This window comes from Platichthys flesus, chromosome 14 (genome assembly GCF_949316205.1).
Source record: "Platichthys flesus chromosome 14, fPlaFle2.1, whole genome shotgun sequence".
NCBI lineage: Eukaryota > Metazoa > Chordata > Actinopteri > Pleuronectiformes > Pleuronectidae > Platichthys > Platichthys flesus.
Window position 1 is genome coordinate 16,281,109 of NC_084958.1, and position 142,907 is coordinate 16,424,015.

Genomic DNA, 142,907 nt, shown 5'->3' on the forward strand with positions numbered 1-142,907 from the left:
GACACGTGCACCTCACCACGTGCACCTCACCTGAAGAAGGAGCTTCACCCGATTAACTCTCAATGAAAATCGATGCTGCATTTCCCCAAAATATAAAAACACATCCACGTGCACCGAATCCCATTTGACTGCATTATTCTTCTCATACCGGTGACAGGGTATCACTGCACTTGCATCAGAACCGTTATGTAATTACCATGTCATTCTGGTAACAATCTAATTATATCGCTTCAAATTGGATTCATGAGAGTTGCCACAAATCATATTACATTACCTTTGTCTAGTTTGCTGCATCTTGTCTACACTGATTGGAGAGCAATTACACAGATGTGTTAGGAAATAAAAGAGTTGTCTTTCCCTCGCTAAAACATAAGGTAACCTTGTAATCATGGGTACAGTGCAGCACAGAGTAGACCCCCCCCCCCCTCCTGACAGCTGGCAGTCTTTAACAGGAAAACCCCTTAACAGGTCTCATTACCTGGGCCTCAGACCCCACACCTCTGACCCACACAGGCAGCAGGACCAAACCTCGACATGAGTGGGAAATGTAATTTGTTCAAATTTAACAAGTAGGAGACATTTGTGTTTGTGTGTGTGTGTGAAAGTGTGTGAGTGTGTGTGTGTGTGTGTGTGTGTGTGGGTCGTGCTCACCTGCTGGACAGGGTCTGCCTGCAGTGCTGCCTGAAGGGCATCAGGTGGTAGTTCATGGCATCCATGAGTAGTTTCTGGCACACCGGGTCACTCCTCATGAAGTCAACAGACTGCACCCTCTCCACCAGCTCTGGGGCAGGTATGAGGGCGAAGCGCAGCCTCTTCATGAGGTCTGGGGCATAGTGCATGCGAGTCTCCCGGTCATGCTCCAGCCAGAGGACTGACATCTGGAAGAGGGCCAGCTCAGACTCAACTGGGGGTGGCAGAGCATCCAGCATGGCGCACATCTCCTCAAAGTTCAGCAGGAGCACATCCTCCACCAGGTACTTGTTGGCCAGCTTCTTGGTCTCGTCCAGTCCGTGCAGTGCAGCGATCTTGCAGATCTGCTTGTAGTTCTGCACGGAGATCTGGTCGTTGAGGAACTGCACGCTGAGCTTAGTGATCTGGGGGATGTTGAGGATCTTGCTCACTGACAGCACCTCTTCCACTGTGTCCAGGGAAAGAGTCACGTTGGCAGTGTAGAGGTACTCCAGCACTAATCGCAGTCCAACGGAGGAGCAGCCCTGGAGCACCAGGTTGTTGATGGGCCTGGCGCTGGGGGTCACCAGCTTGTCATCAGGAGAGGATGAGGGGGTCCCACTGCTGCCCTGGTCCCCTTTGCTCCGCTCGTTGTTGATCACATTATGGGAGGAGAAGAGGGATCTGAAGTACTGGGAGCAGGACGCCAGCACGGCTTTGTGGCAGTGGAACTGTTGTCCCTGGGCAGTGAGAGTCACATCACAGAAAAGCTGCTTCCTCCACAGGAGGTTGAGCCCGTGCAGCAGGGTGTCACTGTGTGTTGGGTCAAAGGTGGATGTTCTATCACCCGATCTGGACATGACTTCCTGTCTGTGAACGCCACCTAGGCAACAAATAAACCATGCAAGCCATTTACCTCAGGTCATTTATTTGCACAACACACGCAGCAGCCCCACGGACCCCCCCACACTATCCCAATGGGAGACGATTCCCTCTTGATTGAATAAGTTGTGGAGCGGGTCGCGGGGGTCCACGCCGCGGCGGCCGGCGGCGATCCTGCGTCCGACGCGGCACCGGGTCGCCCTCAACTTTGCGCTCCGGTCGTAAAGCAGCAAACAAAAACGCAGTAGTTCCCACGGCGCTCCGCTCCTACTCATTCTCAAAAAAGCCGAGACTGAGGGGCTCTAAATGGAGGCTGGGAGGCGGCGAGGGGCGCTGTCAAAACACGACCGGGGGACCGGGAGGTGCTGCGGCGCGGTTACGCGGCTGAAGTTGCCGGATCGTGGGGTGGAGAGAGAACGGAGAGAGGCAGCCGCCACAGTGGACGGAGAACACGCAGCATCCAGCGAACACTCAATCCATTCTGCCACCCTGCCGCACACCCCCGCGACGAGGACATTACACATCGCACAGATTCATACAAAAGCAATTAGTTGGCTCTCCACGAAATCCGCCGAGAGCCATCCGGCAGCGCGGGTGCGTTTCGCCGTTAGTCTGCCCGAGTTACGCGGCTACGTGAGTATGAACGAATCTTCCCCGAGATGCAGCTTCGGGCTAAAGTTAAACGCGACGTGCAGTCTCCAGCCAGTGTTTGTCGTGCTGCACAGAAAAGGCTATTTTTCTATGTGCGTAATGTGCGCAAACTTGACACAAGCCGTGCCAGTAAAACGCGCCTGTCACAACTAAACGATGTGAGCAGCTTTCCAAAACTTACCTGACTTCAGCTCTTCGCCACAGGGAAAAAACAGAAAGTAAAGCTTCGGGTTCCCAAAAATAATCTCACTTGATTTCTCCTTTGTTCTCCTTTTTGTTTTTGTAGAAAAAAAAAAGAAAAAGGAAAAAAGAAATGTCCTCCTTTTCCTTCAAAGTCTACGGTCGGTGGCGTCTCAGAATAACCATTGAATCCAACTCATAAAGTCACAATTTCAGCTTATTTTGTTGACGTTGATCATTTGTTCTTCTGAATTAACAAGAAGTGTGTGAGTGTGTGAGAGGGAGCTGTGCTTTCTGCAAGAGAAGAAGAAGAAGAAATATACGTGTGACAAATTATGCTACCAAGAAACAACACATCATTATCCTTGGGCCTGGGGCTCAGTGAGTCGTAACGAGAGTAATAGGAAATCCACGGTTGGGGAGAGAAACGGTCGTGCATGGCCGGTGGAGAGAGACCATGCAGGGGTATGGATGCTGGAGAGACTCGCAAAATTATGGCTCAAGGCTATTGTAAAAACTGTCGAGCGTAAATGACTGCGATTTCAAACATCTATGGAAGAAAGAAAAGGAGAAAGGGGGAGAAAAACCGAGTCTTTCCCTCGCTGTTATAGAGAGAACCGTCAAGTTTTAGTGCGCATTGCTAATTAGTCAATTTCTCTCTGCCTTCACAGCCCGACGACTTTGCTGCTGAGCTGAAACTGCTAATTTCTGGGACCAGCCTTTTTTTGGCTGTGAACTGGATGGATGAATGGCTTGTCTCGCACAAATGACAAAAAGCCCCTGCCTTAATCTCCATCGCCAAAATAACCCCTCATCTCATTCTGCTCCTGCTAGTCCTTCAAAAGAAGGTGCTCTGACACAAACTCAAGTTGTGCATGTGTTATTATAAATACCGTGCAAACCATCATGTCCTTACTATTTGTTGAATTAAAGGAGAATATATATATATAACACCTCCCTTTACCTCCACGTGTGTGAAAAGCACACAGGCCGACTACACAACAACACACAACTTCAGTATTGGGAAGTTATGTAAAAAAAAAAAAGTTGAAACACATTATTCACTGTTTTCTTTATTTTGTCTGGTCAGTTAATTGTTTCCCTACCTGCAGGCCCAGCTGCAGGCCGGGAAACACAAAGGACCTGAAACCTAATACAACACCCATCAGTGCACCGAGGTGTGCTGCATATTCAGATTCCACCTACCTGCACATTTCCTCGGACAAATCCCCGGCTAACTTTACAAGACGTGGTAAAAAAAAAGAAACTAAAGGAGATTCCTCTTTGTCACATGTGAATGTCCACTTGACCTCATTACATCACAAACAGGCTGTAAACAATCAACTCTGAGCCACTCTACAGTATCAGTCCTCTATTATAAGCCTAGTTACTGTATTTACCTCCACCACATGTATATAAGCTCCTCTCAGATGTCTACAGGTGCTCTCAGAGGACAATTTAATCCAGAACATTTTAAACTTGCATACAAAGACCTCTATAGACGCCATCTGCCCTCTGACCCTGTACATAAATAATCAGGTAATGCAACCCTGATCATTAGGAGGTCCACGCTTCCTGTAGCTGGCTCGAAACAACCAAACATAACATCCACGCATAAGTCCAATCAAAGTCGGCTATGTACATGAATGACTTATAAACTGTCAATTAAATATAGAGCTTAAAGGAAAAAAACTTTCACGCAGAACTCCCGCGGGACCAGAAGTGACAGATACCTCACAAGTTATGAAATGACAGATAAGGATAAATGGGTTTGTTCATGTACTATGAAATAGAGCAACACCATGCTATGCTTGAAGCAATAACAGGCCACATATATATATATAGGCAGCGTTTGTAATAGAAGGGACCAGAACCATGTTTTGAGTGTTGGGGGGTGTTTGACAAGGCTGTGCATATCCTGCACAGAGTCGTCCTACACCGTGTGTGTGTGTGTGTGTGTGTGTGTGTGGGTGTGAGAGACGACTGATTACATCTGTGCACTGCATCCTCAAACCCTCATCGTCACTCAAGGAGAGATTCGTAATTAATTAGTGGTTTGAAACCAGGAGGAGAGCAAGTTGGCATTGTTGTTCGATATCATCGTCATTGTCAAATCGCGTGGCCTCGTACTGGAGCCACGTGTCACTCCAGTTCGGTACAGTATAGTTTCCCTGCAGTCGCACACTGTTATCGTTACCAGCCCCGCGCCAGCACTACATTACCCAAGTCTCGAGCGAGCTATTCCAACGCAATAAAATGACCATTTCCAACTCTTTCAGCTCTTTGTAGCAACTCAGTCTCCCGAGGCCACTGGTCTTCAGATTGCAGGGCGTTTATGGTTGTAAGTTGTTGCAGTGTGCAAGAGGAGGAGGAGGAGGAGGAGGAGGAGGGGGAGGAGGAGGAGAAGGAGGAGAAGAGGGGGGGGGGTCATCAGATAAGAGAAGAATTTCGAGACTAATTAAACCCTTTGAGACAAAGAATCACACTACAGTGATTTACAACTCTCTGTACCAGTTAACCCGACTCATATTTATCTGTCATATTACTCAGATACCACATCTACCTCCATGGGTAAAAAAAAAGGAAAAAGTCTTTACATCTCTTTTTTTCCTTGGGTCCTTAATATCACGGGAACATGAGAGGTGAAGATTGTAAAGAGTAAATAAGGAAAGTGGCTCGAGATTGTAAAAAAAACTGCAGTTCACTCACATTATCAGGTCCGGTGGTATAATAAGCTCCTGTTTTTAACCTCAGCTAAAACACAACTTTCTTTGTGACGCTTGCAGCATGGCACATTTTCCCCATTCTTCATAACACTGTGTATGATAACACGGAAAAAAATAAAGCCAAACAACAGAACCAATGTTTTTGTGGCCCTGAATACACCGATTAAATAGTGAACATTCAATCTAATCAGAGCAGTGACACAAAACAAAAAGAGAAGCTCCGAAGTTGTGAATACCAAAGTCTACCAGGCATAATTCCTATTTTTGCTGGCTGCTGCAGAGGGGGTATGCTAAGATAGAAAGTATTATTTTCCTAAATGGAAGGTGTCAGATGGTCACGGAAATGTGATCGGCTGTTCAAGATCACTGCTTCCCATCTGCAATTTGTGACGTGTGAAAGATTCAGCCCAAATGTGCTCACCGAGCGTAAATCCTCAGCACTTTTCCTTATCGTGGAAAAGCAAGATAACCAGCTGTTTACAGATCAGAGAACATATCATATTAATATCATGGAGAGGGGCGATATCATCTTGTTTGTAAAAAATATTTTGTTAACTAAGAGCGGTGTGGTAAAGCGACCTATAAAGTGAAAGTTGTAATTTGTGTTTTAGTGAAAATGTGGTCGTATAAAAATATATGTATTAAAAGAGAGACAACAGAAAATGCTGTAAGGAGCCTCTGAAATAAGACGTTAGGAAATAGAAAATTAATGCAAACCAGGGATTATAGTAAATACTGAATTAAAAAGCTTTCAGCAGTTGCAATCAAATATATAAATACCCCCCCACCCCACCCACACCCACACCCCCCATACACACATCCCAGTTTGTCTCAAACACAAGCAGGACCACTTTTATTCTGTCTCCCTGAATTTTACAGTTATGTGATAGAAGATACTGTCATGTGATGTCACTACCCAGTGTTTTGATTTGTGGATTCCTGTGTGAGGGTCCCAGTGAACTGTCCCTGTAACTGGTTATTTCAGTTTATCACATCCCGAGGGTAGATTCAACACGAGAGGAGCAAACGAGTTAACTTGCAGCACAGGTTTAATTTATATAAAGTGCAATACCTCTAACATTTCAACATTTCTAATAGCGTCTCCTGCTTGATCGTGATGAATTTGGAGTTCCGAACGGTGCAGTCACCTGTTAACTTGATTAATTTTTCTTTTTTTGGACATATATCTTGATCCTAGGAGTGATTAGCGCGTGCTTGTCATCTCAGATCAAACTTAGCCAGAGATGATTCATAAAGCGTCCACTGTGTAACAAATTGGAGGCACTTATATTTGCCATTCAGGGAGTATGGGAGGCCTGCTGTTTTAAACCCCCTAGATCCCCACACATGGCGTAGCCACCACAGACACGGCTCAGAGAGTCAGCCGGCAGCCGGGAGGTGAGCAGAAAGGAACAGGCGGTGTCCCCTCCAGAGTGAGCACAGGAGCATGTGTGTGTGTCTGTCTGTGTGTGTCTGTGTGTGTGTGTGCGTGTGTGTGTGGCATTCTCAAATGACAAAAGGATACCAGTTGTGCGGTTCAGGTGGGAGGAGACATGAAGGTGGTATAGAGACTCACCTGAGGGAGAGTCAGGGCTGTTGGGACCGGGGCTGCAGTGGAGACCAGTAGATGTGTGAGGGGCCGCAGGAGGCCACCGCGCCTCTGGAAGAGGTTTCGGGGGGGGCTGGAGGGAGAGGGGGCTGCTGTTGCGCAGTCTCCCCAGCGTGATGCATCTACCTTCAGGGTGGCAGCAGGCGTGGAGTGGGGTGCGATGGAGCGAGCACGGGCTCAGTGGCGCGGTCACCTAGGGACGCTGGAGCTGCTGTAGCAGGACTGATAGTTATTTCTTGGGAGAATTGCAAGATGAGCCCCATTGTATTAGCAAACCCCTTCTACTCAAAATGAATCAATGGGCTCGGATCTGTAAGGAAAAGTTGGGGTGACACAAACCTGAAAAGCAACATATAGTTTGTTTTTAACTTTTTATTTCTGAAGAATTATGTATCATTTCTACGCATAATTTCTGTAATTTAGTAATTAGTCAATTCATATCAGTAATTAATTCTAAGCTATATATTTCACTGTGAATCGGAATGAAGGTTTCTTGGAGTTAAACATGAGTAAATTCCTTTGGCAGTGGTAAGCCAGCAAACTGTTTTCCATTCTGATTTGAAATTCTCCGACATTAAGCTTTTTAATTTCCCAGCCCCACTTTGGTGCCGCCACTGTTTGAGTCGTATCTTTTAGAAATTCTCTGTGTCTAATATGGTCAGCACTCCCAATTATTCACTCCACTGACAAGTGAAACAAATGGGACCAACCAGTGCATTCTGTATTATCTACACCCCTCGGATTCCCTGACAATAATTAATACAATGGCAAGCTGCTGTTACCAGCCTCGACGACACGAGCTCGACAACATAAGCTCTGCCTTTTCCCCGACAACTCTGGAGAGGAACTTCCAGCAGTGAGGTCACACATACGTCGAGACCTGCCGGCAGCCGGGTCACGTCCTCCGGCTCGTCTGGGAGCCTAGATCAGATAAAGGTCCTATTGTAGGGCGCTGTTAACATCATCAGGTTATTACTCACTTCATTACACCATGACTGTAAGGTGCATGGGATACGTCAGGGATGATATGAACGTCCTCCTGACCACAGGGAGAGATACACAGGCTTTAACTGGGAGGACCGTCCCATATGTGTATCAGGGAAGTTCATTAATATGCCACATGATCTCGGTGAGGCAGCGGTGCTGAGGACCTCACTGCCGTGGTCACACACCATTATGTTGTGTTACTTCATTTCCTCATAATACATATAAACAGGGAAACTACTTTACTAATATATCATATAAATAGCATATAGTGTATGTGAGCAGAAAACCTCTGTGATTTAGGTGGATATTTTTCTAATTGAAACAAACACACATAATAAAACAGAAAATAAATAAATACAGGCACATTTGGGGGTTTTAACAGTCAACTGACCAATATGTCCTTTTAAAGAGTCGTCATTTAATAATACTTACCACTCTTATTTTAGCCTTTGAGGTTTTTTTTGTAATTATAGAGGGGCACATTCCCCCTACATCCATTAAAGGGATGCCATGCTAATTTTAAATCCTCGCAGCAGGCACTGGCATCAACAGAAGAAAAGTGGATGAGTTTCTCTTTAACAGCTGTAATTTGTGTTTTCCAATCACCATGCTGATTTCTGCTCATTATACTCTGGTTTCACACCGGTAAGTGAGAAAAGTTTGGATTGATTGACTCTAATTAACTAAAAAATGTTCCAAGCCATGGATTTATTATCATGCTAGCTAGCCACAAATGTCAGAGACTTTCACAAATTATTATCCTGTTAAGATAAATATCTTTCGAAGTCAAACGGGCGTGAAGACACAGGGAACATGTATTGTTATACTGATGGGTTTGTTTGGCATGTTTTCTGTGCAGTCCCACATTAAAGACTCACCTGGGCAAACACAGTTCCAGTGTATTGTTAAGCGGTACAGTATGACTGAGTGACAGATGCTGTCGTTACCTAAACTTTAAAGGAACACACTCCCTAATAGGGTGTATGAATTATGTAGGGGAACAAACAGTCGATAAGGTTTATTTAATGATTTAGTCAAAAGAGAAATATATTCTCCCTGTGATAAAAGATATTAAGGGTCACTCCATGTAGCAGAGTAGAACTGCCTGGTCCTCTCCATGTCAACACGAGAGCTGCTCCCTCCAGTGTGATCCAAAACCTGGCAGCATCTCCCTCATTGATATTTTAGACACAGTGGCACCTCTCTCTCCGCTCACATTCTGTCCTGGTCTCTGTCGGCTCCGTGGCTCAACTCTGCACTTGCTCATGAACAAAGACGGGACGGCTCTGAGTGGACACCTCCATTTCGCCGGCTTTTAAAAAAAAAGAGCTCAAAACCGTATTTTGGGTTTGCCCGAGGAGTCAGAACGCTGCTCTGATTCACTTGGCTTCGCCTCGACGATCAGGAGTGATCGCTGGGGTGGATCCACACGAAACGGGCCCATCGTCTGCGTGGCGGTGCCAGGGTTTGAGAATCATGCTGCCTGTAAATCAGATCCTCCCAACATGGCTTTTTTTTTTACAATATATGCTTTTATACTAAACTACAAAAAATCTAAAGCGGCGTTGATGTATCGCAGAGTACAACAACACAGTGAGGCCCCTGCGCTGTTAATTCCATTCTCATCACCCCGAAAAACCAGCATATATTAAATGAAAGAAAATACATCTCAGCTGTCGGCCTCTTTTAAAGCAGCATTACGGTGTGTCCACTTTGAGGCACGCCTGCAGATAAATGCGATGACATCTAGTTGTGGCTCGGTTTCATTTATTTAGGGGATTGATTGGATGCGAGGGGAGCAGATGAATGTGTTGAAGAGGCTCTTCTTTTTGAGATATCGCCTTAAAGTCAGTAAGGAATATGAGACGGACTGAACATTTGTCTCCTCAAGGTGCTGGTGGAGACGTAGCAGCACAGCTTTGCGAGTAGTCGATATGAGGCATCACGTTAGAGCACGTGTCACTGTACAATATTATATAGTGTAGCATGTGCCATAATATGTTACTATTAAGTTGGATTTGTAGTTTCAAAGCTAGAGAAACAACAATATGCACTCATTTAATTCAAGTTTATATTTTCAATTGACTAGATAATAATGATCCTTAATTTGAGATGAAACGCTACAGTCATAGAAGGATGATAAGTAAAATAAATGGACCATGTTGCAGTCAATAATGTCTCTCCAAGGTTGTGCTGTCCATGCTGCCCCCTTCTGTCTCCACTAGTGGGAGAGGCATCAAGCAGACAACAGCATCTCTATCAGCCAGACCCCGACAGAAGGGCGATAAAAAGAGCAGTGTGGAAGCACCGACCTTTACACCAGCACATTACAAAGAATATCAATATCACTAACTGTTTCAAGATGTTTGTGATCATTATTGATTATATGTATCATGTATTCTTCTTGACTAAACATATAAATACCTGAATTTGATCATTTTTAGACAGGTATTGTTTATACAGAGACATTTCTTCTTAACTTTTTCTATAGAGTGAGTCTATATGGAGCAGACACTGCGGCCGTCTACCATTAGTATGACATTGCAGAAACATGATGAAACAAAAATCAATTTTCTACAAGTACTAAATGTGATTCAGTTAAGATTCCAAATTGAAAACAGTGTTTCCCCAGGGTTCTTTAGAAAAGCCAGTGGATAGTGCACACACAACATCCTTTTGTGCACACTATTTACCCCTGGATTGCTTCAGGCTAATGTCTCAATAATTTTCACTCCTTTCTCAGGTCCTTCCCACAAAGGACTTAACTAATGATCCATGGACAAAATGAAGCATTTAAATTTATTCATTAATCATTCATCTCCAGCTCATTGAAAATGCTAAACTTCCACAAAATTAAGATTGAATATTGAAAAGTGATTGAGGGAGACAGCTTTCGGAGAGCGGGGGAGAGTGAAGGGAGCCGAGGAGCGGGCGGCGCGATTACAAAAAAGCGGGGTCTTCCCGGAGACACTGGTCTTCCTGGACATGGTCAAGGTGGTCAAGGTGTACTAAGTGCTAGTTAAGGTCACAGGGTTTCACTAGTTGTAATTAGATCCCGGAATCTGGAGGAGCGTAGAATTTCTGTCAACACTGCCTGTAATTATTCTCTTTTCCAATTAATGGTGACATAGATTAATTATCTGATGAGGCAAAGCCAATTGCAATCATTCACCCAGCTAAAATTAGATCAGTCCTGACAGCAGCATGAAAGTCACCTGTTTCATTGTTATGGATTCGCTGCAAGTAAAGAGGGGGGGGATAGTGAAGCGTGCTAGGGTAAGTAAGTTGTCTGGTACAGGTGAATGTCCAATTACACCGCTGTTTGAACTGAAGGCATCTACTCATTCGATCTGGCGGCATCTGGACCGGCTTGTTTGTTCACCCCGGCATCACCGGTGGTAGTAGAGTCATCTGTCAGGGATTTCAGGAAGGCAGCGATGAGCTGAATTTCTCCTGACAACCCCTCCTGTGTGAAAAAGGGGATGAGCACAAACGAAAAGAGACTAATTAAGAAAATGTAGCTTTTGTTAAGTGGCAATAACGCCGGGTCCATGTGCATCCAACAATTGTGAGAGCTAAAGTACCATCTTGTTCTTATTTTTGTGTGGAAGGGGAACAAGAGGCTCCTGGTGAACCATGTCCAGGTTCAGTGCTCTTCTGTTTTAAAAACCTCAGCATCCAGTTTTTCTATTAAACTGCCTGGCACTGTCAACCAGCTTGGGAATCTGAACCGGACTAGCCATGCAGAAATTCTCTGACTAACAATTATATCAGAAACAGGATCTTGGATTACTGTCCCCCGGGACTGGGGCAGTGGGCGTCTGCTCCAATCATTACTGGCCATTCAACAAGGCTCTGCACTGCTCTCTGCTGTTAGCCATTGTCAATTATGCCATCCCTAGTGTAAACTCGCAGAACACAAAGCTGAACTGCCAGTTCTGGCAGGAGTGTAACGGGATGACAGCCCGCCGCCCCCCACTCCCACTCCCCCCCACCCCCCACCCGCCACCCACTACCACCCACCCACCCGAGGGTTCCCCAGGCCTTCCTCCCCTAAAGATACTTTTGAGTAAACTGCCATTTGGCTTCTGATTCGAGCACGCCTTAGCCGTGAAAGCGCTAACCTGACCTCTCTTATGTTCTGCTTGTGGGGTTAAGTGGACATGATGGATTAGCACAGGCCTCATCAGGATTCACCCTGGTTTAACTCCAGTAACAACTGGTATCGTTTCTATACGTTTCTACATGTCTTTCTCATAAACTGGCACCTGATCCTGATCATCTGTGCATCATATACGCCGTCTGCGTCTCCCTGTTAACTTCTGTCCGACTCAAAAAACAACGTGCACTCTCACCGGCAGTGCATTTTATTTATGGATCACATTCAAGGTCTTAATATTTAGGCAATCATGCAGATTGCGTGTTTATGCGTGCTCATAAACTCATAAATTTCCCCCTTTTTTACTCATAAAGGTTTTTCTTCTCCGTGTGTGTAGACCCTGAGCCGGGCTGCTCATGAGGAGCCAGTTTTAAAGTGAATGCTGCCTGCTCTGATGGACCCTGTGCTGAGCTGTGACGGGTGACGGTGCGGTGCGCTTGAATACACCAGCTCTTTTGTCCTTCACACTCTGCAGCTCTGTGATAGCTCCTCCCCCTGTGCCCCACTCCTCCCCGCCTTGAGCCGTGATCTGCTGGGGCCTTTGGAGGCTGGGCTGCGGAGACATGGCTGCTCCCTGTAATGTCTGGACCAGACCTATCAAAAACTCATGTCAGCAGCCAGAGGAAGAGGAGCTGAGGAGGAGGCCACTTAATAGCCCTTGCCCTGGGTTCACCCTGGAAAACCTCTAATCAGATTCTTGCCCATTTTACCTCCAGCATATCTGATAAATGCAGATGAATTGTAATTTTATATAACAAACAAAAATGAAATATACATTTTACACAAAGTTAACTGACAGATACAGCTAGCCAACAGGTTTGCGATGCCCTACACTTAAGGGATAAAGGGATCCATAGAATGAGTGCATGCCGTCCGGCTCTGCTGTAATGCCGGACAGAACATTTCATAAAGATTCATCACTGTCCCTCCGTCCGCTTTGACCTCATCTCACGTCACAGCACAGATTAGACACCGATTATCCTCTAATTGAAGATCCTTACTTCTCAACCTTGCAGGATACGCTGCTGCTCGTGTGCAAGGCAGACGGAAGGTTATTCCCCTCGTGTGCAAGAAAAGGAGCTGTAATACAGACATCCACCATTTGCATCGCGCTCACTCCGGGAAAAAAGACGAGTCAAACACTGCCCCCTGCTAAACAGCAAAACGGGCTCAGATGTTAATGCGATGTGACCAAACACAATGTGTTGTGTGTATATAGAGACATCCAGAGAGGCAGAGCCAACCCCACACATGGGGTCACTGCATGGGCCCTCTCCAAGACACATCATCCATCACATCAGTCTGTGATCTCATGAGTGAATGTATAGACTGTAATGTAAGAGTGGCATCTTTAAGGGAGGGCGTGGAATTCTCGGTGGCTGTTTGCCTCGCTGCCCTTAGCTTTGTGAAGAAGACACAAGGCAACGGAGGAGCCGGATGAGGTTTAAACAATACCAGGCATAACGAGAAGCTACTGTAGTGAGAGACCAGGGTGAAAGTTGAAGAAAAGGGGCTTGTCTTGTAAATGAATGGAGACGCGTTGTGAAGCCTTCCTGCCTGCTTTACATGTATATGTAGAAATATACCTGGGCTGTTTTTATTTTCTGGTTGGTCTCTTGAGAGAGCGCCTGGCACCGGTCCAGTTCAGCCTGGCTGTAGAGGCTGCGTTGTTTGAAGTATTCCACCAGAGCTTTGTGCATCCTCTTCTGCAACAAAGAGAGCTAGGGGGAGAGAAGGCAGAGAAAAGGAATTGGTAAGGCAGGAGAGGAAATTAATGGCAGTGTTCAAGAAGAATGATGGAGGGGAATAGAGAAAGCAGTCAATAGCCCATTCTGCAGTACACGGGCCTGACAGGAATTTCACAGTCTCTTGGTTTCTCTGCCCACTCGTGTGCACTCATCAGAATCCAGTCACATCTGGCTGCCAGGATGGGGGGTTAATTTTCTCTAAATGCTTCAGCAGTTTTGTTCTAGCCGAGGCAAACTCTGTGACTGCAAAGCTGATGAGTAAAATATTTCTACTTCACCCAGTTTAACTTTATACCAATCCCCTCAAGACATATTTTACACATACACACAGAGTCATGAACCCCCCACTGAAACCAGAAATTATTCCTAGTCTCTCGGAAAGACATGCTGCTTGCTTTATTATTTGAACACAGTTTCGAGCAAAGAGGTTTAAATTCTGATAGATGCCGTTGCTTTTCTTCCCCCTCCATCTCTCCACTCTTCCTACAAAGCTTATCATTGCTTGGCAATGTGTTCCCCAGTGCATTGAAAACTAAAGCGAATTAGCTCAGTCATCAGCTCCTGGAGGAAAGACAATAACAAGAATGCACTTTATGTGTGTACCCTGTTAGAAGCTAAGAGCTGAAAGCCTCCACATAAACAAAGCAATGCTTACATGTACAGTAGATCCAAGGGGGTGTTTATAAGAGCTGTGTACTGGCAAGTGTTATCACATGCTAATTAATCAGCCTTTTTTTTTCTTTGACAAAGGGAGGATTTTGCATATTTGATTGATACTTGTTGAATTTAGATGAAATCATAACCTCATTTCACTTCAAATACTTCCTTGTATCCTTTCTTTAAATTGTTAATTTTACATTACAAGTGGGTCTTATTCAGATAATTAATAAATAGGACATTACCCTACTACAACAAACAATAAAAGGATTTATAGGTTGTTGTGGCTGAAAACAACTATTTGTATCTGAAATACAGGTCTAATAAAACTGCAAACTATAATCTATATATATTTTAAAGTAATATGTTTATGCTCTCCCACCTGTTATCATGTGGTATGACTAACAAGTACATGTATGTGCCTAATGCCTATGAAGAATTGTTGATGACTGTTAGGGTCACAACTTTCCTGGTTGACAATAATCATTAATATAGAATACATTTCAAAGTATTTCAAAGTAGCAACATCTTTTATTAAAGTTCAAGTATATTGTGTATTATGCTGTTGGACAATTACTATTATTAATGATACATTAATGAAAAGTAGCATTTTACTTTTTCTCCCTGCTTTAATCTAATCCAATTCATAATATCTTATAAACTCATGTCTGTTATTTGTAGATTCTCTGTTTGTACAATAGCAAATAACTAGGCCAACTAATAATTGAATTAATGCAGCAGCATAAAATTCACAAAATCCCTGAAAGTCTCAAGTACAGTACAAGTACACACAGGGCCTGAGCAAATGTACTGACTAACAGTAAGTTATAAGTACTGACACTGTTACCATGTGACAACTTTTAGAAAGTTAATCATTTCAACATTTGAAGCAGAAATATGACCTGAACCTTAACATGTGAATATTAACTATAGGCTATGTCACTACGGTTTGGAAAAGTCCAAATGACAATAATAGATTCCTTCCATCTAAACACTTTGGACAAATAAGCATAATATATTATGACAGGACACTTAATCCTGCATTTGAATCTGACATATTCTTTTTTTGCATGTCTGTACCTTTTTTTTAGGCATTGTGGGTCATATAGTGTCTTGAAATCATGCTGGAGGTTGTTTTAAGATCCCTGCTCTCATGATGATAATTTAAGGACACTAAAAAGATTGTGTCCCTTAGTTGAATATAATAGAAGAGATTAGACACCTGACAGAAATGACTGGTATGAGGCAGCTCACACACATGCACCACTGCTCTGTTCTCCTCAAATGATCCTGACAACGTTAAGACTAAATTGTCGAGGACGATCACATTGTGTAATGTGTGCGCTAACTGGGACACATATATGCAAACATTATAAGGATAATTGGAAAGACGAGTGCTTGAGTGTTCCTGTATAAATCAGATTAAATGTAATAGGCCCGCTTCTACATTTCAGAGACATTGTTGATTGTAAGCTTGTTATAAACAAAACTAAATTTAGGCATGAAACACTTGCCGAGAGGCTGCTGCTGCTGCCGGAGAAGTGTAGAGTTGAAACAAATAAAAATGGTGAAGGCTGAATCCAGAGTAAAAAGAAAATCAGGCTTTGATCACGAGCGTGGAAAATCCTGTCCACAGGATTTTATTTTTGCATGCATTTTTCACTTGATAACATTCATGCAGTTAGATGAAGAATTGCTCAAGTAAAGGTATTAGTCATTTCTTGGAATAAATAATGTGTATTTTTCATCGCAGGAGCAGCGTGCCTTCTTCCTGGTGTTACGGTTGTCATGTGTAATTCTATTCCAGTTAAACAGTGTTAAAGACGATAAAGAGTCAAACTGTGACATGCTGCCGAGTGCTCTCCCTCAACTAGTCGAGACCTGCGATGCTATTTCAGCAGTGAAGACACGTTCATTGTCTGAGCTTCAGCCGTGTTTCCCTCTGATCCTTCACAGCTTCCTGTGTTAAGCACACTTTGTAACAAGGTGACAATGAAACGTCTCACCTCTGAACACCTCACCAAAAAAAAAGTGTAATCAGGAAAAACCACAAGTTATAGCATGTGCATGTACCATCAACCTCTTGCTGTACTCCCCTTGGTGGCAAAATAGTTATCATTACATTATGTCACATCCATCATCCTCCTCCACTCAAGTTATCTAATCATTATTAGATTGCTGCAGTAACCTCCTCACTGGTTCCCAGGGCTGAAACCTTCTTCAAATTACTGACCATGCAAAGAAGACTTATCTAGAGCTTGGAAGAATAACATGAGGACACACAGAAGAGGTTCACCAGCAGATATGTAAAATCAGTAGTTATTTAAAGAGGGACACAATAATCTAAAAATAGGTTAAATAAACATTACCTGTGTGTAATAATGTAAAGATCTGTGTTCATGGTTCTTGTTGCTCAGTGCTGACACCTCCTCGTGTCTGGCCTCCATGAGGATCTTCTTCAGACCCTCATACTCACTTGCCAGTTGCCGGTTCTCCTCCAGTGCAGTTTTTAGTGCTTCCTACACACACACAAACACGTGACAACAAAACAAAAGGTTGAAAGTCAAACACTAAAGGTAAACAATATTTTTAATAATAGCCTATAAATAACCACAAGGACACAAGCAGGCACGAGGTCGAGTGCAGCCCCGGGCACCGATCTGATACCTGCTTCCTGTTTTGACACTTCACTGCATGGATCACTGTGGCACTGAGAGCTGGAGTCACCTGCTGGGACTGAGTGAATACATCGCACAGGGAAAACATGGAGTTCTATGTTGACACCGACGAAGACGCTGTATTTACTGTAATGTGCATCAGCCACTAAATGATAATGATCCGGTGCATCTGACTGGTGCATCATTCACTGTCAATAAATCACTAAAAAGGTACGAGGCCTGGAATCAGGGTTCTTTCACACTGTCATTTGCATTTTACAACTTTCACTAATGGTGTTGTGTTAGTATTATAACTATTTTAACAATGTGTCTCCCCTTGCTCTCACTATCTAGACATGAAGCCATATTATCCCGGACACCAACGCTGCCATCTTGTGCATTTGGAGCCAGAGTCTGCACCGTGGCGATGGGGGGGAATGAGCCGCAGCAGCCTGGTCCCACCGATTCATGCACTCGACAAATCAAGAGTTATTTTCATTTGCCAACCGTGACGTTTCACCCGCTTTTTATAGCATCTAATAAAAATGGGGAAATGAACACTTGGATAGACATTAGTGTGATAAGAACTGGCTACGGTATAATGATAGAAACCATCTTCGTGAAAAACGTGTACTTTGACTTTTTAATTCGGTCCAGGTCCCGTCCACTAATACGGAGGAGGCAGGGTTTATGACCTATACTGCAGCCAGCCACCAGAGGGGGATAGAGATGCTTTGGTTTCACTTTTGGCGAGCAATCACGTCGTCCCTCTTTAAATACAGAGACCACAGCTTCACTGGCAGGATGTACATCTCACATCTAAAGATAATGGGTGATCACACAGGTCATTGTTGTCGTGACGCCAAAAGAAGAGTTTTTACACATCAAAACGAACTGGAGAGTCCATACTGTAGAATAACACAGGCCATTTAGAAGAAACATTAGTGTAACCACTGATCTGCAATGTGTGCACACAACATAATACATGCACTCTGTATCCGTGCTGTTAATATAAATACCAGACATAAAACAATGGACTCTTCTCTCTGGTAATTCAAGCACATAAATCCCAGTGAGCATGTGTCTCTCTCTGCGTGTCCGCCTTTTCATTTGATCCGCGTTTTCCCAAGTACTGGATGTGTGATCGGTGAATATCTCCAACACTACCTGCAGACATAATGAAGTGTGTCTCTGCAGTAAAACAGAACAGCACTAAAGTGATGAGTTTAACCCAGCAGAAAGAGGGGCTGTAAACATGACAAATGCCTGCTATTGATTTCAGGTTTAATTACTCCGTGCAGCACTGACAAAGCCCATCTGACGCTGTTGTGAAGTGTAAATGGAACAAATTACACTTCATTGCCCATAAGAAACTGATTGCGTCGGCATTTTGCATTGTTTACTTTGTCCTCACCGAGCGACAAGGCCCCCCGATCAAATCCAAAAAACAGATGCGTGTATGAAAGTCCCCTCAGATGTGTGTATGGTTTTAATAGAGCTGACCACTCCACTTCAATATACCGTGTATTTGTATCTTTAAAATTAACCATCTGCAGGTTGTATTTAATACAACAGGCTGTTAATTCTATGAACCTGTATCTGTTTGCATTTTAAAGGGGGGGGGGGGGGCTGCATCCAACAGGAGCTTATTGGGGTCAGCTTGTTTACATAAATCTCGTACTGGAGATTCTGCTTCATGGCCCTTGATTTCCGAATGCACACAGCTTATTATGTTATGCTAATTTGCACATTTTGTGTATCTTTATATCGGTACCGACGATTACAGCGACCAATTTCTTCTAGAAACTTCAGGATTGACTGTGATCTTTGTATTTGCTGCGGCGCATTGTTGTTGTATCATCTTATTTCATCAAGTGAAAAGACTAAACCCCCTTTTTTGCATGGCTAATTTTTATCTGGCTAATGGGAGTTGTCTATGAGGAAGACTTCTAATTCTTAAACTGTCTCACACCAACAACTTCTTTAAAGTTGCTGCACTTGGATGCATGGCAGGCCTAAGCTCCATTGCCTTTTCTTGTTTTGAACTAATGCATTCTTGATCACCGTTTAATGAAACTATATACCACATGGCGATTTCACATTAGATAAGCCATGTGAAACCCCCATCAGCAAAGAGGCTCTGGCTGGGGCTGATAATCCTGCAGATGAAAACCTACCATAAACAGGGGTTTCTCTTACAAGGGAGTGTTCAAACACAGGCCATTTTGTGCACAGTACTCTCACGTACACAAGAGCCCATTTTTGACATCAATACAGAAAAGTCCTGATTATATGCTTACTTGATATTGGGATCCGTGTGCGTGCGCTGGAAATTGCCGTTTGAAAGTGTCGGCCCACAGGTAACAAAATAGGCAAAGCTTCTCAGCGCGACACGCATCATCAAATTCGTCCAGACAAAAGACTATAACAACAGTGAGTTGTCATTTGTGCGAAAAGCACTTAAACAAGATGGCCATGGCTTGTAATTTTAATTGCACACAGCTCTTTTCTCCCTGCATCTTAAGAGAAGTATTGTGACACGCAATGTGCTGACACTAATCCACAAACAAATAAACAATGAGATGTGTTTTACAGCTTCACAGTATATGACACAAAAAAAAAGAAGGCGTGTGTTTTCCGGGAGAGTTATAGAGACAACCATTTTTTGGGGTGTTACCTTGGTTTCTTCCATTTCCCTTCTCCTCGCTGTAACGTGAGCGCTGTGTGTCTGCATGGATCGCTGTGTTTGTCGTTGGCAGTTATTAATATCAGACTGCAAGGTGCTCATTATGAAAGCAGCTGATTTGTTTCTGAAATCCACCGCATCAAACACACTTCTGGAAAGAGAAATCAAACATAAAGAGGAATATAACTAAATATCTCTAAAATGATCATTTGTATTATTATTGTTACTCTTTAGATAACACTTGTATTTAAGAAACATCCAGCCTCCCGAAAAAAATAGCATCAAAGAAATACTAAGATCTTTGAGAGAAAAGCTAAGTTAAGTATTTAAGTACAGTGTTTATTCCTCTCCTCAAAAGTGTTTGTAACAGCATCACATTTAAAAACACAGCGTTTTCCCGTGGTTGGGATCATTTCCTTAATCTAAACGGTTGTTCTGGAGTGTTTCCTCTTACTGGAGTTCCTCGATGACTTCGGGCACGCTCGCAACCATTTTTCCCAATTCATCCGAAGACTCCTGGTGTTCTTCGCTCTTCTTCGTAAGGTCACTGATCCTCCCCTGGGTGTCTTCACACCTCTTTACAGTTGCAGAGTGTAAATCCTGTAAAGAAAAGACGAACATTAGAATTGATTAAAAGAAAGCCTGAAAACTGCTCTGAGCAAGAGATTATTTTGTTGAACAATGAAGAAAAAAATGACATGACGAATAGCTTTGAGTGGCTTGGTGCTCAATGAGCTCTACTGAATGAACCTGACTGAGCAACTTCAGAAGAACTGATTTATGTAATCATCCGTTGGACTGTTCTTACCTGGGCGGCTCTCAAGAGGTCCACTCTGAGTTTCTTCTCCCTCTCCAGGTCCAGTAACCTATTCCTGTGCTCGTACTGAATCTTCTCAAAATGTTCTGTCACCTTTTTGATTTTCTTGACAAAACCAAAAATAACGAATCGCATTAGACAGTTTAAAGATTTCTGCTTTTAAAAAAAGAATCTTCAGACTAAGACGAATTATTAGTAGTACCTCAACTTTTGTCTCTAGTGCTTTTGTTGCTGAAGATGCTTCCTGTAAATCATTGTGAAGTTTTTGGTTGGTTAGCTCTGAGCTCCTTGTCTGTCGTTGTAGTGCCTCCCTGACGTCTGCACACTGACCCTGATGCAAAAGAAAAATACAAGGCAGAATGTAATCATCCATATTTAATAATAACATGAACTGTAGCTGAAAACAAGAAGAGGAAATAATATGCAATTGAATACACCTAAGAATTTAAACATCCTTTATGAAACATAAAAGATTCTGCATTTAATGATACTGTTTCATACATATTGTGTACAGTGCATGTATGCCCTAACACACACACACTGTATGATGCTTCCATTATGTAACTATAAGCTTAAAACTGAATAAGTTTGGAGAAATCTAGTTAAATCCGCTAAGATCTACTTTATCTGGACCTTTTCCCTCATGGTGAAGGCTGTGAAGCGGCTGTTGAATTCACCTGCAGCAGTTCCAGGACAGTTATCCGACCTGTCAGATCTTCCTTCAGGTTTTCTATCTCCGTCTGTGGAGCACACAAAGGCCACAGAGTAACAAGCAGCGAGCATCTCACATTTCCATACAATGGTGACTCGTGCCGTGCACACAAGGACATGTACACATGTTGTCACTGACCCTGGCCCTCTGCTCTCCCACGAAGGTGAGCTGCTTCTGCTCCTCCAGCTTAGTCCGGGCGACACTGTGCCGGGCGACAACTCGGGTCAGCTCCTCCTTGGCCTTTTCCCACCGCTCATCATTGTCGAGGGTTTTCTGGAGCATCTGCTCCCTCTGCGAGCGCAGCTGCTTCACTGCTTCCTCACTGAGAAAAAATCCCCCAGTAAAGTAATGGTGAACAAACACGTGGCCCTCAGCTGTAATGATATCAGATAAAAGATGCTGCATGTTTCTCCACCGGTTCCGGCCTTGACAAATGTACCTCTCGGAAATGTTCCTCTTGTAGTCTTCAACATTCTGCTCACACTCCATGTTTTCTTTACAGAGCGCTGCGAGAGCATTACGTTTCAAATGGAACTGCTCTTCTATGCAGGAAACCTCTTCCTCCCCATTAAGTCTCTGTGGACAATATAGCATACAGTACACCACTGAGTGGATGCACTTACCCAAAACACCTTGCTGTGCCATAGATTCAAACGTTATTAGCATGCATGGCTCCAGTGACAGTCCAATCTCAACGTCGGCAGTTGCATGCTTCGCTCTACTCAATGAACTCTCAGGAAACACATAAGGAAAGTAGCAGGAGCAGCAGTGGCGTTATGAGGAGACGTGACTTTTTAGTGCTGCTGACGATACTTACTGATCTCTCGATATCCTCCTGCAATGTCGTAACTTTCTCTTTTAATTTCTTGTTCTTTTGCCTTTCATCCTCAATTTGACTTTTCAATTGTGAAATCTGTAATAAGAGTAGAAAGAACATTTACTTTGACAACTTTTGCATCAGGAAAAAAGCTACATTCCTGAAAATTGTAAAAAATGTAAATATGGCCAACATAAGTTACCCGGTCTTCCTCAGTTTTCTCCAGCTCCATCATCTCAGGGATGCGTTGCTTCATGGCTGCACAATTGTGTTCTGTGAGAGCAACTGTCTTTTCAGCAACATCTATCTCAGCACATAGACTTTTCTCAAGCGTCATCATCTGGTTTAAATCTTCCCTGGAGAGAAAATAAATTTGTCATTAGTTATTTAACTGTTGAATATTAAGAATCACACTTTTACCCACAATGCATTGCCCTCATATTTTACCAATGATAGTGATAAACGCCACAACCAGCACGGTGCATAAGAAAATGTAAAATGACATTTTACAACACATCATGCACACCTGTAAAAGTAAAGGATTTTTTATTTGTAAATAAATACTTTATTATGATGAGCTTTAAGTTTTGTAACATAATTTTGTATGGATCATCACCTGATCTTGGCTTAATCACATTTAAAATATTACTGTTTAAAATCCTTCATTGTGGGTATCAGGACATCTACACTTTTGTGTAGGCTTTTTAACAAAAGTCTAGGTTTCTATGGATACAAGCAATTAAATTTATATTTATATTTTAATAATATACGCTTGTGCACTGATTCAGAATGCTGATTAAACTGTCCTGTTTTATTCAGACATCTGCCGACCAGTCCTTAACACTACCACTGATGATGCTGAAGAAGATCTGAAGAAAGAGTTCCCCTGTCTTCTCAGCTGTACTACTTTAATCGTAAACTTGTTTTTTTCTCCACTACAGATCGGACGATGCTCACAATGTGTTAGCCAGCTGAGTCTCCATCGTCAACACGATACGGTCCAATGATATTTTCTCATTGTTGGCTTCCAGTTCCATCTTTTTAAACTCCTCCTGGACCATCAGGAGATCACTTTGTGTTTTTGAGTTTACCTCATCCGCCTGAAAGAAAAGAGACAGAGGTGCTGAACAGTTTCTTAAATGTCCTGTTATAAAACCAAACTCTGCTGACACTAAATACTCTCAATCCCTGACCTGTAGCTGTTCACTCCCTCAAGCCAACACATAGGTTATACACTAAAGGTGTTTTACCTATTTTACCTAAAAGGCTATTAACCCTGGACTGAAGTCAGGCAGATTTTCAGGATTCACATTTGAACTTTTGTCTGTTGTCTCATTTAGAAAGAAGGAAAATGCTACATTTTCAGATTAACATTGAGAATTGTCATGTTGATCCCTCTGTTTCCTCTCTCTACTAATAAACTTACACAGAATACATTATTTTCATGTAAACATTAAGCTCAAAATGCAGCTGAGGGCAGGTCATTAAATTTGAATGCATCCTGTGATAAATTAAAGAATTTAAAAAGAAGAAAAGCTAAAAGAAAAGTCAAAGTTATTAGGACTCATTGTCTGGGGACGGTGAACGTCTGAACCAAATTTAATGTCGGTCCAGTCAATTGTTAAAATAGAGATTTTACGCCAGACTTAAGTGTTGGATGGACACTGGATGAACAAACCAACAAACTATTACAATTCCTGGTGCCAAGAAAAAGAGTTAAAAAGCAGCGAGTGGGTGAGTGAGATAGAGGAAGTGTGCGAGGGTGAAACGAGTGTGCATGAATCGACCGTCAATTGAAATCTGAAAAAACGTACAAAGAAACAAAGGCTGTATGGGAACCTTGTTGTGTTTTGTTGTAAAAGAGAATAAAACCGCTAATAAATAGATAATTAATTTAGCTGCTTCTCACCAAAGCTGTTGATCCCATCCCTACAATCACAGGTCACCAGCTTTTATCAACATGGCAACAGAATAAATCGAATCAGAATCTACCTTTGCTTGTGCAGCATTGATTTGATTAATGGCGGTTCTCTGGAGGTCCAGGTTCTCTTTCACGATGGGTGTTTGTTTTTGGGCAAAGTTGATGTCCTCGTGTAAATGCTGGTTCAACACCTCTGAGTCTGATAGTTTCTCTTGGAGCTTGTCCAGCTTCTCTTTTTCCAATTTGAGCTGCCACTTCAGTTCACTGATGTCTCTGCTGCAAGCCTCGTGCTCTAGAAAAGCATTAGTGGAGCAATGGTGAAGTTTGAGATGCAGGAGAACAAGATCACAACACTTCAGAAGGATGAGGTCCCGGAAGGAGATAACAAACCATCTTATCTTTACCGACCTTTTTGGACGACAGAGGAATGCTCCTGTTGCTTCCCCAGTGAAACCCTCTCCACTTTGCTCTCCAGGAATCTCCTTCTCCTCTTCTCTTTGTGGAGCGCTTCCTCTGTGGACTGCCGATCAGCCTCCAGCCGCTCAATCAGACCCACCACCTCTCCAAGGACGTCATTTATGTTCTTCAACAGTGGTGATAATGGAGAACTTTCTAGAGGGGGTAAAACTTCACACCGTAATGCATTATATGGTTGCATTCTATTGAATTAACTGTTTTTGCAAAGCTATGCTAACATAAATTGACCAAGTGCAGGTAAACAGAAACCTCATCCACCGAATTTCATCCGCGTAATTGAAAACTGGGCAGCATATAATAATAATAATTTGTAATTATTGACACGAAAGGTGTGAACCAGTAGCTGTGACTTCATTATTGTCAGTGATGTAACCAGAATGCTACAGGGAATGAAACGTGGTCCAAACTATTCTACCTTCTACCTCCCAGTGTGTGCTGCTCTTTTATCTGCATGGATTCTAGGACCAGTCTGTGCTTCTCTTTCCCAGAATCAAACAAATAAATGTCTTCACCTCTTGCCATGATCGCGACGCCTTCGACGAACAGCTCTGTGGACATCATTGATTCTGTGCCCGAGTCTCTCCGTTGAAATCTGTTAAAAAGCAGTTAAACTTATGTTCTTTTTTAAATAAACAACTGACAGGAAATGAATCCCTTTCAAGACGTCACCTTGTAGATTTGCTGTATTGGTGCTTGTCCTGGTCGATCTGGGGAGGACATTGTCCCACACAAGAACAAAAGGATATATTTTTACTCTTATCAGGATGTTTGGTTTCGATCGCATCTGACACCAGTTTACCTGCTGACACCAATTGTCCACAGCCATCCTCAGCTCTTGCATATGGTAAATAGCGTTGTTGACACATGGCGAGGGACTGTTGAGCAAAGCACAAGTGCGACGTCGACCGGAGCAAACGACTTGAAGATCTGCTTGATCTTGAGGAACACAAACAAAGCTTTAAGAGAAACACCTAATGGCACAATTCCCCTGAAATATATTGTTACCTTTAATGAAAAGCAAATCATAAACAAACAGACTCATTATACTTCTTTAATTTTATTTTGAAAGTATTAAGGACAATGTGTTTGGCTGTGAGATTTTCTTTGGATATTTTCTTTCTCTGTGATTCAGTTTGCATCGACTGCAATGTATAAGGCGTCAGAGGAAGAGCAGGGACAACACAACTGAACATCTCAAGACAAACCCAAGGGCACATTTCTTAGTGGTGAAAGGACGCCATCTGGCGGAGGAAAAGGGTAAAAGACAACAGTGGTGCAGTATTACGATATCAACATGAATGTGAAGATTGCTGTACAAATTTTTGCAAACAATTAGTTAATGGCAGTAAGCTCACTATACTATCTAATTTCAACCAGAAATGATGTAGTATCACAAACACTATTAGATAAAAAGGTAGGAAACAACCATCAGTGTTACAGAAAAGTCTGTTCTTTGAAAAATCCTGTTTAAATAAACATAGTGTCAGTTTTATAAACTAAAAGATAATGCTGAATAGCAATAATATTGCTTCTCAAACCTGTTATCAAAGGGGAACCTCTTTTGATGGTGAATTGTAAAGGGTAAGGGTTCATTTATCACATCAAAATGTAATCTGGATTACGAAGTATGTACCCAAAATGTAATCGTTAAAAAGTGTGAGCAGCATCTCAAATCTGCTCCAATGACGTTGTTATTTAGTGTTTCCTTGTACCTGACCAATCCAAGTCTTTTCACCTGTACTCACCTTTGCAGGGTGAGGACCAACCCTGGATGTAGGGTTCACTACCTGGGGGGTAGTGAACCTGGGGGGTAGTGAACCCTACACATTTGGGGGGTAGTTACTATGCCCCTTACCTGCATTGAATAAAAAGTCAATACCATCCAGTGGAGCTACAACCAAAAACTATAAAGGACCTGCAGACAAATACATCGTCTAATCAGGAAGGAAAGGGTCGGTCACAAAGTCTTTATTCAGAACTACTAGAAGCCTTACCACCTTAGTTGACACACAGAACCATTATTATCTGTTAATTAGTCCAATGACCAATGAGTGAGCTGACTCAGACCAGTGCAGGGGCAGAGAAGAGAGAAAACTGGGGGGGGGGGGGGGGGGGACCAGAAAATAAAGGCCATCTGTTGCTGAGCAGTTCAGATGAATAATACAAACTGAATGAACCAGGTGGGGCAGCAAAGTGGTAAGGGAATATGTCAGCGGTGGGCTGAATTAGCTTGATATGATGCCAGGGTGTATTATAGGCACAGAGGAAGGCCCATGTGAGTGTGATGGCCAATCGCCTGCCATTATAAACGTGCTAGATTAAACAGCTATGATTTCAACATGGCTGTATCATGACATAGCAAGTAGAGAGGTCAGTTTGTTATGTGCACATTTGCACTTTAAAAAATCAAGTATCAATGGCCAAAAGATTCAGCTACTGAAATTAGCTCCTGACTGAAGGTTGTGGTTTTAAACTCTTCTTTATCAGCAGAGAATGACTAACTCTTGAATAACAACTATTTACACATTTTACAAATCTTAGGTAGAGCATTAACACCATAAATACCTTCTCCCCATGTCTCCCCAACTTTTGTTACAGTGCATTTCATGAGAATTATATTATATATGATATATAGCCCTGGTTGATATGGTGGAATTTAAACTAGCTCAGGTCAATCTATTATTATCTGGCTCTTTAAAATGAGAGAAAGTCTATGCTTTGAGAGAAATATCGAAGTTAAAAAATAATCAAGGAAAAATATTAATCGTACTTCAGTTACGAGAGATAATTTGTGCCACAGTAATATTGGGAATAAAAACACACTTACTATGTTACTTTTAATCAGCTTCTTGATTGTTTACATAATTTATTCAATATTTTCATCCATACACATGTATTAAGGACAGTTAGTGTCATAGATTTGATATAATAATTATTACATTTAATTCAAGGGGATAATTCTGTTGAATACATTCTATTATTAATCTCTCAAAACCTGTTGATATCTGTTAAATCACATATAACATTTCTCATTATGAATCAAGTTTAACAGCAGAGGTGTGTGAGGATGAAGTTGAGTTATTTATAACTAGCATCACAAGTCACTAAACAAGGACAGCTGAGTCGGTTAAACTTAACCTTAACCTTAACTAGTAGCTTTCCTCACCTTGCTGGCTCGGTCGTCCTTCTCTGGACGGATATCTGAGCGGTTCCACGTCTGGCATCGTGGATGTTCCTCTTGACGGGTCCAGATCTGATCACCGGCCTGTGGAAAAGCACAGACACGTTGACCCACATCCTCTGAGCTCCATCACCACCTGTCATCAGAACGTCACTCTCACTCCAAACTCCCTGACACGAAGTTGGGTAACGTAGTTTATACCTTCACTCGTCCCCGGATCTCTTAGCTAAACGGTAACTTAACGTTTAATTAACGTGGCTGATGATTCATTAATGAGCTCGGGTGGGTGGGGTGGTGGTGGGGGGGGGTCTTTGTTATGGCGGAAAGTGAAAGTCTGTCTATCAACTTACTGGTGTTGTCCCAGTGTTCAGTCTCCACAGCTCTGGTGTCTGCTGTCTGTCATGGTTTGTGTTCGATCCTCTTCTGAGTCCGGTTTGAAAAAAGTTGCTTGTTAATAAAGTTTTTCACAGAATGAATCAACCGGAGTTTCTGTCAATCTTAGGTGCTGGTTGCCAGGCAACAGTGGGCCCTGCGCCCCGGGGAGAAAGCGAGTTGCGTTCAAGAGCAGCACTGAATGTCTGTGCTTTTAGGTTTAGCAGCCCCCAGAGGGGATCTCTACTCGTTTCATAAGAAGTTATGCACATTCAAAAAAATGTATATCTGGATATAATTTAACTGCTTAGCAATGTTCACGTTTGCTTGTATGTGTTTACAAATAAAGAAAAGTTGCATGTTGCATTACTACACTATGGAAACACTCACTGACAAGTACAACTTTTACATAAACGTTTGTGTGTACATTTTCAACAAAGTTTGTATAAAATATTGAAGCAGATCTTTATTACTTACTTGTTTAAATTTGTAATTGCACTGCATATTATTGTTATTATTAATATTAATATTAATAGTATTATTGTTATTAGTAGTAGTAGTATTGGGAGGAGGAGGAGGGGTAGTATTATAGTATATTACAGTAAAGTACTTTCATTGCTCTGTCATTATCAGTTGTAGTCTTTTGAATTTGTATTATTTGTATTCAGGTGTATGTTCCATTTTACTGCTGTAGGTTGGGCTGACCTTCATCAGGCTACTTTATGTTCTATTGGGTCACTTGATCTACAGTACTGCATGGTGTTCTACTGGCCTTGTTTCACTGCAGGCATGTTGACCTGTCACAGTAGGAACAGGACAGATGTGGCTGATAACATTAACAATGGCTCTGCAGTTCAAGTGTCCCCAGTAAGACATGGCAGCGTGACAGGGAGTCAGCATGCACAATACCAGCAACCTGAACCTGAAGCAGCTCAAAGGGATACAGCCATCATCCATTTCATTGTGTACAGCTGTCGGCTTTTTTTTCTACTAAATGTGGTGTTTTTGTAGCATCATTATCTTGTCAAATTCACTTCATGAATTAGAAACACAGTCATTTCCTCAGGTTTGTTACACTGTGTGTTCTGGCTAATTGAAAAAGGAAGAAAGAAGAAGGAGAATTTTCTCAACTAGTAAAGGACACTTCATCAATCACCGTAACAATGTATTCCCTATGAAATGAGGAAGTAGCAGAAATTTGAAGCACCCAATAAATAACACTTGTTTAACTGCTCGACGTCATCTCCCTAAATCACATAAATACAGAAAGAAATGCTTCAACTTGCAAATGACGACATCTTTAAAGGTCCAGTGTGTCAGATTTAGGTGGAAGGGATCTTTTGGCAAAAACTGAAGGTGAAAAAATCCAAGTAATATTTTCACTTGTGTGTAATTATCTAAATGGTATCGATTGTAGTTTTCTTTACCCTTTCTATTTAAATACTTTAGATTTACATCAGGAGCCGGTCCTTTGTATGGAGGCTGCCATGCTGTTTTTACAGTTGAACTACCTTTTGAGTTTTTATGACAGCTGAAGTCTACCACAGGTTCTCTCTGATGTTTGGAAGGGTGAGGGGGTATTCAGCTGCAACATGCAACTTCACCACTAGATGTCACTAAATTCTACACACTTAACCTTTAAATAATCTAAATTTTATTTATGAATCATTTTTTTCTGTATTGCATTATTTTTTAATTAACAAATAAATCAAGCATTACGTGGACAACACATGTACAGAAAAGTAAGTGTATAGATACATATAGCTGTATATACATACACATGAATATATAATGAAATAAAACAAAATAGAATAAAATAAAATAATAAATAAAATAAAGATAAATAGAAGCATGTGTGTTGGTGGTTACAATTTTGTTTTTTTTGCATTCAACATTTTGCAGCCGGACCACAACACTGACGCAAGTGAAGAGGTCCCGCATTACGTCATGGTGCAGGCCACACAGCGGAGGTGAACGCAGCCTGAGCTCAGATCAGTCCGTCTGCGCGCTGCCAGCACATTTCCACCACACGAGCTGTGCGTGGATCGAGCGGCGGCGGAGCGTCCGCTTCGTTACGTGCAGCGATGCAGCAGCGGAACACACCAAAGAAGAAGAAGAAGCCCTGATCGCTCCGCAGTGCGTGGACACGACGCGAGCCGCTGACGGGATTTCTCCCCCCCCCCCCCCCCGGGAGTGAAACAAACACAGGGATGTTTCATGACATGCCTCGAAATTCATTGTGGTAAGTCTTGTTGCAAAGTGCTGCCGGTGGAATCTGTCTCCGGCGGCACAGCAGCGACCTTAACCTGCTTCGTCCCTGTGGCTGAACATGAGTTTCAAGTTTCAAGGATCTGAGACGCAGTGAATGGAGTCGCAGTTTGCGGGCAGATGTGTGTGTCTGTGTGTGTATGTGTATGTGTGTGTGTGTGACAGTGGGAGCTTTGTCTCTCGTCCATACAGGTGTTTCTCTCCAGCGTGACAGGTGACGCCTGAGCTTTGTACCACCAGGTGCCTGTTGCCTGTCTGGCTGCCCTGTTCTGTCTGGTCAGTGTTAATGTGGTGGGTTTTTCACGTGTTCTTCTTATTGTTCACGGTGCCACTTGACACTTCTGTTCCCAGGACTACATCTCTTCCAGAGTTGACCAGTGCTGGGTGACACACCACACATTTTGCACAGTCAGATATACAGTCCTTTTTTGCATATTCTTGTGTTACTAAAATTTTCTCACATTGTTTTAGTTTGTGCAACAAACTCAATGGCACCTGCAACCACACATTAGTAGCTGCACACAGGGCTCCCAAAGTTTTGGCCTTTTTGGAGCTGAAACCATGGTGATGAGCAGAGGGCGACAGAGGGCCCTCCGGCAGACATCCCTGTCTGGTCCCAGACAGTTTCACCATCTACTCCAGCAACAGGCATCTGGTTGACCCTAATAAGTCAGTGGTGTTTTTATTCTTCTTCCTCCTGCCGGGGGGACAGGGATTCGGAGGGCCACAGCAGTTTACGCTCTTATGATGTAAAAATAACTCTGGTCCAATCAGTGGCAACAGCTGCGATGTGCTGTACCGAGCCGGCCAAACACAGATTGCCGTGTAACTCAAGTAAGTGCTTGTGTTTGGATATGTTGCATGACAATCCCTGCTCGGAGTTCACCGGGGAGAACATGCATTAGCAGCCCTGTCCTCCGTGTTCTATTGAGCCCGCTACAGAAATAGGTTCATATTATAAATAACTGACTAATAAGGCATATTTCTGTTGCTGGCCTGAGACCATAGTTGAATATTTTGGCCGAACAGAAGACCAAAGCGGGAGTGAGTCAATGCCTGTGAGAGTCTCGGTTTGGTTTTGGCAGCGTCCATCTCCACCAGTTTCTCTGCAGTGCCAATGGTAAATGAGGATTTTGGTCTTTTAAGGGCAGTTCGTTTATCCGATGTGGCCGGTTGTGACAGTGCCACAGAGGGAGAGAGAGAGAGAGAGAGTAATGTTTGCTGGGCACATGCCAGGAATGAGGTTTGGGGTCTGCAACTAGAGAGTCAGTAAAGCTGTACAAGAATGTAGAGCCTTCTCATTCGTGGTTAAAGATAGAGGCGGCACAGGCTGGATCCTTCGCTGACAGTTTCTAATTTCAGATATCTTGCTCGGGGCCCATCCGTTTGGGCCACTTCTGGTGTCAGGAGGTAGTCGTGGACAATTGTTTCTAGAAGGTGAACTGACTCTGTTTGGAAAAAAGGGAGGGCTGCCACCATGGTGCTTTATGAAAGGTATGTCGATCATTTCGTTCCCTTCGCTATCGCCACCGTTCCTATTGGCTCTGCTGGTTTAATATATCTTGCGACAGATTGTATCAATCTCAGTTATTTTCCAAGCTCGGACCGCAGAAGGTCACGGAGCTGGCACCCGGGAGGTGTTTGTTCATGATGAGGAGAAGGATATCAGTGTTATAATATCGTACATTTGTCCGTTCATTCGCTCTGCGGGTGATGAATGGGCTCGCGTGGCCATTACTTTCCAGATGATACTGGACTACGATGGGCAGTGGCCTGTCACCGCTGTGTGTGTACATCTGAAACTGCTGTTTACTGTTGAAGGTGCATTCATCGTCGCCTTAAATGATGAATCCCCACTTTATTATTTGCTTCATTGCAATCTTGTCATTTGCCACATCACATTATGATAGGAACCTAACATGCGGGGCGAGTTTCATTCTCATATGTGGACGTTCTGTCTCGTCAGGGTAACGTGCCATTAATCCTGTGTTGTGAGGGGATCTCCTGAAATGCTGGACTTGATCCTGAAAATCCGGGTTCACGTATTAGCCTAATCTTTTCCCTCTTAAAGTGGATTTCAAAGATTCATAGAGCTCAGTAACCGAGTGCTTGCACTGATTCAAATCAGAGGGAGGACAGCAAAAGAAAGAAGTGCACTGTTGTTTCCAGACTCATTCTGATATTTCTTGCACCACAGGTTTTTGCGGTAATAATATTTAGGGTCCCACAGATTACTGTCAGTAATTTGAAATGGCATGCCTGAATGATTGTCTTGCAGAAGCCACTGGTTTCGAGCCACATGTGCCACTGGGCTCCAAACTATCAACCCACCGAGTGTTACCTCTTACAAGATACTTACTAAGTGCTCAAAACTTTCCCCTGCAAACTTAACTTGTCTGCAGTGGGAGTGTGTGTGTGTGTGTGTGTGTGTGTGTGTTGTGGGGGGGAACCAGCTCTATGTTTTTACTAACGGAGTGGCTGGGATCTCTGCTGCCATGGCAACTAACCACATGACTAGGTGTATTAGATTGCCTCAGACGTTGTGCAGCGAGGCATGGTGTGAGCATTCTCTCTGCTGCTTTGCCCCTTTTCAAAGTCTTGTCCTCTGCTTACTTAAGTCCTCCCCAGGGCCGGGTTAACTAGTTATGTGGACCCGCACGGCCCAATGTGTGGCACAGTAAGCTCCCCCCCCCTAGACCACCACCACCCTGTTGTTGTGCATATCAGTCCCTCAGGTACTTTTACCTCTTACCTCAAACAGTCCGACCATAGTTTAGCAAACATGGCTTGACACAGCCGGCCTGTTAGATTTAGATTCCTCCATGTGTTGAAACTTTGTGCTTGGGCTTATAGACTCTTCTACTTTCTTCACATAACCCTAACCCTAACCCACATTCTTGAATTGTGATGTCCTTTTGCCTACAGGTTATAAAAACCAATGAAAACAAGAGTAGTAGTGTTTGACGGCTTTAATGTAAACCACATGCTCATCTAACTAGCTAACTACCGATGTGGTAACCAATCTTACTAAGGGGTTATGAAGCAGGATTCAAGTCCAGGTGCACATTCAGCAATTGTCTTCAGTTGAATCTTTTTCTGTCAATAACAGGGTTACACACAGGCTCTGACATCACTCTCCTCTCTCTCTGAGCAGAATGATTGAAGACAGCGGGCGGAGAGGTGACAACATGGCAGATCGAAGGCAACTGTTTGTTGAGATGAGTAAGTGCTCAGGGCCCGGCTGTTTTACACGCTGAACATGAAAATGGCAAATTCCTCTCTGTTACTTTCGTGTAAAGCAAAGACGAGCGTCTCAACCGGAGTCCAGCAGATGAGTTTTTAACACAGACAGACAGGTCTTCAGTTTAACCTCATCCTCTCCCACTATTTACTCAATGTGAATCAGTCTGTTATGTCTTCTTCTTTGTTTTCAAAGTTTTACTGTTAGGTTTTTTACTCATATTGTTCTTTTCACACTAACTGAGTTAATTTACCTTTTTCTCTGCAGCTATTTTAGCTTGTAATCATATGTAAACATGGGCGTTAATAACATTAATGAATGCTCAGTTGTTTGTATACACAGAGCCTTAATAAATTAGATTATAGTAACTGTGTTATTGTGTTTATGTACTATTTCATCTCCAAAACAAGTCTACAGGTAATGTTATGCTTTATTCCTTTAGCAAGAATTTTTCTTTTATCTCAAATTGCCATGTCTTACAGTAATGTTTTTCAAATCTGCTCCAGATCTTTGGATCATTTTTAAGTGGTAAAAATCGAGTATAAAGTTAACTAACACCAGGAAATGTTTAAACTCCAAAGCTTTGGAACACATTGCAACATTTGCTGTCAGAATAAAATTTACTGAATGGATAACAAATTTACAAACAGTTAGTCTGCCGGTCAAATCTAAAGGAAAGGCAGTTTTTTAATTGGCTGCCTGCTCATTCAAACCTAATCAAAGCCAATCAAAGACACAGACTTAGTGATGAAATATGACTTTATGAAGTGAAAGGGTTTCGGGTAAAATAGCAACAAAGGAAAATGTCCTTCTCCCTAAAAAATGTTTACTACATTGGGTCCTTTTGAAAGGGGCTATGAAAAATATTATTATTATTATAAAAGAAGATAACTATAATAAACTGAGACGGGATAAAGAAACATTTTATAAGATGGACTTTGTTTTGTTATTAAATTGTTATATTAAATGACTGCAGTTAATGATACAATTGTTTCATATTGTCTTGAACTCTCCGGGCCTCCATGCAGTCCCACTACGAAGTTAATATTTAGCTTTTCACCATTTGTAATGATAACTTCTTCCTCAGGGGCCCACGACTTGGATTCCATCCGATTGTCAACATACAGGACAGCTTGCAAACTCAGATTTGTGCAGAAGAAATGTAACCGTGAGTATGAAGCATTTCTTACTACATGACTCTGCTTATTTCTTCCCCCCCCCCCCCTCCATGAAAAGGTTGATTTGCTGTTTCTCTCTTTGCTCTCCAGTGCACCTGGTGGACATCTGGAATGTGATCGAGGCTTTCCGAGAGAATGGGCTCAACACCATGGACCTCACCGCTGAGCTCTCCGTGGCTCGCCTGGAGATGGTACTGTCCACCATTTTGTACCAGCTGAACAAACGCATGCCCACCACGCACCAGATCAACGTGGAGCAGTCCATCAGCCTGCTGCTCAACTTCCTCCTGGCAGCCTACGACCCGTGAGTAACCCATCACATGACGGTCGGCGGCTGGTTGTGTGCTTTCACGTCTGGGGGATTTGATGTGGGCTAGTGGAGTGTGCAGAGGGATTCATGTGTCTTCAGTGAAAATACAGACTATTAACCAAAAATTCTAAATATTGTCACAACATACTGGTTAAGAGTGGAGGGGTAAACAGTTTTTTAAGACGATGATGACTGTAATTCAAGTTTGTTTTTCAAGGTTGTTTCAAAAACTGCTGAATTCACCACATCTTGAACATTAATGGTTTAAATTAAAAGACTCCGACCATGATGTAAAATGTTTGTTCTCTTTTTACAGGGAGGGCCTCGGCCAAGTCACTGTCTTTGTCGTGAAGATGGCCGTAGCCACTGTGTGTGGTGGGAAGATTCTGGATAAATTAAGATGTAAGCAACACAACAAGTCCTTATTTTGCTTTTAGTTGTGAACAATTCAAATTAAAATCAACACTTTTACCTGCAATAAATCAGCCAATTGTCTTTGTAAAGTTCACACTCTTCTAGTCTAAGTAATGTATTGCATTGGAATTTGGAATACAAACTTCTTGTAGCTGTATTTTCTGCATCTCTTTCTGCAGAGAAGAGGAAGTGCTGTGTTATCAGGGGAGAAGTCATTATTCATTTTCCCAAAGATTTGGTTATTTACATAATCTCCCCTGAATCTGTGGGTGCACTACCTATAGCTTATGAAAGAAAACGAGGAGGGCCGTGCTGCTGGTGTATTAGAACGTCTGATTTGAATAACTGTTTTACATTGATTTGTTTTCACTTATAAGTGGGATAATTGCATTGTGTCATGTTATAATTAGCAGAGTGTGGTGGCAATTAGTTTGGTTCATTTGTGTAATGTCTCCCCACGCTGTTCCCAGATATCTTTTCCCAGATATCGGATTCCGCTGGAATAATGGTGTACGCACAGTTTGACCAATTCCTGAGGGAGGTTCTCAAATTACCCATGGCGGTTTTTGAGGGCCCTTCGTTCGGTTACACAGAGCAAGCTGCGAGAACCTGCTTCGCACAGCAGGTGAGGACCTTTTAAGAGTGCGATGCTTTGGGGCGGATGTGTGATTGTTTTAGCACTGACGTTGTGGGTGAATCTCACGTCAACAGAAAAAGGTCTCCCTCAACACATTCCTCGATACGTTGATGTCAGACCCGCCCCCTCAGTGTCTGGTGTGGTTTCCTCTCATGCATCGGCTGGCCAACGTGGAGAACGGTAAGACGGCACACGGGATATTCATAAGCGGGGAGGGAAAGCAAGCGAGGCCGGGTGGATGTAAAGTTCAGCTTTGCATCATAATCTTGAGTCACCACATGCACCAAACACACACACACACACACACACACACACACACACACACATACACACCCAGTGAAGACACCCCATAGGGACCTCACATCCTGTGCGTGAGTGCTTGGGCGTGTTTGTGATGCACTCATCATCACAGGCCACCTCCCTGTGAGCAGATGGAACACCGTGACATCTTTACACATCCTCAGTTCGACTGCTTGTGTTGATTTGTGCGTGTTTGTTGTAACGTATTGTTGTATCATCAGAACCGGCTCAATATCCCCGCACATCTGTCCTTAAATTAATAGAAAATAATCCTCTACTGACTCACTCGCTGCAACGCTCAAAATATCTGGGTTGCCGTCACATCTGTTTACGTGCGTGTGTGTTTGTGCGCGTGTGCGTTTGTGTGTCTGACCCCTCCTCTCCTCCCCTGCAGTCTTTCACCCGGTCGAGTGCTCCTACTGCCACAGTGAGAGTATGATGGGCTTCCGCTACCGCTGCCAGCAATGTCATAATTACCAGCTCTGTCAGGACTGCTTCTGGAGGGGGCATGCCAGCGGTTCCCATAGCAACCAGCACCAAATGAAGGAGTATACGTCATGGGTAAGGAGGAGGGGGAGGGGAGGGGGGGTGGGGTGGGGGTGTGTCTGCACTGGACCAGTCACTGTGGCTGTTCTCGCTCCGCTTCACCGCGACGTGAGCGACGGCAAATGCGGCGACGCGGGTGACGGTGGACGCTGACGCTGCCATGACGCCGCCGCGTCCTCTAGAAAGACATCAGCGTCTCCACGTCCTCTGAAATCTGTGCCTCACTCCCGTGTCTCTCCCCAGAAATCCCCGGCTAAGAAGTTGTCCCGCGCACTCAGTAAGTCGCTGAGCTGCGCGTCCAGCAGAGAGCCTCTTCACGCCATGTTCCTCGAAACGCCAGAGAAGCCTCTCAACCTAGCTCACATTGTGTAAGTCCACCTCCTCTCTTTTAATTCCCCCCAGCACAGACGGAGAGAGGAATCAGAGAGGTGTGTTATTTTCAGGGCCCCTGATTTCAACCCCCCCCCCCCCCCCCCCCCCCAGTTGAGATTTATCCTGTAGCTGCCTCCGAGTGTCAGGAATTGGTTCCACTGATCAATGAGCCTTAATTATAGCCTTGGGAATGATTGTAATCGGCAATGCTGCTGCTACCGTTTCATTCACTTGACTGATGTTTTCTGTTTCCTTATAAATAATGAAATAAGTATTTATTCTGTAAAATATAAAGGGGACATTTTTGCATATTCAGGTTCATAGTTTTAATTTCGTTGAGCTAAAAAGGTTTACGTGCTTTAATGTACAGAAATGCAGGTCACATGATCCAGGTCACATGACATCACAATGATGCGGAAGTATCGGCCGTAGTGCAGACGAGGCGGTTCAGGTGTAACAGTGTCTCTGTGGGGGAGAGGATTTCCATTCACTGGGGACTTTGGGCTTTTTAAATTTGCTGACCTATACAATAAAAAAGGAAACTATAACACACCAGAGGGAATAAAAACTGTAAAAACACCATATACCTCCAAATTTTTGATAAGTAAATTTAATGTTGAACTTTAAACTGTCCAAATGATACAGCAGCCAGTTGTTGTACTGGCTCAAGCTCTGAAAAAAAAAGGTTCATTTCCTTAAATTTATTTTCCTCATATTTTGATAAATTCAAAAAATGAGCTGATTGTAATAAATTACGTTCATTTCCTTCCTTGTTTTTTTACTTTCCTCGAAATAGAGACACATGGTGAGTTTGTTTTGATTATTTGACGCACTGCAGAATGTATTTTTGTACATTTTGTTCGATTGACATCCTTTGTGCTCATTGTGCTAACCACAGTGCCATCCCTCCCTAGTGCTGCCACACTGTCCATCATTAGTTTCTATCCGAGCACTTGCTGTGTTTGTTGATCCGCTCGTCCGCTCCTCAGTTCATTGCACGTTGTCATTGTTGACTAATTATATCCCCACTTTGTTGCCACCTTCTGTTACATGTACAGAAATTTGTCTAACGAAATATTCTTTCGGAGATCCCTAGTAATTCACAAAAAGTCAAACGCTTTTTCTTACAGAATTTTTATAATTTTACTTAAGTATAAGTAATATTTAATTTCCCTTTTATAGGCCACCAAGACCAGTGAACTTCACCAACGACCACTCGCTCTCCCACTCCATGCCGACATCAGGGAACCCTTACTCCACCAAAAAGTGAGTAAGACAGCAGGAACAATGGATGTCCTGGATTTTTACAGGAGCTCTTTTCAGTTTCCCGTGCTCCCTGAAGGCCTCGTGTCCTGTAGACTCTGTGACCCACACTGTCTTTATTTCCACGCAGTGTGTGTGTAAGAGAGAAAGATAGAATGTGTGTGTGTGTGTGTGTGTGTGTGTGTGTGTGTGCGTATGCTTTTATTTTGTGGTTCCCTGGCGCTGAATGTAAATGGGCTTGCCTTACAGCAAGACTAATGATGTTGAGCAGAGAAAGCCCTTGACTGGGACTGCTCCGCATCTGTTCAAAGGGAGAGGGTAAGTGACACAGGTGTGCACACCAGAATGCTTTTGTAGCCGAAGTGCATGCGTGAACTAATATAGATAATAATCATAGGGCATAAACTAGAGTGCTTATCATCCTAAGGAAACCAGGGGCTTATATAGTTGTACTCCAGGGGCTGTTTCAAAGACGCTAGATGAAGCATGCATCATAAAGATCGCTGGCCATTAGTTTAGCGGGTCTATTATCTATCTTTTCAATCACACAGAAATGGGGAAGTCTAACTGCCAGTTGTCTGAGTTCCAGCACCTAAGATGTATAAATTCCCAAACTACTGTGAATGGATTTGAGCTGTTCACATGAAACAGGATTTTACCCTTTTTTCAGTTGCGGTTTATGTATTTTGGAAGTTTAAAGAAATCTTTGAGCTGCCCTGCACCTGCATTTGATGAAGAAAGCGGAACACTACATCCTTCCATGACGTATATATAAAAACATGCGGATGATGCGATGAGTGATTGCTGCTCTGCAGGTTGTTCTTGAAGTGCTTGTCAGAGCATTGTACACTGCGGCTCCTGTTTGCAAAGCCTGCGAGCTGATCTACTACAAAGCTCTCAGGCGATGTGCCCTCTGGACATCCCCTGGTTAGTATTTGTACAACAGGGACTGAAGAGAACCTGATAAGATTCCTTAACCTACAAATAAAGTTTATTAAAGAGCCCTGGAATGTACAGTTAAAGGGTCAGTCCAACAATTTAATAGTGGGGTTATAAAGGTGGAGGACTTGTGATGCTGAAATTTGAAAAAGATTTATTCAAAAATCAAAACAGACTGATGCCAACCTGACTCTTAGACTCTTATGTCAGTAATTTTCCCCAGTGCCCTAAACTTTAATGCAGTCTAATTTTAAAGCTGCACTTTGATTGTGTAGCTTAAAAAGTGTGGCTCATTCTGATAAAAATGTACAGTAGATAACTCCTTAGCTCTGCAGATTATTGTGGAAATCCTATACAATGAGTAGTGAGGAGTGAAAGAGTTAGTGATTTCAGACCCACCCTCTATCTCTTGTCTGAACTGTCGTTTTTTTTTTCTTTAAATATTGGATAGAGTGTCCTTGTCCTTATTCTTATCTTTCTATTTCTAGTTTGACTAATTATTTGTGTGCTCCTCCATGTTGGCAATCTTGGAGTAAATCCACTATCATCTGATGAGGAATCAGCCTCTTGGGGCTACGGCTAATATATTTGGGGTCTCTGGTGTAGACGGCACAAATCTGGGTTGAGACTCCATCTTCCATTCGGTGCAGACAGTTTACAGTCTGACGAGTCCTCGGGTTTCTCCACACAAAACACAAACTCTTTGTAGGTGTCGGCTCTCTACATTTTGGCTCTTCTCCATTAACCGCTCTCTGCATATAGCCAATATATTTCAGTCAATGTGTTCTGCCTTTCTGAAACGTGATTGGTCAATCTATAAATCCAGAAGGAAACCAGAAGGGGCGTCCGGCCCCCAAATCTCATCATATTCACACGTAGAGTCGGTTTATAGAGACGCTGGTTGGCATGGCTGCTGCATTACAGCTGTGTGTGACACAGGTGGAGAAGGTGCAAAGCCTCTGTGTGATCCACCAGTAAAACCGTGTGCATGTCTGATGTACCTTTGGGGCAGTTTGACTTAAATATAATAGTTTTAATAATGGAGCCCTGAGTGATTGATGCTTGTAGAAGGTAAACAGTGCATGCAGCTCGTAGAGTTCATGGGCATGTCCTTGATCGTGCTCCCGGCCTTCATCGGTGCGGGGTCTCTCCCGAACACAATATGGCCTTGTTCCTCTCTAGTCACCCATGAAAGGCTGCTTTTCCAGCCACTCTCCTCCTCCTCCTCCTCCTCTCTTTTGTCCTCTCTCTCAGCTTTCCCCTCGTCCCTCGTCCCTCTGTTGTCACCTGTGTAACGTTCTGTTTTGTGTTCTGTGAAACCCTGCCGCTGTTCCAGGTTGAACTACAACCTCGATGTTGCCGATAGACTTGCTGACGAACATGTTCTGATTGGCCTCTATGTGAATCTGCTCCAAAACAACCCCAGATCATGGTTAGTTGGTGTGTGCTGCTGTGTTTGCCAGACGCCAGTGGAAACTATGTGCTCTGCTGAACCGCCACCTCACCACTCCTTCCCCCCCGATCTAACTTCATCTGGATGTTACAGGCCTAGCGCTGCTTTGTTGTCAGAGTAGGAACCTCGACCTCGGACACATTATTTCCATCAGCCTCTTTTTCACAACTGTTTCTGTCTAAAATGGTATCATTCGGAAAATGTAGATTTGATTTGATTCCAATATTAGACAATTTTCGCATTGAAAATAAATACTAATAAATATACAGGCATATGACCACAGTTTAGCGTGTAATGCACATGTTGTTGTCTTATTTGTCTCATTAGGTTATATCACCCCAATCCTCAGGGCAGATTAGTTTGTTAATTGACATCTTTTAGCTGTAATTATTCCTCCATACAAACTCATTTCCGAAACATGTCTGGTTTGTTTGATCTGTTGATGCTGCATATTAATGAGAGTTGTGTATCTTCTCTCCCCTTTGAGGCATCGATGCTAATTTCCTCAGCAACATTAACAAAGTGTCGGCTGTGTTTTCTGTGTGTGTGTGCACTAATACGCTGTGTGTGTGAGTGTGTATCAGTGATGATTAAATGCCATCAATCATTTTTGTCTATGTGTGTTATAGTTAACCACTAAACCCATCATCCCCACCAACACGCACACAGACACACAGACACACAGACAGACACACAGTGGATCTCCATGACTTCAGAGAGTATTACTTTGACTTATACTTCCTGGAAACTTACTCTAACCCAACCGTAGTTACTACTTGTCTAGCCCGAACCTTAACTTAACCCTTACCCTTTAAAACATGACTTCAACTTAGAATTCAGAGACTTAAGTTATGAAGACTTGCTTTTGCCCCATAAGGAAGCAAGGCCCCATAATGTGACTGTGTAAACAGATGAGTAATACCTGGACCACACCCACACACATGCACACACCATCACAACTAAATGTCTAAAACTGAAAACAAGTCTTAACCCCCAAGTCTGATGGATGGATGGTCCAAATGGTCCTCACAAAGATATAAGTACAAATACACACGCATACACAAACACATTTCACACAGATATACATATCCTCCTGTGTGAGTGCATTTGAGTGCTTTTTATGGTGTGTGTGTGGGGGGATGTGTGTGTGTTTGAATCCTCCGGTCATTTAAATACAAAGCGAGTGATTACTCCACCTCCACTTTCATATAACAGATCATCTTCATTCCTGCTCTTGTGGTTTTACATAAGAAGCTCGGCCATGACTGAGGCCTCGGCTGCCACAGAACGACTTCTGAACCCTTTTCTGATTATTCAAGACTCTTTAGCAAAATAGACTTTCTTTGATTTTTTTTTTGGTATAATTTCCTTCATATTTGATCTCGCTGTGTGTTATTAACGGTGTCGCGTTGTGACTCCCATCTCTATTTTCCTCTTGATCAGTTTGCTCGAGAGCAGTAACCATCAAGATGAAGAGCACAGTCTCATCGCCCGCTATGCTGCTAGACTGGCTGCTGATGCTGCGGTGAGATATAAATATAAGACATTTATTGCACACATCATATCGTGGCATCTTTTATCACTGTTCAGAGCCAAAATTCTGTCCTTGATGAGAAAAGGGTTTAACGTTCGCTGCTACTCCACCTTTGGGGGTTTCGGTCTGTTTTATTGCTGAGATGAAAAAGGGGATTTACAGGTGGTGATCTTTGCTAAGCAGAAGTGTATCCTCCGATCGGCTCCTGATGGATGTCTGGTGACTTAACCGTTTTGTTCCCCCTGTGAGACGTGAGATAAGGCAGCGGGGGTGACATCATCCAGAGGTAACTGCCAGGTCACGTGACATCTCCTGCTTGGTTTCACCGACAGGCTCAACAGCAGCGGATCCCCACAGACCTCCCCTACTCTCTGGATGCCAACAAACAGCAGAGGCAGCTCATTGCCGAGCTGGAGAGCAAAAACAGGTGAGGGATGACTGCCGCTGTGATGCTGCTCACTTCTTCTCTCTGTCTCTTCATAAATTCCATCACAAAAATAAATTCTGACCTGAAAACACATCCATTACTGAAAGACTACTCAAGAAGATTACAAACTGTTTGTACTTGAAATTTAGATCAATAAATAGTGGACAAGCAATATAAGGACATTCGTTGTATAGAACATTTTCTATTTGGCAGCAAATTCAAATAGCGTAAAAATGAATAAACCGGATAAGTCGAAGAAAAACAATTACCGGTAAGATGACTTGAAATTGAATGTAACAGCAAATGTTAACATAAAAATCAAATCAATACAGAAACCAAAAAAGAGGCGAACATTCAGGTATAAGGAATATTTAAGATGGATGATATGTCTCCACCTCCTCCAAGTATCCATAAATAAAGCTAAAATATCCTGTCTGTCGTCTTGAGCGTTGGAATTTTTTTTTTACAAATGTATTAACAAGGCTAATATTGCTTTAACAGCTTTTGTTGTGAGCCAAGACCAAAAAACCTCAGTTATGGGAGTTTTCTGTTAAGATTTAAACATTGTTAGATATAAATTGTGTGTATGTTTGTATGATAATCTGGTAAATTGTTCTTAATTTGTGTAGCAAAATGCTGCCTCCCCAAGTTTTGTGTTGACCGAGGGTCATCTGGACAAAGTACGTCAGAAATAATCTGATTTGTATTTGCATATGTTTGTGCCCGTTACCAGAGAAATCCTGCAGGAAATCCAGCGGCTGCGGATCCAGCACGAGGAGGCCTCCCAGCCGCCTCCTGACCGGGGTCAGCAGAACCCCACTCTGCTGGCGGAGCTCCGTCTTCTCAGGTAACCCTGCTAGCTCCATCCGTCCCACTGCAGTGTGTCGTCCCAGTTAAGCTCAGGCTGTGGTAGAACCTACCTCCTGTGATTACCTGTCGTTTCACAAAGCAAACAAACAACATATGTTGCAAACCGCAGATGCTCGTGATGTCTGCCTCCTTGTTTTTCCACTGACGTGACATTGTGGTGTCTTCTCACTGTACAACTTGTTTCCTCTGTCAGGCAACGCAAAGATGAGCTCGAACAAAGAATGTCGACGCTGCAGGAGAGTCGCAGGGAACTCATGGTGCAGCTGGAGCAGCTAATGATGCTTCTCAAGGTACCGGAGACGTGTCTCTCATCTCTCTCACTGCACAGTAGTCACATACAGATGAAGTCCTCTCCATGATTACTGAAGGAGGACACACACTCTTTTTCCTGTGGGGAAAATTACAGTAGCCAGAATCAAGTATGCTGAAGATTGTGCTAACATGTTAATATAAAACTACATGGACACGTGCTGCAGCTTGTATGTGTTCTTTCTGATATTGATGCAGCTGTAAGCAACATGGCCTGATGATGAATGGGCCCTGTTTTACATTTCCTTCCAGCTGTGGCTGACGGAAAGCAAACACTGCACTTTACACAAGAGGACACTTCAGAAATTACACAAAATCTCCATTGGAGGGCGCCGTTAACATTCGGGCATTTTAATCTTTTCTTTTCTAAACTTAAAAACATAAAGGTACAATATATTCACATATCTAAATAAAGAGTATTATCTATAGATGAGAACAAAGCATTTAATATCTTTAGTACTTCTTCCTCTTCTTCTTCTTCTTCTTCTAATTTTTAATATAGGCCAGATATAGTAATAATACAAAGTAAAATCATTACTTATTGGTAGAGTGGTACTAGACTCTAATCCTGTAAGAATTAAATAAGTTATTGATTGTTATGAACGTGTGCTCTCACGTCAATGTCAGTTAGTAAAATTGTAAATATGGCATTGATTAAATATGCTAATGTAATTAATATGTTAATGTACCTAAACGTGCCAGACAAGAGTCCAGACAAACCGTTTGAGAACATGATACCGAGTTTGGAATTATCCTCCATCGCACCCTACAAGACAGCATGTCCTCTTCTATCTAATAAAGATCTGACCATCTTTTTATTAACACAAAAGATCCATGTTAATCCATTCAACTCGAATGAGGAAGCCACATTCTCATCATGTACCCACTGGATTCCCCCTCCCCATCCCCAGAAATACTTGTGGTTTTATGAGCCATAAAATATTTTTTTTTCAGCTGGAGGAGGAGCGGAGACAAGGCGTAAGTTTGAAAAGTGGAAGGCTTGAGAGAGTGAAACCTGGAAGCATGTTTGAAACAAACACTTACGTCGGCTGAACATTTTATCTACAAAAGTCTTGGCTTCCCTAAAAACTAAAAACCTAATCTTTTTGCGTTTACCAGACGAGGTAAAAGCTTGTGGTTTGGCTTGTGGGAATGGTTGGAATATTTCACAGAGGAAATCTGTTCTAATAGCATGTTAAATATTTGAATAATTCCGTGTTGAAAGCAAAAACTGTTTAGCGACTCAACATATTGTGCATTTCTAACATTTTTTTTGTAATGTGTGTTGCTATTGTGGTTGACTTTCAGGACAAATTAGCCTCTCAGTAATTCAACAGCTATTAGACTGAGTTATTTAAGCATTTCTTGGTGATTAAATTAAGATTTGTTGCAGTGTTTTAACCCCTGGTTATGAAATAGTCTTGTGCTCATATTATTAAATTATATATATAATATATATATATATAGTCTTCTTGTTACTAAAGCATGATTTTCTCTGTAAACAAACTCAGTGGCACAGAACTAATTTTGTGTGTATGTGCTTCAGACTCAGGGTCCCGGCTCGCCACGCTCTTCCCCCAGCCACACCATCGGCCGGCCGATCCCTACACCCATCCACTCGGATTCTGCTGGCACGACCCCGACTCACACACCTCAGGACTCACTCATGGGAGTGGGAGGGGATGTCCAGGAGGCCTTCGCTCAGGGTGACTTTCTCAAAAACATGCATTTATTAAGTCTGGTTGGAAATTGGACAAAATCAATATCCAAACTCCTCTTTTTGTGTTTTGTTTTGAAGGTCCAAGGAGGAACTTGAGGAATGACCTGCTCATCGCTGCTGACTCCATCACCAACACAATGTCATCGCTGGTCAAGGAACTCAATTCAGGTCAAAATGAATCAGAAAGAGCTCATGTTTGTCCTCCTGAATCTTTTTACACAACAGCTGATTTCATATCTCTTCTTCCCACAGAGGGTGGAAGTGAGACCGAGAGCACTGTGGATTCAGACTTTGGCCGCTGTGACCTGTCGGCCAGAACCTCTTTAGATCCCTTCATCACCTTTAAACAAAGGTTCATCCACATTCAGTACACAGGAAATTATAGATGTGCTGATTTGCAAGAATGCCGATATAAATATGAGACAAAGGTTGTGAAGAGATAAAGGTTTTTGATTCTTCTGTCCTGTTTTAACCTGCCTGTGTTGTGCTGCAGGAGCTTTGACATCGATCTGGAGCAGCAGCTGGAGGACGAGCTCAGCTTGGGGGAGCTGATGAAGCACAGGCAGGAACCAGACAAAACGTGCATGGTGAGACTGGAAACAAAGACATATTTGTAATGGTTTCATTTCTCCTTCACTGTTATGATTCTAACCCGCTGTGTGTGCTGTGGTGGCGTTCATACAGGTGACTCTGCAGCAGTGACTGTGTTAGTCCATGTTACTGGTAAGATTCTGACAATCTACTTTACAGGACTTTTTTTATCTACACAATCAAATGTCTTCAAATAACCATCTCTAACATTTCTTACAGGTGAGCAATATGAAAAGCAACAAAAGTAGAAGACACTGGACACTGGGCCGACACTGGGCCGACACTGGGCCGACGGTACAGAGCACTGAAGAAATGAAGACGATTTTAAGTTGAAAAAGAAAACAATTGCTAAGTCCAACCGCAGACTACATTTATGTGAAGATATATATTTTTAACCAACCACATATTTAAAGTGATACTGTGAGCTGATGTAAAGAGATTAATTACTAAGCTGTCTATGATACCACAGGTGCCATAAAAAGAAACTCATGACTTTCTTCTTCTTCATTTTTATCCTTTTTATTTGAGTTGTGTCGCCAGTGTACGACAACAGTGTTCATACACGGCGGCAAAGATTAAAATGTTCTCATGTTTCTGAGTTGGACATGAAACGAACCAGGATTAAAAGGTTTCGTTGGTCATCTGCTTTGTGTTTGGAACTTGAGATTACGTTGGAGATGAGGCTATTGACGATACAATTTGCAATCGTTTGTAAATGTATAACTCTGGCCTGGTTTCCCTGAAGAGATTTTATCACTATTCCGTAGATTTCTTACTGTTGCTGTCGAGTGGCTTTTTGTATTTTTTTTTGTTTGTGTTTTAAAGCAGGCCGACTGCTATTGATCAGATAGGTTTGTTTTTATTTGACACATCGGTGATAATAATGCACACTGCCTTAGCTGATTGGATGATCTCACTGAGGAGTTTGTTCAAACTGTCGATGCTGCATGTAGCTAACAACACGACCTGTTCTGCAGCGATGCGACTTGTTTCCACTGGGTAAGAATGAGGTTAAAACTCATTTAATCTGACTCTTGGAATGGGTTTTTGGTTGAGAAAGATTTGAACTGAATATATGTACAATGTCTACATATAAATGGCTGATTACATATAAGTTGTAGATGGATTGAAAGTGTGTTAAGACAGGTTCCAAGAGGTTTCCAAATAGCTAAAATGCAAAGGTTTACACTGGTAAGGGCATTGAACAAACTGTGTTTACTATCAATGGTTAATGAATTAAGGGTTCGATCATAGATCATTCGCCATTGCTTCCTTTGTTAGCATCTGTGCTCTCACGCAGACCTGTGCATGACTTGGACAGCAACCTACACACTCTTGATGTACTTTCTGAGTGTGAAAACTTTACTCAGTCATTTTGGAGGGCTAAAAAAAGTGGCAAGCCAATCTAAAATCATAAATGTGTGAAATATATCTAGTTTGATTTTTGAGCAAGTTCATAGCAGTGATTTTGCATGGTGGTGATTCATAATAAAAGTGTTGACACAATATCAAAATTTTTGCCTATGAACTCCTTTTTTCTTTCTTTTTCCATTCCAGAACGGCACACTTCAATTGGCTTGGTTTGGCAGTGCACATTTATTATCTGTCATAAATGCACTGTTGGCTGCCCTCAACCTATTGTCTATAATTCATCACACAGAGCCACCATCTGAGGTAACATAAAAGCAGCCATCCAGCTCTGAATCTCACATTCATGTGGGTATTAGGAAGGAGCATTTCACTCTCAGGCTCAAGGCTCAAGTATTATCAGCATATGATTCAACTTAGAAGAGGTTTTATAATAATTATCATCAGTGCCTTTTAAAAACGTCAGCACACATCCATCAATTTGTACGTTCAACGACAATATTTATAACATTGACCCACAACCTCCATCACCAGAGCTTTACAATATGATCACAATCTAGCCTCCAACAATCTTCCTACAATATGTTCTTTATCTGCTTGTGGTTCCTCTCAGCACAGTTAGCAAGCTGCTCTCATGGTCCTGAATTTCACACAAAGCCTCATCGAGATGCCCTCTGTCTTTTATCAAGTGCATGACTGCGCCCTGGTGTTAACACAGGAGGAGTGCAGTTGTGTGAGCAGCTGAACATAGAACTAAAAGTAAAAGCATTCTTTCACAATAAATAATGTTTTTGCTGTTCTTTCAGGGATTTAAGAATTTGTAGCAGAACCCAAGAAGGTGACATCCAAAAGAAACAGATATACAATTTGAAATAATGTGGAACCATTGATTTAATTTGTTGCCATTTTTCCCCAAATTTAGCCACCATTTACTATGTAAATTTGAAAACAAAAAAAATAAATTCATAAATAAGAAATATAAAAATTTAAATTAAATTAATTTAATGTTCTTTTTCACCAATTTCAAATTTTCTGCAAATTTTGGTAGGAATTTCAGCATGTGTCTGCTTGATCAGTAATAATCAATTGGTGTAGTAGTATTGGTGTCGCAATGTGACATTATATATTCAAACCCTGACAGAGCCATGTATCGTGGACAAATTTACCTTTTACAAATTAAATAAAAGTTTTAAATCTTGAAATAATTATTGGAAGAAAAACCCAAAGCTACCTGGTGAGAATGAAAGCTGTGTGGCAGTGTGAGTGATCAGCGCATCAACACATGATTGGTCAACCCTTGGACAGATGTCACACGCTAGCCAATCAGCCCCGACACCGATGAAACGCCCGCCAATCACATACCCGCTCTCTGCTCATCGCGTAGTGATTCTGGGCGGCAGAGGGTGTGGTGATTCAGCCGGAAAACAGCTTTCTCCTGTGTTTAAAACCGCTCGTTGTTCAACCTGAGGATCATCACTGGTGAGTCCCGCTTCGGTCCCAGTCTGTAGTGCCACTTTAAACCTGTGACGCCATGTGTACGTGTTTCAAAACGAAGCGGCCGGTGTGTGCGCGGGGACGCTCCCCGGGGTCAGGGCATCTGGGAGCTGTCACCGCTCCTCCGCGTCAGCGCCGGGAGGGCAGGAGCCAAATTAGCTTCGCTGCAAGTTGGCGGTTAGCTCGGACGAGATGTCCCAGCCCCCTCGCGAACAACGTCGGGCTCCTTCAAAACCCGCTTCACTCTTTAGCTTTCGCTTTGACGGGCTGCGTGCTATCGTGTCCGCCGGTCGAAGCTAACTCCCCCGGCTGTCATTTCCAACACGGAGCGGAGTTAGCTTCGGTAGCTAGCTCGGGTTTTAAAAGATAACAGTAATTAGCAGCGCTGCTTTCGCGTCTCCCGTTAGCAGCGATGTGAGTGGAGACAGACCGGGACAGGAAGTAGTGACTATTCCTCACCTTGTCGTTTTATCTTTATCCACCCCCATCCCCCCTCCCTTTTCAAATGCCAACGTCAACTTTCCATAAAGGCTTCAAATAAACCACTGTATAAGATGAGCTAAACCAGTTCTCCCAGTTCCTCCCATGTCTATGACTCTCCCTTTATATCCTCCTTTCTATTAGGAATATTTGAACACCATGAGAAGTAAAATGATATTTAAACCTCACACTGACCTCTTAGCTATTCTTTGAATGCTGGGGGGGGGGGGGGGGGGGGTGGATGTGCTGAGTGAAGCTGCCGACCCCCCCTCTTGATAAGCCACCTCAAGAGAGCCACTGGTGAGATATGAATGGAGACAGCACAGCTCTGGCCTTTCCTCTAATGGACTGAGCTCAGCATTAACACACTGTAGTGTAAAACATACATCATCACTTAGGCTGTGCATTACCAGCATGTCCCCCCCCACCCGCCCTCACAGCATTGACTGCAGGTTGCATTAACAAGCAGCTGCTTGCTAGAAGTCCATCTTGTCTGCCTTGTTTCCAGGCCCCTGTTCCCCTGGGTGAGCCTGAGCATGTACTGGCATGAGGAATTCCAGTTTAGAAGAGGTTCAGTAAAAACATACCATTAAATACTTTTAATGATGTCAAAGTTAGACTGATGTCTCGTACGTGCAACCGGTGAGTACGCCAGTGGTTTTATAACGTCTTAATCGGCTGTATACTAAGTATTGGAGATTGATCTACTTTAAGGAGGCTGAAGAAAGTGTCTCAGCATCAAGTAATTAATCCTTTTCCACTTTAAGGTATTAACATCACCAGAAAGCAAACTGTGAGAGAAGGCACTGTTCAGGTGAGGAGACAATAGACACCGTCATGAATCCATCTGTTACCCCACCCCCCGTCACCACATCACAAAGCACGACACAAACAGACCGCTCCTTCAAACCAGTCATTCCTTCATAAAAAAGGAGATACTCATACTTTTGTCCTTTTCTTGTAATGTAACTGCAGATATGTTTTAAATTTGTAGTGGTGATACATTTCTAGATTTTTGTCGAGAGCACCACAGAGGAGAATCTCCCTCTACAGGTTAAGCTGTTGGCCCAGACGACTTTTTGAACATGCATTTGAAACCGGCTGTGAACGCGGCACTTCTGTGGGGACAATTTACGGCCCTTCAGATTGGCACGTGGCAAGTTCATTTCAGTGACAACCTGGTAGAAACTTTTCCACCCAACCTGGCCGCAGCAAACTTATTGCAACAAGCATATAGAGGCCACTGATCTTTGACCATGTCATACTTGTGCTGCTTACCGCCTAAAAAAGGGACGACCCTACTTTCACTTGGTGATGCCAAAACGCAGCAGTTGTCACTTTCCAGTCTGAGTGGGCCTCTAGCATTACTGTAGTGGAAATGTAGTTCTGCATGCATGCTTACTTCTTAGTGGAAATGTGCCTAGTGTCCACTGTATGGCATTTTAATGAGTTTAGTTCTTGGCTGTGTCTTGTGTTTGGCTCTGCAGGAATTTGTGTAAGGAAGGACTAAAGAATACTTTTGACCCGATGAGGTGGTTGCCAATTTTCCTCCAGCAAACTATAGATGAATATTTCGCACTTTGTCCACTGCCTTGATTTATTTCGTATGTTTTCACGTATTTTAATGCAATGTTCAGTGTAAAGTTGAATTTTGTGATCTCACAGTTAAAAGGGCAATCCACAGGGTTTTATGTACACACGCTTTGCTGACATGGCTGATCACAGAAGATGTCAAGATCACTTTTTAAGCTTCTGCTAGGCAGATAAAGAAAATCATGCTAAATAACAACAAAAACAAAGAGTACATTGTTTTGTAAATTGTTTGATTTATCATCAGAATATTTTTGTTATAGATCAGGGTAAATTAAAGTCGGCTTGTGTACGTTTGTAAATTCTTGATCAAAATGTGATGCCAGTTTTGGCCTCATGATGGCACTAGAGTTTTAGCAGAGTACCCAGCTTGCTGATCAAGAGTAGTGAGTATTTTACATCTTTTAGCTCCTTTGAAAAGCAGAAAGTAACAGAAATTGAAACATCATCCATTATATTGAGAGAAAAAATGAATAATATTTGGTATTGTAATTTACAGTATGGAAGGGTTTAAATCAGCTTCTAGCAAAAGATGAAAATAAACTGTGTTTGTCCCCGGTTGGACTCTTAACGCCAAAAAAAACTAAAAAACACTTCTGACTCATGAAAAACTTAGAGCAATACTGGGCAAAATCTGAGTTGACCTTTGGACTGACAGATGCTCTATGGATAGTTGTATCGATCTTAAAATGTACGCCCCCTCTCTATCTATGTTAACATTAAAACAAACACTGATATAGGATGGTAGGCATTCTCTTTCAGTTAAAGAAACAGTACAATGGAAAATAAGTCATGACAGGAAACAAATCAAGGCAGTAACAGAATAGTAGAACTGTTTTACTTCTGAATGAACACTTCTGCTAAAACATATTGTATCAGGCCATATGAATGGCTGGACATACTTGCATAAAATTCCTGTATAAACATGATAGCTGTGCTGTATTAGTTGGTGTTTTCGTCCAGTGCTGTTAACAGAGCTGTGACATCAATCCATTGTCCATCATGGCTGTCACTGTGAACTGCTGGTTTTCTTATAGCTGCTTCTTATCCTTGATTACTAACCATGTGCATATCACGTGTCACATTATATGTCATTCAAATGCAGTAAAAATTGTATTCTGCTGAAAATGTATGTTTATGTACTATCCAAGTTATGTGTGATACGTGTGACACGGAAATGTTCTATGTCCTATTGAGAATAGTTTCTCAGCAGTGTCACACACATACAACTCGCTCAAAAACAAAAAGCAGTTAAAAAACCACAGATCTGACAACAAAAACTAGGAAAATCTTAAAGCAACAAGGGGGCGGTCATCATTGAACTTTGCTATACTTTTCTAATTTTATTTTTTAATTTGAGAAGCTGGAACCAAGTTCTTTGTGAAAAATGACGAACTATTAATCAGTCGTAAGAATTGACTGACTATTGCTGTAGCACTTGCACTTTCAGGCTTTTAATATAATATAAACCTAGTGTTCAATTAATGTGTTGTTATGGTGATAACCTTTTTTTTACTGATTGATTAACACTTTACTTGAACTCCCTTAATGAAGCATTTAAAAGCCGCATATAAACACTTAATAAATGATTAATTCTTTGCAATCCACTCATATCTCCAGCTGAAATAAAAGATAATGTTTTCAATTATTTGTTTTAATATTTTTTAGAAAAGCAGATGAAAAACGCACTATTAAAGGTCTTGTATAGTGTTGTATATACTAGTAAAAAAATATTTTCTTTGACACATAATTCAACAAACCTTTAATCAAAGAAATGATCAGCAGATGAATCAATAATAAAACTAATATTTACTGCCCATATTAGATTATAGTGTCATCCAAACGTTTATTAAATGTTTATATCCTTCTAAATGCCAAGTAGGGGCTTTTTAAAGGGAAGTGGTATCATTGATTCATATGGTTAGTAATCAAAACGGCTTTATATCACATACCATGTGTGTGTGTGTCATCATTTTCATCAGCACCACTTTATCCTCTCAGGACCTGCCTGCTTGTTTTTTTATATGCAGTATATGTAGTGTAAACTAGATGTTTGATTATCATCTAATCATCTGTGGGTGAAACTGGGTGGGCTGCATTTTCCTTTTTGATCAAATCCCTCCTCCCACATTGTCATTGTCCCCTGAGCATCTGCTGAGCGGCTCAAACGCAGAATCAAAAGCAAAAAGCATCCGGCATTGATCTGATCTGATGATGCTATTTTAGCACGCGCACTCTCGAGCGATCAATGTGATTTGGAGCAGTGAAATAGCCAGGCCCCCCCCCCCCCCCCCCCCCAATAGGGAAGAGGCAGCCATGCCCAGCGGTCACGTGGTGCACGGTGCAGCGACGTCACACGGGCAGAGATTTGTGAAGAATAAGCAGAGACAGAGAGAGAGAGAGCGAGAGATCCGGAGGTGCGGCACTTTCTTTAGCATTTGCATCGTTCCTGTTGTTGTTATTTATTTTTCCCTCCGGCCAGACAGAGAACAGAGTTTTCTGTTCCACACGTTAGAGACCCAAATGCCCGGTCCCACCCAAGCCCTTTCCCCAAATGGAGAGAATAACAACGACTTCGTCCCGGACAACGGAACCAACATCATTCCTTACAGGAAAAATACGGTGCGGGGAGAGCGCGCCTACAGGTAAATCCGTGTAATGCCGCAGTCGTTTTGTAATGTTAGAAGACAAAGATATGTAAGATCATATAAAAAAAGAGACAAGACACTGGTGCAGACTGTAGCCTGCATGCTGGCCTCTTCCTCCTCCTCTTCCTCCTCCTCCTCCTCTTCGACGTGTGTCGGTTTGAGCCTCGCACTCATCCGCTCCTCTTCCCCCGTTGTCTCCTCTCATGTTAGCCCTGACACCATGGCGTAAACCGCTCTCAGGTCAGAGCCCCTCTCTGCTGGTGGGGGGCTGGTCGCCGGCAGCTTGTGTAGTCGTTGCCGGGTGTAACGGTGTGTGTTTGTGTGTGTGCGTGTGTTTGCACAGGCAGATTTCTGCTGGACTGGATTGAAACGCTGTCGCTTGTCAAATGACAGGACAGCGACAGACGCCCCTTCTGCTGCTGCTGCTGCTGGAAGATTCCCATCGTGACATGACACCCCACAGCCACATTGAACCACCTTCATAACGCTGGTGTGGGTTTAACGTGATGATTTCAAGGGTAAACCCCTCTTTACCTGCCACTCAAGCCTGGATCCACCCTCCTCCCTGTTTGGATCCAGACAGCAGCCCTGCCCTGGTGGCTATCCCTGCCCCAGCTAACAAAGCATGCTAGCAGCAGCAGAAGCAGCAGCAGCAATAGCACATACAGTACATCCGCTTTGTTGACATGGGATCCTCTGGCCCAGTTTTCCTTCCTTCCCTCTCTGGGAATCAGTGAGCCGGGCCTCAGCTCCTGCACTGCTGCCAGAGCCACTTTTTTTTTAATGATGATGGGAGGGTTATTATTATCATCCTGCACATACCCTGGTGTCTGCTAGTGGGGCACGATGATTTAGCAAGATTTAATGCCATATTAGTGGCTGCCATAATCCAATAAGAAGGGTGTTTTTAATGCAGCTGTCCTTCTGCTGCCTTTCAGAGAAGTAGGCTGAAATCAGTCCCAGCTAAATCTTCATTTTGAGAGAGGATCTGAGGAGGACTGCACTCTGTTTTCATTTGTATGCTGGATATTGCTGATTTCTACTTTATTGTACACTCATTTAGAAGGTTCCCCCAGTTAAAACCATCGAAGTCTTAAGAAATCCTAACACATTGAAGGTTATAATGTCCATTTCTTGTTTCAAAGAGGCGTTAGTGCAGCTTTGGTGGAACATATGTGAACCCTGCTTCATACTAGGGTTGCATCTAACATTCATGATTGATTCATCTGCCAAATTGTTTTGATTATGAAAAGTAAAATTACATTACATTCACTATTTCTTAGACCCGAGGGCAATTTCCTTTGAATGCTTTTTTTGTCTGAGACAACAGTCCCAGCAACCCAGAGATTTAATTTACTGTCATGTGTGAGTAAGTTATCAAAAGAAATGTCTATTAATGTCCTGTCGATTGTATAACCATTGCATCTCTAAATTCCCAAGAGGGGATCTAGAATAGCCTCATTGATAAATTGACACAATAATATCAAAACCTGTGTGTTTAACACAATTAAGTTGATCAGCTCCATAAACTACAGATTCAGCACCTGTGAATCAACATCTTTCCAAAACAGATTCAACTAAAACGTAATACTAAAACATTCTTGTAGGAGGATTTATTGCAGGTCTTCTGTATTTGACCTTATAACCTTTAACTAGGTGTAACTCATTATCTGGGATGGAACCTGTTGTTAATATGGTCAAACTATTACTGAATGGGCTTTAAAGTCATTTTGTTTTGCAGTTAAAAAAACTAAAGACACACAACCTGTTAACGAAGCATTTTTCTCAGCATGATCAAGGAAATTGTGAAGAATTGTTAAGAAGTTAATTATCAATACATGCCTGGGAGATCAACAGTATACTTGGGCTGGTTGCTAAGATTTACCCTAAAGTGTGTGACTCGCTGGAAATTCTGGTACTAAGAAGGTTGTTTCAGTGTTTTGTTGCCAGTTTGTTTAAGTGCTTAATCTGTAGCTTAAGGATTAAAGTTTGCCAGAAGACCCCAAAAGCCACAGCTTTGCCAGTTGACAAAATCTCACCATCTAACCAGACTTTGCAACAGATTTTTATTTTACCTAGTTGGTCAAATCAAATCAAAGGATACAGAAGCAAATATGAACGCAACGCACAGGGACTGCTACAGCCCAGATATATATAACTTAAACTTATGTTTAAAAATGTCTAAAAATGTTATCGGTATAATATATATTGTATATATTATACCAATAACATTTTGAGCATTTTCCAATTACATGCCTAATTCAGTTCTAGTAGTCCAATATTATGGTTTTAAGGTACAACGTTGTTCTAACTGTTCCCTTTACTACATAATTGTTGGCCCTATTTTAATAATGTATGATGCTGTGCTCGGTGAGGGGACTTGGAGACGATGGGGATACGTTCAAAGAGTGGATACTGGTTCTCTGACATGCAGGAGTGAGGGGCCCGCTGTTATAGGAGCCCTTACTTCAGTTTGGACCCTGGGCTTCTTTGTGGGTCGGTCTGGCCATGTTGATAAATGCTAACGATCATATGATACAGTTTTACTGTGTGGCTTCCAGTGTCCAAGGGTAAAGTTAGAATTTAATCAAATTATCCCTGAATGTGATTTGTTATGATTCGTAAGTTGTTTTGTGTAAAAATCATTTCATAGTCGTTGCTCTTTCTATATTCTCCTGTATGTTTGTATTTGTTAAGGTCCTCCCTGTTATTGCATTGCTCTTGTTTCTTAGTGTTATCGTCTTTCTGTTTGCAGCTGGGGGATGGCGGTCAACGTATATTCTACCTCAATAACCCAGGAGACTATGAGCAGGCATGACATCACTGCCTGGGTTAACGATATTCTCTGCCTAAACTATACGAAAGTGGAGCAGCTCTCCTCAGGTGAGAACCAAATGACAAACCTTCTCTCTCTGCTCTCTCTCTTTATCTAATCTTCTTCTCCCTCTCCTGGCGGTGCATGTTTTCAAAGAGGCTGTTTGAGATGGGGAACATGTTTGGGAGATTACATCTTCCGGGTTCAAATAGTCTATAAACTGGCAGTTACAGCAACTTGTGGCAACATGCTCACCTCTCCCTGGCAGAGCGTCTCCTAAAAATAAACATGTAGCCCTTCCGTGTTCTCCTGCTGTGACCATGTAATCCACTTTGAGTCCCTCTCTGTAAACAGAGACTTACACACTAACACTGCTTTAGGTGTAGGATCCTTTTTATTAATATAGATGACTTCCTCTGTGCTCTCTAGATTTACTTTATAGATTTCAGTTTGCCTAAAATCAGGTTGAGCTGGTGCCCTGTTCTTTTTCAAATGGACAAAAGTCTAAATAGGCTTCAGTTAATATTAGCCGTGCTACCAAGAACATGCATTAATAGTTTTCTTTTTAAGGAAACAAGGTCAACCGAGAGCCCAGAAAACGCTCCCAGGCTCTTTGTTATTCCAGGGGATTTTTGTCAGACAGATTTGTTAAATCCTAGCCTGTAGCTGAAGTTTACTGTGGCTCATACACTCAACTAACATTTGATTACATCTTTAGGAGCTGCTTATTGCGGGTTCATGGATCTGCTCTTCCCTGGCTGCATCAGTCTAAAGAAAGTGAAGTTCCAGGCTAAATTGGAGCATGAGTACATTCACAATTTTAAACTGCTGCAGGCATCCTTCAAAAGGATGAATGTGGACAAGGTGGGTCTCATGAACTTTACATCAATCCTGTTCCAGTTGTGTGCCAAATTATCTATACAACTTACTGTTCCACAAAATATGTGTTTAAATTTACATTTCAACTCCGCCTGACCTTCTTTTCCTGCCTTCGTCCTCGATTCAGATTATTCCTGTGGAGAAACTGGTCAAGGGCAGATTTCAGGACAATCTGGATTTCATCCAGTGGTTTAAGAAGTTCTTTGATGCCAATTACGACGGTAAAGAGTACGACCCCGTGGCAGCCCGACAGGGTCAGGATGCCATTCCCCCGCCTGACCCCGGTGAGCAGATCTTTAACCTGCCAAAGAAGTCCCTCCATGCAGCCAGCTCCCCCACCGCAGGTGAGCTTCAAGTTTACAAATGGTCACGTTAATTATCCCGGTTTTTCATTTGCAAATATTTATTTTGACGCACTGTTCTGAAACAACACTCTCACATGTTTTTGTTTTTTGTGCCTGGCCTGAGATGGGAACACTTTTATGTAAAAAGCTGTAACAGTTTCCAGATTCTTGGACAGGAAATTACATAATTTCTTTTTTTTTTTAATTTAGGGGGTTGGTCAAGAAATTATAGCAACTGCTTGTCTGTCCCTGAGTAATAAATGTTTAATTTGCTTGTAGGAGCATCAAGGTCAACCTCCACAACCCCCAAGTCCTCAACACCGACATCCCGACCCTCTTCAGCAAAGAAGATCCCTGTAACAACTGCAACTCCTGCCAAAGGGGAGAAAGACCTGGAAGCGCAGGTCACACATCTTACAGAGCAGGTTTGTTATAATTTCTGGTAGTTGGATCGGAAGGGGTCTAATTTGATTATCTTTGTGAAACTCTTTTCTCCACATTGCTCACATGTCTTTTTTCAGCACCGTTTGTCGCTGTGATTAAACCACAAGGATGGCCTCTGTCAGGGGTGATTAGAGGGATGGTGTGGTTTCATACTTTCATATTTTCATATACGTGACTGAGTGGGACGGAATTGTGGAAACAATTTCGACACCTCCACTTTCTGCTTTTGAAATAGGCTCACAAAGCAGATGTTTAACACAAACAGGAAATACTTCAATCTGTAAATACATTCTACATTTATTTGGGGCTTATTTATCTATCACATCAGTTTGGCCTCTTTTTTCCAATCTATTCTTTCACTATTTCTAGCTTCTTCCCAACGTATGATAATAATAGGTCTGAATGCCTAACTTGTGTTATGGGCTCAATAATGTGTTGTCTGACCTCGATCTGAATGACTGAATAACCACTTTATAAGCTGTATTAGGCATGCAGTCTTTTCATACTTGATCCGTTGGTGCAGCAACAAGTAACAACGATGAACTAATTGTTTAAATGCCTCTGTGTCTGTTTGTTGGCCTGAAAAAATTGAGGAAGCAGAGGAAATTGAAAGTAAATATATTGTGTAATTTTAATAAAATTGTGCATTGGCATCTTTGCTAGATGATAATGGCTTTAAAAACATTAACAACAAAAAAGAAAAGAAAAAACTGATCTCAGGTCACATTCACTGACATTCCCTTACTCGCCCGCTCACAGCTCTTCTGCGAGCTGTAATTCAACAGCTTGAGTGGTTTGGCAAAGAAGAACAGGGGGAAAAAAGATATAGCTCTTTAAAAATCTATATAGAACCCTGACAGAATATAGATAGGATATAATTGCTTTGAAAAGTACTTTGCATCTGCAGTTAACATTAAACAGCACTTATAGACACACTTTAGGCATCAAATTATTTGAAAGCTCAATCCACCCCTATGAAGGACTCTGTCTTTGGCTACCTAACAAATAATATAGGGTTTAACAATTTATCCTGGTGTCTGCACAGGTGTAAAATATCATATAAGAGATTTCCAACATGAGCTATAATGTTCTCAAGTCCAAACTCTCTCAGAACCATTGCTTCTTTCCACAGCATCATAACAATGACATCTCACAGCATTCATCTTGAAGGGGTGTATAATAATACTCATAGTATATTATTATACATTTTGCAGATGTGACAATACCCAATGATCAAACCAGGATGAAATTGAGCTGAAGCTTTTCAGTCTAATCAGTCGCCAGTAGAAAAACATAAAGTATTGAGTATATATTGACACGAAGAAATGTCCCTACCGTTGTGAAGCTGTAACCAGCTGATATGCAGCATTTTACTTGACCCATGTAGCTAAAAATATTGACAGGGCAGCCGCCCATAGGATAATCACCAAGTAAAGTTGCTGTTTCATCATGGTTCAAGACTGCTCTGGCTAAATACGATTTGCATACTTTAGACAACTTGTATAAGTTATTCAATGTCCATTGTGTCAATAAGTTACACAATGTTTAAATCTAATTTAGTTCCTTCAACGTGCATCAGTTTGTGAGAGTGAATAAAGAATCAGTTCATTCAAAGCGGTGTGTGTCTCTGCTCTGGGGATTGTCCAGTCGGTCTTGTGACTGTCTGCTATCTACTGACTGTGACATATGGTGTCTCCTTACCAAAGTTCATGCAGTATTGTGTGTTTTGATATTGAAGCTAAAAATAATCATGTGAATTTTGTTTATTGTAGGTGGATACATTAAAGTCGGCACTGGAAGGAGTGGAGAAGGAGAGGGACTACTACTTCAGCAAGCTGCGAGAGGTGGAGCTCTTGTGCCAGGAACATGGTGAAGAAAACGCCCCATTTGTTGATCGGCTAATGGAAGTTCTTTACGCCTCAGACGACCAGGTCAGTCTGTGACTTCAAACTGATTTAAACACGATTTAGGATTAATTTTCTCTCCAGTTAAGTTTGTTTTTGCACCACTGCTCACAAGTGAAATGTGTGAGGTCAAATCTTCCTGGTGGGAAAATCAAGTGAAAGTTATTGTGTGGTTGAAAGAGACAAGAACACACTGTGTGTGTGTGATCACATGTGTTTGCCTCAAACTGTACTCAATGTCTGTGTCCCTCCCCCTTTTATATTTTAGGAAAGAGTGGAGCTGGCTGAGGGTGACGGACAGGAAGAGGAACAGCAAGCCCTCGAGGAGGCACCAAATGATCAGCAGGAGGAACAGGATGAATACTGACACCCATCACCCCTCGCTGCAGTTACACCCCTCTTTTTAAATATGTGAGAACTGTTATAAGGATTTTTTATTTTTCCTCATGGTTTATTTTTTGTTCTCTCCAAGACTGAGCACATGAAGCAACCTCCTGAATAGAAGCACCATCACATTTTTTTGTATCTCTCTTCTCACTGTTTAATGTTTTTGTGACTTTTGGTGAACTGCTGTGGCAGGTTTGTGGAGACCACCTCTGCCAGCAGACACGCTCAGACCATCACAGAAGTTTCCGAGGACTGTGTGGATGGAAAATTAATTTCTAATCGTGCGGTAGATGTGATGAAATGCTGAAGTTTACACAGGTACCAGTTACCTGTCAGTGCAAGTGTTAACTTCCCAGCTTCTGTCCTTTCATTTTATTTTTTTCTTATTTTGCATATCGACAATATTATTCACAAGAATGCAATAAGCCAGGCCCTGAAAGGGCTCGTAGTAGCTCTTATTTAACCTCCTTCCACATGTTGCACTGACATTTGACTCTGTATTGGACAATCTGTCCATAGACCCTCACCATATTTATTATTGTAAAGCCTTAGGCATAGTGCAAGATTCAGAATTGCATCCTCGTGAAGGAGGACCATACAGTTGATGAATTGTGAATATAATGTAGCATAATGCCAACTTATGTCTGTTTGACAGCTATCCTTGCAAATTCCAACATTTCAGATAATCAGTGTGCTCCACAGTGTAAATCACACCTCAAAAGGTAGAACGATTACTGAGGACGAGTCCTGCTACAATTCAGCATTTTTATTTTTAAAGCCTCAGTTGGAGCCTGTGGACTGTTACGATTTCAGCTGTTTGTTTCAGACTTTTGTTTTTAACCACAGGTCTTAGGGAGATGAGTCAGTTCACTGAGTTATTTGCCGTACTATATTCCAGTAAGAACATTGTATACCCTTTCTTAATATTGCATTTACTAATATTGAACTGGGCAGTGCACCATAATGCTTTAGTCATTTATTATTGTGTAAATGAAAAAGGAATGTAAACTTGTACTGTCAATAATTAATGACTGGTAAATGTTTTTTTTTCATGTCCCACTCATTATGCATTCCCCAAAAAACGTGTTGCATGTTTGCATTTTATTTGTGAATAACTTGACCTGCTTTTTACATATTTAATAAAAAACGTTAAGTGAGCTTTTGTATGTTTACCTGCTATTTGAAAGATGTTGAGATTCGGATGGATTTGCTGTAATAAAATTGCGTTTTGAGTCCACATAAGGGTTGTCATGTCATGGCCGAGTCGGGTTTATTAAAACCGAAATTATTTTACTAATAATCAATGTTTGACACATCAAAACTTAGGTGGAATTTATTGTTCCAGATAAAATCCCAACTAGAGAACAAAGAAGTAAATTGCAGCAGTGAAAGTACCCGTGTACATTTACTCAATTGCCTTCTTTGAATTATTTATAAATTATGATTTATACTCAACTACTTTTAAAAGATAAAATTTGTCCTTTCCTTTTCACTCCATTATATTTTTATCATAGCAGCATTTTGACAATAGCATTGAGCATAGCTCATTTTATAATAAAACATGTTACAGATTAACATACTAAAGATTGTTTCTACTAGCTCAACATTAAGTATTTTACAGTAATATTCTGCTTAAAATATACTAAATCAATAACTAACAATATAACCTTCTTTATAAGTAAACACTTAACTTCTCCACTTCAATTTTGAATGCACGACATTTGAAGAAGATGGATAAAGAGTCCAAATTAAAAACAAACAGTAAACTACCTGAACGTGTTCGGTTATTAACTCTGGAAATAGGCCTTTACTTTGAATGGGAAGCTGATGAACGGAGCCGCCCGCCTCCGGTCCACGTTGTTGAATAATCAAACACACCCCTCCTCCGAATTGAGCAACCGCTGCCAGCCTCTTTCTTCACCTCGGGTTGTTTTATTTAAGACCTAGTTAAAGAAGCAAAGCACCGGCGGAGCGACCCCCCGCAGCGATGTGATGGTGAACCTGTCTTTTATCTGACGTGTGAACGGCAGCAGCGGACTCTTCTTCACTTTCAGTCGCCATGTCTTCCAGAAAAGTGAGTAACCTGCCTGCTAGCGTTAGCTTTAGCAGCAACTTAACCTGCTAACCTCAGGGGCTAGTTAGCTTTAGCCGCTGCCCTCCCACAGCTGAGTGGAGTTAACTTGTCAGATATGAATTGTTGAATATATATTTTAATCACTGAAATAAGACCAGGGCACAGATTGTGTTTGCATTCCATTTGTTGTCAGTGAACCCGGTGAGATGACCCGCCTCAGGCAGCAGGAAGGCTAACTTCTGAGCAGCTGAATAACTTCCTTTAAGTCTGATACATGTTTTCACCTTCTCCATCTCCATCATGTCCTTGTCTCTTCTTCGTAGCGGAGAAGGTTCTCCAGGGATCTGCAGTGCGTGTCCTTCCCGGATGATGCGTCTGGACACGGTGTCCAGGGAGAGAGGAGAGAGCCACCGTCCCTCTCATCCGTGTCCTCGGCCAAGAGCTGGGACAAGTGTGGAGACAGTTTCCTGGACTCTCCGGGGATTGAGGTTCATACAGTCTTATGGATTTAAGTGTATCTGCAGCTTTTTAAAAGTATTGTAAAGTACAGTATTTAGGTCTTTCTTTGTAAGTTTTCAGAGGATAATAAAAAGTCGTAAATCTTATGTTCAAAGGTACAGACTTTTCTTTTTGCCTGCTGTGCATGAGAACATTATACACACACCTGGGAGACATAATGGAAATGTTTTAGCTTTAGCTTTTTGGGGTTGTTTCACCTATTTATCAGTTTTCTGGTGTCCATCTGGGTTCATTGTGTTTGTCTGTGGGTAGAGATGAATAAAACCCCCTCAACTTCTCCTATACTTAACCACAAATTATGTTACCAGTCTCCTTTTTGTAGTGGTTTGTCTTTTTGAGTATTTCCTGTCTTTTAAAGGCATGGAAGCGAAATCTGTGACTCTTAATCTACCTAATACAGTGGCCCTTGGCCATAATCAATGAAAGAGATGAGGTCACGTCAATTGATTCAGCACATTATTAGTACGGATCATGACATAGAGCTATGAAGTATAGACATATGGTGCAAAATGTCAGCAATTTGACCGCAAGAAATATTTTTGACTATTTTTGACATTTGATATTTAATTGATATATTTTCGTTTGTTGTTCCAGAACCTCAAGTCTTCAGGAAGAAAACTGTCGACCATAAGAAAGTTGGCACAGAAGAACCCTGCTTTAGGTAATTTCTTGTTCTCTCTATTTTATTCATTCGACACAGCAGTGATTAGGACAATAAAGTGTGTTACATTTTTATTATCATTTGTTTTATAGTTTTATGTTTTTACACTTCATTTGACACTGTTTAAGTACAATAGACTTTTAAATGTTAAATGGTTGGCTCCTTTTGGTTAATAAAAAAGTAGGATTTGAAGAAAATGTACATTTCTCCGTAAGGGAACAAATAACAAAATATGTTGGTATCTGCAATGAAAATTTTATATTAAATTGACACAAGTATTTAAAAAAATCTGTATATCTCTTAGTTTATGACTTTGATATAACCCCCTTATGTATGTGTTTGCCTAGTGCAGACCAATGCCGGTCACTGTATTGAGGACCCAGTGCACATTGCGTGGAGCTCCAGTGACGGTGAACAATCTGACGATGACACCCAGAAGCAACCATGTCCTCAAAGACCAGGGAGATCTATGGCTCCCGTTCGGTCCTACACCAGAGAACTGTGCATGCTCAGCACTGATAAAGGTAATGTAACCGAATCACAAGGTCCTGGACGTAATGGCTTGTTTTAGGCTGAACTCTACACCAGGTCTGGTTTAACCTTCTGAGTTTGGAAACTCATTCCAGACATTAGGCAGGCTGTCAGAGCCACTACTACACAACACCTCTAGGTGTTGGTAATGTGTGATGTTGCCTTTGGACAGAGCCAGGTGACCTAGTTCCTCATTTCTGGTCTTTGTGTAGTGCTAGTAAATCTGTGTTTGTTAGAAAGCAGGTAAGTTGATAGTTCAGAGAATGTGAACAATTTGTTAAACTAAAAGTCTTCACATTAGCTTTGTTCCTGAGTTTTCTCACTTGTTATGCGGTTGATTGTCATCCTGTTCTTTTCGTCTTTCTTCTCTTCAGACGAGTTCCCTGCCATAGACACAGACAGCGACCTGGCTGAGTCTGAGGAACATGTAGAGAAGGACAGCAGGCAACAAATCTCTGACTGTGAATCAGAGTCACTCGAACAACAGCCACCAGATTTACTGCCCAAACCAACAAACGTTAGTGAACTACACTTTCTCAGATTGTGGAAGTAAAGGAACAAAGACATTTTCTGGTGTCTCAATGTTGTCATTTGTATTTAAGGACACTAGGTGGGGCCATACCCTGTATTAAGCGCTATGTAGCTACTTGTCTTTCTCTCTAACTGATTTATGGTATTTCAAATTTAAAAGTGCATGTAGTCATCTACAGGGTGCAAGTGTGTCAGTACTTTTCACAGAGTCCAGAGACACACCACATCATACTCTGTTTACTATATGCATTAAACCTATTGACTTTTATTTTTTAACTTTAACTTAGACAGCATTAAAGACAGACTCATGCTCTTGCCTTGTAAAATGTAAAATTATATTTAAGTTATTGTTTATTTTAAGATTTCATGCAAACAGTTCCCTTGGTGAATTCAGTTTAGCATTAATTTCCCTTTCTCCACTAGATGGAGTATTTCCCTTATTTTTAAATGTCCTCAAATGGCCTGACCCCAGCAGCTGCACTGAGCACTTCCTTCAGTCATGTTCCAAACTGTCAAAGTTCACAATAAGAGGTAGCAGTAAAACGCTGACTGGGTGTGGAGGACAAGCTGCCACTCATTTCCCCCAAAGGAAAGATATCTACACATAGACGGAAGATCTTCTGAAATCGAGATGTGTTAAGAATTAAAGGAAGTAGGAACATTGCCAAGTTTCAACGCAGTTTAACAGAAAAAAAACCTCTTAAATTAATTTAAGATTGTCTCAAGCAAAAAATGTCAATTACTGCTGATTCCAGCTGTGCAGATGTGGGAATTTTTGAATTTTTTTGGTCTTAGTTTACAGTAAATTGAATATTTCTGGGGTCAGGTCGCAATTTTAAACATAAATCAAGGAAGACGGTTATCTCCCATTGTCACTCTTTTCTTTGACAATGCATTTACTATGTATTTTATTTAGGTACAGCGGTTATTTCATTAGTAATGCTGTTATCGTTGGTGCCAATCATTTGTGGGCTTCGCTGCACAAGACTTTGATTGACTTTTCTCCTCGGGAGTTATTCAGGAGCAGTGTTTGTGAAAGGCAGGGCTCTCGCTTGGAGAGAATGTTCAAGGAGTGGTGAAGGTGCTCAGGCCCGAGACCACACGGTACACAGGGCTTGTCACAGCACACATAACAAAGTGTAATGATCGGACGGATGTGGTCGGATGACTGTCGAGATTGTGCTTCTTTCAAAGTGTCATTGAAAAAGATAGTTCTGGTTTAAGAAAACATCTGACTCATCACAGTGTGGTTTACTGTACCCGCAAGTCAATCAATCACGCTTTCAAACAAATGGTGAATTTAAGCAACGACCATGTTTTGACAGTGCACTCGAGTTTGCAGGCTGTTTGTGGAGAGGAAGCCTGTTGACAGATTAACATCACTCCTGCAGACCCAGCTACTTCCTTTTGTCGTAGTCTATTTGCTGCTATCAGCTCTGCTGTCACATACGATTTTAAATCACCTAACAGGACGCTGGAGGTCAGAGGCCCACGAGAAAGACAGACTAAATTTCTCAGATACTGAAATTAATGCATGTGCAACAGGTTGATTAGAGCATATTTAGTTGAATAAGCCTTTAGCTATGTAGCAGGTGGATTTATTATGTGTTTTATTATATTAATTCCATTAGAACATCAGGATGTAGAGACCTAGATTTACTTTTGCTTCTATACAGCCAACTGTAAATCAAACCGGATCTAGCTGGATGGAGAGGGGGAAGAATTGCAATCCAAGTCAGAGTTTATTGCTCCAGATAAATGCATGGCTGACTCACTTGACATATGTCTGCCAGATTTCTGCTTTATTGTGATAGCACTGGGAGTGTATAGGCGGAGCTCTGAGGCCCCCTTCCCAAACGAAACGTGTTGCTGAGTCCCTTCGAGTCCCTTAAGAACAAGCCTCCACCACCACAGCAGCTTCTCCCTAGATCAGGGCTGTACCGACGGAGACTATAAACATAGTTTTACTACTGTTTGTTCAGGAAAACATGCGAGTGCATGAAGCTGCTAGGAGCAGAGCACTCACAATGCTTTCAGTGCCGGGTGAAAACATTTTTGAGCCTTGGCCAGGGACATAGTGTTCCTTTCTCTCTGTGGCTGGGTTAGAGTGTGACGTCTGCTGGCACTCTGCCTAGCAGGGTCAAGTTGAGTCAAATAAGAGAGCATGTTGGCTGACAGAGCCTGGTATGCTGGTCTTGTCAGCACATGACAGGAACTCAGGTTTCTCATGGATTTTTCCATGAGAGCTGGTTCTCTCCGGTGCAGCGAGCTGTGATGCAGCAAAAAAGATTGTTTTGTTACCATATCTTGTTTATCAGTCAGCGTGTCAGTGTACCACAACCACCCACATAACTCAGTTTATTGATCTTATTAACTCATCATAAGAGTGCTGAGGACATTTTAAACATTTTATTTTCCCCCTGATTCACAATGTATTTGTCATTCAACACTGAAAATTACATTTTCAAAACTGGGTCAAATTATTACTTTCATTATTATCACTTAATTAATCGCTAATTACTCCTTTTATCCCTAGGTGACAGAGCTTGAGATCTCAGGCTACGTGTCTGATGGAGAAAGTATCAATAACTCGATGACCCCGAGCCGCCTGGACTCCGAGAGCTTTTCTCTCCAAACTGGTGAGGGCAGCAGAAGGTCAGTCGGTGACTGGGTCAGATCCGCTCAGGCAATGCTGCAGACGCCTCAGAAACAGCTTGACCGGCAGTCCAAGACTCCAGAAGACTCGGCTAAAAAGAGAAGAAAGTTCCAAAGGTTTGATTTCCGCACATTAGAGACGTGTAGATCCAACTTTTTCCTCTTGTGACACCAATTTTCATATCTCCGCTCAGGGTCTTTTAATTCTGGATCTAATATTAATTCCCGTAATATTAATTCCCGTTTCCCCAAATTTGAAATATGTATTAACTCATTGGGAAGGTTTTAATATATGATAAAATGAGGTTAGGGATCTTTGTGGGACAAAAAGCCTCTTAGTCTACTTCCTGATAAGGCCTAATGATGATGGAGTAGAACTGTTTAATGACATAATGACACTGTGTCTAATAAAATAGATCAGTCACGTCTGGCCAATATCTAACCTGCTTGATAAAGTCAGAATTACATCCTCTCAGTTCGCCATTATACACACACACATACACATCCTGTGGCCACGTTATTGGCTACACATGTAAAATCTCATGCAATCCAATGCAACTCCTCCACAAACTTTACATTTACAAAGATAATATTTTTCAGGTTTGATTTAATTAGTTTAACTATGTGTTTATTATTCAGGGTGTAGGTTGCAGAGGTGCTGAACTGACCTGCTCATACTGAAACGTGTTTCAAATGTTTTGCTCACCCCATTTACAAAACACAAGGGGGAAAGAATATTAGATACACATTTTCGATACACACACTTCAGCACAACATCCCCACAAACTCTAACCTCTTAGACCTGTGATGTTTTAAACGTTAACTTGGAAGTAATGCCTCTCAAAAAGCTTCAGCAAAGTTTTGTATCAAACATGATAATTTTCATAAACATACAGTTTCTGGCAGGTCTGTGTTGCATAAGGTGGTCGGGGGGGGTGTATATTAAGTGCTTTAGAGAATTGCTTCATAATAGAAGTCGACGTAGTAGAAACGACGTAATCTCGCTGCCAAAGCTGATAGTCAAACTCTGGCTGTGAAGTTTCCCCTCCAGAGCTGTTGATGAAAGGGACACCTGGTGTCACGGTTTGGGTGCTAAATGTCATTCCATCTCCAAGCCCTCTCAATCTGACAGATGACTATCAGTAGTTTTTGACAGCTTCGTGTCTGCATCACAAAATCGTCACTTTCTTTGAAATATACAGCATTGCGTTGTGCAAGTTAATCACATGTGCATCTGTGTGTGTGTCTGTGTCGCACAGCGGAGGTCTTGCTGAGAGGCTGAATCGACTCCAGTGCAGACAGAGGTCAGCTATTAGCTTCTGGAGGCACCAGTCAACTTCTGACACCTCAACAACAACAACAACAACAGGTGATCCACGTTAGAACACACCCACGCGCACTCACACAAACCTGACTAACCATTCAAGTTTAACAATGAACATTGATCTGTGAGTGGGATGAAGCCTTCTCAAAGCAGGTGTGATTTAAAAAAACAACAAAACACACATTATATGGAGAGGCCGCACTGAGGAGGAAGTGCTGGCTGTAGGTCATGAGCTACATCAGTAGGTGACAGGAAACTGCTTACCTAGTTCTTTTTTTTGTTTCTTTCCGTGGTGTACCAAACCACTTGTGCTCTCTTGATCTTTTGAATCTGTTTATAATAGGACACAAGCAGCAGCTTGATTGTGACAGTTGACGGTGGAAAATGAAGACACCCACATGATGCTCCTTAAGAGCTTGTGGTCACTCGATTGGTTTGACGAGTGTGAAGAACAGGTTTATAATGTGGTTTATTGAATTTAATCTGATAAATATTTGTTGTCTCTATTTTTGTATTGAAGATTCCACATTCTGTTTACATTGAGTTTTTGATCCTTTTACATCAGATGCTGTTCTCCAAGAAATGATTACCTCCACCAAGGAGATAATGTTTTCACCAATTAAAAATGCGGGACACGTTTCCACAAAACCTGGTGGAAGGACGTGGTGTTGGTCTTAATGTAACATTGTTAGCTATGGTGTTTTTTGTTTTTTTTTTAAAGAAAAATAGCCGAGATTTTTACCTGGCATCTTCAGAGTGCTAATATTTATGAACAGGTGATATTTGATGTTGATCCGGTTTATGTTTCGGAACAGGGTTGATCTTTATTCGGTTAGAGTATGATAACAAATATTCCTTTCAGCTTCATCAGAGAATTAATACTTTGCCTGCGTTTCAATTGAACAAATTGTTGATCATTTCTTTGTACTCGTGTGAATGTAGTTTTGTGCCTAATCAGACTTTTTCAGATGATTCTCTGGCACATTCCTATTAATCAACACTGCTACCAGCTGGTTAATAATGTTATAGGACAAATGTTTATCTCTGCTGTAGTAATTTTGTTGTGTGTGATGTAATACTAATTGCACATTCACAAGAAGCAGGATTTGTTTACTTTGAGTTATCAGGTCATTATAGGTCAAATGGAGGAATGGTGCACTATCGTTTCGTTCTGGTCTGCTGCCCGACCTTGTTCTGAAGATTTGTAATCTGGGACCTAAATGCACTGAGCACAAATTAAGCCCTCAACAATCGTGTTTGGACAAATTCATGTTAGAACAGAATAGTTCTCTACTGATCCCTTTGATATGATTTGCGCTTTGCATATTAAGATTCCCCCTCCGGCCACTTTCTGAGATTAACATACAGACACTAAACTGCAACGACTGTGAGCTCTCCTGCCTCAGTTTTTCTCTATTCAATGCAATCAAGTATACTCACATAATTTGCATTCAGCCAAGTTACTCTCTTATCTCAATTTGATATATAGCTTCAGGGCATTGTCTTGATTTATCTCTGTTAACTTTATTGTTCGGGCCAAAAGTACACTGTGAGCTGTGGTAAAATTCCAAGCATTTGCACATTCAACCGGTGGAACTAAAATGTTATATCCACCTCAGACTGAGTCAGTTACGGCTTCACAGTTATGCAATGCAAACTGTTCTAATGCTAAAAGTGAATTACTCTCATCATGCATAATGAACCCCACGTAGAGCAAAACTCTGAGAGCATGGGTACGCACGCAATGTAACAGGCACACACTGAACATCTGTGTTGTTGCTGCTCTGCTCTCCAGTGGACAGGCCTGGTGTGCTGGTGCTGGATGTGCTGGAGGTTAAGGAGGACTGCAGCATGCAACTGGTGCACTGTGCACACCATCGGCCTCCTGGAGAGGGCCCCCATCACAGCGACCCCGTCTCTAAGGAGAGAGCTTGTGTGCTGGTGTTATTCAACCGAGAGACTGCCGCCCAGCTGATTCCTGCAGCCGGAGATATCGTCCACATATACCCACCATGGTGAGCGCTAGCAACAAGTTTCACCCTGTAAAGTCCCAGTCGGCTCACTTCACCTGGATGGTTAACCCTGATTGTGCACTTTGATGCATGTGCTGAAACCTGCAGTTCACAAATGAAGAATTTACTTTTCACTGAGACATCTTGTGTTCAGTCGTCAGGTTTTGACTTGTAAATTCAAAATGAATAGAGAGTTAGAAAGAGTACATGCAAATGTACAACACACATTATTAAAAGCAGAATATTTGCATGTCTTGAAATTATTTTAAGAATAATTAACCCAATATACAAGAATTAAATGTAAAGAAGAACCCAAACTAAACAGAATAAACAAAATAAAGTGGCGTTATCCTTCGGGCACAAACTGCCTGAAGACTGATTTTATGAGATAAAGTAAAATTGATAATTTGCTCCCTTTGATTCATCAGCTCTATGTTTCCTATTATTCGTTTGGTTCATAAAAAAAAAATCCTGTCACAAGCCCAAGATGACGTCTTTTGTTGTTTGTCTTCACCGAATTCCAGAACCCTAAGATACTCAGTTAAAAGAAATCTCACAATCGATAAAGTATCACGGTTAATTGTTATTTGTTCTCTGTTGATTCAACTGTAATTGGAGGTTTCAAGTTACATGTTATATCTGTATCTCTAAAGTACCACAGGCTGATGGATAGAGTTGCATACCTTTTTAAATGTCAGTCATTTTTCTATTTTAAACTTAATCATCTATGGGCAATTGATCAAAAACAACACAAAAAAGACACTGTTACAAGGCATGTTACACAATAAAAGACTGACTCACTGTTTGCTAAATCACACAGAATAATGCTTAGTAGACATGCTGGAGGACTGCAGATTAACATGTTCATTGAATATTGAAAAATAATTCAAAAGTTGTATTTATTTGGGGGGCTTTAAGTATCAACATAAGTTCCTCAGCTCACACTAGAGAGAACAGCAAGAGCCCAGATGTGAAGAGCAGTCCCTCACACAAGGAGCGGAGGGGCTAATGGGGGGGGGGGGGGGGGTCATGTGTGTGTCTTTGGGGATTGTTTTGGAGTTGGAGCGAGGCAGCAACAGTTGACTCCAGCTGTTGGGAGTTTGGGGTTGAGTGTACTCTGGAATATCCAGGCTGGCGGAAGCACAGGGGCCTCCTCTGCGCTCTGACGTCACAAACAGCTCCAGGGAATGCTTCACATTCCTCTTCCTGGCAGTAGTTAGGTCATTTCCAGCAAGCTGGGGAAAAAACACTGTTGGATTATTTTCTGGAGCATTTGGGAGCAGAGAGTGGAGGGAGCCAGAGGGCTGAGATTGAAAACACATGTTGGTTTAGAGAGTATCTCTTGCTTTAGCACCTCTCCTTCCATGTTATGTTATAGTCATGACATTACAAGATATAGTAGAGCCTCCCCCTTTCCCACTCACTCCACCCTTAAAAAACATTTTATTATTTTTCATGTGAACAGGCTGTCTTTCATCCTCTTTGTTTGTGCAAATTACTCACAGAAGTTACAGCATTTGGTCCAAATTTAAATCAATCAATATTTTAACTAAATAAAAAAAAAACCTCTTAAATCATAACAAATCACAATCATGAAAAGTTGATGAGAGGCCAAATATTCTCTCAAGAGATATTAGAGTTTCCTACTTTAACTGCTACAAGACAGGCCATAGTGGAAAAACCCAGAATGCATAGCATCCGTGTAGCTGCTAAAATTCCTTTTATGACTTTCCGGTGTGACACTCAAGGCTTTATCCTCCCCCATAATTCCTACAGTGAGTAGGTTGACTCCTCCCACCTCCCACGCCTTGTCGTACGTGGGCTGTGGACTGAACGGACATACCTGCAGGGATTATTCACTTACCAGCTGTGACGCCAGCAGCCGGGCCACTCCTTAACTTGGCTACCTGTGTGATGATGACAGGCTGCCCACTCACCTGCTCACAGCAGGGCCACACTTCCTGTGCGGATGTTGCACCTGAACTAGTGAACACTACGTTCTGCTCCACTAACCACAACATATCTTTTATTGTATGCAGATCTCTGCTCAGATATTGGAATGATAACCGGAGGGTTTGTTTGGGAGGGGGTTTGTAGGTGAGATGAGTCAGTGTAAGGTGTGGTGATGTATGAAAGACATATTCATAAGATTTACTTCATGAAATTAGCAATACAACATAATGAAAAGACATTTTTTTATCAAAGTATTCTGCGGACTTGCCTCTGCCGTTGTGGTATTATTACTACTGTAGTTTAGACTGTAGTTGTTTCTGAAATTTTGCCTGGATGCCTTTTCTATATTTCCACTATGCTCCTAGTTTCTATAGTCTACGCCATCTCCGTTGCCATAAAGCACCAATATGCAGTATGGAGGCTTGAGCCCTCCTGCAGTGGTCGCAGGTTTGGTTCTGACCCGGCCCATCACTGCATGTTATCTCCACTCTCCCCATTTCCCCCTCATGATTTCTTATCAATATAGGCAAAAAGACCCCCTAAATAAATATATTAAAAGTACATTTTTCAACTTGTGGTTCAGCTCAGGAATGGCCTCGCAGACAATAGCTTCAATCTCCAGTTTACTTTGAAACACGGAGAGATTTACCTGCCACTGATGTGCTTAATCAGCATTGTGTGAACTTGTTAAGGACATTCATTTATATATAGAATCCTGCACTGAGCACTCCAGCTCTGATGCATTTGTCTAATAACTCCTTTGGATGAAAGCTGTGGTACAAACAGATAATACATTTTATCATAGTAAAATCGTTGAATAATTTTGCACATTTATTTATGTCGTTTTTAAAGAATAACCAGTTTATAAAAGCTGTGCTCATTTGAAAACTCACTCCATAATGATTGACTGTCAGATTAACAGTGAATACATTTTCTGTTGACTGACTAATGGATGAGTCACGCTCGTGTCTGCACCTGTAGTGGAAAGTATACAGTATGTACTGCATGTACAGAGGACAGATGTTAGGAACTGTATATACAGACTAATGAAATCAAGCATAAACAACACTGCAGCAAATAATACGTGTGAGATGTTTACCTCAAATTTTCAGTTTTTCTTGACATAGTGTTGAAGACATACTGATTTTATTCTATGAGGCTGCAGTTTTTGTTTTGTACTGTGTCCAAACTCTTCCGTCTATTTAAATGTATCTTACAAATATATAATATTTAATATTATATATTAAATATTTATAATTACCCATTTCTAGAAATTGCTGTTAAATTAAAAAACTAGAATCATCCGTTAGTTTAACATGATACAATTCAACAAAACTACAAATCCTAGGTTCCAAAAAGTCTTCAAATTAAATCAAACCGGTCTTAGACAGAACAGAACTTTATAAACTTTATAAAGGTGTATGTCCTTAAAACTAGGTGTGTATAAAAATGGCAGCTGTATTTATATAATAATTTGGTTTCCTAATAATATTTTCCTTTCTTGTTATTATGGTACGTCCAAACCTTTTTCCACTTATCTTGTGTGTTTTATTTCCCTGTTTCACATATCACCACATGTCTCAGACGAGATGTGACACGCACGGCAGTTCCAGTCACATAGTGCACTTGGCTATGACTCAGTGATAAGCCATCATCACACCATTATCCTTCAACGAGTGGAAAAAATTAAGTCGTAACTCAAACTAAACTGAAAAACACTATACCATATAATTATCTGGCTCCTGTTCAAGTTCTTGTGTTCTCAGGTCTCTGTACCACTCAGGTGTGTGAGTTATTTGGATGAGCTACTGTAAAAAAAACTTGAACAGACCGAAACGTTCCCTGTGGTTTATCAGGAGAAGTTCAACATTTACCTTTTGGCACAAACAGACCAGTTTAAGCTGTTCACGGTAAAAATGAAAAGGGAGCAAAAGAGCACCCGAGGTCATTGCACAGTTTGTGCATTTGATTTTGTATTTTTTCATCAGCAAACCTGCAGCACGTTCAATTGTGTATGGTGTTGGTGTATATTTCCACGGATGATGTCACATTTGGAAACTGTTGAAATTCAAGCTGTGCTACAAGGTATGGACCTTTTCAGAACGTCGATTACATGGAAGAAAAAATGTACCTCCACTGAAGAGGACAGACACATCTGTTGTGTATCTGAAGTTGCCTTGGAGGAGGTTAGCGTTTTCGAACTTGTACCCGACGCCGGGTGGTACACAGCGAACAGATCTGCGGAGGTGGTTGGTATCTTATCAGAGTTTGACATTCAAACAGTCTGGAGCTGTCACCCCTACCTCCCACCCCCCTTCAAGTTTGTGCAACAACATATTCCATTTCATGTAAAGTCTGTGTTTTTACATCTGTTATCAGTGTAATCTCAACACAGCCCAATACCTCGAAGATTGTGGTGAATTCAGCTTCCCACACCAAATTGTTTTGGGCCAATCAATAAAAACGTGCAGAGTCGAGGTGTAGAATGTAAGAAAAAGCACTTAAACAACAGCTCTACTCTAAATCTAATGAACTTTCCCTCTTTTAGGCAGAGTCTTTCCACAGAGGGCTTCAGCTGTGATATTATTCTGAACACACACTTCAGCCAGAAGGTCGTCCCAGATTGCGAACCTGCCGACATGTCCGTCCCCAGAGGACTGCTCTCAGCAGGGCGGTGCACGCCGTACTATTTGGGTAAAATATTCGGACTGCTGGAGGTGCACAGGACCACCGAGGAGACTGATGCCAATGCCAAGGTGTGTGTGGTTCTGAATCATTAGAATCAAGCTCTTCTACATTTTTTAATTCAAAATTTCCCTGCAGCATTTTGACATTAAACAAACCTTTTTAAAATCTGTCACGCCCTGCTAACGCCTGTCAGTCACTGCTTTGAAATAACATCAATCCCACACATAAGCACCTGAACACACCAACTGATGTGATGACAGCTTCAGTGTGTTGTTTGCTTGGTAGTTTGGCTTCTGGCCACAAGAAAAATCTCTACTCTGGTTCAGCTGTTTCTTTCTATAAAAACCATATTGAATCTTTGCACACTCGGGGGGGCTTGTTTCACTTTCCTTATAAATTCTTAGCTAATAAATCCCACTGCAGAGCAGAGTTGATCAGTTTCACTTTCTAATTATCAACACAAGAACAATGAAGAGTCTCTGGGACATTAGTTTCCAGGGCTTTCAGTCTCTGCTGTATCAATAACATATGTGGTTGATTGATTTCCTACATCTAAATCTCTGTTTTCAGTAAAATACAAACACATGAACAAAGCGATTGTGGTTGTGATGGAGAAAGACTTCTGAAACATATGGTACAACCTGCCACACCCTAATTTTATAACAGATTTCAAATGCAAAACAAAGAATGGTTTCTTTAAACTCAAGCCTTTGTCGCCATTGGAATAGATACATATTACTGTGTTGTATACACTGATAGTTTGACTTGGACTGTGTGTGTATACATTATGTTGCACAGAGAGAAAGTATAAGCTCATATTACAATGTTTACATTACATACTAATGGAAATAAGTCTAATTGAATAGAGTGTCTCTGTGGTTTCAGTGGCAGGGCTGTGCTGGTGCAGCTTTTGTTTGATTTCAAACGAATACTTTCAAAGGCCATATTCAAATTATTGTTAAATCTTATTTAATTTTCCGTTTTTTCTCCTTCAGGTCGCCGTCCCTGATCCTCAATGCAGTTTTGAATGTCTTGGTGAATTTCCGGGGCGGTGCCTTTCTCTCCTGGAAGCTGTTGAGCGACTGGGCCAAGCTGGCTCTGTGGGCCAGGATGTAGAGGTGGTGGTCCAGAGAGTTTTCTCCATCCCTCTGCCTGACTGCTCATCTCGGTCCAGCCTCAAACCCAGAGTCCCCTCCAGGCCCTCCTCAGCGCCTCCCCCTGCAGAGCAAGGGAAAACCAGGTATTGTTGAACAAGCTGATAATTGGCTGCCCTGTGAGCCTTTGGTTTTTCACTTAATGCCAGAGAACCACTGGGGAAAATGAATGCATTTTATCTTCTCTGTATGCTTCTCTCCCACAGTCTAAATTGCTGTCGTTGTTAAAATCGCATGTTAGTTTCCTTGGTCTCAGGCCTTGCATGCTCCTCCTTGGTGGTAGAATGAGTCTCAGTGGTTGAGCTATTGTTCACAGAGCGGCAGGCCCCACAAAGTGCTCATATTGTCTCAAGCCATATGGCATTGCTTGACAAAGGACACAAATACTTCTAATTGAATCCAGCCCCTCTGTAAGTGATTCGAGCCAATTCTCAGGAAAGACAGCATGATGTTTTTAGAATCTCATGCACCAGCAAGCCGGAGTTGAACTGATGCCTAATCATACCCCACTGGGTGGAACACTTTGTTTGCTTGTTTGTTTTTTACCTTAATGTCCTCAAGAAACCCAAAAGTATGTTTTGTGGTTGATGTAAAAATGTCAAACTACATAGACGTGACTGGCGAGACTGAGACAAAGTTATGGATTGGGAAACCAAAACAATGACCGAAAAGATGCTAAATCATTCGGCAGAGCTTAGATTTGTAGAATTGCCTGATAATTACGCCAGTTTTCCACCGTTAGTGACAACTTTCACTTTTGACTTTTTTCAACTCGAAATATTGATTCGTCAAGGTTTAAATATGTTGAATGGAATGTAATATGGAATATTAGTCTGTCCTGGATAAACATGCATGTTTTGAACTCAAAGTGTCCTGTGTTATTGAAATGAGTTAGAGGTTTACTGGAGTGGTCTCATAATAGTTAATAAGTAAGTGAACGTTCTATTTGAAGCAGGTCCAGTAAGTTGCTTACCCCCCCCCCCCCCCCCCAACTCATTGTTTTTCTTCTTTGCTGAGTAATAAAAGTACTGGTTTCCTCAGAGTTCAGGGGCCCAAGGGGGGGCACTCTGCGGTGGAGGGAGGAGAGCCCCCCCGGTCATCTGACAAGTGAACTGACTAAATGAGCTGCGGTTGTAATGTGACACTCGCCCCTGCCACGCTGCTTTTTGGTAAACAAACGCCGCCCTCTGACCGGAAACTCTCCCGCCCTTCCCTCTGTTTCTCTCCAACTCAACCGGATTCAACAGGCTTGGTTGGTAGTGAAAGGATGGAGGTGGGGCAGAGGTTAGGAGGGGATCACGCAGGCTTGAGTTCAAAATATCTAGGTGACAATATATTTTGACAGATTTGTCTGGAAAATCCTTAATTTGAATACCTCTTCTTTTCTACATTTTGTTTTATTGTCTTGTTTATTCAATAATATAACAGGCTGTTAAAGGAACAAAAACAGAAAGATCCCAGTTGAGCCCTTTCATGAGAGATGTTGGACTGAATTGCTGCACAAAAATAAAAAGCACTTTGTACAATATATTGCTTTTCGTAATTTTCCAGTATACACGAAGAAAGCAGAACAGTTTACTTCGCAGCCCACTGGCCTCATTGTGTGTTAACACAGAGACAGTTTGTACCTCTCTTGTTGTGTCCCCAGCCTGTATGACTCACTTCCCTGGTCAGAATGCTTATTTGATCCTTTTGTTGTTTAGCCTCTGTGTGGACACACAGGGGAGCGAGGCCAGTAGATATTTATGCCTGAAGACGATGTTAAGTTCCCGTAAATTCAGAGTTGAATAAACAAGAAGATTAACTGTTTGTAGGAAGTGGGGAGAGGCTCGTTTTTTTCCTCCTCTCTCTGCGGAGAAGGAACACAATGTGCTGCAAGGATCCTATTACAAGCGTGTTTATTGCTCTGCCTGCACTGATTGGTTCACAACACCTACGAAGGAATCCCGCCTGTCCGCCCCCCCGCCAATGAGGCTCCTCTGCATGTGCGGGTTGCTTACTAAGTGTGTTGCCAAGTAATGTTCATTTGTGTGGGCCTACATGCTTACAGCGTGTCGCTGTGTATGAGAGAAGGAGCACGTGTGTGTTTGCACAGACTCTGTGGATCGTAGTTCCTGGAAGGAAAAGAGAGGTGCTGAGAAATTTCTCTGATCACTCACAATAACAAATTCTTGAAAAAGAGGCCTGAGACTGAAACCAGCCAATGGCAGAGGAGTTTTTTGGGAGTGAGGGGTCGCTGTGTGAGGAAGTGGGGCTTTGAACGACTAAAGGAGGGATTGTACACAGAGCTGCGGTTGTTTATGTCGAGCTGGTACCACCTTTAGTCTCATCACCTATTTATCTATTCCATCTGTCAACATCAAGTGTGTTATCAGCGTTCACACTGAGTTTTCTACAAGTTCAAACAAGCTCCACTAAAAGTGAAAGTGTATTTATATCCTTACAAAACTCTTTTAGCATCTGTGATTTTTTTATTTTAGATTCAACTTTTGATTCACTGATTTGTTCTAGTGTAGTTTTATTGTTTCCCTTCGCTTCTGATTTTTATTAAAGTTTGTTGTGACTAAACATCTCGCCTGCTACTGTTGAAAGGTTTAGCTCACAATCTTCAGAAATCGACAATTTAGATTTGCAACCGAGTCATTTATTATGTAGAATCACCAATCGACTGCTGCTCACGTGTGAAGATGTGCAGTTTTTTCACTTTTGAATTTAATGTTGGTTTTAGAATCAACTTTGACCATTTCACCTCCCTTTTTAACCTTCTCTAAACTAAACAACAAATCAGAAATGAATCAAAAGATTTATCAATAATGAACATAATTGATGATTGAAGAACATTGATCATTATTTTTATGACATGGTTCAACAACCGTACTCTTCAACTGTCAATGTGAAATGTTTGTTTTTAAAGAATGTGAGGAATGCGTGTTTTGAGGTTAAACCATTTTTCTTTGTATCCAGCATGTTAAGAAATGACCGGTCTCTGCTGTGATAGGGGCAGGGGTCCTTTGAGTTTACACATTGAACTTTTGGCCTCATGTTTACTGGTCCACAAGCTTTTTAGTTAGAGAAACATTATACACAATATAAACAGTCCTTGTTGTTTTAATAGGACGTTGTGTAGGTCTGATTTGGGATTGTGAATTAAACCAACAACTGGGAATAATCTTGGTTAAAATGTTGGCCTGCGCCACCAGAAGTTATGTCAGGAATGTTATTTAGATATCTATTTACAGGTCCCTCAAAACAAACACAGACAGACCCCATGTTTACCAACAGAGGACATTTATAGTCCCAATCAGGTGGTTGAAAATGTCTCTAAACCTTCCCAGTGTCTGGAATATGTGCATGCATGCACATGCACGATGGGCATGATGACGCTCCTCCTTCTAAGCCGTTTTTTTTCTTCCCTGGACGTTGTTTGTCAAACCAGGGGATATGAACTCCACTGTTTACTCTCAGGGCTGGTACTGGGCTGTGTCTAGGCTTGACTGAAGGAGATACTGGAGCCTGTAGTAGTCCTCAGGGAGCAGCAGGCTGAAGGAATACACTGCGGTTCAATGCCTTACAACTTTGTAGGCCAAAGGTCTTTTCTGTCAGCAGCAGGCTGTCAAGCCAGGCTCTACTATTAACACTTTCAAATGTCAGGACTGAGACTCCACGGTGTATTGTTAGTGTGTCACTGGGAGGAGTGGAAAATCCTGTAAATAATTACTTATTTAATTGGCTAATTATTTTTATCAATTTTGATTCATTAATATAATGTCACTGCAATTCAAATTGATAATTTGTCCATCTAACTTCAGTGAGTTGGAAGTGCAGCCGTGACAAAGGAAAAGAAATGCTCAGTGCACACCAAGTATTACAAATTATCCAAAAAGAATCAACTGATCAGCTGAACTTTCACAGATGTTTAAACTTTCTCCTTTTCTCGTCCAAAATGCCTCAAACCTTAAGAGTGAAACTAATCCAAGCAAAAAAATGTTGGATTATTGTTTAATTCCAGGATGTAATATTTGGTGACATTCAAATATTTATATCCCAGTAAAGAGATTGCTTGCAAGTAAACAATACAGAGCAATGCAGGGCGAATGTGAGGAAGCAAGCTCAACACTTTTGTTTGGCGTCAAGGTTGCGTACAGATGGTTTACTGAGGAGCACCTAATGCAGACAGAATCTATTGTCTGTATACTTTTTATTCAAACTGGTGTCAATTCTCTCTACATTTGATTGTGTTTTCCAGGCTGTGTGTTCTGGTTCAGGACAGTTATGGCATGTTCAGCATGGTCCAGCTGCACCTCCTGCCCTGCAAGGACGACATCCTCCAGTACGGCCAGAGGTGGCAGGGGAAGACCTGTGTCCTGAGAGGCATTAAAGTGGTGCAGCGGGTCACTCGAGAGAGGTAAGACCCTCACACTTCTGCACTCATTCCTCCGAACTAGGTGATGATAGCTTTTCACCTGAATATCAGTTCAACCACCATCGATAAACTGTGACCAATACAGAGTTATGATATGGATTCCTGCTGTATGTGAAGTTATCTTATCTCACTGCTTTACCATCTTAGACAACAGCTGGGGGTTAACACCTGTGATACACACTTCCTGATATGACATAGTGGAAAGGTGGCCTCAGGGTTAGAGCAAGCTATTTTTCGCAATAACATGTTTTTGTTTGAAAATGATCTCCAAGCAGACAAGTGTTTTTGCTGTGTATAATCGTTTTTGTCCACACTAACACATCTGAAAACTGCATATATCACATGACCATTCACATACACTGGTCATGTGTGTGTCCGTGTTAACCGGAAGCAAACTGTCAACTCTTCAGTTGTTTGCTTAGTTGTAGAAAAATACAGCAAAAAGGAACGCCAGTGGTACAATTAAGACCAGGGAGTCATTTGCTTTGACACTGGGACCAGGGGTGTTTCTAAAAGTCTTAGTTTTAGGGGCTCAAAAACTCTGGATTTGGGCCGTGTAGCTAAAGCTATGTGTGTCTGTGTATAGCAGGGTGTTCAAGTATAAAATATGTTTGTGTGGATGGAGAAGGAAACTTTGTGGCACATTGCCCCTGGTCTCTGAATCCCCTTAAATCTCAATTATGAAGAAGCACAAGAAATCCCCCGGTTTTTATCCTTGAATGCCCTTTTGCAAACATTAACCTCCACATTTACAATACCATGAAAACTGAATGTTTAAGGATTACTTTGCTTTCCTGCCAGCAGTACGACTGTGTTTACATGTAAAGTGATACCGGGGTGCACGCTCTGTGTCCCTTGTGGGTTTCCATAGTCAGGATCCCAGATTAGAATCATTGACATTGGAACATTTAGAGCCAGGCTGGGGGTATGTTTACATCCTTGGTATTTGTCAATGCCACCACAGCCTATAATGTCTCTGGAGGTTGTCTGTGGTCAGGCTGTGATTGATGGGCTCTCCTGAAGGCTGACACAAGGGCCGTCTTACAAAAACCACGTGGTGTCGCTGGACATAAATCAGGCATTCATATTTTTTTCTCCAGTTTCTTAGAAACTCCTGGACTTCTAGGAATATCCTAATATAAAGTTGGGCCCTATTATTAGTAGTAAATCTCTGATACTGTGACATTCCAAGGTCATCACTTTTCACTGTACAAATGCCAATGTAATAGTCATCCCCCAACCATACCTAAAAAACCCTACCTTAAAGAGATAGTTTTTAGTTTCACATTAGTTTTAAGGTTCAGTCCAGGATTCCTCACTTAGAATTTTCTAGCCTTCGTAGTTCACATCAGGCATTTTCTCAATATAATACAGTTTAAAACTTAAATTCAATTCACTGAACCATGCAAAATCCGTCTATGGTTCCTTTGGGAGTTGGCAAGGAATGACCTTTATTTGCTCTCCTGCCAGTTAGATGATACCTCCGTCATGTCTGTCCGTTAAAAATGCAGTTACAGCAGGCAGACAGTTAGCCGAGCATTAAGACTGGCTGCATTGGCAAACTACCCTGTCTCTGTTCAAAAGTAAAAAAAAAAAAAAAGTTCCCTCCTCCGACTCCCATTCAGCCAACTTAATCACTGCATGAAAAAAACCTTCCTCATTCATTTGAATGGGGCCACTCCTTAGGCTTGTACAGAAAGAAACTGGGTCATGATCCAGCAAGGTGCTGTTAGTTTTCTGCTGTTTATTCTGCCTTTGTCCCAATGACCGAATAACTGGTTGTGATAACTATTCAGAGTTGATAAACTCAGTCTAACAAAGACTGTGCAGTATTGTGTGTCTGATGAGCCTCCAAATTCAAAGTGGACTTCCTGGATAACAACTTAGTGCTTCACCAGTGTTTAAGTCCTTAGGCTGTTTAAACACAGAACGCCTGCTCACTAAAGCTGCTTTCAGACGTGCACGGGACTCTGCACTTCACCGGAGGAGCTGCATGTGTGAATGCAAATGTTTGAATGAGACGCTCCATAGTTTCTACGGACTTTGTCCACTGACCTCCTACTACATAATCCCTAGAAATCCAGGAGAAGTCGATGTGTGAAGACAGCTGGGGATCCCCTACTCGATTCACAGAAACCGAGTAGGGGGTGGATACGACAGACGCATAATGAAAACCTGATGGTGAACATCACAAAGTCTCAGCACCCAGCCAAGAAATGGTAACACAGGTTATAATTGCTGATCTGAAGTCGTGCTGATAGGTGGATTCAGATTTAGGCGTTTCTTTTGGAGACAGCCTCTGCCATACTCCTCTTTTCCTCATTGCTCTCCTCTCCAGCTCCAACAAACTTGCTGGTTGACCTAAGATTCGTCACTACAAGGGTACAATGCAGAAATGTTGTATGCTGAGAAATAGAGATTTGCCCTGTGCTTATTTAGCTTTGTCTGAACTTGTTTGGCAAAAACTTGCATGAAACAGGCATTCATTACAATGTAAAGGCTTGGCATACAAGCTTTAACAACATAAATTCTTGGAGGGGTGTGACATGCATTTTTTTTTTTTTTTTTTTTTCGTTTTAGTTTCTGTCAACACAAAGTCACAAAGACATTTAAAATGTACGATGATTATAATTGATCTGCACAAACCCAAAAAGAAAACCAAAGAATGTTGCACAGTAAAGAAGGATCAAGTTGATGAGTTAAGAGGAAGTACCATCACACTACAAAAAGAAAAACAATATATATACAAACGACTATTCATTTATATTGAATGGCATCATCGCTTTAAAAGATAAAATAAAAAAATCGTAAATAATTGGTGAGTTCCTCCAACCACCTGTCAAACTAAAATGTGAAAGCTTTACAACTTTACAACGACTTGTGTTAACGACTTCACGTTGTCCCACACAACTATGAGATAAGTCTGTTTCCAAAGAAGTGAGCTGAAACCACCAAGTCACCTGTGTGTGTGTGTGTTTGTGTGTGCAATGTGTCAACTATGAGGAGGGATTCTCCACAGGAAGTAGCGTGTTCTTGGACAAAAGAGGTACAAATGTGTCTGGGAGGATCAAGGGTGAGAATGGAAGATTACTCACTAGCTCATCTGTACATTTAAAAGTTAAACTAATGCAGTTGAACGTTAAAGCTTAATAAGCCCAGTGTCAAAATCTAAGTGTGTTGAATGAGTCCTGTTAGTTGGTTGTTACTCATCCGTCTGCAGGCCTCACCGGACTTGAATGGGCTGCAGAACCAGTTCCCCACACACAAAGCCACTGTGATTACAGGCTGACTAACAGGTTGTTAACCACTGGCTGATATGACAGCGCCTACATGGATGAATAAGTAACATTGACCTGCCACCATGAATTCATCAGGCACTTCTCAGAAAACAGACAATGAATCATGAGTTTGACGTCTCTTGGCGGAGGCGTTACTCGAGTGTTTAAATCAGTGTTAAGTAAACAAATCATCTTGTATTAACTACGATCTGATTTCACTCTGTCATTACTCCGATTGAAGACGATGAATCCCACCGTTTAAATTCACCTGTAATTGGTTTTCTAAACCGTGTTTCTTTTGCACCACAATGATAATGCCATCTACATAGGGTGTGAACAGTTTTCCCACCCTTCAGTATCTGGAAACCTGCTTGTGAAAAAAGTTTTTTGTGCATCTGCTGTGCCAGCCCCAGCATGCTCTCTGTGAATTCTGGTTGACGTCAGAACAAGCTCTGTTTTAACAGATTTGTGTTTCAGTGGAAGTGAAACTGGTTTTGAAAGCGCTGTGTTTCTCTGTGTGAAGTTGCTTATTCGCCAGTTTCTCCTTATCCCACACGTTTTAGTTCCCCCTCCGTCCTCACTTGTTTCTTCTTCTTTTTTGTCTCACTTTCAGGCGCACCAGGCTTTTCAGCTTAATCGACAGTCTGTGGCCCCCAGTGGGTCCGCTCAAAGATCACGAAAACACACCAAACGTGTCCAAAGTAGGTTCTGGACTCATGAGAAAATCATGCATGAACTGAAGCCTTTGTATTTATTGTTGATCTGTAGATCTGCTGATTTATAGAACTATTTCAGTTTCATCCAAGCCTTATGTAGCTGGCTGGCTACATATGAAGATGATATACTTATTCTTAATACTAACTACAACGCTGTGATTGGTCGAGTGTTTATCCAGTGAGGGACGACATTCTTCAGCGTGCACGACACAAGACCGCTATCAATCATTGAGGAAATATAAGAGGGGCGCTGTATTTGACTCTGAGTCTGAAACTGTGTCTGACTTGGTGTCTGGAACAGGCCAATATTACCGATATATATTTCACAGCAAAACAAAAAGCTGTGTTTGTTGACAATATTAAAGTCAACCTCAAACAGACGAGTGTAAACATGGTTGCATGTGTTCTGCCTCTGAGATACATTGCGCTGTCAGAGCCACCTTAGAAAATGTTTGACGAAAATGATGGCTCACTTTGAGAACAATTACTCACTAATAGTTGGTAAATCAATAGTAGGACTCTGTATATTTTCTTTACCAAGGAATGTATTCAAAAGTTTTCTTTGTTTTTTTAAGGAGAGCAGACCTGCAGGTCCAGCTCTGAGCTTCTGCTACCTGCTCTCAGGTCAGGAGAGCTCTGTTGAACCCACCGAGGGGCAGACTGTGTCCACGCTATATGTTCCCCCCACACGACGAACCTTACGAGACATAGTGCAGGTGAAAAGGTTTCCACAGCACACACACAGAGACAAATTAAAAAACATGTGGCAGGTTTAAGATAACTTATCTTTACAAGTTCCATCTTAAACAAATTTTATTTCTCTTTTTCAGAGTGAGATGAAAAGCTGTCGCTGCAGTTTCTTTGCCACGGTTTTACACAAGAGGGTGCAGGTTTGTCTTTGTCCCTTTTCATTTGTAGCAGAAAAACACTTATTTCATTTGACTTCAACCAAAAGAGCAGAATAAACACTCTGTCTCATGCAGCTTCTTTTTCAGATCATTTAAACCAAGAAACTGATAAGATTTCAGCTCTGACGTTGAGAGCGGTGCTCATATCGCTGTGTGTTAGACAATCTGTGTCAGGCGTGATTGATTCGACCTTTAAACTTTAAACTGGGATGAGATAGCAGCTCAGAACAAATTGTCGGACTTTGCCACATGCTCACCACCGAGACACACTGATACACTTGTTAAGGCAGTTCCATTGTGTGCCGCCTGTTGAGTGACTAATCCAGTCAAAGCTGTTTGCAGTAATCGCTGCATCGCAATTTTTTTTGTGTTATGTTTCCTTTAAATCGTAAATTTCTAGGTCACTCTGTGTTTCTAAGTATTTCTCAGTTTGAGTGTTGTTGGTTTTTCCTTCCCTTTTTGATTGGTCTTCAGAGCAGCGATGTAGGCCAGGGTGAGGTGTGGTTGGTGCTGACAGACCCCAGTCTTCAGGAGGAGCAGCCTGAGAGGCCGTGCAAGCGAACAGTGGCCCTGTGTGTGAGCACTTCCTGTGTTCTCACTTCCTCTGTCCTGGAAGCGCTGCGCTCCCCCGCTGCCTGTGGCCTGACGTTCAGAGATGCCATCACAGAACATGGTAGATCTAGTACAAGACGTGGTTTATTGTGCCCGGACATACCTCTCGATCACTGCCACATAAAGTTGATATGTTAAATGATTGTGTGCACAGGGCACATTTCCCCTCTTATCTATTTGGATGAGCCTGTGATTAAATCAGTGGTTCACAGCATTTGGTTCAAAGTGTTTTGCGGCCCTTCAATAAAAGTTTTAAGCACATTTCTCTTCTAAAATTCTCATATGGTTGCATTTAAAGGGCCAGAGAGGTCAAATTATCCAATATTTCACAAAAAATATAAAGTCAAGAGAAAACCCCCAAAATGTAATGGATTTCACATTTGTGTAGCAGAACTTGTTTTTTCTCTGTCACACAACATTAATCATCACAACCCATCGGATGTGACACTGGGAGTCGTCTTTTTATTCAGCGGTTGTCTTTCTGTTTGGTTGCGTCCTCTCCCATCTTTAGATTTCGGTGAACAAAGGTCATTGTTACCTCACAAATCATGTTTTAGTCCATAACACAAGAAGTTGTTTTTAAGTTTTTACAAAACTTCACACAAATGTCTAATGATAAAGTACTAACACGTTGGTATCATGTTCTGTATCATCATGCACCTTTCTGTTCATTATTCAACCGCATCATTTGGTAAATCTAATCTTAGTTGGTCCACCATGTAACCATGGGGACTGGAGAGATTCTCTGTGATGCTGGGTGGAGAACGTGGGTGAAGCATCAACATTTCAGAATTTGTAGATTGTTTGCGGCAACATTCATGAAAGATGTGGATGCAAACTGCATCTTCACTGGTTGGCATGCAACCTCAAGGCTGTAAATCTAGTTCCTTACTTGTTATTCACTTGGAAATTCCTCACCATGTGGAGCCCTGTTGGGTTATGCAGAACTTAGGCCAACACTGATGCCCCATCCACACATACACATGTATAATAGGATCTATTAAAACTGGGCTTCTCCACTTACGTCCTTTTAAATGATTCTCAATCCTAATTAAACCATAAAAACAGCTGCCCAGCGATTTCCAGAGCACGCCAGTGACCCTTACTTATCATCAGAAGCCTGAAAAACATGTTTAATTCATTTATTTATTACCAGACTGACATTAATGTTGTTACTAGCTAAAAAATATATAGAGATATACCTGTTTTTTTTTTGCTGTTTGCGGATCAAATAGTTAAAGCTATATTACCTGTGTAAGTTTGATCAAAGCCTGAGGGGGCTGTGATGTGCACATTTTACAACCTTGCATCGGGAATCACATGTTAACTCACTCAAGTTTGCTGCTGTATTTTCAACTAAATCTACCAACACTCACCAACCGTCTATTGGGGAGGAGCAGAGAAAATGCTGCAGCTTGTATAAAGACATTTCATTCTTAATTCGGTTTTTAATTTGAACATCTAGGTGTCCTCCTGTGTGCGGAGCAGTCAGTTATTGAGGTATGCCGCGACGAGCCTGAAGGCAGCCTCCAGTCGACGACACGGCAGGCGTTACTTTCCCAGTTGTTGACTGAGCCCCAGGTGCAGACCCTGCCCCAACCTGTGAGACTGGATCCCCTGACTCTGGACGCCACGCCCAACTCCCTCTGTACTCTCACAGGTCAGTTTCGCCCTGTTTTCATGGAGCTCGTCTAAATCTGAAGTGATTCCTGCAGAACATTCCCAATGCTTTCTTTTCTCAGAGAAAGAAAACCACTTTTTTTTTTTTTTTTCATATATAAGTTTACAGCTCAGCAAGAGGCCCTGCTGTGGTTTGAAGGCATCGCTTTCCTCTGTTTCTTATTCACTGTCCTCAGGGCGTCATTGTGTGGGACTTTAAGGAATAAAAACACATGCAATATTCTTGAACTCATGTCAATTCCCATATCGTTTTTCAGTGAGATGATCATGCCTGCTCCCATGTAGAGTTCATTTGAGGGTGGCATCATGGGAAAATAGGCAAATGTAGAGGCCCGGTGCAGTGTCTCTCAGTAAGATTTTTTTTTCGCTTTGGGGATATGCTTGAAGGTCTGCACATGTTTTCTCAACGTCAAATATGATTTGCCATAATTCTGAAGACATGTGTTGGTTAAAATATCAATTCAACACTTTTCTGCTTTTAACTCATTTACTGTTTTTAATTAATTTTCTTCACGCATCATTGATTTCTTTCTTGAAATGTCTTTTAAAGCTTATCCAAATGTGGTTCAGATAAAAAAAAAACACGAGTGGCTTATATTAGATAATAATCTGCATCTGTTGACTTCGTGTCGCGGTTGAGGCCAAAGATCAATCCGTGAACCCTCTCGGCTCTGGCCCCTCTGGCCGTAAATGTTTGGTCAGGTGGCAGAAAAAAATTAAACAAACATATTGTCTGTTGCACTCATGTAGTGTCTTCTGGAAATTAACAGTGGAAAAAGCCTTAGCCCTGAAAGCACGAGAAACAGTTATCCACGTTAGAGTCTGTATCTTATTAAAGGATCCATATTTGTCGATGAATCATCAGCTCTGACCGTCATGTGAGATGCTGTTTAGGCAGAATAACATCTCTGCTGCCTCAGATATATATGAAATGGATGTGTTTATCTCTCACAGCCTGTCCCACTCGTAAACACACACTGAAACTGACTCGTAGATCAGTTATCAGCGTTTCCTCTATATATTTCCTTTCCCATACACCAGTTGAAAGTCGAAAAAAGTGCAAATAGAGTGAATGATAGAAATAAGCAGGTTGTCATCCATGAGTAGCTTTAATATAAAGTACAGTTTGTATTGATGTAAGATTTGTGTTGACTTACTAACAGTTTTATTACTGTCTCCAGGGGTGATAGTTGGCGTAGATCAGAACACAGCCTATTCCTGGCCTGCGTGTAATTACTGTGGAAGTGACAACTTCGAGGTTTTACCCGAAAGGCCGTAAGTTGTTGTAATTCATCAGAACGGCTCAATGTTAGTCATCATGAAGAATCCTGCTTTTCATTTTTTTTTCCTCTTCACAGTCAAAACTTCTACTGTGAGTCTTGTAAGTCAGCGGTGGAGAAGCCAGAAACAAAGATTCAACTGGAAGTGTTTCTGACTTCTTCTTCAGCATGTAATTGCACTTTAAAGTTGAAGGTGAGAACACTGCTTTATGCGTATTAGCATTAACACTTGAACACTCCAAATGTTTCAGGGATAAACGGTTATTATTTGACTCTGTATACGTGATGAGTTTAGTTCAGTGGTTCATTTTTTTGTGAAATTCATTTGTTTGCTTCGAGTGGTTTAGAAGATGGATACCACTCATGTCTCTACGCTAGATGCAAAACTACAGCAAATAGATGTTTAGCATAAAGAAGTGAACTTGAGGAAACAGCAAGTCTTGCTCTGTCCCAAGGTAACAAAATCCACTCACCCACTATTCTGAAACACTGATTAACTTGTAGTTGTATGTATAATGTGTTGAACTGTGAGATGTAGAGGTGCTTGCAGGCGGATTGTGTCAAATATCAGAGCTAGGCTTAGGGCTTGGTGACAAAATAAATAATAAACCTATTGTTTTCTTCAATAATAATGTAACAAAAGTGCAGTATACATTGAAAAAATGCATTTTTCACCACAGTGAGGAAGTAAGATTAAGATTAAGATACGTTTATTTATACCAAACACATGCACAGACATGCACAACACACTCAAGCAATGGTAGGTAAATGTATCCTCTGCATTTAACCCATCTGGTGAAGGACACACAGAGCAGTGAGCAGCCATGTACAGTGCCCGGGGAGCAGTGTACTGAGATTGAGGGTTTATCATTCTCTGCTCATAAAGAAGAGTTTAAAACCACAACCTTCACTCAGGAAAAATAATCAGTCTCTATTCAAAAACAATATTGACAGATTTTTTTAACTCTATATAATTTAGGCCATATTGCCCAAGCTAGGTTAGTTGTTGCCACTGTATATGCTATGCAAAGCGCTAACCTCGGCTCACCCGGCTTTATATTTACAGAACATACTGGAGAGGCTATCTCTCTTTTCACCTAACTCTCAGCAGGATTGTGAGAAAAGTTTTTTCTCCATGTTGAACTGTTGCTTTAAGCAGATAAAGAGAGAAATGCATGGAAGGAGGGCGGTGCAGTGATTAGATAACTTAGTTCAAACCTTGTTGAAACCTGCTGTGCAACAACTGTGACTCCTCTCCTGCTCCCTCTCTGCTCTTCTGCGAGGCCTCTGTAGTTGCATTGACTTGTAAAGATAAAACTGCAGATTCTGCACATTTAAAGTATGAGGAAGTCAATCCCTTCACTGTGTGTGTGCATCTGCAGAAAAGAAGAACATATTACTTTGCAATCAACAAACTAAGTGAGTGTATTAGATCAAATGATCAGTTCTTATAAGTCATGTATTTTAACGCCCACTATCAGTCAGTCACTCACAGAGGGCACAGTGTGATTAGTTCAATAGTCGGTCTGTATTTACAACATTTGGCCGATTATCAAAAAGACATTGATGGCTCCACGCTTTCTTTGATTTGCTCAACAGCTGCAGAAAGGGACGATCATGTCCGTCCTGAACACGGCCGCACTGGAGGGGAACGAGGTAGGTTTGCTTTTACAAACGTTGAAATAACACTGGGCTGAACTGCACGGTGCATTGATCTTCTGTCAATATGGCCTAAGAGCAGTCATCTGTACATGTCAGGCTGATAAAGCTCTGTTCTGCGCCCGACAAAAAAATCCCTGAGTCATGCTGTGATTGGATGAAGTGAAGGAATTAGCTGCCAAAATATTGATTTAATCTTCCTGCGTTTGATGATTTTTTTTTTCTTCTATGTTTGCATGTGGATTTGCCATGTTAAACATTATCATTTACTCTACATATAGCCTACTAGTGGTTGAAGATAAGTATAATCATGCAATTCGTTTTTTTTTTACAATAGATCTGCACTGATTAGTGCATTGATGAGGTTAATCTGCCACTGTTTTGATAATCAAATAGTTGTTGCAGTTCCTTTTTTTTTTAAAGGACAACTGTCGAGATTTGCATTTTATAACTGCAATAAGAAGATCTGATCCTTTTTTTTTTGTCACATTTACCGTAGACTGAAGTTTCACTCGTCTTTAGACTGTTGGTTTGACAATTTAAAAAGTCAAATTTTAGTCTGACATATTGTAAAAGGCTTTTTCTTCTTGCAACTTTCTAGCATTTTTTAGAATTCAATCAATTATTTTTTAAAAGAATTGATTGAATATAATCTATCAATCACTCTGATTAGATTTGTTGCAGCTATAGGGCTCTTTGTCAGAGTGCTGAGATGCTGACTGATATGAAGGGTGCAAAGATCAGAGCCTGAAGTGCTCTCAGGTATTCCTGTAACAACAGCATCCGATTCAAGAAATATAAAAAGTTATTTTTCTAAAGCTGCAGCAGAAGAAGTAATTGTAATTCTGGGAAACACGTTTCCTGCCTAAAGTCCTAGTAGTTACATAGTAAATAGACGTGTATGTCTCAGCTTGTCGAGGATGAGTTATTTCTGATGGACTGTGTGTCTCAGTTCCCAGGTTACGATGTGGAGAATGTCCTGGGAAAAGAGGTGGGCCCCCTCACCGCTTACGTCCGAGTCGTCACCAAGAAACCTGCCCCCTGGATCGGCCTGGAAGAAATCTGCCTCTAATGGACGTCAGGGCAAGTAGCTAATGGTATCAATCCTCAGGCTCCAAGGATCTGCATGCACACCAGGCCCCCCGCCCCCCGCTGAAGGCCTCCCTGACAGCTTGAGGCTGCTCTGAAGTCAAGAAGACAAGGTCTTGTTTGTGTTAATGATATGTGATCCTGTGGACCAGGAGTTGACGGCCCAAGGGCAGGCCAGTGGCATGCAGTCTGTCAGAGCAGCCCACGTGCTGCCTCGACTGGGATCTGACTTTCAGAGCAGAGCGTTTGAGAGTCAACACGTTTTTTTAAATTGGTCTAAAAACCCTTTGAGACCAAGTCATCTACCTCTGTATGTAAGATTACTGACACCGTGTCAATAAACTTATTTTTGCTGACTTTGCTTTCTCACTTCCTGTTGTACTTTTCTGAAAACACTCACACGCCAGGAGACTTCTGCAACTTTTCAATGATTTTATTGTAGATTCCATAAACAAAATATTCTCCAGGTTTTATACAAACTATATAAAAGATCATGCTCTGGCTCTTATACAAAGTTTGGAATTATAAAAAAGTGTACCATGTCAGGTATATCATCATGTCATAAATGCAGTGGTAAAATAATTTAATACAGAGGAAAAATCCCACAAAATATGGCAGCAACATCATATATTTTCCAGTGCCATTATGGTAAGCTTAGAATACATCTGGTACAGATGGTAAACACGAAGTGTCTGTTGAGGTATGTCTCCTGAAAGCGCAGTTCATAGAGTGAGTGTGTCACCGCCTCTCGCTGCCCGAGGACAGAGCCGCGAAGGAGGAGTTGGGCATCTGCTTGAAGAAGTCTCTGAGGCCGGAGAGCTCCCTGGTGAGCTGATCCACCGTTTTGTGAAGTCTGTCGTTGTCGGCGTTCAGTTCCATCATCTTCTCCTGCATGTCATAGTTGCGCCTCTTGGCTTTGTCCCTGCTTTTCCTCACTGCAATGTTATTCCGCTCTCGCCTCTGTCGGTACTCCATGCTGTACCTGTCCACCGACTTCTTGCCCTTCTCCCGGCCCATCTTCCGCGGGGAGGACTTGGCCGAGCTGGCGGCTGACGCGGGCTCCGGGGTCGTGGGTGGGGTGGGCTGTCCCGTGGTGAGGCTCACGGAGGTCTGGGCGCAGGTCTCGATCTGCGAGGGCAGGGACGAGGACACGTCGCTGTCACTCCAGTCGGACTCCTGCTTGATGGGCGCGCTGAACGCCCCCTTGTCCAGCTCGCTGTCCGCCCTCCTCTCCGCCGGGTACGCGGCTGACAGCGGCGGCGGCTGCGGCTGCTGCTGCATGCCGCCGGGCAGCACGGAGCTCTGCAGGTTGTAGAAATCCGCCTTCTCCTGCTTCACGGTGTTGAACAGGTCGAGGAAGAGCTCGTCGTTGCACAGCTCCAGGTTGGGCACGGCTGTCATCGACTCGATGTACTGGCTGAAGTCGATGGCGCTCTCGTCGTCGTACATCGCCGCGGCGGTGCTCAGCTCCACCATGGTGCCGTCCTCCGCCGACCCGTCGCCCCGGCTGCCCGGCTTGCACGCCCCGTGCTGCGGGCCGCCCAGCTTGGCGCACTCGTAGAAGTTAGCAGGCTCCATCGCCCAACTCATGTTGCATTGTGGAGACACGCAGTGGGAGTCCAGGCTGTATATGTCACACATGAACTCTGAAGACTCGTCCACGTGCTTTAGGGAAGAAACTTTTTCGTGTTGTTGGAGTGACGCACAGATGTGACAGCTGTTTGCAGCTGGATGGCGCTGCGTAGTTTCTCTCTCTCGCTCTCTCTCTCTCTCTCTCTCGCTCTCTACAGCTTCTGCTCCTTTAATCTTTAAAGTCGAGCTGCGTTTATCCCCGGGTGCTGACTGTCAGGCTGCTGTCAACAACGCTCACACACTTCCTGTCACTCATCTGAGGCGCCTGTTCTCCCGCAGAGTGTTTTGTATCGTTTCCGCCGCTGACGTCACACGTGGCCGCCCTCTCAGGAGCCAGTCAAGTGCAAACGGGGATCACGTGGTGTCCCTTCACTTCCCATTTGAGGAGAGAGGGGCGTGTTGCTCGTTGCCTCCCACTTTTTACTATGATCGTATGAATGGCTGGGACTTGTTGACATGCAGTAGCTCTGCTCGGCTCCGGTGTTTGGACTTTACTTTAATCTGTCCGACTATAAATGTCAGCTTCAAACGCTGGTGGGGAGATAAAAAAATCAATCATCGCCAGTCAACCCTCTGATTTCAGATGTTGTATAAAGTAAAAGAACAGAAGTACAATCACACACGTGTCATTAAAGTGTGGATGCTCCCTGTGTGAGTAGGTTATCGTAGTTAGTTATTGTCGTGCTCATACAAGTGAGCAGACCATGTGGACTCATAAGACACGTTGACGTATTCCTGAATGAGCCGGCTGGACAGAGGTCCAGGGCCGAAGGGTCAGGGACACCTGGGTGACACCGACAGAATGTCAATAGAACATACACTGATCACAAAGAGATATAAGGTGACCGCAAATCGATTCGATGGTGTTTGCAGAGAGACCCACAATGTCTACAAAGGCCCAGAATGATGACAAAGACACGTAAAATGAACAAATTGAGACACAAAATATTCACGAGGAGACATGTGGACCACAAAGAGACGCAGAATGACGACAAAGACCCATAATTACCCTAAAGAGAAACAAATGAGACATAAAACCAGAAAAGACGTAAAATGACTCTAAAGGGGAACTAAAGATTCACAAAGAGAAATGAAATAACAATAAACTACAAATTGTTCTTCTTCTCTTTCAGTCTGGGGGCCTGTATAAAAGTGGTGGGGGGGCCTTTGGCACAATAAGACAAAAAAATACTTTTGTGGCGGTGAAACATTTGTCAAACAAACGCTTAACTTCTTACATTGCAGAGAAGTTGTCTTCTGTCCAGAACCTGCTAATAAAATCTGCCTCATGAAAAAGTTCCAGCTCGAGTTTCTTCTAATCATTCACACAGAAGAACCATCAGAAATGTAAAATGGACGTTTAATCTTGTTACTAGTGGAGGCAAAACTCATTGTAACTACTTTAAATACTTATAGTAGTTTAACAATGCATCTTATTTTATTAACTGCAAACAGCTGATTTTATTTGTACAATTTTATTTGTACAATTTCTAATGTTATACTTGTGAAGTGATGATAATATATCTGTCAAAAAAATAAAATATAGAGTTTATACGTAGTCAAATAAAAGGTCCAGTGTTTTCCCCTTATGGTGGAGAAATTTAAATATTCAAGAAAGTACATGGAATATGAACTGAAGAGCTGTACTTGTGGTAATAGTCACATTCCACTAATTTGCACAGAGATTCAAAACTGAACAGATAGATAAGATAGGTGGAGGGGTGGAGAGAGAGATGAACAGATAGATAGATAGATAGATAGGTAGGTGGAGGAGATGATAGATAGTTGGAGGGGTGGGTAGATGGATTGAAAGACGATATATGAGCTGAATAATATGTACAAAATGTTAGTCAGACAGGATTACATCTTAGGTGGTAATTATTCTCTCGTGTCAAGAACAAAATGTTTCTGATGATGTCAAAACGAAAAATCTCATCTATTTAAAAAACAGCCTTAAATGACACACGTGCAGACACTTCTCAGAAACGCCTCGCTGTTTTCCTCCTGGAGATTAAGCAGTACTTTTCCTCTGTCCCGGTCTCGTCTCAAAGGGAAACTGCGCCACGTAGTGATCGTTGAACGCACCTACAGGTCAAGTCACATAACACATACACACTGTGTCCATAAAGAGGTTTTTTCTTGTGACGCTGTGATTTAATTGCCGAATAAATTCATACTTATATATTACACTCATTTGTAATTTTTTTGCATCCATCCTTAAATAAATCTGAACTTTATAAAAGATGTTAAAATGTGTGTACTTCCTGATTAAATGTCCCAACACTGCCTCCTTCTGTTGTCTCTGTGTAGATTTAGGTCCTTCTGTAAAATCCATATTCACAAATCAATAATGGTTTATTCGTGGTCTGCACGTTGTTTAAAAATGTTTCCCTTAAGGAAAATAATCTGCCGCATTTCATTTCATTTACAGTTCGGCCATAAATCCACATTTTCAGGATTTTACGATTTCCCTTTACATTTATGTAAATATGTAAATTCAATGACATTCTTCTATATTTATAAGTTTTTTTTTAAAGGTACAGAACATAGTTAACCGTAGTGCATTTTATATTTATGAGTTTTTAATCATTACATTTGTCTTAAATATTATAGCATTTGCTAATTTTTACTTTGAGGCAGAAGAGTTGCACAAATTAAATGTTTTAATTATTTAGTTGAAGTTTCAATAAAGAGAGACGTGGACTGTTTTCCTGTTGGACCAAACCAAATTATCTCAGGGTGTGAGTGTGTAGAAGATCACACAAATGAAAAACACAATGTATTTTTATTAGCAAATGTAGAAACATGTATAGTTATATAGTTGTATTTAAAGTACTTTATATGTATGAAGACTTCTCTTTATGTTTATTTGAAGTCGCATTAGTAGAAAGTCATCCGACCCCCCCCCCCTTCCTCTCTGAAGTGAACGGATCGCCTGGCAGGAAACGCACCATCGCGGCCTCCCATTGGTCCAAAGTTCCCCGCGAAAATTACGTCACTGGCAGTTTCGCGCCAGTTCTGCAGCACACGGACGTGAACACAAGAAGAGGTAAGAACAGTCTGAGTGTATTTTTACTGGTTTAGCATCAAACTGGGAACGATGGTGGTTAAATCAAAGCGTCGCTGCTTGAACTCGTCTCAGTGATCTTACATCAGCATCCAGATTTGTTTGCCTTCTGGGTTTAAAGCGTCAGATCAGTGGAATCAGGTTCCAGCTCATTGTGTCTGTGGCCTCATGTCAAATGGTGGAAAAGTTATGACGTGAACCGAACCACGGTTTTCTATAAAACTCCCAAAGACCCAGATTTAACGACGTGGAAGTGGAGGCAGGACCCAAGTCTGATGATTAGTTAACTTTTATTTTGTAGGATGGATTATTGATTTATTAAAATCCAATCGCCAAAACATAGCAGCTACAAAGGTTTTCATAATAGACGATGGACGAAGGCCTTGATTTGCACTTTAACATGTATTCTTTAACCGTGAATTCGAAAACACTGTAGTGTGGCGTCACCTGTGAATATTATTAATCAGAAACATTTCAGTTCCACTTAAAGACATGTTTGTGCATTTCATTTAGCAGGTAGAGGGAAGATGATACAATAACAGTCCAGATCTTTCAGTCTGCTCATCATGTGCATTGAATCTGTCAATAAAACAACAGGAAAGCTGGATTTTTCTCAGTTTAACAGTACGTCAACACACAATGGTTCATAATTTCAGAAGATTTGCTCAAACATTCAAACTGAATGATATCAGATATGGGCCTGGTGTCCTCGCTGCCAACCCAGCAGAAGAAACAAACACAGCAGGCCTGTAGTTTAAATTCAGACAAGAGGTGTATGAAATCCAGATTATAGGTTTGGAAGAGTAATTTGAAATCTGCAGGTCATTTAATTTGAATCTATTTGATCTTTAGATACTGCAGCAACCATGTCTTCACCAATGTCGACTCCTGGAGGCCGCAAACGTGGAAGGAGCACCAACCCCTCCACACGTGAGTTCATCGGTTCCTAATTGACTTAAAACCTCGTGCTGAAAGATTCTGAGATGGTTTTAATATTCAAATGAGGTCTCTTGTACACTGTTATTCATTTCTCTACTCGTGTTCTGTGTATGCTCAGCCACGAGCGAGGGCCCCATCTCGCCTCCCTCTCAAAGGCGCCGGGGTCAGGACTCCTCCACCGGGGACCTGATGCCGATGCCCACCTCCCCGGCCACCGACCTGCTCAGTCCCTCTGCACCTCAGGACGCTTCCCTGTTCTCCAGCCCACGACCATCGGGTACGTGAGACCGTGACCGGTGTGACCTGATGTGTTTTATTGTTTCATCATTTTCCACTAGAGGGGTTTTAACTGTCCCTGTCCTAACAGTCTTAGCCCATGATGTGGACATGAGCTCCCCCCTCATGTACGGGACCCCCAGCTCCAGGGTGGAAGGGACCCCCCGCAGCGGAGTGCGCGGCACCCCGGCCCGGCAGCGTCCTGACCTGGGGTCGGTCAGGAAGGGCCCACAGGTCGATCTCCAGTCTGAGCCGGTCAGTGGAGGAGTCGAGATTTAGTGCATTGATTATTATCGGTTTATTCGTATAAGATTAAAACTAAAACAATGTTTGAAACTCAAAACCATCCAAAAACTGTTTTCAGCCGAGTGCTGACGGTGCAGTCGCCAGTGAACAGAACGCCGGCCAGAGACTGGTGATCTGGGGGACTGACGTCAACGTGGCCATCTGCAAGGAAAAGTTTCAGGTATGAACATCGTCGCACATTAAATCATTTTTTAAAACACTTTTCCTGCTCCGAAGCCGTGAGAGCTGACGTTTGCATGTTTTGCTTGCAGAGGTTCCTGCAGAGGTTCATCGACCAGACGTCCACCGAGGACGAGAACGCTGGCCTGGATCTGAACGAGCCGTTGTACATGCAGAAGCTGGAAGAGGTAGTGTAAGACTCCGTGCTGGTTTAAATGGGGAGTCGTAACGGTACCACCAGTCAAAACACTGGTTTAAATCAGGTCATTTAATTTGTTTGAGCTACTTTTTGGTCACTTTAGTTCTTTTTTTAAATCGCAATATTGCAACAAATCTCATTTTAGTTCATTTTGATAATCAATATTTTTCTCTGCCACAGATCAGTGTTGTCGGAGATCCGGTGCTGAATGTGAATAGTCTTCATGTGCAGTCCTTTGATGCAGAACTTTACAGGCAGCTCATCTGCTACCCGCAGGTAAAGTCCTTCATTTTATACCCACACGTTATTCTCATGTGTATTAAGATTCAAGATTTACAGTTTTTATGACATTTTTGCTGTGAAAAGTCTTCATCAATTTCTTGTACATTCATAAAGGGATCAATCTGTATTTCCACCTGTAAGTTAAACTGAATAGAAACAGACATCCTATTGAATTCATAAATAGACCATCGATTAGTATCTTCTGGTAAATTAATTATAGTTTTCAGTTGGAATTGACTTGTAAGATTATTGTTGTCACAGTTAATGTACAGGACGTTTTCAGAGCTTTTGTCAAATTGTATTTATTGTTACTTGCGTAGCTGTTTGACATATTAACACTAATAAACCAAGTCCTTTTTTTTCCCTACAGGAAGTCATTCCAACCTTCGACATGGCCGTCAACGAACTTTTCTTTGAGCGTTTCCCAGACTCCATTTTGGAATTCCAGATCCAGGTTCGCCCCTACAACGCTCTGAAAACCCGGAACATGCGGAGCCTGAACCCAGAAGGTGTGTGTGTGTGTGCCTACGTTAAACGTGCCTCACACGTATGAGGGCAACATATTCATCCCATATTTAGTGTGGGATATTTGTGAAGGGTTTTGATAAAACGTGCGGTATCGGCTTCAGCCTAAAGCTTCTGTGTCGCCGTATGCTTTGCCCTCCGCAGACATCGATCAGCTCATCACCATCAGCGGCATGGTGATCCGCACCTCGCAGCTCATCCCCGAGATGCAGGAGGCGTTCTTCCAGTGCCAGGTGTGCGCCTACAGCACCCGCGTGGAGGTGGACCGCGGGCGCATCGCGGAGCCGGCTGTGTGTCGCAACTGCAACACCACCCACAGCCTGGCGCTCGTTCACAACCGCTCCGCCTTCTCCGACAAACAGATGGTGAGACTTGGGCGGGGTTGAGGGGCAGATTGCTAAACAGGCAGTGACACCTCGGCTCACAATATGCGAGGTGGCGATTGGTGGCATGTTGCCCCCCCCCCCCCCCCCCCCCCCCCCCCCGAGGTGCCGACATCTGCTCATTTGTTGATCCTCTGTTGCGACAGATCAAAATTCAGGAGTCCCCTGAAGACATGCCGGCCGGTCAGACGCCACACACAACTATTATCTATGCTCATAACGACCTGGTGGACAAAGTGCAGCCAGGAGACCGAATAAACATCACTGGTAAGGTCTCATCTTTCTATCGGAGTTTCTTTCTTTTCTTTTTATCCCAATTTTCAATAGATGTTATCAGATTTAGTCATCAACCTGCTTCTTACCCCCCCAAAACATTCAATATTTGAAATCTTAAAGTCCTCCAGCACAGAATATTTTCTTTTGGGGGAAAAATGACAGAAAACCATAAATTTATTATTGATAACTAGAATATTGCCTTTCATTTGAATCATTTCTACTATACTGCTTCGTTTTTCTGACCAACTGTCAACAATTCAATGATAACTCTACAGAAAATCCTCATATTTGAGACGCTCCCCATGAATAATCCATCACTTATCAAAGTTACTGATAAAGTCAATCATGTCTGCACCAAACTCTTGAGTAGAGCTGTTGAACGATCACTGAGCAGTTTCTCAAACGTCCCTGCAGGCGTCTACAGAGCCGTCCCCATGCGCGTGAACCCCCGCCAGGGCAACGTGAAGTCCGTGTACAAGACCCACATAGACGCCATCCACTTCCGCAAGACGGACGAGAAGCGTCTCCACGGCTTGACCGACGAGACCGACCAGAAGCTGTTCACCGAGGTCCGGGTGCAGACGCTGAAGGAGCTGGCGGCCAAGCCGGACGTCTACGAGCGCCTCTCCTCTGCACTCGCACCGAGCATCTACGAGCACGAGGACATCAAAAAGGTCTGTGTGTGTAAACGGATGCAGAACAGAAAATGAGCGTGGAATTCTGTCAGAAGTCTGTCGCACACATGACAATGCCCGGTGAAGGGATTTAATGGCCACATGTGTTTTTATAGACAATCTATGTTTGATAGAGTGCAGCAGGAAACAATAGGTGAAGTGCAACTGCTCTATTTATGTGGGTGTGTTAGTTTCAGGGCTCGGGACAAATTTGAATATGCATCTAATCCAGCACTTCATCGAGAATTTGACGGAATATAATCTGAACAAAAAATAATGCTAACTCGTCCGCTCCCTCCAGGGCATCTTGCTGCAGCTGTTCGGCGGCACCACTAAGGACTTCAGTCAGACCGGCCGCGGCCACTTCCGCGCGGATGTGAACATCCTGCTCTGCGGAGACCCCGGCACCAGCAAGTCCCAGCTGCTGCAGTACGTCCACAACCTGGTGCCCCGCGGCCAGTACACCTCGGGGAAGGGCTCCAGCGCCGTGGGTCTCACCGCCTACGTGATGAAGGACCCGGAGACCCGGCAGCTGGTCCTGCAGACGGGAGCTCTGGTGCTGAGCGACAACGGCGTCTGCTGCATCGACGAGTTCGACAAGATGAGCGACAGCACGCGCTCGGTGCTGCACGAGGTCATGGAGCAGCAGACCCTCTCCATTGCCAAGGTACATGTGATTCATTGCATACATGTGCGGAAAAAAACGAGGAGCATATGAGACCGAGAGATCCAACACGTGAACCCTGTCTCCTCAGGCTGGAATCATCTGCCAGCTGAACGCCCGTACCGCTGTGCTGGCCGCCGCCAACCCGGTGGAGTCTCAGTGGAACGCGAAGAAGACGACCATCGAGAACATCCAGCTGCCGCACACGCTGCTGTCCAGGTGAAGATTGTCTGTCAGGGCAAATCATGAAATCATGATTAGAACAAACCAGTGAATGATTTGAAGGATATTTGGAGCATCCTTGGGTTTTATAACTGATTTACTTAGAAATACTTGTCACCTGCATATGATGCTGAATAAAAACTGTTTTGAGAAAACAGTTTCTCAGATATGACGGATCGACATCCGGCCTAAAGTTCTTTTTCATCAGATCTTCATGATTTATTCTCACACTGTCGGTTTTTAACGTGAAGTTTTCGCGCTCCACCAGATTCGATCTGATTTTCTTGATGCTGGACCCTCAAGACGAGGCGTACGACCGCCGGCTGGCCCACCACCTGGTGTCGCTCTACTACCAGAGCGAGGAGCAGATCGAGGAGGAGTACCTGGACATGGCCGTGTTGAAGGACTACATCGCCTATGCACGAACCACCATCCAACCAAGACTGAGCGAAGAAGCCGGCCAGGCCCTCATTGAGGTCTGTTCATTCTACCCAGTTCTACAGTCTCTGAGCCTGATGTTGAAAATGTCCAGACAGATTTGTTTTGAGAACCTTTGAAGACCTTGTGCGTGTTGGTCCACAGGCCTACGTGGACATGAGGAAGATAGGGAGCGGTCGAGGAATGGTGTCCGCCTACCCCCGGCAGCTGGAGTCCCTGATCCGGCTGGCAGAGGCCCACGCTAAGGTGCGCCTCTCTGAGAAGGTGGAGACGATCGACGTGGAGGAGGCCAAGCGGCTCCACCGCGAGGCCCTCAAACAGTCGGCCACAGATCCCAGGACGGGCTTCGTGGACATCTCTATTCTCACAACAGGTTCGTAAGATGGAGAGGCCTGGAGAATGTTTTTAACTCACTGCCGTGATGCACTTTGAATTGTAGCAACTATTTTTAAACACAGGCTTGTAATATGGTACCTGAGCTTGGGCTCGGATTAAAACTCAAATGATGTATATCAAATCATTCATATGGTTTTTCATACTGTGATAACTCAAAGTGTAAAATGGTAGTTTTCTTATAAATCAATTTATCGCTTCAGGACTGTTTTCTTATGTTGGAATTAACGCTGACACTGATTGTGTTTAATCTGTTAAACAATAAAAGGAGAAGAAAAAGAGGAAAACGGCCAAAGTCCCAAGTGACATTTTAAAATGTCTTATTTGTTCAAAAGAAAGTTTAAAAAACCCAAATATGGTTTATTATTATAAAGGAAAACTACAACCTCTGACACTGGAAAGGCTGAAGCCATTCAATCTCTGACAATCCTTTTAAAATTTACCCTAACGATATAAAAAAAATGTATTACCAGATTCATCGTCTCATTCTCCAGCTCTGCTCTGGATCTACCAATCTAATGGTTGTGTATTTCATCATGTTGATTTCTGTTCACAGGTATGAGCACCACCGCCCGTAAGCGTAGGGAGGAAGTTGCCCAAGCTCTAAAGAAGGTGATCCAGGCCAAGGGAAAGATGCCGGCCATAAAATACCAGCAGCTGCTGGATGACCTCCGAGGACAGTCGGAAACGGTAAATGTTTATTCAGCTTTTTTTAAGGCTGAGAGAAATCTGGAGCCGTAACAGTTTGTTTTACATTTATGCATTGGTTACAGTGCATAAATCCTTCATTAGATATGAGCTAACCGTTTTACAGCGGTACACAGAAATATAAACGTAATATCAAGTGAAGATAAACAATTTTTAAATGATATTTTTCAAAAAAATCCAATTATTCAGCAGTTTTGGTAGTCAAAGTAAATTTCCTCCCAAGAAAACAAAAAGCCTTAAAAGCATCAGTAATTAAGCTTTCGGTAGATATCTTAGACATTTTCCGTGTCCATGAACGTCGCCGCCACTTCCTGTCCTGACTCCTGGGCTTTGTTTTCAGGCGATCACGAAGGAGCTGTTCGACGAGGCGCTCCGGGCGCTGGCTGACGAGGATTACTTGACGGTTACTGGAAAGACGGTTCGTCTCCTCGCCTGAGACGCAACCAGCAATTATGTACAGTCGTTATTTTAAAATCCTGTCCCGTGTCCACCTCTTTTCTCATGCTGTTAAAAAAAAAAAAAAAATCTGTATAATTGAAGCACCGTGTGTTAGATGTTTATATTTCCTGGATTTTGGAGACGTGATTCACCAGATGAGTCATTCAAATAAAAATAGAATAAAAACAGCCTCACAGTAAATAGAGCATGCTTTAAACATGCTTTCATCTCCACTTGGTTTCAAGTGATGCTCTTGATGTTTTGTGATCTGACGGTAAAAAGCTCTTTTCTTCCAACTTGTACATTATCACTGAGTTTCTGTTTTGTTTTGTGAGCTCGAAGCCATTTTGTGTTTGTATCAGATTTCTAAATACGAAAGTTCTCTTCTCGACTCATTCCAGTTCTGACTTGCAGCTTGCATTGACCATTTGTTAATAGAAAAAAAATAAAATGTTGCTCACTCAAGGTGCTTGGAAAGTGTTTTTGTTTTTAGTGACTGGATTTAAATTTCATTTTCCTTTTGCTTAAAAGTGGTTAAAATAAACAAGTTTATTTTAGGGAGTGGTGTCGTACCATGATTAGTTGGTTCGGTCTTTAGCAGAGAGTTTAATAAGCGAGAGATCCAACACGTGAACCCTGTCTCCTCTGGAATCATCTGCCAGCTGAACGCCCGTACCGCTGTGCTGGCCGCCGCCAACCCGGTGGAGTCTCAGTGGAACGCGAAGAAGACGACCATCGAGAACATCCAGCTGCCGCACACGCTGCTGTCCAGGTGAAGATTGTCTGTCAGGGCAATCTGATTCGCATATTTATCGACAAAATGTTAATTACAGCTGTAGGAGTCAAATGTAAATATTTTCATCATGTATCATGTTTATCTCATCTGAAACCTAATTTTCATATTTACATCAATGAACTTAACTTAAAGGAGTGATGGATGGATAGAGGGATAGATGGATGGATCAATAGCTAGATATATAGATATAGGGATCGATGGGTGAATAGATAGAAAGATAGATGGATGGATGAATAGATAAAGGGATAAATAGATGGATAGATAAAGGGATAGATGGATAGATAGATGGATGAATGAATAGATAGATATAGAGATAGATAGATAGATGGATGGATGAATAGATAGAGATAAATAGATAGATGGATGGATGAATAGATAGATACTGGTCTTTGTGCCACAATTACTGTTGATTTTAGATTCATTGTTTCTTAACTTGATAAATAAATGAACTGTGTAGCGAGTGCAAACCCTTCTTCAGTCTTTTTAAAATGTTGTATTATTATTTATTGAAAACAATTTAACAAACATTTGGTGAAGGTGTCCGGTGTGGACCGGTCAGCACACCGACCGGGACAACGTGTCCTCACTGGGGCGTTGGGGGACCGGGCCTCTGCTGTGCTGCCGGTTTCACCGGCTGTGATGTCACACTGGTGTGTGTCAGTGTGTGTATGTGTGTGCTTCTTCTGGACTCGGCTGAAGAAGAAGATGGCGGCCGTCTCAGGTTGGTGTGCCTTCAAAACTAAACATCTACCCAGGCCCGGCGTGCGGCCGGACCCGGGGCCACCTCAGCCCGGAACCCGGCGAGCGCGTCCGTTAACCCCGACTTAACGTGTTCGCAGCGTCGCTCTGAGCTGTGATTTATCCGTAAATGTCTCCTCTGGGCACGGCTGCGATCTTCGCGGGGGCCGTCTATGTCGTGAAGCTACCGTGTTGGCTAACGGAGCTAAAGCAAGGCGTTGTGCATAGCTCGCCCCGTGAGTTAGCTGAATTAGACCACGGTGTTAGAAATCAGCGGCAGGGTTGCAAATGCTGATTTAACGTGTCACAGAGAAAACCCCCACGATCTAAACAATGCGATGTGAGAGTTTACGAAGCTGAAACGGTTTTATTTGTATGATAATTGTAAACAAGCGCAGACGCTGCCAGCTAGCTTAGCCAACTGAGCTACTAGAATATTCTATCACGGCGCGGCACAGTGCCCATTACGCTACGCACGAGTCGTTTGGTTTAAACCAGGAACTGTGAACACACACTTGTGTTGTGAACTGAAATACTAACTATAATACAGTTATCTAGCTGGTATCAATATAATATATCTGATTCTGGGGACGCCACTGTGGTGCACAATATGACGGTGGTGGAATTGTTTCAGTGCAGGCTCACTTCCTGCTAACGCGTTATGTTCTACATCTTACCAGCAGCTCCACATTTGTGACGTTAAATATCTCATCAGGGTTCAACTATGCATTTTTAATTATGCTCCACATGTTTGACGTTTTTGGAGTAACGCTCCCCTATTCGCCATAACGCTACAGCCACCGTAGTTGGCATGCTCGGCGCAGCAAATAGCCGGGGCCTGCGCAAGCGACCAGGAAGAAGCGTGGTTCTCAAAACTTGCAACGTAGAGTATTTGGATCAAATGGAAAAAAACACGATCTACACAAGTTCCACGCGATCGAAGTAGTTTTTTCTGTTGTGTGAGTGGAACCGTGCGTCACGGAGACGTTGGCGACAACGTTGCGCATCAGGAAGTGGTTCAATCATACAATAAACTGACTCAGGAGCTGGTGGCGACCTGCTGCTGGTTCCGTGTTAACGTAGCGAGGTTTATGGTTGTCGTGTTTATATGGTTACCGGGGCCACAGTGCAGCTGAGAGTCTGTTTTAAGAAATCAGAAAGTGAATTACACATTTCACTTTACACCTGGTGCCTTAGAATTAATATTACTACATATCAGCCACCCACCATGGGTCATTAATCTGACGTGACAAGGCAGCAAACAATGGCAAACAAACAATAAAGGTAATTTAATTAAAACATAAGTGGCACAAACTAAAGCTGATCATGATTATACCTTGTGTGTGTATAGATATATATATTTCAATTACTCATTTCTGAGGATGTGCAACCCCTTAGCTTCACTACCTTGTTCAAACTCAAGGGATGTAAGATTTCCGAGGCCAGCTGCAAATTTAAACAGCCTAATAGGAATTTATGGGTCAGTATTTTTATGCATTTTATACAAAACGTATATATTTATGAAGTTATCCTTTTAGATTTCGTTCAAACTCACCTAAAATTTGTCAAGAACAAAACACCAACGTAAAAGGTAAAAGCGAATTACCATGGATATCTATCAAAATCTAGGAGTAATTGTATGAAAAGGTAGTCTTGTCATTTAAAACAACATTAAATAAAAGAATGTGAGCTATAATACACTATAAGGAAGTAGGGTGTGGTGAGCACAGCCCTGTATGCTGACCACATAGTATCTGTTACGACTGGAACTCAAATGAATGATTCATAGTTTCACAGAAAATTAATCATAATATTTCGTGGGGCTGCATTCAAACTGTTAACCGTACCTCGATGCGTAGAGGCTTAATCGACCAAATTATCTTCGGCCAGGGTACAAAAGACAAACTCCACAGGAAGTAGGGGTACGTTTCCCCTGCTGGTTATTAGTGACTACATACGCTGTGTCAGACAGGAAATTCATAGTGTTGTATCCTTTTGAGTGTAAAGAAACCACAAGAAGGTGACATGCAATCTTGGTTGGTAAATGTAATATTCGTCAATCTCATCATTTGAAACCTGCAGGGAACATTGGCCACTTAGCATGGCCGTTCACTCTAAAGCTAGCTAGCCTGGAGAAATATGCACGATTCGAAAACATTCTAAATCATTAGCACAGTTGCTGGTGTCAGCATGTCTGCATTATAGTTTAGTGATACTTAGCAGCTGCTCTGAGCTAAACTGAGCAGCATTAGCATGTCGATGAGGAAGTGAAATCTTGAAAAAGTTCTAAGCAAATTTCTATTTTAGCAAACAGTAAAGCTCGTACACCCCCTTTGGGCCAACCCTTCATACCATTCGCTGCACAACAGATGTGAAATACAGATTTACTTATTTACAAAAAGGTGTCATTTCTAAGTATGATTTAATGTATGAAACCAGAGAGTGTGAAATGAATAGTTAAGTGGCAGGGGACATGTTTTGTGTGGTCACAGCTTCAGTCATGTGTGTGTCTGAAAAAGCCCATTTGCCTTCCCTCTCTGGATCATTATTATGAATAGCATCAGTTTTACTTAAAGTGCTGCCGCCTCAACCTCCACCACTCTGCCAGTCATGAGCTGTAAGTGGTTCAGCATTTACACCAGGAGTGCCTGTCAGGATGGGTTTTATACCAATGTTTGAGCCATCCTCCAAGAACATCTTCCCATTAGCTGAACACTTTGACCAGTTTACCACATTGGTCATAAGACGACTGGATCGTTTGTTTAAAAATCAGCAGCACAGGCCCATGTGCTCCAAATCTCATGACTGTCTACCAAGTGCTGCCGAGAGTGCACCAATGTATTTAGCAGTATCGGATATCTTTAGGAAATGTCTCTCAAATGAGATGCAGCTCCACAGCAGGGAGATGTAACGTTGCTGTAGTCTGTGGCTTGTGCGTACAGAGCATCAATCTGTTGTATCATTCCTGTATAACCTGTCCTGTCTTGTACATACTTCTTGATCCTAATCATTTAGATGCATTGTTTTTCAATGAATGGAGCCATGAATGTTTCCATAAATGTTTCCGTGAAGTGGGGGCACCGATGGTGACAAAGGCACAGGATAGACATGTCACAGCTTTATTTATAACCATTTGATAAAAAATTGGTGTTGGACTGTTGATAATTTGCATTAATTAATTGTAAAGGAAAAACAAAACTTATTTTCTCTGTCACAATTTTCTCTTAATATGGTTTGTCTCACCAACAATGTAAATTGAAAAGAAATGATTGAAAGAATGAATTGATTTTCAATACAAGCTATAGTATCTGCAGATTTTTTTTTCTGCTGATCAGCTTATTGTTTGAGCTTGATTTACTCTATTGGTAATTCTTCCTTATTTGTCTCTCACATTTGAGGTAGGACCATCACATTTATGGCATTGATAAATGGCCAAAAAACTATTCCCAACCATTTTACTGTTGCTTGAGTTTTCATTTTTAAGTGTGTTCTTTGATGGGGTTTCTTGATTTAGATTCTGCTTTACAGAAGCAGGGTGGGTCATGTTTGACTGACTGGAGGTAAACCTTTTAAATAGGCGTTGGCTACACCGCCTCTTTACCTGTTAGTCCAGCCAGTGAATTGTTTGTTTTATGCTTTCAATGACGTGTTGCCAGTAAGAATTATACAGAATATCTCCTGTAAGAGGCCCGAAGTTTGGTCTCACCTGGTCAAAACGTCTGTCGCTGTGAATACACTAAGGGTTTAATCAATATTAGTTTATAAAATGTTTTATTGGGAAACAGTGGTGCTCTCATCTGTTTTACCAACGTCTCAGACCTTATTTGGCTTGTTAAGTCATGATTAGAAAAGATCCACTGCTGCAAATTTCATAGCTTTTTAAATACTCAGACTCCTCAAACATTGTCTCAACAGTCTGCAGCCATGGGCTCGTCTAAGCAGCCGTGGGTTCGTCTAAGCAGCCGTGGGCTCGTCTAAGCAGCCGCCTAGCACTCTGAAAATTAAAATAACTGATGCCCACAAAGCAGGAAAAAGCTATAAAAAGATAATAAAGTGATTTCAGTGGCCGATGCCTCAGTTCACAATGTAATTAAGAAATGGCAGTTAATGGAAAGGGTGGAGGTCAGGTTGTGGTCTGGAAGAGAGAGAGAGAAAACTGCTCACAGGATGCAAGAAATAAAAATCCGAACCTTTTTTTACTTCCAACTGAAGAGGTGTAGCGCTAAACACTTTGCTGTGGCCCCCTGACCCCCCCCCCCTCATCTAAACATCTTCAAAAATAGTAGATACTGTAGATCGTAACAGTGCATGCAAGATGTCCAAGAATCTTTTGCAGGAGGGAACGGGTGAAAATCCTCCCAAACAATGGCCCTGTGCAGACCTGGTTGTAACATTCGTCCTGAGAGTTTAAAATGTGAACAGCTCCCTCTAAGGTCTGAACTCACCCAGGACACCTTTTAGATCGGACCCCATTCAGAGGTGGTCCAGGCCCATGTGGTAACATTGTCCAAAGTATTTTTCATACATTTGTTAATTTGCGGCCACTGTCCCAGTATCAAACCATCTGCATAATCAGATAGAAACATAATTTAGTCTTTGTGGAATGATGTACGAGCGGAGAAGTGAGATCGAATCATAAGTGGTCACAGGAGACACATTCTGAAACCTGATGATAACTGAAGAGAGGAGCTGTCCACTTATGATTGGACCTGATTGGATGTTCAGGTCTCAACAGGGCCAATAACTGAAAGACTCAGCTGCTACAATGAGGGGTTTACAAGTTGTGATGCACGTGAGAGTACTGACGATGCGAGGTGCCTAAACTTTGGTTTTGGGCCTTTTTCCTATTTATTAGTTTTATAACTGATAAATAAAAAAAAAAAATACACGCTTCAAAGCAATGTGTCATCTGCAACCAACTCTTCTTACCCTTCTATCTTTTTATAATCTGTTTATTTCATGATCCGTTTCTGTCATTGCAGGAGTTAAAGTTCCACGCAATTTCCGCTTGTTGGAGGAGCTTGAAGAGGGACAAAAGGGCGATGGAGACGGCACAGTCAGCTGGGGCCTGGAGGACGATGAGGACATGACTCTCACACGGTGGACAGGCATGATCATCGGACCAGCAAGAGTAAGCAGAGGGGATTGTCCTTCCACCACAGTCGTAGAATACTGTCTCACAGCTGATGTTACAAATGTGTTTTTTCTGTTTCTCTGTTTTTCAGACCAGTTATGAGAACAGGATATACAGTCTGAGAGTCGAGTGTGGACAAAAATACCCAGAGTCAGCCCCGACTGTTAGATTTGTAACAAAAATTAGCATGAACGGGATAAATAATTCCAACGGGTCGGTAAGTGTCATCGCTCAGTCTGACATGGTTATATACAAGTGTCGAGTTCAGAAATAGTTTTTTTTTTTGCGTCCCAGTTCTGTGATGCTCAGACGTGATGCGTTCAATAACTCACTGTCAGCAGTCCTGTCACGATGACTGATGTTGTGTATTTGTCTTCTCTCTCTCTCTTGTTTTTGTCTCACAGGTGGATTCACGTAGCATACCAGTATTAGCAAAATGGCAGAATTCTTATAGCATTAAAATTATTCTTCAAGAGTTAAGGCGTCTAATGATGTCCAAAGAAAATATAAAGCTTCCACAACCACCAGAAGGCCAAAGCTACAGCACTTAATCGTATGGATTGTGTCGACCCTCTGTCTTAAACCTTACTCTCTTAGAAATATTGTGTAAAATCATCGAGAGGCGCACTTCGCACATCTACAATATCGTCTGCAAGAGCAAGATTGGACTTTGTAATTACGTAGCTCATTCATTGATAATGTCCCTGCAGTTGAGCACTGAAAAATGGTCAAAAAGACTTTAAGACCACAGTTATCTGCCTTTAATAAAGTTTCTTTGACAACGACGTCTATGTTCCACCTGTTCCGGCTTGAGTGGGCTTGAAGAAGGAAGCCTGGCGCCACGCAGAGGCTGTCCCAAGTTTTATGTTCAAACAACTGATCACTGAAGTAAAATGGCAAGATGTGTGTACGATGGCATGTTCTGTAATTAATAACCTAGTCGAAGAGAAGCCACTTTTTTTTTTTTTTTTTGGAGATGTTAGTCAAATTTAGCAGGTTCATTGAAATATCATTACAAGATGACAGAATCATTGAACTGTGGCTGTAGTCTAAAAAGTAGTGTCACAAGGTAAGAACGTTTTTTTTTTTAAATAAATATATAAATATATATATCTGTACTTGACACAATACCATATTTCTGTTCTGCAGCTCTTTGACATGTAACAGACGTTGAAGCCTGTTCCGTTCTGAAACCCTTGCATTTAACTTCCAGTCACAATGACAGTTGTATGGAGTTGTGATTTTCTGACATTAAAAATCACTGTCTGCAAAAAAAAGAGAAAAAATGGAATCAAATCCAGCGGTCGAAGTTTATTTCACACCTTGGCTCCAGAAGCCTGTTTAACCACAAGGGGGCCTCTGCTGACATGCCAGGTTGGGGTTAGGTGGAGAGTCGGCCCTGTCATGGAACCCATGTTAATGAAGTGACACCACACTGCAGATACCTGACACAGTACATGATATTTGTTCTCATTAGAATAATAGAATCAAAACACTTTATACTTCACACCACAGCTCATTCAGTGGCATATCCATTAGAAGAACACTTCTCCTGATTGACAGTCCACACACACACCCCCCTCCCTCCTACCTCGCTATGCTGTGAACTAGTTCTTCTCGTCCACTCTCCTGATGCTGCAGTGCTCTGTAGAAGATATCTAATACGGCAGCGAGAGCAGAGGCTACTGTTTCCTCTGAGGAACTGGCCTTTTGTTGCTTCTCAGCTGGTAGATCATTAGTTACATTTAATTAACCAAATGGGTATTTTTCAGACATTCTACTGCTGGTGGTGCAAACTTCCATCCTCAATAAACACTCAATATGTCTGTTTAAATGATGTGCCGCAAAAGCATCGTTGAATTTATCTTTTTTCAATTTTGTAGAATTGATGGCGTCCTTCTTTGTTCCAGTGAGAGTTGAGTGGATTTCTGCGATTTCCATTCCCATAATCCACAGACTCAGCGATTTAAGGGAGGGATTAATCTTTTGAGTCGCATTGGGCCGTCAGTCCAATCCATCGCTTGATGTTTCGCTTCATCATTTGTCCTTCTGCCCCGAGCTCGTGACATCAATCTGATATTGTGACTACCTCTGTGATGGATGTGGAAGTTTGGAAAAGCTACTGGCCCCTCGATGTCCTCCGAAGCGTACACGTCTTCTCACGTGTGTCATGCCTGCTTGTGACATGTTAACGTGATGAACTGTGGCGGCTTCTGCATTCGACCTCTGTGACCTTTCGTGGCCGTATATCTCCCTCGCTGCAGCCGAGCCCGACTGCAGGCTGCTGGTCTGGGATGTGAACGTGGCTGCTGGCCACAATGTGACCTGTCCTGTCACAGCAGCGAGGCTCAAGCTCGGCCTGGTGATGATTCAAACAATCTCCCATGAATCCCCCCCTCTCTCTCTTTTGTGTCCTGCTGGGGTCCTCTGGTCCCAATGTGCTTTCTCATATAAATAATTAAATACACACCTATCTACATTTACACACGGTTACATATTTGAAACCAAACAAAAATGCATATCAGCATTTTTGTATCAAAAGTAGCAGCTTTTATTTCTATTCTTCAATTGCAATGTCTGAGCTTTGATGGCGTCTGTGCTCGCTCTCTGTTTCAATCAGCTCAGAGCTCTGTCCCCTAGAGGGCGCTCCATGCTCATGTTTGTCCTTGACGCTGCTCTGTGAAGGGCCCTCTGTGTAGAGGACATGACTTGTCTGCAAAGGCAGTGCCACTGTGACGCTCCCAGGCTCGATGTGTGCGTGCTGTCAGTAGTCTTTACCAAAGAGACGTGTCTTAACTGCCTGCTGTGGGGAGATTCAGCCCATCCATTTTGCAGGCTACTCTGTATAAAAGGCTCTTAATGGAGCTGGTGTTCTTATGAGGTTGCAGAGGCAATACATGTTGATGGATAAGTAGTTTACAATAGCAAGTTTTTAAATTTACAATAGAGAGCAGTATTTTCTCCTCAGTTTCTGTGTGCGTGTGTTTGTGGGTGTGAGATGAGTCAGTGCTCGCTGCGGAAGATGACCTCGCTCTTCTTCAGTCTGCAAGACGAGATCTGACTCTGTGGATGTGACAGTACACGGGCCAAGCTTCCAACTGCCACTCGCCCCCTTTCTTGTTGTGTTTATTGTTTGTTTCTTTCCTCTGAGATGTCATGAATATCAAATTTGGCTTGTGTTGCAGACGGTTCATTCAACAGCAGAGTCATCCCCAAATATAAAAGACTCAGCCCCAGGTTATGTAGGCTTATTCCTTCATTCACCACATGTACTTCCCGGCGTCGACTGCTCCTGGTGACTACACTTATATTTTGAGAATCTCATTTGAATGGAATCAGGAAATCCTTACTTGACTGTCTAACCTCCGGCCCCATCACACAAATCTGAATTTCAAACTCAGGCACCTGCATTAAGCCGCCAGCTGAAGCCACACAGAGCTTATTGCACTTGTAACTCTCATTCTATTCAATTCTTATCATTATATAAGGCAAAAATAAAGAGTTATATTGCTTTGGGTCAGAAGGGACTGACGGCCGAAAGCTGGAGAGCGCTGCTCAGTGATCTAAGATGGGAAGGAATGTGGTGAGGAGGACATACGTCTCGTCTGCCGGCAGACTGCTGGAACCAGGCCTCTGCTCCCAGAGCTCTCACCTTTTGCCCCAAGGGGCCAAAAGGTCACGTCTTGCGTCTGTTGATACTGTAAAAAGCTTTGTCTTCTTTATGGTCAGCGCGGGCAGAGCGTGTCTGTCTTCCTGAGAAACTCTTATTTGTTTCCATTCTCCACGTCCTTGTCATAACTTACTCTTGACTTTTACAAAAGAAGAGAACTCACACGGTCTCTGGTTCCAGATTGATATATGGAAATATTAAATACCAATATCCTATATCTCATCTTCAATAATAATCTAATTAAAAAACAAGACAAAAAAACTTTGAATATTATAATTAAATATAAAATAATTAATAAAGTCTTCTAACTATAACACAGAAAAGTAGATTACTGAACTAGACAGTACCGATATTAGCTTATTCCAGAAATGTAACCACATCCATATACGAAGTCCTGAAAGGAACAGGAAATGTCAGATTGATGGTTATCAGAATTGTGTCTGTGTGGTTTTCTCATGGGTCTGTGTCTTTATCTGATAATCCCAGGAATTTATTCCTATAGTCGTGGCTCCTTTAAAAAGTCTCACAAGTCTTAAATTGTACAAAAAGAAAGTCCTAAAAAGTGTGATATTAAAGTTGTTTATATCTCTAGACTCTCCCCTAAAGGAGCAACATCCCCTGTTGGTATCAACCCTCAGAAACACTAGATCTCTGGTCTGGCTGATGTGACATTTTGCCGACCCTTCGAAGGGGCTCTTTGGATGTTCTCATGGATTTTTTTCTCTTGGCATAAATAATATTAGCTGTGGTTGTTCACTCGATCCTTCATCGATAACAATCTGAGCTGTTTCTTAGCATGTGCTCTCACTAGCTCCTTCTGAGAGATCCCTTGATTGTCTTTAAACCTGCTTTAACCGATTTCCTTGCTCACTTGGCAGCAGTGCAACAATCTGTGGACACAGCTCTGACATATCTTCAGCCGATATGATGCTCACGTGGCAAAATTATTGTTTGCTTATTTACACATCCAAGGGCAATATTCATTCTCTTTAATCCCGGATTTGGTCTCCACCACCTCATCAGGGAAATGTGTGTCATGAGCCACTTAATGGTTAAAAAAATGATTGTGGTCCATGAAACCAAAACAACGAGCTCAAAGGAGTTAAAAGGTTTTGTGAAGCTGAGGTTAACCACAGAGTCATGTTTTTAATTAAAACTAGCTCAACAGAGCTTCAAACCACGAGCAGATTGATTAACGAAAATAAAGACATTTTTCATCAATCTTAAAGTTCCTTTATGTTCTAATTGTTAGATTAAACATTTCCCCAAAGATTCCCAGACAGTGAGATCCAGCTTCATGATTGTTTTTTTTATTACAATAATAACATTGTTTAGTTAAGTTGATTACCCCACATAGAGTTTTGTTGGGAGGTTTGAAATACATAGTTCCTGTTGAGAGTTTAAGTGCTGTATTTACAGTGAGGTAAATGAATGGCCTCCCCTCTCGCTGTGAGAAAAGAGGCCGATTGGAACCACATGTCTGATGCACTGCTGCCTCTCTGGGCCATCGACATGCTCCTCACAGACACATCCATGGTTCAGATATGCTGCCGCCGCCGCTGACTTCATCTTGATGCTCACTGATGCTGTGAGACTCGTGGAGCGACGGCCCGGAGTCACAGGAATGCTTTGATTTGAATCTGCTGGCGGCGTTGTGATGTATGGATGGAACTATCTGGAACATGAATTTCAAAAAGTCAAAGAGTGTCACTTGTAACTGCGCAGCCTCATCCCGGGTTTAAGTGACACAGAGCGGGGCTTCTTGCTAAATGCAAAAAAAAAAAGGGAAAATGCTGAGGGGAAAAGAGTCCAAATCGTCAGAGTGTGTACTCACTGCATTCCAGGTTATTTATACAGGGTGAAGAAAAAAAACTGTATAGACTTCATGTCTCTGCTTGGTGAGAACTATTAAATTACTGGTGGATGTTTTTAATTACTTCACATAAATGTTGGAGCACAACACTTCTCCAGTGTTTGGAGGAAGGGGGGGGGGTTGTGGGGGGGTCCATAATGTCTCACATGTTGAGGGAAGCACTGGCTTGCACTTAATCATGGTGGTCCCTCTGTGATTCTGGCGTTGGAAATGTGGCTTTGTGAGAGAAAAAAGTAAGCATTCCTTCTGCTGGCGCAAGGGAGAGGAAATGGGTAATAAAACCGAGAGAGGAAAAAAAAACCTCGGCGGCGTGCTGGAGCCACTGATTCTGGGATCCACTTAATTGCTCTTAAATGAAAAAGATTTTTGGCTAACCCATTTGCTGTGTTTAAAGAAAAAGTCAAGTCAAATCCCACATGTATACCAGCCAAGCAGGGACTTCTCATCCAGCAGTATGAGCCCTAATCCCTCTCTCTCTCGCTGGTGCCATCGGTAATATTATTATTAATATTGGGAAAGCTGCTGTTCACAGGCAGCGGATGCCAGAGGAGGCAGCGATTCAGCTCATTTAGTGAGGCCAGGAGAAGTCACTGGGGAAAGAGGATATCGAGTGTTTTTTATCTCTGTGGTTTTCTCCGGGCTCCTTGCTGACAAATATGACAGAAATAACTATATTTGCTTTAAAATTATTGACGGCAAAAGTTGTTTTCCTTTGGTAAGACTTCTCCGTCGTGTCAGAGAAATTGCGCTAATTCGCTGTAGCTCCGGCTCGGCTTGATCAGTGGTGGGGGAAGTGTCAGCAGCAGAACGCACTTGAAGCACTCGTTAGGCGGCAGAACGGCCTCTGAAAGTGTCATCGTGGTGGATCATTACCATTGATGCATCACTGCAGTATTCTAAAATGCCGGTGGAAGTGAAACTCATATGAACAACTCTATGTACTGTGAAAAGTGGCTTTATTTAAGAACACCACTTCCTATTTGACTAACTGGTCGTTTCATTTGTATGTAAATTCCTAATCTGCAAAGTAACTTGTGACTAAAGCTGTCAAAGAAGTATGATTGAATATAAAAGACTATATTAACCTCTAAAATGTAATGGAGTTTAAAGTCTGAAATACCATAAAATGGAAATATTAATAAGAACCTGAAATGTGTCCTGTCTCCAGGGTGGCCTCAGGTCCTTAAAGTGTCTTAAATTCAATTTTATGTATTTAAAAATCCTTAAATCTAATAAGTTTGTTAACCAGTTACTGTCACCACTGAACCTAATGGAACAACTACCTCTGTTGGTATTAACATATTTGATCAACTGCTCGTATATTTAATATGTAAAAATTCTTATCGGCAAAATAACTAGTGAACCATATATCAAATTAGTCGAATGAAGTAAAGACACAATATTTAGCTCCAGAGGAGTTTAAAATGTGAACGTAAACTATAGAGACCTGAGAAATGTTTTTGGAAACGCTGCTCATCTGAATGCACTAAGCTTCATTCAACCTTGAGCTTTTTCATCATTTTATTTCCATCCTGTTGCGTGGTGCGTTTTTTCAATGAGGCGACTTCCTGTTTAATAAAACATTCTAGCAAGTCGTCTCCTTGTTGCCATCACTGGCCGTTTTTGTTTCCGAGTGTGACGGCCGGGTGTGAAGATGCCACTCAGCGAGCCATTAGGGCCCGATGTGCCCCGCTGAGCCGCCATGTCGTGTCAGCCGCTCCTTTTGTCCTCATTAATTGTTGAGAGAAGTGTGTCACATCCTGTCAGGCTGACTGCTGCCGTCCCTCTGGTCACCCCTCGGTGCCCACTGCCCGCTGATGCTATTGTGGCAGCGGCGGCTGCGGAGGAGAGGAGAGCCGGGCCCTGCAGGATGTGGGACAATACTGGGAAGGAAGAGGAGGGAATCCCGGAGCTGTGTGCAGAAGCCAGGTCAGCCGAGTGTCTCTGAGAGCGTTCCCCTGTGACCCCCCCCCTCCTCTTCTCCTGGGGACACACTTTGTCATCCTCTCACCTCCAGCCTTTATGTGACGGGAATAACAATAACCTATTTTGTCTTGCTTCTCCGGAGGTTGTGCTTAGTCTTCATTTCTTGTTTGTTTAAGTAGAATTCCTGTTTTTTAGTTTTTTAAGTTGTATGTCTTCTATGAAGTGGCCCATATCCCCCTGTAACACTTTAGAATGATGTCCTAAGGCCGTGGATATACTTGCTTCTAACTACAAATGCACATGATTGCTGCTTCGAGTATCTTGCGTCTTCTGTGGAGCTCTGATTGAACATGTTCTACATTAAGATCCATAAAATGCAATATGCACATGAACAGTAGGGGCAGTGTTGGGACATGTCGGGGTGGGCCAATCAGCAGCTGAACAATTCCGGATAGCTTTGAAGCTGTGACGTTGAACAAACTTTCATGTGGTCAACAGTATATAATGTACATATCCGATAAAAGGAATTCATTATTTATAATATTTTAATGTTTTAATATGAAAGGCTATTTTTAAATTCTTTTCTAAAACTGCTTTTAGTTAGATTGTGAGAAGATATCCTTTGATATGCTTCTCCGTTTATCCGAACTTTCTCTAGAATTGAATCAGTTCTTTGTTGGGTTGTGTCCATAGATTGTACGTAAAGATAGACGACATGACTGCCTGCCAAAAGTGAAGCCAAAGTGCTCCAATTGCCCCCTGGTGGCTGGCTACAGTATAGGTCATAATCCCTGCCTCCTCTACGTTAGTAGATGGGACATGGAACAAATCAAATAGCAAAACACTATTTGATGTAATAGTAATCAAAGTGTCAAACAGCAATCACTGTGTGAGTTAAACCTTTCCTAGATATAAAATAAACACGTGAATCCATCATATGTAATCCAGCCTTCCTTGTTTTCCTCGTAGGAATATTATGTGGAGAGTGAATCATTCACTTGTTGTTAGCCGTGACTTAACCTCTTCAGGGATTAAATATAATCCGAATGAAAGATTTTATGACACCTCCACGAACTCTGGAAGCTGCCTGACTGCTGAAAGGAGCCCAGAGCCCGTGTTACAGCAAAAAGCAATTACATAAGATTTCTCCCATGTTTCCAACCAGCACTCTCACCACATACAACAGTGCTGCAGTGAGCAACACAAGCAGGGACCGTTTCTGTCTGACTGAAATCAGGCCATTACAGCGGCCGCGTTATTATGGGCCGCTGCGCATGAATCAATGCTCAAGCAGTGATGGACTACACGGCACGGATGGAGAAATTAATGAATAAGAATCTGCGGCGTCGGGATGCGGTCGCAGTTTGCTCCTGCTGAGTGGCTGAAATGCAGTCGCACAATAAAAGAAAAAAATTGCAAAGACCGACCTTTTAAGGTTCTGCCTCTGGCCACTTGAAAACATGTCTCTCCACCGCAAGAGATGATGCACTGGGTTGCACTACAGACGAGCGGGAGAGCCGAAAAGATGTCCAAATATTTCCATGGCTCCTGTGGCCTTCTGCTTGCATAGTCCTGGCATGAGCTCATCGGTGTGCGGCTAGTTTGTGCTCCCTCAGCACTGTTCTTTCCCAGTCTGTAAGTATCAGTGTCAACGCTAACTAGGCATTGACAAAGTCCTCTGAGCCCCCTTTTCCCACTACCCACTGACTGTGGCTCCACTTGGTATTGAGGGCAGGGGTTTTCATAAAGGCAGTTTAAGCCTGTGTGCCACCTATGGCTGCAGGTCGTGCTCTCGCCCCAGACTCTACACTTTGCAGGAGACTGGATGATGGAACAGTTTATCATCAGCAGTAATGGTGGCATTCTTTGTGGTGTGTAACGTCTTTATAAGTGAGCTCACTGCACGAAACAATCATTTCTTTTAATTCCGTCCTCGGCAGTTATTTCCGTAAGCTCACATCCAAATGGAAGAAGTCGTCGCAGAACGTGGACAGGGCCCCCCCCTCCGAGCATTATTTTTCGACGGCACTTCAAATCTCCCTTAGAGCGACTCTCTTGCGGTATTTAACCAATGAATAAATTGACATGAAATATATTCCTGATAATGCAAACATCGGGGACAGAGGAGCCAGAAATAACTCTCCCAGGCAAGATGTGGAAGAGATTAAGGCTGAAACCGACGAAATAAGTGAGTGGAGGCGGGAGGTTGGAAAATGAGCTGGGGGGGGGGGGGAGGGGGGGAAAGTGGAGAGGTAAGAGGAGGTGAGGAGCTGGTGTCTGAGAGGGTGAGTGTGTGTGTGTGTTTTTGGGGGGGGGGGGGGGGGACTCAGTCCATAGAGGGTTTGGAGAGTGAGTTGCAAGGCGAGAACTTTGCTGAGAGAGAAGGGGGGGGGGGGGAAAGGAACTCATAAAAGTCACATTTGTTGGTGATGCATGAGGAAGTGAAGCCAGCTTTGGCACATGTGTCTGTGGTGCTAAATTAACTGTTAACACAAATAATCAAAGTGCAGGGCCCATTGAGCGCTGGCGCCAGTGAAATGAGGGGGAGAGGCTGGCTCGCTCCACTCTGAGAAGTCGCAGCAGGCTGACTGCAGCCAGCGAGCAGGTGGAGGTCTACCAGGGGCTTTCACAGGATGGAAGTGCTTACACAACCGGCCGGCCGGCCCACTGACAGAGGAAAAGCACCGCCGCACTCCTGCTTTCCAGCTATTGTGTGGAAACGTGCTTCTCCTTTTAGATCTGCCTTTGTAAAAGTGTGACATCTCCGAGCAGCGAAGGACGCGGCTCCAGCTATTTACCTCCATGACTGGCTGGCGGTAATTAAAATGCCACTATTGTGACCTTGAGAGTTAAGTTGTTGTTATTTTTTTTTATTGCCGGCTTGGGGGGCTGCAGGCAGGAGGTTCAAACAACTGAACCTCCTGCTTGTTGTGACACCACAGACAAAGACATGTGGCCACAGAGCGTCTCTCTGGGCTGAGACCATCTCCTAGACACTCAATCATATATATGTGACTTAAGAATGAGCAGAATCACTGACACTGTCGCAATCACTCCTCAATGAATCACCAACACACCATGTTTGGTTTATTATTGTTTTTATAATTTTTAAGTATTTTTAAGTACCTTTTCAGTATAAATTTGTATCTTTAGCCTTATAATGTTTAATATTGGTATAGTTAGTGAAATCAAAAATTTGGTTCTTCTATAATATGACTGTTATTATTATATAAGTTGAGACAGATAAGTTGGTCCTTTGTTAGTCCCACTGTGGGGCTTTGTAAAGTCAAAGAACTATAAACAATTTATAATAGAAAGATTCACAATATAATAATTATCATAGTGCTCAGTTGTTCCTAACCTATTTTGCCCTCAGGGAATAGTTGGATATTTTGGAAAATAAGCCTGTGTGCTTTTCCCAATAGATAAATAAGAAGATTAATACCATACTTTTATCTGTTTTTTCAAAATGAAGCTGAAGAAAGTTTCAAGTTAGGCATAAAAACTGGAAACAGGTGGAATCAGCAAATCGTTCCGTTCAATGGTAACAAAACAGCAATCTGTCGTTTTAACACTTTTATCCAATTTAACAGACGAAAGATGTTCATTGATGAGCTTTAGAGTGGATTTCTTTATATTGCCATTCGACAGAGTCTTGGTACGAAAGACTTTAACTATATTTGACCAAAATGATGAAAGTCTTGCTTGTGGCCTGTGTGAATGGGATGAGACATGTGCAGTCCAAATCTTCTGTCAGAAGCTGTTTCATTTAAAAGTGAGTTTTCAAAGGCTTAAGAAACAGAAATTCAGAAACTTCCCATCACATTTCCATACACCTGTTAATCATCATCCAGTATTGCTTAATTCATAATACCCCCTGAATTCTCCATAAGTACTTTCTTACTTTGCATCTTAATCCATTGTGCATAATTATGTTCCTCCACTTATAAATTTTCTTCTCCTGAAATTCACTCCTTTAAATCTTCCTTTTTCAACATCTATGTATTTTTTCTTGATTTAACTAGACCATCTAGTTTATGGTCATAGTTACCTTTTCACTACACTCTGTTTATGTGTGTGAGACGAAAATATCTTCCTCACATTTGAAAGTAAATAAAAAGCTGCTAAAAACGACCTTCTCTCATCTCAATCAACTAAATGAACATTGAACAGTGTGAGAAAGTAAACACATCAAGATGTAGTTCTATTCATGTACACACAATATCTTTTGATGTCTTCATGCCAGATTTAACAAATGAGCTGCATTTGAATTTGAGATCAAAAGAGAAACTCTCGGTCTTTACAAGACCATTTCAGCTCGAGTTTCCCCTCTTGCCAGAAACAGTCATGAGGGGAAAATAAATACAACAATTTGGAAAAAGTAATACCCCGCAGCTCTGTGACATCAGCACAAAAGAAGCATGGCCCCTGATGCTCTCCACTTCCCATGCAGCCCACAACTGGGCTGGAGACCGAGGTTGCCTGGCGCCACAGTCATCATGTGTGTCAGTCACTTGCAGAACTCACTGTTTTCCTTAGAGGATGAGCTAAGCTCCTCCTTTAGCCCTAACGATTTATTTTAGACTCCAGCGTCCAGAGACCCCCTTTCTTGAAATCCCAGTTTATCTTGGCCATGTTGTTTCAATGTGAACCAATCAGCTTTGCCTCCAGTGGAATGTCCCCTGAGACGTGCCTCGGTTTCCCAATAGGCCCATTCATTTTGAGGACACAAGTTTAACATCTGGTTTGTATTAAAGCTCCGCACAATCGCTCTCATCTCGGGCTCAGTCGCACAAGAGGGACAGGACGGAAATCAGTCCTTCCAGAAACATTACTTGATACCAAGACATGTGTGGACATACTTGGCTACCTATTAGTACACTCGATTTTAAGATTAAATCAAACAATTGACATTTTGGGAAGATTCTTTTTCACTTTAAATGTTTTGCCACGAGATGGATTGAAATATGGATCTCTCCTTCATGTCTGTACAATAACCCGTCAGTGGATTGATAACTTGTCCAAGCATAAAGACTGGAAACCAAAGATTGTATATTAATATTGACGACATGACAATGTCCCTAAAGCGAAGAGAAAACATTCCGATTTCCCCCTGGTGGCTGGCTGCAGTATCATTCTTTAAGCTCGCTTCCTCCGTGTTAGCAGATGGGACATGTGCCTAACCCGAAAAATCAAGGAAAACGTCAAATAACATCTGCAAAGATAGTTTCTGTCATCTTAGGTAGCCAGGAGTTCATTATTCTCATACGTTTGGTTTTAATCAGTTTATTAATGCAATAAATACTTAAAGAGAACACGATATATGTAATTGCCTCCTAAATTGAGTTGGTGGGTTTACACTGAAAACAGAAAATTGTTGGACCAACTTCAAAAATGGGTTAGGGTCAGTCACTTCTAAAAATTAAGTCAGTTCAACCAAGAGTTAAAGTGCACTGAAATAGGTATTATTGTTTAATAATGATAATATCATCATGGGAGGAGGTGGAGATGCTTCTTTTTTTTGTTTATGTTCAGTCTTTGTTGGAAATCAAGCACTGGTTACCACTGTTTCCAGTCTTTATGCTGAGCTAAGCTAATCAGTTTGTGGCTCCAGCTACATATTTACTCTATCTGCATGAGAGAGGTATCAATATTCATATAAACTATTTCCTAAAATGTTTAAATTGTAATTGTAATAACAGTTGGAGGCATCAGGTCGTAGATTATTCACCTCCAAATGTGTCAAAATTTGGTTTGGTGCCTCCGCTGAGTGCTGAGCGGACAAATCACTGTAATACCAGACAAGAACACTTTAATTCCACGATAATTATCCCTCATGTTCCAAGTGTATCCAGATGTACCATGGGGTGGGGGGGTTGGGGGGGGGGGGGGGGGGACTGTCCTCAGCGAGAACACATTGAACCAGCAGGTGCACGGCTCAGGTAGAAGGCTGCTGCTCCCTGCTCCTGGTAAGGGGAACCACTTCTCCCTCTCTCCCTCCGCCCCGACCACGAGTGTCCTTCTCCCTCTCTCTGCCTCCCTCTCGCTGTATTATCTGTATTATTACCCTGGAGTGCTGAGCATTGAAGTGTCTGCCAAAATACGCGCCAAATGAAGAGCAAGGGGAAGCAGGCGAGGGTGCTCCAAGTCTCTTATCTGGGTGCCATTGAAATCTTCTTTAAAGAAATCATTAATTTTAGTCAACCTTCAATTAGGCTGCGCACATAAAAGTGTGATCTTTTGACCGCGGTATTAAAGCATTTTCATTATTGCTTTATGTATGGATCTCAAACAGAAAACTATTGGGCTTCAGCTCAACGTTGTTCTCTCAACAATTTGCATCGTATCTGGGGAAGTACCTATTCAACTTGGAGCCCCTAAAAGTCTGTGATGACGAAAAAGTTAATTAGAAGCTTGTTATTGTCTTTTGTTGTCACTGCCCAAACTCAGACATATTGTTTAAAGTAGCTTTCACACATGCCCTACACCCCTGGACTTACCCCGACATCACCCGGAGGAGTTGTATGTGAGAGCGCAATTGTCTGAATTAGTTGGACCACACATGAAATAGGCTTTGCTCTGCCAGCAGCTCCAGCACCAAGTCTGTATAACGTCCGATTGGGCCCATGTGTGAACGGAGCGGAACACTGTCGGGAGAATTCCCAGTGAGCGAGGGGGACCTGTTGATGATGTTTCTGTTTCGTCAACTGATGCAAACCTGAAAGAACACAGATATCCAAGGAACAGGAGGAAGGGTCCTTTGAAAATGGGGAAATTAGAAACACAACAAGATTTGAAAACTCGAACGCCAAAATGATCAGACAGATTAGAAGAGACTGCTGTTACCTTTACCAGGGGGCATAGGTTGTCACTGCTGTTTGTATGAGGTCTTCAGGATTGCATAAAAGCTACTGAACTAGTTTTCTTAAAACTTGGGGGAAGTGTGGATTGTGGGCCAAAGAAGAATCCTTGGCGGAGGGATGCGGTCTCCAAGTGACCTTCTACTTTATGATGTAAAAAGAGTTTATTTTGTCCCCGACTTGTGCATGGTCATGCCAGGATTTTCCTCTCACCTAAATCAATCAGAATATTTCCTGTAGCTATGAACGTGTCATAAATGCACAAACTCCTGTTGTGTGCTGCATATGTAAAAGGCAATATTGTGACCTTGTGTCCAGGGTTCATACGAGAAAACATCTAATGTATGATTCATATATATATATACATGTATATTGCTGATTGCCTCAGGTAACAAGAAAAAAGTTCTTTCAAAGGTTTTATAGATAATTCATGCTACCAACCAAATTGGGTTTTCACCTTAGATCCCCTCAAAACAACAGAGCACAGATCTTCAACACAACATTTTCACTCCTGTCTGAACAAGTTGAGTCCTATCACTCATCTCACAGTTGGGAAATATCCTCTTTACTAATGTGAGATAAAGTTCATTCATCCTCTTACCGGCTGTTTACTCATCAGAAGCATCTGATTTTATGAGGTAGAGAAATGACCCAATCAATCTGCTGTGTCAGCTTGAACAAGTGAATTCATCACCATGAACGTCGTCAGGAAATGATGTCTGAACAGTTTTGAAAAATGACCATCCGCACCTTTGTATAGGAACTGGTTTTGATTGAGTGTACATCTCAGTATGCAGGGACACCACGCCTCTTGATTAGACCCAAATAGAAAGAACCTCGGAAGTTGACGCTGGGAATTACACAACCCCCGAGTCGACTGCGTTCACAAAAATGTGCTCAGTTCATTGGATGGCCCAAGTTGGGTTTGCTATAGCTAGGTTAGCCATTATTAGCGATACCAATTTATAACAATATGTAGTATATTGTATGTTAACATTTAAGATAATCGGCTCCGACAGAAACGCACAATAGCCAATGAAAGCTAGCTGACTGGGAGGCGTCAACAACCAGATGTTGCAACTAAAAACAACAAAAAGTTTCAAACTCATATCCAGCTAGCACGGCAAAATGTAAACGCCTTCTGAGCCATGGTTTCATCCATAGTTTCTTTTTTTAGCAGCAAAACAGAACACAGGAGTCCATAGAGGTTTAAAACAATGATTCACATTAGCATAACATAGAAAGAAAAATAGTAGAAGCTAAATAATTATACTGTTTGGGTTTTACCTTAACATAACAGGCTGCGAGTTTCTGGATAATCTAAATCCAAACTCTCTCTGTATTAGTATATGAGGGTAGATGTTCAGGTCACTAATTCACAGGCAGACCTCATATCAACTTCTGGCCATGCTCAGCTCATGGCGTCTCTGTGAAGCCCAAACATTTTGACCTCTGACCCGCTGGGCGGTTTGGTTTACAGCCGGAGTTAACAGTGCTGATAGCCTGCTGTGAACCTGCCCATTTGATCCAGCAGAGAGCAGCTTGCTCCGAGCTGTTTTACAGCCACTGGCATCCAGTAGAATCTACTGGGTGCCACTGAGTAGATTATCATAGAAAAGTTCATATATAATTTCTTCCTCATATCCAAGAAGCCAGTTGATGTTCAACCTAAAAAGGAATGCAGTGGGGTGCGAAGTCTTGAACTAGATAAACATGTTTAATAAAATACTAACATCTAGTAATTATGGGACAGAGACAGAGTTTCTCGTATAACGCTGGACTCTCAGTTTCTGCTCTGAGGTCTGTTTGTATTATTCTTTCTGGGACTTGATGTATAAACCAGTGAGGCTCCCACTGTGGGCACGATAAAGGTGATTATATTGGTAATGAATAAACATCCGGAGACATTTATAATCCTGTTGATTCTGAAAATCCATTTTCCGATATTCATTGTCGACCTTGGAAATAGTTGGAAAAGGCTTTGCATCACTTTCTAAAACTCCTTTTTAGACTTTGGCACATCAGCTAAATGACTATTGATGTTCAGTTTGTTCACTTAAATAGAAATCAATGTTAGTGATCCATTAATAACTTCTCATGTTTCTCTTTGGCAATAAGACATTCAGGTCTAAATGTTAAAAAGTCGTTTTAAAAAACTATTTTTTACATAATCCATCCAGTCTGTATTCGTAAATGTTGTAAAGGGTTTTTATTAGAAAGTGGTTAATGGTAAATACCAAAGGGATTTTTCACATCCTGGCAAATCAAGCTTTGCTCTTATTAAGTCTAAATGATTTATATACTAAATGATCTATTAACCATTAATTCACCCATTTGCTAAACGTTAAAAGTTAAAATACTAAATAAAAAGTGTATTTTTGGAACATAATCCTTCTCAGTCGACTCCTAAACGTATGTTATTCTATTCATAAGTATCTGGAGTTGACTCTTTTTTTTCTCAGACGTAGTCGACGGCTTTGACCGTCTAATACAAATGTTTATGCCTGTTTTCCTTGATTATATAGTGTGTGTACATGACATTGCTGCTAACCTCCAGTCTGCCATTTGTTCCCATTCACTTCTGTTCAGAATGAAAATCAACTAATATGTCCCAGTGAAGAATGTCGCATCGACTTGTCAGGGTTGTGTTATTGTTGTGTCGTAACGCGGTGCAGACCGCTCCAATCCAAACAAGCTCTGTTTGTCTAAGTTCTTTGGGAAAACAAAAGGCAAATATGGACGTTGTGAAAAGGATCTTGTGAATGTGGAAGTGACTTTCATGACAAAGTTCGCAGCTTCGCAGTCAACTCAGAGCTGTCGACATTTCACAGCTTACTCATTCCACTGGACCGGAAATCAGTACGGCTACAACTTTATTGCTGCGTGTAACAATTAAACAGAACTAACAAGAGGATGTGTCAGACCTCCGCAAGTTGATTTTCACAATTTTTTAAACAACAGCAATTAAATGTCCAATGATCTTTAAGCTTGGTTTAGCGTCAGCAAATAGCCGGCAGGACGTCAAGTAAATGGACTTCAGAAATTGCTGGAATTATGCAAAGCCACCACTCTGACCTTTTGAGTAAAAGTGAAAAGCAGCTTATCAAGGATGTAGAAAGGTCAGTAGAAGTTACATGGGCTGCATGTTACATGAGCTATCTCCTGCAGTGCAGAGCGGAGGGGATGACGGAGCTCGGCGTGGGGGGTGTGGGGGTGTCAGACATGTTATATACAAGTCCGACCTTCGAAAATACAAGATTGCGAAAACCAGTGCTTTTACAGAAGCTTCTCGCGTTCCTCCTTGTTTGAGATTTCCCAGTGACAAATGAGAACCAAACTGTAATCAGTGTTTTCAGACTCCAGCGTCGTTCAAGCCACGGACGCAACAGCTGATTAGTAACACAGGACGTTTGTCATCTCGGCAGCCCAAAAACCCGGAATACACAACATGTGCACCAACATGGCACTACTTTCTGTTGATGGATGAATGGAAGTAAATGGGAATCTATTGCAACAACAACAATTTTGGTCAAAGGCCAGTTCTGATGATATCAATTTTCTTTCTGGTTCATTTTCTTGCCCTTAATTGAGATAGAAACCCATGTGGTACTTTCAGGATGAAACCGCTGGGACGTTATGCGGCTGTGCTTCTGAGTGAGTCCTGCCTCGCTCGCCATCTGTCTCATCGATATCTCAGCTCTCAATTGGATGTCACAAACTTCGAATCGAGGGCGAAAAAAGACAGGTGTTATTTCAAAATGATATATCATCTGCAAAGTGGTAGCAATTGGATATATTGTAACATATGGGAGATGGCTGTTTCTAGGTCACAATCCTTTCTGGGTCAGGCTGGAAACAGTTTCTTCAGAAAATACACGACTTTGAAACTTCTTGTTCTTAAAAAAATATTTTTTGCAGGGCAGTGTTAAGATCGTGGTGAATGTTTCAGTTGCTGAAAGATGTTATTCTCTAAATAACAAAGATGTTCTTTGCACTCTGTGTTACAGGCTGAGCTTTAACCTGATAAGACTCCCAAATCAGCCGTGTTGTAGCAAGAGTTCAATTTCTCTGTGCAACCATTTCACAAGCTAGCTGTTAGAACAGTTAGACACAGATTGTATGAATCGAATAAGTGAGTACGAGGTCTTAATTATTGAGTTTTTCACTGTGGGGAATCTTTACAAGCTGTTTCCATGTCTCTACACTCATAAGGCTAAGCAAAGCTTACAATGTTCCAACTAATGCTTCCTATTTAATGTAGGTTTACCAAATTCATATTAATCTTTTAATGTCCATGAGCATATTTCTTGATTCTTGAAGCACATTGTGTCATTTTCATGGCAACGCAGCAGAACTTCAGACAAAACCTCCTTAATTAAAGCTGAATAATGAGAATAAAACTGACTTATTTACAGTCACCAACTGTTCTCTCCGTAGCAACCGTGCATAATTGCTATTTTTACCACAGGGTTATCTCTGAAATTAAATGACTTATACTGGTTTATAAATGATGGTAGCACTGCAAAATCTATAAAGTAAAATCTGTGGTCCGGCTTTCACAAACCCTTCCTGAGTTCATACGTCTGCTCCGAGTGGAGCCACTCCACAAGAATATCAGACGGAGCCATCACAGATAAGAACCACAGCCATCTGGTTGTTGAGTTTGGTAGTGAGGGCTCCATATCTGCAACCCTGCCCATGGTCATTGCTTCAATATGCTTGTGTATGAATTATGCTTCAATCCATGACATGGCGATAATTGAGCTGATATTTAGCAACAAGATTGCGTAACTTCTTTGATGCTGACTTTCGGTGGCGCCGAATAAAACAATAAGTGTATTTTCTTTTTCTTAAGAAAACACCAAATTCAACTGAACAACATGGAGAGAACAGAGAGGAGCCTTTCTGATCTAACAATGCTCTGTGAGAATGACACTAATGGGCTCTAAGTGTCCATTAAGAGGTTTTCACATTAACTACCTCATCCCAGACTCCTTTTACCACACGTTCATTTCCCAATTAGCAGTAACCCTGTGAATGGCTGGCCGAGGATCTCGCTAACCTCTCTGAAACGGGCCACAATTAGACGCATTGTGTTGAATTAGCATTGTGGAGCCTGAAGTCGCGCTCCTGTGAGGGCTAGTGTTTTATTTGTCACCTGGGAACGCCGCTCTGAGGCCAGGTCACAGCTCAGCACAGCAGGGACCCTGTAAACTGCCTGTTGCTGCCGCCGAGGCTGACCCGCAACAGGGCTGCCATTCAACCAGCTTGTGAGGAATGTCTCCTGCAGCAGCGGGGGGGGGGTCGAACGGAAGTTAGATGTGGTTTAAAGGGAACAGAGGGATGAACCGTGTGCGGACAGTGTTTCCTTTGAAAGGCCACTCAATGAATCCTTTGACAGCCACCATGTCAGCTGATTACACGTCTTTTGACTCTTTGCTCTGGTCTCTAATGTGGTGAAGCATTAGAAACCTCTGGCACTGATATATATGACTCTGTAGCCTGCATTAGTCAGTGCTTTGTTGCTGTGATGAATCATAACTAGATTTATTTGTCAAGTTCTACACTTAAGTACTGTTTAGGCACTGCTATGCTAGTATATACCTCCACTCCATTTCGGAAAAGTACAATTATACTTTTTACTGCATTTATTTGATGTCTGTGGTTAGAAAATACTTTCAAATTTAGAAAATAGACACAAAACATATAATCAGCCTCTAAATTACAAGTAAATAGTTTGATCAGTTTGCTCAACCAAAATTCTGCAAAGCAAGTGTATCAGTCGTAAAAAGCCAATAATAACATAATGATAATAATGGTTATTGTAAATATTATCATAGTACTATAAGTTATGCCAAACCATAAGGCTGTAGTCTGCCTACTAATGTTTTTCTTTTGCAAACTTGCTAAGCTCTGCAAACTTAAACGCAGGCCAAACAAAAATATGGTTTAAATTAATGATGCAAGCACCTAGCAGAGCCATGATTCTATGAAATATGAGGGATTTCATATAAAATCTATTAAATCTGATGTCGTTATTTTCCCATTTTCACCTGCATTCGCTAGATGACTTTTTTATGACTGTGTTTAAGCTGCAGGTTTTGACAGAACAAGGTCATTTCACCATTAAATCCAATCAGTTTCAAGTTTGCCCTAGAAACAGACTTTAGACTTTATCGTTAAAGATTGAAACAGTCATTTAAAGTGGTGAATACTGTGTAACAAATATACACATAATATACTCCCACATGTATTCATATATATGGAATACACTCTTAAACCTGACCCTAGATCAGTCAAGGGTTGACTCGGTGCTCCCACGAGGACTGTAGATTAAGTTTCACGTCTAATAATGTTTCGATTGTGAGATTAATATGGTGCTCATGGAGACATGGGGATGACACCTCATTACTACCTGCTGGAGTTATCGGTGTTTTCACAGTAGACACATGTTAAGGAGTGAAGAGAAGGGGAATTCGGAGGGGATTAAAGGGGTCAGATTTCTGGCTGATGGCGGAAAAAACGGCGCGAGATACTCAGACGATCTCTTTGCGGCCAAAAGCACCAGGACGTGTGCGTCATCAAACTACCGAGAGTGTTGCCAGTCTCAATTGTAGGGTAACGTAATGAGTGTGCTCTGCTGTAATAGCGAATAATTGCAAATCTAATGGCACGGCATATTTGTCCTCTGCTCGGCGTATACCTCCCGCAGTTTTTCTTCTTTCAGATGATGATTCCACCCTTTCACTAACCTCTAACCGAGACAATCACGTCTGACACGAAACATTACAGCAGTTGCATGAGGCGGTGGTCACGTACGTCCCTCTGCAGAGCCACTGGCATCCACTCATTCTGCACTATTCAAGTAGAAATGAGGAGAGACACACTTGAGCAAGAGTTTCTCAGTCAGCTGATATTTGCTCGCAGCTCGCTGTGACGGTGAACAGACCCACGACCGGAGCGCAATTAGCCGCAGCAGCAGGGGGCCGATCTTAACAATGCTGTTGTTTCCCCCCCCTTTGCCGTTGTGGTTCAGTTTTACAGCCGGGCTAAGTGCACGCTTTCACCTAGGTTTCGCTTTTATTAGGTACATTGCTGGCAGAGACCATGTGTTGGGAGGAAAGAGGTAGAGAGAAAAATACATTTAACACCAAATATTCTATAGGTAGTTTGCATTGCAGTGAGGACTCTGTAGCAAGCTGAATATTTTGCAAATGCAGTCAGGTGTCAGATACATGACTGAAGGCAGAAGCAACCTGCCCTGAGCTGTAACGGCCTGCTGAGGGGACCTGTGCCAGCTTGCGGTCGGACCCCTGAGTGTGCGCCGCCGGATAGAATTGGCGCAGTCAGGGCGAGAGTTGAAAGGGCGAGGAAGGTGGCGGCAGGAGTGGCGTGGCGGAGCAGTCAAGGATAGACCTCCAGTGTTTGTGGAGGGAGGGAGGCCGGCCAGCTCAGGTTCTGGGGGGGGGACTGTGGGGCTCGGGGGGGTAGGGGTTGGGGGGGGGGGGGGGGGGGGGTGTCTGTGGCGGTGGCGGCGGGCAGGAGGGTTTGCTAACCTAGAGACTGTAACTCATTGTAGCCTGACTCCAGTGGCTTGGGTGGCAAAGATCATGAAGTCCTGGACATTCATCAACCTGCCGAGGAGGGCCGACTGACTGGAGCCAGGGCCTGTTTTCTTCCCCCCTTCTTCTCCCTCTCGCCGCGTCAATGGATCCAGTGCGACTGGGCCGAGGCAGCCGCCCCGAGGAGACAGACCCGGGTCAGTGCAAATAATCAGGCCTCTGACGCCTTGCCTTGTTACTGGGCAGAGAGGGGGGGGGAGGGAGCTGCCCAATGTTGAGCGTGGGGGATCCCAGAGGAAACCATGGAGAGGGGGGGGGGGGGGGTGGGGGGGGGGGGGGGGGGGGAGCGGGGTCGGGCGGTGGGTCTGTGTTTCAAAGAGGGAAAAGAAAGGTCATGATATGGGCGCACATGCAGAGGCATAACAACCTAAACACGGTGTGGGAGCTCCGGTGTTAGCCTGGCTGGTGATTGAATTAGTTTGAATGCAAAAGATTCATCAGCGTGTGCAAGGATCTGTGTTTTCAAACAGCAGCACTGCTCTTATCTCAGGTCTTCATCCAACACGAGCACAACTGGAAACTCAGAGTCGTGGCCAACACCTTGAATTCGTCTTGAGAAATGTGGCTGAGGATGTTTTCTCTTCTCCGACCTCCCATCCATGTATTATGTTTGTAGAATATCTTTTAACAATGTTTAAACCACTCAGGCTATGTCCATTCTTTGTTTTCAGACAGAAACGATCTCTGTCCATAAGAGCGTTTCGGGCTCCACACCAGACTGAATTCCTCGTTTACACTTACGCTCTTTAAACTTTGTCACACGCATGCCAGTAGCTCAAGTTACAGCTCGTCTCCTCCCACATTGCACCAATTGTCAAATGCAGAATTAAACTGCACAACAGCTGTTAGCAAAGACAACAGGGTCAGCAGCACTTGTAATTAATTATTCATCTAGCCTTCCACACTGGTTGTCAATGCTAATTTCGCACAGGGGTCACGTGACAGGAGCCGGACGAATCAGCGAAGGCAAGTGGTCGTGATTGGAAAACCCAATCGGCAAGCTGTTGTGATCGACGTCATCATTTTCAAACATCTCCGATTGGCCCCTGACATTTCAAACTGATACCGGCGCAGCAGCTTTTATAAACTCTTCCATTTTAGAAGCTCTAAAACACCTTAGTAGGATGGATGCAGCCTTAATTCCTTTGTTATCTGTGGCTGTTCTCATGCCTCAGACTGCTCCCTCTGTGATACAGAAACATCGATGACCTTCAATAAAAATCGGATGGGAGGAAACCACAGTGAGGCCATGAGCTAAAACATTAGTCTGGACACGAGGGCTTCAGTCTGTAAGTCATCAGCAGCTTTCCTGTGACTTGGTCCGAGCGATAATGGCGCTGAGTCAGGGCCTGAGCTCTGAGCATGGGAAAATGTAAAGGGAGGAATGTGCGGGGGAAACGCCGTCTGCCCTGATGACACTCCAGAGTCTGCTCTGTGTCCTCTCTCCGAAAAGAGCTCCGTCTCCATGTGACTCAGGCCTCGTGTATTTACATGAACTGAGTGATGCCGCCATGTCCAGATTAAACTCTCGTCGTATTCATGCTTCACTCTTGGCCCTTGTGTGTCTTCTCACGATCACCTGCTCTAACTGCTCTTAACCGGAAGCAGCTCCGTCAAACCGTTTTATCCCCCCCCACCCCCACCCCCCCCCCCCCCCCCCCGTCCTGGCTTCTGTTTTATTTGAATCATTTGTTTCTCGTTTCATGAACTTCAGTCGTTTCATCTGCTCCCGGAGCCGGATGATGATTTGATTTAGAGCTCGATGAAGTACCCCGGCTGTGACCTGCCTCCACAGGCATGTCTCCATTTTCGGGCGGCAGATAAAATGTCTCTGCGAAAGTCATCAGCTCTTCTCGTGTCGGCGTCGTTCCTCCTCTCCTGCTCGCTTGCCGTCCGGACGCCGAGCCCACCGAGCTCGTTCTCCCTCAGACGTTCGCTGCACCTTTTCGTGTGTGTGTGTGCATTAACAGTGTCCGTCCCTCGCTGCTCATCGGATTCAGCTTTTAGTTCTCACTTCCAAATCCCCCCCCCCCCCCCCCAGGTCCCCTCCCGTTTTCTCTCTCTGTCTCTCTGTCTTGCAACACCCCCCACCCCCCCCCCACCCCCTGCTCCTCCACACCACCTCCACCCCCCCCCCCCCCCCCCCAAGGACCTCATGGGAGCTCAGCAGTACAAATTTCCGTTTATACCAGTGGCTGGGGCTGACGACACCGCAGCGCTCTACCCCACAGATTGACGAGCCCTCAGATGCCGATTTACTGTACATGGCAGCCACTCTGGAGCCGCCGCACATCTGGAGTGGAGTACGCTTACTGAAAAACAGGGGCCAACCTTGGCCCAAACAAGTGTAGCAGAGCAAAACCGATGAAAGGCAGCCCCCCCCCCCCCCCCACCTCCTCTCTCTTTACACACACACACACACACACCGATTCCTCAGAACCCTCTCCCTCTCCCTCTCCCTCTCTCCGGAGCCCAGATCTCTCAAGCTATTACAAAGACCTTGGAAGGAGTGGATTCTGTAAACAAAAAACTTGAGAGAGGCATTAAGAGACATGCTGGAGCTAATGATGTGATCATGGTGGGAATGTCTTCACTGGAGCTGCCGAAATCTCCACTTTGAACGTGTGTGTGTGTGTGTGTGTGTGTGTGTTTGTGTGTGTGTGAGAACCAGCTTTGACAAGTTCTCAACGGGAAGACAAACGTTACCAAAAAAATGAATGTGAATTATGTATCACTCAGTATCTGACACATTTATTTAATCCGGCTTGTAGACATGAGTAAGAATACAAATAGTAATAAAGAGTACGGAAGGAAAAAAAACCTAATAATTAGATGTCTTGGAGATTTTTAAATGATTTATTTCACAAACTGATGTGGCATCCAAAGACAACACGAGAGCGCAGTTGGCTTCCTGTAGGAACTTTGTGTTTTGTAATCTCGTCTTTTGCAATTCTCAGCCGACGTAGTTCCTGTCGAGGGGCAGAGGTTTCATAAAGCTGGGTCCGGGCCAAGTCAGGACAGAGTTAAATGTCAAAATATCACTCATCTCAAAGGAGAAGTCAAGTCAGCCACTTACTTCTTCTCTTTTTTTTTTTTTTTTTTATAGATAATTATTCAGCCCCTTTCCCTGAGGTTAAATGTATTAAATCTCCTAATACAGATCCCAAATCACCTACGTTACTGTTATGTTATATTCTTCTTGTGTCTATAAAACCTTAAAACAGACGTGTGTTCAGTTCTCAAACTGTGCTCAACATCCTGCTTGTATTACCCTCAGATCTGGTTGTTACTGAGCTCAGACCGCAGAGATGGCGTCAGGAGTCTCTCCTGCTCACCATATTGAAAGTGTGTTACTGAGAGCGTGTTGGCGAGTGTGCACGTGCATGTGTCTGTGTGTGTGTGTGTGGGTGTGTGTGTGTGTGTGTGTGTGAGAGGCAAAGAGTGTCAAGGAATTCATTGTCTGTTCTCCACCTGTTATTATTCTGGTCCCAATCAACCTGCTAGCCAGTCTGGAGCCAGTGGCCATCTGGAAACACTGCTCTGTTTATAAACTTGGCAAGGATCAGCACTCCGGGGCTCTGACCTCCCACACAAATCTGGAAACAATTAGAGCAAGACAGTCTGGCTGATTACTGCAAAAGGGCCCAGCGTGGATCCCACTGACGGCTGCGGGGACGCCAGACCCTTGTTAGAGAAAATGCGAACTCAGTACTACAAAAAAAAAAGAGGAAGAAAACCTCACACCATTATCACGCACACGCACGCACACGCACACAGACACACTTACACTTTCAAGATGAAGTAGCGTAGCTTTTTCATCTTAGCCTCTCTATTTTAGAATTTACGACCTTTTTTTCTTTTCTTCTCGTTCTCACAGACGGACGGAGACACAGAACCACCCACACGCACAAACAAACACAATTTATTGATCCGCCCGCATTGTTCATAGAAATGACTCGCACCTCGCTTTTATGTGAGGAAACAGGCTCCATAACCTCTGTCCACATGTTCGCTCGGGCTCGTGAATCCTGCCAACAAGTCTAAATTTAGAAATGGCTTAGAAACAAAGGAAAACAATTAAAGGAAAATAATCATTTAGATAACGTTTATTTATTTTGTAATGGGTTTTTTTACGGATAAAGTTCAAACTTTTCTCAGCTGCTATAAATAACATGTGAAAACCTCAGGTCCGTTATGTACACGCAGATGAACTGTGCCTGTGTAATACCAAGAGGCTTCAGAGCCCAGGTATCAAAAGGCAACTCACGTCAGCTCACGAGGGGTTTCCCTAGCCAAAGAGCAGGGGGTGACGCGGAGGTCACTCTTCAGCCGTCACTGAATCAGCAGCGAGGTTTGTCTCCACAGGTAGTTTTGTAACTCTTGATTAACAAACAAGAGCTTGAGTTTATACAAACAATTGATTGAATTTTAATAAGCTGGATTCAATTTATTCGCATTTTCAATTTAATGTATGCACATAGAAGCAAACAAAGCCCTGAGAGTCAATTTAAAAACTATTTCCTCGTTGTTGTTTTGCAAGCTAATGTCTGCGCAGTGGTCCAGGGTCAATATTAATACAAAATACCCCAGTGGATTAATTAACAGGGGCATATTTTTCCTGTTAGAAAAGGTCTTATTCATTTCTCACTCGGTATTCAGACCAACAGAAAAGCCTGATAGTGCCGTGATGTGAGTATAAAAAACAACAGCACCCATTTGTCACGGGGGAAATATCAAAGCTGTACATCAAGTCACATGATTCACATTGTTTTGATGGTGTTTGTCCGACAGTGATTAAAAATCCCTCAAATTATTACCAACAAACATTTTGTCTTGAAAACAACTCCCACCCTCGAGGAAGTGGAGCAATGACTCTGACTCTCTTGCTTGTGGAGATCCAATAATTAGGAGGTGGATGAATCAAGGCGATAATTATGATGGAGAGTAATTTCTCTTCCCCTCCCTCATGGTCCCCTTCTCCTCTCCCTCTCTCTCACACCTTCAATATTTCACCAGGATTCATGGTATTCCGTGGAACAGAGGATGTGAATAAAGGAGGACGGGCTGCTTTTAATAAGCAAAGATTATAGAAAAATGGGCCCGCAGCCCAATAGAACATTTCCAGCTGGAAGTCCAGCCTGCGTGTTTAGTAGCAGCTCAACAGCTAGAGTCTCACAAGGAGGGAGCTGGAGATTGAATGCAGATACTACACATGGTACTTTCCTGTTCCTGTTTCAGTACTTATGTTTTTGGCCGAGCTGCTCCTGTGCTCGGATTCTCAAATGATGTGGAAGTACCAACATATTCATGTCAAAATACTCAAACACAAGTGTAAGTAAAGACATAAAAAAGTGAAATCAGCTAAATATATTTAGAATTTTAAAGTAAAAGTTCTGGTTTTGCAGACAAAAGGCCCGATGAGTGAAACTCAAGGCGCAACTAGCTTGTATGTTTGAAGTGATGGCCAATTGCTGATGTTATGTATTTCAGTCCAGTGGTTTCCAATCTCAAATGGTAACAAGATAAATATAAAGATGATTATAGGGAAGGAAGGAAGAAAAAAGGAGTTCTGCTTTATAAAGTTCTGTTAAACATTTTAGAGTTTTCTCCATTTTATGACAGTACGGACTTTTAAATGTTATTTGAATTAATGCACTTGGGGAATTTTTACATAGACTTGTCTCTTTGGTGAAACTGCCAACAACAACAACAGCAACAACAACAACATCTTATATAGCAAAGGAGTCATACGCCAGTTGGCAAACGGGAGTGGACAATGTACTTTCCAGCTCATTATATTGTTTTTAAGTCAAGTCAAGTCAGATTTATTTTAGTGGCACATTAAAAAACAAAAGCAGTTGAGCCAAAGTGTTACAATACGATATGGAGCAAGAGGTTCAGAAGGGAAATGATAGAATCAAACATATAAAACACCGTTAAAGATGCAGAGATAAAATAATAAGTTAATAATAGGCATTAACGGAATCATAAGACAGAATCAGGCTGAAGATGAAAAAGGTTGGACATTGAATTAGATTTAAAATTATCCACAGTGGGACAGAACCTAATGTGGAACAGGAGAATGTTCCACAGCTCGGGGGCAGAGGAAACTCAATGTGCTTCAGCTCTGAGACGAGAAAGAAAGAGAAACCTACAGATTCAAAAAAATGATTAAAACCTCTAGTTCTCATAATATGGACTCACTCTTTCTGTGTTACTTTAAAGGCTTTAACCTGTAAGTAATTTCAGCTGTTTTCATCATGCTCTATTTGGATAGCTGTTACAAGGTGGTGGAGATATTACGCACGACGCTGACATTCAACTACGACTAATAATTAAAATAATAATACCATCCATATTACTCAGGGACATTAATATTTCATGGCTCTCAAACCAGGAGGGAAATCAAAGTGAAATAAACCAGGTGACTGTAATGAATGGGAAATAATGATGATGGATAAACGCCTTAAACTTTTCTCATTACCACTAAATCAGGATTTCATAACTACAGGAAACTCTCGTCATCTTTATTATTTTCAGTTGTCAATCTTCTTTCATGGTTAGTGGAAAACAACTTCAATATTTCTTTTATTTTGTCATTTCAAATATTTAATTTTCACTTGTGTTTGTGTGTGCTGGTTAAGTTTATTCAATTAATTTGTACGAAATGAAAATGCTGCTGCCAAACAAACATACTGGAGTACAAAATATATTTCCCCTTTATATTTGTGTTGCAGTTAAACTAAACAAAATACACCATAAAAGCACAGTACTGCAGTACAGTACTACGACTGGCATGTTACTCACTAACCACCACTGTACTGGACTGAAACATGGAAGCACATGATAATGAACAAAATACAGCAGTGACGTTGTGGCACTGCCGTTTTAACACTAACCAAACATGACATATATCCCAGTGTAAAGGTCAGAGAGAGAAACTGGAGTTCTGACAGGAAGCGTTAATAATGTGAAGTGACTGGTGAATCACTGTCACCTTGGTAACATGACATGGATTGGCTGTATCTCAGTGAATCACAACCAGTGCTGCAGCAGCCACTTCCTCAAAACCCTTCAGCCCCCTGAATAGCCATAGAGCCCATATTGTCATTAGCGATCAAATATTCCCGCTCGGTCCCTCTGAGTCTTCTAAAATTAGACGCAATGCCACTGCTTAGGAAACCGCTGGCTCTTGGACGGCCTGCGTTGGGTCACATGTACAACAAAGGAACTCCTGTTGACTAATCGCTGAACCTTCTCCTTGTTTTTTTGGAGACGTCAAACGTGGAAGAGAAAGAAAAAAACAAAACAAAGGGTGAAAACAGGATCTGGACCGGGCAGCGTCGGGTGCCTGGAGCTGGTGTATTTTTGACGGAGGAAGAGCGAGGGCAGTGTCCTTCCTGGTTTTCTACAGCTTCCTGTACAAACTGGAATTTGATTCTGAGCCACTTGTTGCATTCACTCCCAACGCCATTGTTTCGCTCGCCATTGATCTTTGGTGATTTGCCCCAGTCGAGAGCCCGGCCCCTCCGGTGACTTAGGAAGTTAGATCAGTACTGTACTCGAGTGCGTTGTTGAGGTACCTCTGTTTCACTTATATACATTTCTTAATACTTCACATTACTCCACCAAGAAAACATATGTTTTATAGCTACAAAAAACCACTCTACAAACTCAAATAGGTGTTTTCAGATGCTCCTGCTGACCAGACTTCTATTAAGAGACACATTCAGCCTCAGAAAGGTTTATTTCAACAGAACAGGAAGTGCGTTGAACACTTATGTTGCATATGAGTAATGCTTTGTATACACGTCACTGCTGATTGGGTAACACCTCTGTCACATCCACTAAATCAGAGAAGATCTTCGTAAAGAGCTCGGCGCCCACTATTTCACACCAGTCTGAGGAAACATGTAATTTAACCTGGAAACCGAAGCGAAAGTGCTGCTTGGTGTTTTCAGACTGAAAGTGCCTCAGGTGTAAGTGGGGGGGGCCTCGGAATAGTAATGCGACTAACCAAATGTCACACACATCTCTTATGACAGCAGGGTTAAGCCCGGCTCCAGACAAACTCGGATGTCGATCATTTTCTGAAACTCCTACTTGAAAAAGTGCAGTGGAACTCCACTCAGAGTCCGAGTTCTGACCTGGGAACTGCTGCATGTTCTGGGATACTGTTTATTGCACAATGACACAGGCGTTGGCGCCAATAGCTCTTGAATGTCGTTGTTTCTTCCACGTTCATCAGTGTCTTCTACATGTGTGGCAGATCTTTTTCATCCTGAGATACAATTTTCCAGACATTTTCCTGCTGTTTACCCTAACGTGGGCTCACTCAGACATTTTCTGGACCTGGGGGCTAGCAGGAACATTTCAGGAAAATGTCCAGAGTTCATTGTATGTCTGAAAGCAGCGACACAGGCACATCATGACTTTGGATGACTGCTCTTAATTTGAAGAATTCTTGTGTTTCTCTGTAGAACTGCTACCGAGGACTGTCACCAAACAGCTACATTATAAACTCAAGACAGAAATCCTGCAGTTTGCACGACCCTTCATTCTTTCATTTGAGTGAGTCTGCGGTATCATGACATTTGGTTTTAAACTGCTTTTCAATATCCTGCTGGGTTATATGCTGGGCTTTTACATGATTGTTGCATATTTTCATTGGTTCTATTAATTCTGTTTCCTAAATAGTTTTGTGCATTTTTATTATTATTACTGTGAATCACTTTGTAAATGCTGTTATGACAAGAGCTGTATAAACAAAGATTAAAAGTGAATGAGGTTAATTTTCCATATTAATTTAATCTTCTTTTAACAACATGCCTCTCAGAGCAAACCATATACCTGTGTGTGTGTGTTTGTGTTTGTGTTTGTGTGTGTCTAAACAACCCATGCTCATTAGGATGAATAAACATACGTGTCTGTTGGGTCCAGGTGTTCCCTGCAGGTGATGATCCACTGCCGCTCTGCTCCAGCTGCTGGAGACGGGCCCTTATTTCATCAGATGCTACAAACCACCTTACACTCCTACGCACTGCAGGTCTGTCTGAGTCATGATACGATGCAATTGAACAGGTTACAGGCAGCGTGATGAATACCTCTGCCCCAAAAGTCCTCCATTAGAGATTCAAATGTTAAACACCCCTCTGTGCGTGAGCATTAGGCGTACTATTATCCTCAGAATAATATTTGCGCAATCAGTTAAATGTATTTAACCGCCTTTGTGTGAATTAAAAGAGCCTCATTGCAGTAATTCTGCACGTACTGTCTGATCAAAGATATTCAACGATTGCATGGTTATATTTTAATTGTGGCTTTGGTGTTAAACACAGCTTCTTCTTTTTTTAACAGAAGAGGTTACAGAAGAAAGTTTGACCACATTGACGTCCGTCCATGAATAACTGATGAAATATCTGCAGTCAGGTCAGTTTTGAGGCAGAGTTGACATTCCCCTGGAAATCCTCAGATCGGCAGGTTTGCCTCATTCAGATCGGACAAGCTGCCGCAGCTTGGTTTGACACACAGCGTCCAGGATTCTGACTGTTCGGACAGTGAGGGTTCACTCCTCCAATCCATTCAAATGTAACTTAAACTATACTAATTGCAAATCATCACATTCAATTATTTAGAATCCAACACTGTTCAATGAACCAAAGCGGAAAGTCAGGGGTGTCTTTACTTAAGTACAGTATAGAACAACTTGTAATATACTAACTCTCAACTTGTAATTAATTCATGTTGCACTTCACTAATTTCTCCACACTCCCAAAAAATATATATTGCAGGTAAAAATAATAGCTATAGTACTGAAGTGCCGCTAACACGTTAATGCTTCAGTGATAGTAATCAAGTAATCAGTTGTAGAAGAGATCTTTGATTCAAAGTAGTAGTATATTTTTATAATATTATTCAGGAAATGTAATTATAGCATAAAAATAAGAGCTATGTGACTTATCCTATTATAAAGTATATTGCCAGATAAATACTGTTACATTGCATCATTTGCACATTTCAGGCTGCAACTAACGATTATTAACAAATTGAAGAGTTAATTGTTTGCTGTGTTATATGTTATTAACTTTAAAAGTCCAAAAAATTACAATAATAAACAAAGTGAATTGTCATTGATAAGTACAAGTGTCTCAAATTGAAATTACAAAATTGTCTTATACACACATTTGACTATAAGCACTTTTAATTCTGACACTTAGATTTAGATTTCACAGTTGTCAAACTGTACATCAACTCTTGTAGGTATTGCTACTATACTACTGAAAGATTTAAATACTTTGTCCACCACAGATAACTAGGCATTCTATTC

The 142,907-nt window shown here is 42.3% G+C and overlaps 8 protein-coding genes across 14 annotated transcripts in view; 5 read left to right on the top strand and 3 right to left on the bottom strand.

Moving 5' to 3' along the window:
- klhl14 (kelch-like family member 14) overlaps positions 1–1,617 on the bottom strand; it is a 13,002-nt gene extending 11,385 nt beyond the window's left edge. The window contains exon 1 of the mRNA XM_062404674.1: positions 652–1,617. Coding sequence (XP_062260658.1) covers positions 652–1,529 — 878 coding nt within the window. The 5' untranslated portion in view covers positions 1,530–1,617. The remainder of the gene's footprint in view (positions 1–651) is intronic.
- Positions 1,618–9,811: 8,194 nt separating this feature from the next.
- Positions 9,812–27,579, bottom strand: LOC133968374 (coiled-coil domain-containing protein 178). The gene is made up of 19 exons (XM_062404370.1): positions 27,522–27,579; positions 25,155–25,291; positions 25,025–25,062; positions 24,868–24,947; positions 24,287–24,490; positions 23,950–24,170; positions 22,915–23,057; positions 22,160–22,313; positions 21,958–22,053; positions 21,580–21,716; positions 21,279–21,462; positions 21,106–21,168; positions 20,631–20,759; positions 20,420–20,533; positions 20,066–20,211; positions 19,603–19,762; positions 16,638–16,787; positions 13,450–13,584; positions 9,812–11,170 (listed from the first exon to the last, which is right to left on the bottom strand). Exons 1-19 carry the CDS (start codon positions 27,577–27,579, stop codon positions 11,042–11,044), a joined length of 2,478 nt encoding a protein of 825 aa, XP_062260354.1. The 3' UTR covers positions 9,812–11,041.
- A 2,297-nt stretch (positions 27,580–29,876) lies between these two features.
- On the top strand, positions 29,877–47,786 carry dtna (dystrobrevin, alpha). Of its 3 annotated transcripts, none has more exons than XM_062404890.1 (23): positions 29,877–30,150; positions 33,331–33,398; positions 34,505–34,585; positions 34,686–34,899; positions 35,222–35,307; positions 35,790–35,944; positions 36,031–36,136; positions 36,651–36,817; positions 37,046–37,170; positions 38,357–38,440; positions 38,687–38,755; positions 40,713–40,808; positions 42,273–42,354; positions 42,696–42,790; positions 43,524–43,637; positions 43,854–43,950; positions 44,924–44,947; positions 45,516–45,675; positions 45,768–45,857; positions 45,942–46,041; positions 46,183–46,276; positions 46,374–46,412; positions 46,500–47,786. In XM_062404890.1, the coding sequence occupies exons 2-22, from the start codon at positions 33,332–33,334 to the stop codon at positions 46,389–46,391; spliced, it is 2,124 nt and encodes a 707-aa protein (XP_062260874.1). In that variant the 5' UTR covers positions 29,877–30,150; position 33,331; the 3' UTR covers positions 46,392–46,412; positions 46,500–47,786. The 3 variants fall into 3 exon arrangements, with proteins under 3 accessions (XP_062260874.1, XP_062260873.1, XP_062260875.1); XM_062404889.1 differs by lacking the exon at positions 29,877–30,150 and adding an exon at positions 30,948–31,670; XM_062404891.1 differs by lacking the exons at positions 29,877–30,150; positions 38,687–38,755; positions 40,713–40,808 and adding an exon at positions 30,949–31,670.
- A 1,239-nt stretch (positions 47,787–49,025) lies between these two features.
- mapre2 (microtubule-associated protein, RP/EB family, member 2) lies at positions 49,026–61,791 on the top strand. 3 transcript variants are annotated; one of them, XM_062404996.1, is made up of 9 exons: positions 49,054–49,127; positions 50,390–50,436; positions 53,695–53,857; positions 56,616–56,743; positions 57,394–57,539; positions 57,682–57,898; positions 58,178–58,323; positions 60,115–60,273; positions 60,515–61,791. In XM_062404996.1, the coding sequence occupies exons 3-9, from the start codon at positions 53,736–53,738 to the stop codon at positions 60,611–60,613; spliced, it is 1,017 nt and encodes a 338-aa protein (XP_062260980.1). In that variant the 5' UTR covers positions 49,054–49,127; positions 50,390–50,436; positions 53,695–53,735; the 3' UTR covers positions 60,614–61,791. The 3 variants fall into 3 exon arrangements, with proteins under 3 accessions (XP_062260982.1, XP_062260981.1, XP_062260980.1); XM_062404997.1 differs by lacking the exon at positions 53,695–53,857 and having other exon boundaries at positions 49,040–49,127; XM_062404998.1 differs by lacking the exons at positions 50,390–50,436; positions 53,695–53,857 and having other exon boundaries at positions 49,026–49,127.
- Positions 61,792–62,506: 715 nt separating this feature from the next.
- spidr (scaffold protein involved in DNA repair) lies at positions 62,507–92,736 on the top strand. Of its 3 annotated transcripts, XM_062403900.1 has the most exons (20): positions 62,507–62,707; positions 63,031–63,195; positions 63,821–63,887; positions 64,235–64,411; positions 64,793–64,935; positions 67,486–67,721; positions 68,864–68,973; positions 70,724–70,943; positions 75,442–75,649; positions 76,577–76,821; positions 80,982–81,140; positions 85,050–85,137; positions 85,728–85,868; positions 85,983–86,042; positions 86,535–86,733; positions 88,138–88,332; positions 89,534–89,627; positions 89,711–89,825; positions 91,232–91,288; positions 92,244–92,736. In XM_062403900.1, exons 1-20 carry the CDS (start codon positions 62,693–62,695, stop codon positions 92,361–92,363), a joined length of 2,814 nt encoding a protein of 937 aa, XP_062259884.1. In that variant the 5' UTR covers positions 62,507–62,692; the 3' UTR covers positions 92,364–92,736. The 3 variants fall into 3 exon arrangements, with proteins under 3 accessions (XP_062259884.1, XP_062259885.1, XP_062259886.1); XM_062403902.1 differs by lacking the exon at positions 62,507–62,707 and having other exon boundaries at positions 63,151–63,195; positions 64,240–64,411; XM_062403901.1 differs by lacking the exons at positions 89,534–89,627; positions 89,711–89,825.
- Positions 92,737–92,798: 62 nt separating this feature from the next.
- On the bottom strand, positions 92,799–94,279 carry cebpd (CCAAT enhancer binding protein delta). The gene has a single exon (XM_062403904.1). It carries the CDS (start codon positions 94,019–94,021, stop codon positions 93,119–93,121), a length of 903 nt encoding a protein of 300 aa, XP_062259888.1. The 5' UTR covers positions 94,022–94,279; the 3' UTR covers positions 92,799–93,118.
- Positions 94,280–96,959: 2,680 nt separating this feature from the next.
- Positions 96,960–104,426, top strand: mcm4 (minichromosome maintenance complex component 4). Its single transcript, XM_062405253.1, has 17 exons — positions 96,960–97,061; positions 97,932–98,009; positions 98,137–98,295; positions 98,386–98,549; positions 98,659–98,760; positions 98,852–98,947; positions 99,139–99,234; positions 99,611–99,749; positions 99,910–100,130; positions 100,295–100,415; positions 100,839–101,098; positions 101,400–101,765; positions 101,854–101,981; positions 102,253–102,460; positions 102,567–102,795; positions 103,372–103,505; positions 103,864–104,426. The coding sequence occupies exons 2-17, from the start codon at positions 97,946–97,948 to the stop codon at positions 103,957–103,959; spliced, it is 2,583 nt and encodes an 860-aa protein (XP_062261237.1). The 5' UTR covers positions 96,960–97,061; positions 97,932–97,945; the 3' UTR covers positions 103,960–104,426.
- An 876-nt stretch (positions 104,427–105,302) lies between these two features.
- On the top strand, positions 105,303–111,739 carry ube2v2 (ubiquitin-conjugating enzyme E2 variant 2). Its single transcript, XM_062404860.1, has 4 exons — positions 105,303–105,478; positions 110,478–110,626; positions 110,721–110,846; positions 111,034–111,739. The coding sequence occupies exons 1-4, from the start codon at positions 105,397–105,399 to the stop codon at positions 111,178–111,180; spliced, it is 504 nt and encodes a 167-aa protein (XP_062260844.1). The 5' UTR covers positions 105,303–105,396; the 3' UTR covers positions 111,181–111,739.
- The last annotated feature ends 31,168 nt before the right edge of the window (positions 111,740–142,907 follow it).

Bases quoted from the DNA above. Each gene is read 5' to 3' on its own strand.
- LOC133968374 (XM_062404370.1), bottom strand. From the start codon at position 27,579: ATGCCAGACGTGGAACCGCTCAGATATCCGTCCAGAGAAGGACGACCG. The intron at 25,063-25,154 runs GTAAACTGGTGT...TGTCCTCCCCAG, and splicing joins TGGACAATTGGTGTCAGCAG to ATCGACCAGGACAAGCACCA. The intron at 11,171-13,449 runs GTATATTTCTAC...TTTTTCACACAG, and splicing joins AGAAAATAAAAACAGCCCAG to GAGGGGTTGTCAGGAGAAAT.
- dtna (XM_062404889.1), top strand. The intron at 33,399-34,504 runs GTAAGTGCTCAG...CTTCTTCCTCAG, and splicing joins GCAACTGTTTGTTGAGATGA to GGGCCCACGACTTGGATTCC. The intron at 38,756-40,712 runs GTAAGTGACACA...CCGCTGTTCCAG, and splicing joins CATCTGTTCAAAGGGAGAGG to GTTGAACTACAACCTCGATG.
- mapre2 (XM_062404996.1), top strand. From the start codon at position 53,736: ATGCCCGGTCCCACCCAAGCCCTTTCCCCAAATGGAGAGAATAACAAC. The intron at 56,744-57,393 runs GTGAGAACCAAA...TTACATCTTTAG, and splicing joins AGTGGAGCAGCTCTCCTCAG to GAGCTGCTTATTGCGGGTTC. The intron at 58,324-60,114 runs GTTTGTTATAAT...TGTTTATTGTAG, and splicing joins TCACACATCTTACAGAGCAG to GTGGATACATTAAAGTCGGC.
- spidr (XM_062403900.1), top strand. The intron at 63,196-63,820 runs GTTCATACAGTC...TTGTTGTTCCAG, and splicing joins TGGACTCTCCGGGGATTGAG to AACCTCAAGTCTTCAGGAAG. The intron at 86,734-88,137 runs GTAGATCTAGTA...TTGAACATCTAG, and splicing joins AGATGCCATCACAGAACATG to GTGTCCTCCTGTGTGCGGAG.
- cebpd (XM_062403904.1), bottom strand. From the start codon at position 94,021: ATGTGTGACATATACAGCCTGGACTCCCACTGCGTGTCTCCACAATGC.
- mcm4 (XM_062405253.1), top strand. From the start codon at position 97,946: ATGTCTTCACCAATGTCGACTCCTGGAGGCCGCAAACGTGGAAGGAGC. The intron at 98,010-98,136 runs GTGAGTTCATCG...GTGTATGCTCAG, and splicing joins GAGCACCAACCCCTCCACAC to CCACGAGCGAGGGCCCCATC. The intron at 98,296-98,385 runs GTACGTGAGACC...CTGTCCTAACAG, and splicing joins CTCCAGCCCACGACCATCGG to TCTTAGCCCATGATGTGGAC.
- ube2v2 (XM_062404860.1), top strand. From the start codon at position 105,397: ATGTCACACTGGTGTGTGTCAGTGTGTGTATGTGTGTGCTTCTTCTGG. The intron at 110,627-110,720 runs GTAAGCAGAGGG...TCTGTTTTTCAG, and splicing joins TGATCATCGGACCAGCAAGA to ACCAGTTATGAGAACAGGAT. The intron at 110,847-111,033 runs GTAAGTGTCATC...TTTGTCTCACAG, and splicing joins TAAATAATTCCAACGGGTCG to GTGGATTCACGTAGCATACC.